The following is a 144,179-nucleotide window of genomic DNA, read 5'->3' as shown; positions in this document are numbered from 1 at the left end:
TGAAACAATCTGGAGGAGAATGGGATTCAATCATTGCCCACCTCTCATGTTCTCTCCCACTATACAACCCATCCAATTTTGTATACTTCTTTTCGGTGAGAGACGTTTTCCCATTCTACCTCCTTTACCCCTTCTTCCAATGCCTTCCTCTTTTTCACCCCTTCACTTTTTGGGATAAGGGAAGGAAATCATTCCAGCAATAATCAACTCCTACCCATCCCCTCTGTTTATGAAGACTCTTTCTTCGACTGGCCTAAAGTAAAGAATTATTTTCCCATGAAGTAATGTAAATAGTTTAACCTTACAGCGTCCATTGTGAATACTCTTTTACATTTATCTTTTAATACTTCTCTTGAATTTTCTACTTACATGTCCTATTTTCTGTTTTGTTCTCATCTTTGCATCAGGAATGCTTGAAAGTCCTCTTTTTAATTAAATATCCAGTTTCTCCTGAAGGATTATGGTCAGTTTTGCTGGGTAAGTGATCCTTGGCTTTGTCTTCCAAAGTATCATATCATAATTCTTCCAATCCTTTAATATGGAAGACACTACATCTTGTGTTAGCCTGACTGTATATTCTTGTAATAAGGTTTTGTCCTTGACCTAGTAATTATAGAATTCAACTCTAATATTCCTGGGTGTTTTCACTTTGGGATCCCCTTTATGAGAAAAGGGTAGATTTTTTCCATTTCTATTTTACTTTCTAGATCTAAGAAAATTAATGGGGCAGTTTTCTTTGAAAATTTCTTGAAATTTGAGGTTTAGGATTTGTAGCCATAAAGGGCTTCTTGGTAGTCTAGTAATTCTTAAATAATTTCTCCTAGACTTATTTTCCAGGTCAATTGTCCTTCCAATAAGACACTTCACATGGTCTTCTGTATTTCACTATTTTGTCTTTGTTTTAGCATTTATGTCTTACGAAATCATTAGTTTCCACTTGCCCACTTCTAAGTATTAAGGAATTATTTTATTTAGTGAACTTGAGTATCATAGTCATTTTTTAGGGCTGAACTTGTCGTTGCTTGCTCAGTTTTCCAGTCTATTTCTTGTCTCTGGAAGTCATGCTGTGCTCACCTGATGCGGGAGGCATTATCCCCAACTTCCAGTTTCTTCATGCTCCTGTTTTCCAAGCTAGTTCTGAGGGATATCAAATTTTCCATGATCCCAAAGCACTGCTCTGGGAAGATGTTTGGGGCTTCTGTTCTTCTCTTTACTCAGGAAGGTTCCCTGCTCTCCCCCAGCTACAAGTGCTACCATATCATTCTTCTTGTCCCTCAAACTAATGACCAGGATTATTTGTTGTGACTGAATATAAGCACTTGTCTCTGCTTAGAACTATGACTCAGACCTGCCTATGGGAATTGATTTGCCAATAAACCTTGAGAGATGTTGCCCCATGTGTATCTGGACAGGTCTCAGGGAAGAGACCTCCCAAGTTTTCATAAGTTGGAAAAATGTCTCACTCTGACCTTTTCTTGCCTCTGTCACATTAAAATTTGATCAGAGGCATCATTTCAAAGTTGTTTGTAGGGGAATGATAGTTCATTTGGCTGCTTCCTCTAATTCACCATCTTGGATCTCCCTATTGCCTTTCAAATAAAAGAACCCCGTTAGGCTGATACTAAAGGTTCTATAACATCTTGTTCTGACTTACCTTAATAGCTTTATGCTGTATCTCCTTTTCCCTTCCTTAATTGTGTTACCCTCCCTAAAAATGAGGTTGTTTAAGTAGCTAGAGTGCCATATACTAAAAATGAAGAAAGAGAAAAGAAGGAGATGGCATGGAAAGAAAAATGGGAAGTAAGTTTGGATGTCTAGAATGTAATGTGAGAACTATGATGGTTTGACACTGGGAATATGTTTATAGAATTATAGATATAAAGCTGGGAAGGAACCTCAGGGTCATTCAATACAAAATCCCCAATTAATAGTGAAAGAAGCTAGCAAACCTCAGAAGCAGGATTTGAACACAAATCCCCATGATACCTTGAAATCCATAAACATTTGTTAAGGATCGATTATATTTGATGGAGATGATATTTAGATGAGAGAGCTGGGCAGCAAAGACAACTCAACTGACTTTAGAGTCTTTTCTAGGTTCCATCGTAAGGGACAAGATGTGGGAAGTTTCCTAAGGAGTGACTTAATTACAGGCCCTGTGAAAAACACTACCCTGTTACTTCTGCAATTTTGTCGATCATACATTAATCATTTTCATGTCAATTCACATATAATAATTTTCAAAGAAGACCACATAATCAGGGAGGTGATGCCACAATAGGCACATGAATGAGGTCAGGCTGTGCCAAGTCACCAGCCTCACTTTCTCCTCCAGAGCCATCTGGGTCCAGTGGCCAGATATGGATCAGGAGGACTGAAGATGACCCTGGATGCAAAGCAATCCAAGGTAAGTGATTTCCCCAAGGTCATGAAGCTAGTAAGTGGCAAGTGTCTGAGACTGGATTTGAATTCCCTTCCTCCTGACTCTAAGGCCATTATTCTATTCATTGTATCACCTTGCAAAAACTAACCCTATATTAAACCCCTCCTGAGTGTAGAGGCCTGTGCTGTGAGATAAGGAAGGAAAGTTTAGATAAAATATTTCCTGTATGTGCAGTGTTCATTGTCCTGTTAGAGAAAAATATACAAAGAAAAATAGTTATAATTAATATCACTGAATGGTAAGCTTTTTAAGATTAGGAACTTAGATTTACAGATTGATGGAAACTTTGATGCCATCTAGTGCTCCCTTTTTTATTTTACAAATTCAGAAACTGAGGTCCAGAAAGTGGAGGTGACTTGCCCAAGGTCATATAGGTTGTAGTACTAAAGCTAATATTTGAATCCAGGTCCTTGGAGACCAAATCCATCATTTGATTTCCACACCCTGTCCCACCTTCTCTTCCAAATGATGCCTGAAAGAAGTTGCTCTGGAGGTGAGATTTAAGGGATGAATTGGGATTGAAGAGGAAAGGAGTCAAAGACATAGGAAAGAGTCCAAGCAAGGCCATGGAGGAAGGAGAACATAAGATATGCCCAGTATCAGTCAGACTGTCTAGAACTGAGAAAGAGAGAAATAAAACACAAAAGACATGGTAGAGCAGGGGATGCCTTACATGATGAATACAGTTGGTAGTCCAGTGGATAGAGCACTGGCCTTGGAGTTAGGAGGAAGGAAGTTCAAAGCTGACTTTAAACACTTGACTCTTACTAGCTGTGTGACCTTGGGCAAGTCACTTCATCCTGACTGCCTTGCATCCAGGACCATCTCCAGTCTTCCTAGTTTCTATCTGGCCACTGGACTCAGATGACTCTGAAGGAGAAAGTGAGGCTGGTGACTTAGCACAGCCTACCCCCCCTTCAATCCAATTCATGTGCTTGTCATGACATCATCTCCTGGATGTCATGGTCTTCTTTGAAAACAAAGGTCAAACATTATTATTAAATGAAGTTCAAACGTTCCTTGGTGAGCAGGAGGGAACTTGAGGAGGCCTTTCAGCTGAGAAGCAGCTTTCTTAGAACTACAAAAAGAGAGACTGAATAAAGGGTCGGACCTATATTCCATGATAGCAAAGATGAATAAATATGAGTTAATTGAAATTTTAGCCTTAGGGTACTTGTTATGGGAAGAGAAGAAAGATGACTTAATTAAAGGGGAAACTGAGGCCCAGAGAAGTGACTCTAAGAAAATAACATCAATAATAAGATAGATTGACTAAGTTACAAAGCAATGACTTGACACCAAATCTAGGACTTGTCTTTATTCAGTTGACAGCTTGAATGAAACAAAAGGGAATCTTGATAGGAGCCTCATCATAATCAAAGCCTCCATGAATCAGAAGAGATCAGCAGCCAACCATGCCTTAGGTCTCTTCTGAAGCATTCTGTTTCTTTCTCCTATGATGCTATTTGACCTGCTGTGTGACTGACCCCAAGATCTTCTTCCCTGTTAGAGAAAATATTATAGGAATCAAAGATAATGATGAGAGATCACTTTGGGAGTGTTTTCAGTAAAACTCCACCCAACCCATTCTCTTCAAATGGTTACTGCTGAACTAAGTGAGTTGGTGAGGCAAAGCGCAAGAAATGGCAGTTTTATTCATAGCCTTGTATCCAAGCGAGGCTGTGTCTGCATTTTAATTATCGAAAAGCACTTACCACCATTCTCTTATGAAATATATAACACTATTATACACATGCAATTATATTTGAGAAATACTGAGCTAGTGGCAATGAGCTTTTAGACCATTAAACACAATTGTTTTCATTTTCTGTCCCTCACCTTCTCACCTCTCCTCTCACTATGCCCAATGGAAACCCTTCTCCAACTTGTTTCCATTCATTCATTTTCCTCACTTTGGTGATGATGATGTCTTGACTTTTAAGCCCCTACTCACCAGTTGAAAAAGGATAAACATTTACTCTATCCCCTTTATGTCTCCCTTCAACGAAGCCTTTAAAATGAAAGTCTTACAACATTACAAATCATGTTCTTTCTCCAGTGCTGTTCACCATTTTTCTTGGTGGCTTAGATAAAGGCACGGATGACTGCTCAACAAATTTACAGATGACAATTCAATTTAAATTAATTCAACTCATACTTACTAAGTGTCTAATAAATGCAAATTCAAGGATGGGGTAAAAATCACCCCATCCAATTTACATCCTGATACCTCTACTAGGTGAGAATATGTGTCAGTCAATCAATCAACACATCACTCATCAAACTGGAAGTATTATAAGGCCCTGCAACTATGAACAACTACAGGATAATTGGGGGTGGATAGACTAAAGAAATTTATCAGGTTCATAATGATCATGGTTTTGACTAATTCCCATGATGCATGCATTCAAACACTTTGTCCATTTCTGACAGACTTTCACTGCCCTTTCTAAAATACGATGCCAGAAATGGAGACAAATAACCAGGGCAGAGAACAATGAGTTTATCATTTCACTAGTCCTGGACCATATACCTTTCTCAGCCCAGTTTATGTTGGACTTATTGGCTGTCATTTCATTGCACTTTGTACTCTTCTTTAACTTGAAAGCTATTTCCATTTGCTTGGTTTTTTTTAAATGAAATTGTGCCCAGCTATGCCTCACTCATCTCATTTTGGTAATGCTATTTTTTTCTTAACCCTGAAATAATACTTTGCATTTATTCCTAGTCTAGCAGGATATTTTTGGGTCCTGATTCCATCTTACAATAAGTTAGTTATCTGTACCAGCTGTGCCCAACCTGCAAATGTAATGAGATGACCTTGATGTGTGTTAGAAGCATATCGCTCACTCCTCTTTATCTTCCTCTGAGTTTGTGCAACCAATTTCCTTACATCCTAATACATTGAGGGCTTCTGAGAGAAGGGTAATCACAGTACTACAACTAACATTAATAGGTATAGGGTTGACAAATTTCCTATTACTGTGAGCTTTGTTTCATTTGGCCTCAAAAGCAAAAATAAGAGCAATTGGGAAGAATCACAGAGAAATTTGGACCAATACTAAGAAAGACCTTCCAAATAATGAGGACTACACAGAGGTGACCCAGGCTTCCTTCATTACTCATGGTTTTTCAGACAAAGTGGTATCATCACTGATATTAAAAATAGTATGTTTAGCCAATTTTCTACTCTGACTACCAGATACCCATTGATGTCCTTTCCAACTTTGAATTTTTTTTTCTCCTGAGCCAGTATATTAGATAGCTGTCTCTATTATCTCAGAATATATCACATTTAAACAAACCTCAGAAAACAAAAGAAGGCACCATGTTTGAGCATGGCCTTCAGGAGCATCTTAGTTTTCTTAAAAGTCAATGACAGTTCTATTTGTAAAGCCCATCATTTCTATAAGCAATGCACAGGCAAAACCTTCATCTGTTCCAGTAACTCACTGACCTACATGGATGATACACATGGGAGTAGTAGATTGTCAAGATCTGATTTCTTATTATCTTCATATGCAAATATTATTACAACAACAATCACCACAATATCTTCCATGTGTCTCAAAGCTAAGTAGCTTCCACTCTTGGAAGTTCTCCTGTGCCCTATAAGCACTATCCTGTGCTATCTGGAAACATGGACATAGTTGTCCATGTGCTGTAGCCATCTCACTAAAGCCCATTAGCATCCCATTCCCTGTCATATACTCTATTGCTTAGCACTTATTAATAGGAAGTGAAGTGGAAGAAGATGATATTACAGCAAGATGGCCATTGCTTTATGGATTCCAACCAGGTCCATTGTCAGTAAACAGCAGCCCTGTCATTAAGCACCGAGGCACTTACGAGCCATTATCAGTGAGGCGTGTGCCAGTGGTGGCTACTCTAACATTTTACTTAATGGGTTTACATTTACCCAGGATGTTGTCGGCCTTTGCTGGTATCTGGGATACAGTGCCATTAAACCATTCACAAATTCTTAACTATTGATAACTAATCCTGCTTTTTCATTGGAAGAATAATTTCACTGAGGGAAATGGAGTGTTTGGTAAACCAGCCAAGGAGCCAAGGTGCTCTTGGCTAAAGTATTTAGCATTATGGAACTCTGAAACCACTTGATAAAAATAACTTCCATTTTTCTACCACTTTAGAGTTTACAAAGCACTTTCCTCATAAAAACCTATATTACTGTGAGGTGGGGAAAGAAAGGATTATAGAAAGAGAAGTGAATTTTGGAAGAGAGGATCAGGGACAAATTTCATGTTGACTACCTACTACATGTGTCCATTCAGGAATTAAATCACAACAATCTCTCTCTCATCTTTCTATCAATTTATCTTTTTTATGTGTGATGTAGAAAGGGGATGAAATTGAGGACTTTTTGTTTGATCAAGATCCTTTTTAATTATTCACATCTTTGATAAAAAAAAAACTAAATGAATTGGGGTGCAAAATTAAGCCATGTCCCTTCCCCTCTTGGACATAAGTTAGATGTCAGCTCTGCTGGCCACATGAGGCAAGGCTTTAATTTACTCCTATTTTTATCTTCCCCTTATACCTTTATCACAGGAACAGTCATCATCATCTTGTCACATTCTTGGGAATTAAAGACTGGGACTTCACCAAGATACATGATTTTATTCTCTCGCCTTTCACTAAGGGTGAATGGGAGGGGGTCCACAGTGGGAAAAGAAGGCCTCCCTAATTTAGCTTTGTTCAGTATGATATAGCTTTAGTACCTCCTTAGCCCAGCTTAGCAAAACCATGTTTCTGGCATTGGTGATATTGGAGATCCCTGCCAACTAGGAACTTAATTTATAATAGGAATGGGAAAGATAAGAAAAATGGAAGATAAGGTTGATTCATGTATGGTGGAGAAGGACCAAAGGGAATGAAACCCACCCACTCTCTTTATCATTCCCATTCTAGAAAGGTTGGAGGACCATTCCCCTCTCCCAGATCAAAAAGATGTAATCACAAATATTACACAACTACAATGAAACTCTCAATGTCATACTGGCAACACTCATTTGTCAAGGAACTATATAGATATATGAGATACAGATATATCATGTAAGGATATATTAGATACATCTATACTTATGACTATCACACATATATTTGTGTGCAGTTACCCAAACATACACACTGATGTTCCTCCCCTTTACAAAAATCAATCACAATAATATTAGCAATTCTTTTAAAAAAATCTTCCATTTGTATCTAAATTTCTTCTCCCATTAACCTTCCCCATCACATATAATAAAAAAAGTCATAGAGCCATAACATATCAAGAAAAGTTTCTAAAAAAAGTTATTGTCAAATCTTTTTGAGTTAAGTCTGACAGTTTGTGAACCTATTTGGAGTTTCCTTGGCAAAGACATAGGAGTGGTTTGCCATTTCCTTCTCCAACTCATTTTACAGATGAGTAAACTGAGGCAAACTGGGTTAAATGTCTTGCTTGGAGTCACATATCTAATAAATATTTGTACCCAGGTTTGAATTCATGTAGAGGAGTCTTCTGGACTCCTGGCCCAGTATTCTATCCTCTGTGACACCTAGATGCCAAGTACTTAAAACAAGGCAAAAGTATGAATCAAATAACTAATTTGAGAAATTGGATTCTCTTTACATTATCTATTCCCATACTGAAAGAAACATGGATTTGATGGTAGGTGGTACAATGGAAAGAGTGCTTTGCTGAATCTAAGACTAATCTTCTCGAGTTTAAATCTTGCTTCCAACGTTTACTAGGCTTTACTTAACCCTGTTGACTCGGTTTTCTCATCTGTAAAATGAGTAGGAGAAGGAATGACAAGTCCCTCCAGTATACTTGCCCAAGGAAACACTGAATGGATTCATGAAGAACTGTACATGATGAAAAAGTGATTGGACAACAACAAAATGAATAGTTAACCTATAATAGTCCAGTCATTTACTTGGATCACCTTCTTCCATCAATGGACATGGTATTCATGGAAAAAAGAATAGAAAAAAGCTTACAGAAGTCTGGCAGTGAGGAAAATGTGTAGGGAAATCTCAGTGGCTGGAGCACCTCATGGTGGTGCATTACAGGCACTGCTTCCTCTTTTGAAGAGAGTGTGTATCACATACCACCTGTTGATGAATTCTCTTCTAGACTCCTCCACTCCATCCACTACTGCTACACAAAAATTCTCCTCCAGTCCTCTAAGTTCACTGAATCTCTTTTAGGAAATAGCAATACAATTCCTTTGATCTGTATATCTTCCCAGGTCTGCTCCCTTGGTTGGATGCCGAGATTACATGAAATGTGCAGAAAAAAAATGCAAACATTTTCCCTTTAAGCCTAGGATCATCAAAGTTATTCAAATTATCTCTCTAAATGCTACGAGAGATTTTCCCCTTTAAACATGGAGAATGACAAATAGTAATCTTGTCATAGATGGCACTAGACAGAAAAGCATTCATTCTCAAGTTCTCCTTTCTATGCAGAATTTTGCTTATTCCATTCAGTTCCCAGCATCAAAACTTTCCACCAAACAGTTCATTTCCCTTCCTTAACTGCAGAGCCTGTCAGTTAGTCTCATCTAGTTTTGACATCTTCGTTCTGTTCTGTCTTCCAGTGTCTCAACTTATGAGATTCTCAAATTACCTTTCTCTCAACAGCTTACCTGTAACTTATTTAGACCATTTCTTCTCTGGTTTCTGAAATCTCAAATCAGGGTTCACTCTTGTTCAGTGCTTTATTCATATCTTATGTTTAGAGGCATCAAAGCCGTATTTCTTTCAGTACAGAAATAAATAGATAATATAGAGAATCCAATTTCTCAAATAACTTATTTGATTCAGAATTTTCTAGCAATTTATGCAGAAACCCTAAAAGCAAGGATATCTAAATTAGTTGCTGAGAAGTAAAGCTTTGCGGTCTTTTAACAATTTGTCAGTATTTTTGCCTCTGAGGGACATGTTTTCACTCCAGCGCTTTCAGAACTTTTTTAATGTAAATATTATTTTATTTTTCCAATTACATGCAAAGATAGTTTTCAACATTCATTTCAATAGGATTTTGAGTTCCAAATTTTTCTCCTTCCCTTCCTTCCCTCTCCCATCCCAAGACAGCAATCTGATGTAGATTATCCATAGAAAATCATGTTGAATATATTTCCACATTATCATGTTGTGAAAGAAGAAACAACACAAATAAAAAAAAACAAATAAAGTAAAAACAATATGCTTTGATATGCCTTCAGATTTCATTAGTTCTTTCTCAGGATGTGGATAGCCTTATCTATCATTAGTCTTTGGAATTGTCTTGGATCATTGTTTTGCTGAAAAGAGTAAGTCTATCATACTTGATCATTACACGATGTTTCTGTAACTGTGTACAATGTTCTCCTGCTTCTGCTTATTTCATTCAGCATCAGTTCATGGAAGTCCTTCCAAGTTTTCCTGGAATCTACCTGCTTTTCATTTTTACAGCACAATAGTCTATCATTACATTCATAAATATCACAACTTAATCAACCATTCCTCAATTGTTGGGCATTCCCTCAATTTCCAGTTCTTTGCCATCACAAAAAAGCTCTGTACATATCAGGCCTTTTCCCCATTTTATGATATCTTTAGAATATAGATTTAGCAGTAGAATTGCTGCATCAAAGGGGAGGCATATTTCATTGCTCTTTGGACATAATACCAAATTGTTCTCCAAAGTGGTTTTATCAGTTCACAATTCCATCAGCAATGTATTAGTTTCCCAATTTTCCTGTATCTTCCCCAATATTTACCATTTTCTTTTTCTGTCTTATTAGTAAATCACTTTAAGAACTTTTTGCATCACGTTAGAATCTCTTGTATCTTAAGGGCTGCTTTTCTTTCAGATTCCTCCAGAATTATTGAATTTTGCTCCAAGCTGCTTTTCCCAAGGGCTTAACATATAATGCTGTTTTGTGCTCCTTTAGATAGATAATATGTCTATATAAAAATAGGAGGGATGTGATGAAGTAAAAGAGAAATATAGTGAAAATATTCTGATGATGGGGAGGAGAGTACGACAACTACCTGAAGACAGGTGTTTGTCTTTTGAAAATGATTTCATGTTTTGAAAAATATCAAAGAAATAATGTTACTGGGGAAGCTATATTTAGAAAAAGAGGACTTCTGTTTTATTTTCACTTAATATTTTTCATCTTTTTGATATTATCTTTCCAAGTATAGCTTTTTTATACCCACTCCCCAGTGAAACATTTCTTATAAAAATAAAAGGAAAAAAAGTCATTTAACAAGGCAAATGAAAGCATTGACTGAATCTGACCATGTATGCAATACTACAGCCCTATAGTATTCCACTTTTTCAAAGAGGAGAGGGAGATATAGTTTCTTGACTCTTTTATGAGTCAATTACCAAAGCTTTTTCTTAGTCTTGGCCATCATCATTTAATATATTTTCTTCTTTAAAAAATTATCTTAAAGGTTAAGAAACTCACTATTGAATCAGATTGTAAGATTTCTCTGAAGAGCCCAAAGTGAAATCATTGACTTGATGCATAGTATCTCTCAAGTTTGTAGGGTCTTTTGACCTCTCTTTTGCTCCAATATCAATTGGAGATTTGGCCCTTCTCCTTGCCAACACTAACCCTTTCTTATGCTATAGATCTCATACCTTTCCATGTTCTGTGGGGAGTGCTTTTTGCAGATCTCCAATCTTTTTCCACTTTCAATTTTTTTTCCATTCTGGTAGGCCTTTCCTTGAAACTGACAAATAGAAGATTTTTCACCCTGAAAATATGACGATGATGACAACATCAATAAATCTTTCATTCAACACTTTGTTTCCTCATCTTAATGGCAAAGAAATAAAATTGATTTAGCTAAACAAAGGAAAAGTCCTCTTAACTGGCATGTTTCAAAGCATAATCAAGGACCATGTCACTAGAGGTTTTCAAGAGGAGTCAGGGAAGCAAATTGTCCTAGACTCTTAAAACAGTTCCTACTCAGGCCCAGTTTTTAGAAGACACTACTAAAATCCCATATAAATCTGAGATTATGTGATATAAGCATGTTGAAATTAGGTTTGCTCCTTCTCCCCATAATGGTATGTCAATTCATGGAAACAAAGGAGACTGCGAACCAGGAAACAGGAGAAAAGGGGGTTCTGAAAATCTTAGGAGGGAAGAAATTATCAAAGAGGAGAGAGTGATCAATAGTGTCAAAAGTTGCAGAGAGCTAAAAGGGAAAAATCACTGGGAAAAGATCATTGGATTTAGCAACTTAAGTTAGCCTCAGTAAGTTTGGAGAAGAAAGTTTTGGTGAAGTGATAAGGTCAGAAGTCAGATTGTAAGGGGTAAAGAAAATTTTTAAAAGAGAAGAATTGGAGACACCATTTTCTTTTCAAAAAGTTTAGCTATAAAAGGAAGAAGAGAAGTAGAATGATGATTAGCTGGGATGGAAAGACTGAGGGAGGCAAGAAATGAAAACAAGTTCTAGAGCTGGGGTCTGTGAAATAGCAAAGGAGGTAGAGATTCAAGAGGACAATGAAAAGTAGAATTGGTTCCCCAAGAGTCCAAGAAGATGAATAGAAAAGAGAATGGGTGACTAGTGCCAAACATCTGGAGAGAAAACCATAAGGATCAAAGCATTGAAGGTTAGCACAGATGAAGAGTTAGGTTTTTTATTAAGGAAGGCAGGGAAAGAGGTAAAAAGCCAGTAGACTATGACTGGAAAAAGGGATTTCTGAATTCTTGAACCTGGAAGTGGTACATTCATGGGTGATGGCAAGATCAGGGGTTTGAGCATCTTGGTGAACTGAGGTGAGGTGAGGTGAAGGTCAGGGAAATTTGAGGGCTTGCTTGTCTTGTGTGTTGAGGAATGACATTGTTAGGGTGATTGAAGAAGAGTTGGTATGTATATTGAAATCTCCTAGGGGCAAGGAAAAGAGATAAAGGTCCAGACAATAGGAAGTGGATTTAATATTTGACCTTGGCAGAGACATGAAAAATGTACTTCTCATCTTTATATGCAAAGGTAGGGAAGTATCTGTAGAATATGTGTTGGACTCTGTATCTTGTGGGTTTTTCAGAACATATTCTTAGATTTCCTTTCTTATTTTTCTTAAGAGAACTTCTTGGGGTGGTATATTCTGAAATGTTGGACCAAAATCCCCCAAATTTTTAAAGAAACTTATATGGGCTCAATATTGGTTCACTGACCACACATAAAAGTCAATATGTTAGTCACTGATGGTTTTGTGTCAATTTGGAAATTAGGGAGTCTTCTATGTTATTTTTATTAATAACTTGGATACGGGTCCAGATGGTTTGCCCATCAAATCTGCATATGAAACAAAGCTTAGACAAAGAGGAAAGTGGACTATTGAATGGAATCTATTAAGTTGAAATTAAGTAGGGAGAGATGCAAAGTATAATGCTTGAAACCAAAAATTTATTTCACATAAATGGGATGGGGAGACATGGAACAACAGTGATTTGCCTGAAATAAGGAAAATACAATAGTGGCTGTAGAGAACCAAAAGGTCTATATATAAGTCAACATAATACATAGTAAGAAATCTGATTCAATGTTAGGTTACAGGAAATTGTGAAAATAGGATGTGTGTGACTTCATTTATATGATGAATCTTGCATTTTTTGCCTTCTCAATGAATGGCGGAGGAAAATAATGTAGAATCTAAAATAGAATTAATAATTGACATTGTGTTACATTAAGAGATGCCTCCAAGATAAAGTACATGATGGTCTTACTGTATTTTTGACTTTATCAAGTAAAATCAAGAATATGCATTCAGGGACAGCTAGATGGCACAGTAGATAGAGAGCACCCAGCCCTAGAGTCAGGAGTACCTGGGTTCAAACCCAGACACTTAATAATTATCTAGCTGTGTGGCCTTGGGCAAGTCACTTAACCCCATATGCCTTGCAAAAAAACCCTAAAAAAAGGAATATACAATCAATTCTGGGCACCCCATTTGGGGAAGGATATTGATAAGCTCTGATGTGTTATGAGGAGAGGGACCTGGATTGAAAAGAGCTTTGAGTTCTCCCATGGGAAAGAGTTAAAGAAAATAGAGCTAATTAGCTTGAAAAAGAGAAGGATGGTTCAGAAGGAAGAGAGGACTGGAGGAGGATGAGTCCTCTCAACAATTTTGAAGATGCATTTAATTTATTCGCTTTGGTCCCAGAGAGAGGAGCTAGGAGGATTGTGGAGATTGCAAAGAAATTTAGACATGTCAGCAAAAACTACAAACAATGAGGACCATCTTGAAGTGGCAGGAACTTCCCTACAGGGTGGTGAGTGGCCCCCCCTTGGTGGTTTTGTCAGAGAATGACTATTTGTTGCCTTTGTTCTAGTAAGAAACTTTCCTTCAATCCCTCCCGCTTTCCTTCCTCTCTCTCTTCTTCTTTCAGGGATGACTTCCATTATTCATTGAATATTCTTCCACCTCTGCAGTTCTGAGAATCTGCAAATCTTTATTCTGTGACTAATTCAATACAAGGCCTTGGGTTCTTCTTCTCACTAATGAAAGCCTATTAAGCTCAGCCCTACTAATGCTTGCCTTCACAGATGCCGTTCATCCTTCATTTTCAGATAGGACCAATGAACATCACCAGATGATGTTTTGACTTTGGAGCAAATTGGATTTAAGTGAGACAGTCTTCAAGAAACTCCCAATGGGGCTTTGAAAGTGCCCTTGGATAAATAGAAATGGGAGGTGCCTATAGAATGAACCTTCCCCGGTTCTTCCCCTTGATCCTAGAATGCTAGATGGGACAATAATAGAGTGGTGGGTCCAAATACAGACAGACTTTAATTCAAACATGCCCTTACTGGCAGTTAAACCCCGAGCAGGTCATGTTACCTCTGTCTGCTTCACTTTCTTCAATTGTATAATAAGGACAAAAACAGTGACCTCATCAATAGAAGGATGGATAGATCGATATTGACCTTACAGGGTGGTTGGAGGTTTAAAAGAGATAATATTCGAAAAGAATGGTCCTGAGCATAAACTGATGGTGTTTGCTTTCATACTAGAGGAAGCACATAGACACACATAGCAAATGAATGTGTCTTTCCTTCTTTTCCCCTCCTGCTCATATTCCTCCAGATAGTCTCCAATTGAGTACTGTACTTTCCAAGCTATTTTGGCAAGAACTGAACCCAGGTCTTCAGATGGGGGTCCAAGCTGGACAATAGACTTTAGGACAAACTCCTTCCTCATCTCTCACATTCATCATTGTCATGGAGTTGGAGCTTTGAGTGCCTTATGCAATAAACTACTAAAATGTAGTCCTGTAATGATTCTGTCTAATCCCCAAGCTGATGAGTTTATAAAGTGATTGCACATTTAGATTACTTTTATGAATTTTTAAACTTGCTATATGGATTGGCTTGTTAGAATATCATTAATGTGTCTGAGTCAGTATGGCAAGAGTAAAGACATTTTTATTGTTTTGTGATTAAATATATATTTGGCATCTGGGGAAAGACCAAGAAGAGGTCAGCCTGCACACCGATGTGCGGCTGTTCATGTGAAAGCTTGGGAAGAAAGGTTCCACTAAGCAGCCCCTTCCTTTCACTCTTGCTTCAGGATAGGAGCAGAGACTGACTTTAATGAGGAAATAGGTACAATGGAACAGAAGCCATGGTGCTCTTTATTAAAATTCCAGAGTACATGAAGAATAACTATGGAATATGAAATGTGAGTCAAATTACCAATTACAGCCATGTCTTATAATTCCTGGGTTCTGTGTTTGTTGGTTTTAGATGTCATTCCACAGAAAAATTAGAAAGGGAAAGTTTTGTCAGACGAAGAATCCCAAACAGGGATTCCAGCAGCACATGGCCCAACCCAAATAAGAATTCCCTCACCATTTTCCTGACAGATGATCCTCCAACCTTCTCTGTAATATCCTTAATGACTGGAAAGTCTTTGCCTCCGAAGGCAGCTTGTTATACATTTTTGTAACACTCTAATGGAGTCTTCAGGAAAGTTTTTAAGAGTAAAGTAATCATTGCAACATGACAGATAGTAGAGCATAGTGAATACAGAATCAGCTTCAGAGGCTGGAAGACCTGGCTACCTCTGGCATACATGACCATGCAATTATGGGTAAGGCATTTACTTCTAAAGGCTGTAAGATACTTTCTTTTTACTTTTTTTAAATTGACAAGCAATCGTTATTTTGTTCTTCCCATTTCCTCAGAACCACTGAAAAAGAAAGGGAGAGAAGGGAAGAGAAGGAAGGAAGGAAAAAAAGTAGGAAGAAGGAGCCCCAGAATCCAGAAGCACACTTAAGCAAAATATAGTGTAACTCTAATTTCATTATTCCGCATGTTTAGTCCATCATCTCTCTGTCATGGATCAGACAACATCCTTCTTCATTGGTCTGCAGGAATCAGGGTTGATCATCTCATTGATCACTGTTGTTAGGTCATTCAAGCATTTGTAAAATGTTTATATAGCATCAGCTGGTCTCTAATTCCATTCAGATCATCCAAGTCTTTCCAAATACCTTTGAAATCATCATTTCTCTCATTTCTTACACATTATTTCCATTTAATTCACATACCAAAATTTGTTCACCTTTTCCGCATGGCTGGGGCACCCTCTCAGTTTCAAATTCTGTCTCTCCAAAAAGAGATGCTGTAAATATTTTTTTTCCTGCATAAGGGTCTTTTTTCTTTTTTATTGTTCTCTTTGAGGTACAAGGTGATGGTCTTACTGTATCAAATGGCATGAGTTCAGTGACTTTGGACGCATAAAGGCAAATTCTTTTCTGGAACATGTAGGCCCATTCATAGCTTCCCAAACACTGGATCGATGAGTCTGCCTTCCACAGCACCTCCACGATTTGTCAAGTTATTTTTTTTTTAATCATCCGTCAGTCTTATGGGTGTGAGGAAACATTTCAGAACTGCTTTAATATACTCTAGCTATTAGTGACTTGAAGGTTTCCTCATATTCTTCAGACAGCCTCAGATAACCTGAAGTTCTGCATTTGAGAATTGCCTAAACTTAGGTAGATATAGCCCTAGTCTCAGTTACATTTTGAGATTATATATAGCAAAAGAGTTATTTATCCACTTTGGTAAAGTAATTTCCTCACCGGGGGTTCCATTCCATGTTTCAATAAAACCAGAGATCCAATGAAGGAAAGCTTGTTCCATTAGCCCCCACCCCCAGAATCATTCAGAAATAGTTCACTGTGCAGGGTCCTGTAGGAGGCTCCAGGAGATGAGAAGAAATATAAAGATCACTGCCCCTGAGGTGAGAAGAACTGAAACTAGCTCTTTGCTCTACCACCTTAGGTAGGGCATTCTCTGAATCTGAGTTTCCTCCTTGGTAAACTGAGAGGTTTGCTTTATAATTCAAAACAGAAGGCACAATGTCTTTTCTCAAAGAATTTTCAATGCTCAAGGAGGTGAAATGAGTACCCCACACCCAGAAGATGAAGGTATCTGGAAGGAGTACACAATGGAATTGGAAAAGCTGGAGTACGAGTTTGTAAGGAGGATTAGCTATGGAGGACATCATGGAGTAGGTCTCAGCTAAACTGGGCCTAGAAAGATGTCAATTATTTCATAGGATCTAAAGGAGGGAGGAAAGAGAAACCAGATTCAGAGGCAGGAAGATTTATGAACTAAAGCACAAGGCAAATGAAGAGGAAGGAATGTTCTATACGTTACATAAAGGGAAATCACGACAGAAAAGGTTAGGTTATCAGAGGCCTGGAATGCAAAACATTTCACAAATGAGCCTGTAAACAAAATGAATTCTCCTAAAATCATATGGTTTAGTGATGTGCCACTGGTAGCACAGTGCATACAGTGCCAGGCTTCTCATCTTCTGGAACTCAAATTGGTTCTTAGATACTTACTAATTGTGTAATCCTGGGCAAGTCACGTTACCCTATTTGCCTCGGTTTCCTTATTTGTAAAATGACTTGAAAAAGGAAATGGCAAACCAGTCTAGAATCTCTGCAAAGAAAACCCCAAATGAGGTCATGGAGAGTTGGACATGACTGAAATAACTGAACAACAGCAAGAATAAGAAGATGGGGAGCAGCTAGGTGGCACAGTGAATAGAGCACCAGCCCTGAAGTCAGGAGGACCTGAGTTCAAATCTGCTTTCAGACACTTAATAATTACCTAGCTGTGGGGTCTTGGGCAAACCACTTAACCCCATTGCCTTGCAAAAACCTAAAAAAAAAGAATTAAGAAGACATACTTCAGCAGTAGAATAACCCTTTCCCTCTGGGATTACAGGGTCATCAGTGAAAGGACCTCAGGAGTCATCTTTTCCCAAAATGACCTAAGTCTATTTCTGGCCTTTCATTCTCTTGGTCAGAACCTCCAGATATTGGGTCTCACTATGTCCTGAGGGGCTCTATAGAGTAATAAAGCCACCTCCATTTCTTTTCCTCTATAACTTTATGGCCTTCCTCTTTTTTCTTGCTCTGCTTTATTTTGTGGAAGCATGCTTTTCCCTCTTTCCCATCCATCAGGATGTGTCCAGATTTATTTTCCTGTCATCTCACTTATCTTCCTTCCTGAGCAGAATGCTTCCTTCTGCACTTTACCAAATTTTTTGGAGAAAAATGAGTTTATCGTTAGCCAAAGACACACTGGACCACATACCTGACAGAACAACCTATGAGTGATTAACAGCTGGGGAATTTAAATACCTTGACGACAGATAAAGTGTTTCTTGTCCTCAGTCAGAGGAGGAGTTTACAAAGAAACTTGCATTTAGAAACCTACAAAAGATGGATTTAATGCAAACGAAAACCTGGTCAGGACAATGACAATGGTAATCCAAGGGCCACTCTAGCGGGATGGAAATATGAACGGGGTCCTAACCAGCACACATAATGTGGAGTTATTGACATTTTGGTAAATGACATTCTTTATCAGTCAAGCCAGGCACTGAATACATAAATCTAATTATTTGCTGTATTAAACTTAAAAATAAATTCACACACACTATTTGCATCAGAATGCTGCCAATGGGTGAGTGTCCTTTTGCTAAAGTCAGAAACAAAGTGAATGATGGGTCCTGGCTTTTCAGTTTGGGAGAGGACCTTGAACCTGAAGGTTGTACTGAGTCTTTGTCATGTCCTCCTCCATCCCTACCTGCATTTTCCTTGAACCTCAGGGAGCTGTTACCAGGGTAAAAGTACTGGTCTGTGATGACTTCAAGGTCAGAAGCAGAGAATCTCCCAGCTAGAAGGTACCTCAGTGATCATTGTTCTCTTTGTTCTTCTCCCTTCACTCAGCATCAGATCCTGTAACTCATTCCATGCTTCTCTAGAGTCTGACCATTTATGGTTTCTTATAGAACAATAGTATGACATAATATTCATATACCATAACTTGTTAAGCCATTCCCCAATGGATGGGCATCCCCTCAATTCCCAATTCTTTGCCACTACAAAAAGAGCTGCTATGAATATTTTGAAGCATTTAAGACTTTTTTCTTTTTATAATTAGAATGCTGTTTTGAGTCTGATCTGAAGGAGAGGTTCTCTCTCTGGGGGTGATCTCCAACATCTAAATCTGATTCCTCCTAGGAGTCTATAGGGGAAGCCTTTAAGATGAAGAATTCTCCTTTACAATCCAAGGAAGAAGAAAGAAAAGGCAAATTCATTCTAAGCTCTAGGGAATCTTATAGAGTTCTAGAAACTTGTTTCTTGAACTCTCCTAAAATGTGTGTTTGAAAGCTGTTCACTTTTGGAGGAGGACCATAACACTTAACTCTACCTTTTCAGGGTGTGGTTGGCAGAATTTCCATAAGTTAGTGGAAAATGTAAATAATATAATACTATGGTACTTGTGTCTGGCCTCAGAGAATGGAAGGCCAAAATTGAGGTTCTACCTCTTCTATCTACTTGACCTTAGGGAAATCATATTCTCTAACTCTGGAAGACTGTTATTTGCAGGTTTTATGATCATCAGCATGGATAGAGAGAATACCACTGTCAGGAGTTTCCCATGCCAGCTTGATCACAAGTCAGAGCCCAAAACAAAACCAAACCAACAAACCAGACAGAGCTCAAGCTAAAAATGCCATTGAGGTCTCTAAGTAACCATCTTCACAACATCTCTATGAAGGAGAGAGTGTGAAGAATATTATCCCCATTCTGCAGAGAACATGACTGGATTTCAGAGTCCTGTTAACTATTATTTATCTCATCTTGCCCAGCTTAGTGAGAGACTTGGAAGTATATCAGGACAAGGCGGCTTCCCTAAGGCCAGCTACGGAGGTCTTCTGCAGGACCTACTTTTCCTGCCAAGCTTTTTTTCCCTGTAAGTGCTGCCCCTTTCTATTTCTGACATTTCTAATAAAAACCTTTGTAAAGTCCATTTTAAGTTCCCTTGTCTTACTAATAGATACAACAAAGAATCCGACTTTCTCTTAGTGATATAGAGTGGTCTGCCATGGAAGTCGCATCCCAGAATGCCCAGCCCAAGCTGACCTATACACACTCTGTATTTCTGCTCATGGGCACTTAGTATTTATGGTGTGGCCTAGTAGCTTGGCTTCTAGGTCCTTTAAATCAGGGGTGGAGCCTTGGTGGTTCTCTATCTCTGCTAGCATGAGATGAGGGAGAAAACCAGTCCATCTCTAAAAAAGCCCCTAATTAAATAGTCACAGAGCCTTTCTTAACTGTTTCCAGTGTACTTAACCTTAGAGACTCAAAGGAAAAAAAAGACAAGCCTTGCCCTCAATGACTTTCCATCTATTGGCAAATATTGGATGGTGATGAATCTGGTGGGAGGGGAAATGCTTCATGCAGAGAGGTTGAGTGCTTCGGATCCTGAAGTTGCTATGAACCTAGAACTGAATAAGCCACTCAGAAATGAAATGCAACAATCCTAATACACAACATCCTCTTTCCATGACCAAAAGACAACCATGAGGTAGCTCTCTTGTCTCCATCTCTGAACCTGCCCCATCTCCCCCTTTACACAGTTCTACCTAGGGTGGAAGGGTTGATGTTATGCTCTGGGCCTCTGTTCCTTAAATACTTTGCAGGTCACCCTTGGTGAGGAGCCAGGGTAAAGGATTAGTACATGATGGAAATGGTCCTATGATTCCATTGCCTTAAGGGTCTCCCAGGGAGGAAAGCCCCTGTATCTGTTCTGTAATTTATAATCTTTTTTTGAACAGGCAATGGTGTTGTGACTTGCCCAAGGTCATACATCTGGGTAATTATTAAGTATCTGAGGTAGGGTTTGAATTCCTTATTCTAGGGCTGGTGCTCTATCCACTGTGCCACCTAACTGTCCCTATAATTCATGATGTTACAGTGGTTCCTAGGGGCAGTGAGGGTGAGAAGTGACTTGTTTTAGGTCACTCATGTGGTATATACTAGAGTCCAGATTTGAACAGATTTCATTCCTTATCTGCAAAACATTGAGAAAGCAACTGTGCTGAGACTCATTTTTCTCCTTCAACTAAATTGGAAGCTGCAATCCCTTCAATTTTTTTTTTCAGAAACAACATCTGGTGATTTGGATTCTCTCGATAATGAGCCTATCCCAATTTCCCTTTAGTCTCTCTCCCCGCCATTTACCTGTACTTTTCCTCATCCCTGAACCCTCAAGGAGTCTCCTGGACTCCATGCTGAATATCACCAGAATGTGATAGGACCCACAAGAACATAGCCTCCCTCAGGCAGAGGAAGCAAAGCCTGTAAAGGGAGAAAGGAGCAGGTCTCCCACAGCTGGGAAAATAGCTCTTCGACATTACAGGCTGTGCATACACCATCACCACAAGCAGAGCCAGTTCCCCTGCTAAGGCACAATAAACTCAGGGAGCTAAATGTGGGTAATGGGCAGAGGCATGGGAAGTTTCTTCATCATTATGGGAATTCATGGATGAGTTCTTTTTTTCTTATTTTTGTATTTTTGCAAGGCAATGGAGTTAAATGACTTGCCCGTGGTCATATGGCTAAGTAAGTATTAAGTGTCTGAGGCTGGATTTGAACTTAAGTCCTCCTGACTCCAGGGCTCGGGTTCTACTCACTGGGCCACCCAGCTGCCCCCATGGGTTAGTTCTTTCTGGCCATGGGCACAGAGTGCCAAATATTGAAGGAAGCATCTATCTGGATCAACACAATAACCTGGCAAAGATCATTGATGCCCTTTCCTTGCTTGTTCATGCAAATATGTTCTTAGATGTCCACAGTTCTCTGGAGAGGTAATTGTGATTGAGACAGGGGGCATGAGACTGTCTCATGGGAGAGGACTTCAAACGTGCAGATTATTCTGAGTCCATGTCATTAAACAAAACTAAAACTATTGCCTTCTCATCCCATTAAAATAAGCAAGACTGAAAATGATGGTGAATGGCCAAAGAAATCCCATCATGTTCTGGTCCCAGGTGAATATAACCAATCATTCAAGCTGCCATTGCTGACAAGAAATAGCAGCAAACAAGAGATCATTTTTCAAAGCAAGGTAGGCAACCATGACCTGTTACCTTTAGGGGCCAGTTCTACAGAAACAAAAACCTTCTAACTAGAACTTCCCACAATTGTTCTTTCCCACAGCACTTTATTAGATAGCATGGTGGATAGAGTGTGAGACCTGAAGTCAGGAAAATCTGATTTCAAAATCCAGCCTCAGACACTTTCTAGCTCTGTGACAATGGGCTAGTCACTTAACTTTTCTGCCTCAATTTCCTCAAATGTGAAATAGGGATTAATGATATCACCCTACTTGACTCAGTTCCTCATCTATAAGATGAATGGCAATCCACTCCAAAGTCCAACAAAACTCCATAAGGAATTACCAGAGTGTGATATGACTGAAATGGCATGCAGAACAAGCCTCTATCTCGATTATCTAAATCCCTCCTTTATTTGAATTCTGTGGCCATTCTCTCCCTAAGACTCTGTACTTTGGGAAAGACCTCCTTTGTATTTCCTAATATAAGTCCATGGAGGAAGACCCTGAAAGTTTCCAGACTGTACTTTCTGCCACAGTTTAAGAATGGCCTCAGAGTCATGTGAAATTAATGAATAGTGGTATCTGAAGGAGGACTGCTAGGAGAGGAAGTGATATCCTGGACCAAGGGAAAAAAAAACTCACTCATATAAATAAATGAAAGTCCAAAAGAGCACAGATTGAATATGGGCCTAGTCCGCAGGACAGAAGGTACAGATGCCATTGCTGATTCTGCCATTTGCTTTCTGTGGATGCTGTGTTGGGCATGGGGTTAGGAAGACCTTGACTCAAATCCTGCCTCACTAGTCATGCATCCTGGGCAGATCAGTTAACCTCTGCTTTCCTCAGTTTCTCCATCTGTAAAATAAGGAGGGTGCTATGTGTGAGGGGCATTGCAGGTTCTATCAAAGTCAACTGATGCCTTATAAGTTTTGCTGACCTGTTTCCCATTTCTTTTCGGTTTTGTATAAATACCTGGTGGGATGAGGAGATTGGGCTGATCAGGGATGACACCAAAACAAAAGGTATATACTTTTTATAATTAAAAATGAGAGAGAGCTGAGACTTCCTTGTGAAGATTGGTGGAAGCATTCAGCTGTTGGACTTGGATGTTGCCCTCAAGAGTGTCTCTGGAAATCTGCAGACTTGAAAGGTTCATGGAAATGTCCAACACTCTTGAGATCATAAGGTTCATGTTAATCACACATCAAACCAACAATGGCAATCACAGATCACCATGTAGAATTCTCAATATTACAAAGCCCTCCATCTCCTTGTCAACCTGTGCAAGGAGGAGTCCAACACCAAGCCGATCAGTGTGAGATGTGTCTTTTCTATGTCATCATGATGGGAAAGCTGAAGATAGAGTGCGGGCAGGGAGCTACCTATGACCCATATTGCTTATGGCTGGGAAAACTGAGACTCAGAAAGAAAAGAAAAAGCCTTCGGGTGCAAAGCCTTTTTCAACATGTCAGACCACTTTCTTTAATAAAAGCCAATCTATCTGAGATCTAAAAATAGCTACCATACCAGGGTATCTTCACCTTGTTCCAACCTTGGGAAGGATTTCCAATCTAGTTTGAATGGTATCTCATCTCAATGACACTGGAGAAAATGTTTGGAGAAAAAGGAAAGGAAGTTTGGTGGAAGGGAGTCAAGGATGAGCATTTACTTCAAATAGATGAAGGATTTTCTGCACTGTTGGAATGATCATCTGGAGCTTCTAAGTGATGGGCCAACTCTTTGTCCAGCTGAGTTGATCTGTTCAATAAGAAAATGATTTCCCACTTTGAAAATAGCATTCCCCATGCACACATATCTACAACCCCCACACACTTGTGGGGACTGGAAGCCACTTTATTTCAGTGATGCCCATCAGGAGAAACAACCCACAACTGACCAATGCAAGTTAAAGTGGGCCATAGCTGCCATTGGGCTCTCCAGGATGCACTTCTGGGCAGCTGCAAACCAATATATGGTTCTGCATCTCTAAAGAGAGGCAATACTTGGAGGGGGGCCCTTCACCACTCTTGTTTCTGTGTATTCCCTTTGGGATGATCTCTTCATGCCTCACTCACTCCTCAATTTTCACTCTGTACTCTGGTATATAAAGGGTGAGGGGGTGTACCCTTCCTTGGACCCCAATTATAAGAATTAACCTTGGGATCTTTTGAACTGTAAAATGGTCACAATCTTGCTTGGGGTACAATGAGAACTGGAAAACCTTGGCAAAACTTCTGATCTTATCCAGGAGCAGGCCCTTTGAGAAAAATTCCAAGAACAATTGCAAGCCAATAAAAGCTTGATGGATGTCTTTCCCTTCTCATGCTCCCTTTATTGGACATGTATGACAGAATAACTTATAATGCCTTCTGCACGTTCTTCTCCTGTGACAATGACCTTTCCCATTTCTGTGTCTCTGCACTGGCTGGGCCTGATGCTTGGCATGCTGTCCCTCTCAGTTTCCCTAGTCTCCAATACCACTTCATATGGGTGGCCATTTTGAGCCCTCCCAATGGTTAGTGCTTTCACTCCTCATTGTTTGCTATGTCACTATCAATGTGGGCTGGGGTACATTGGAATCCTTCTGGTTTACTTTGTAGTTACTTGGTGTGTATGTGAAATAGAACCTGGGTTCCACGTGTTTTCTCTCCAGTTAAAATGTAAGCTCTCAGGGGCGGCTGGGTGGCACAGTGGATAGTACACCAGCTCTGAAGTCAGGAGTACCTGAGTTCAAATCCAGCCTCAGAAACTTCATAATGACCTAGCTGTGTGGCCTTGTGCAAGCCACTTAACCCCGTTTGCCTTGCAAAAAAAAAAAAAAAAAAAAAAAGAATGTAAGCTCCTTGAGGCAAGCAATTAGTTTCATGTTCTAGCCTAAGGATTCTGTACCATTGAAACATTAAGAAACCTCACTAATCAGTTGTTGACTGACCTAAGGAACCCACAAAGACACATTTTCTCAAATAATGGGAATATGGTCTTTATACAAATCAAGTCCCTGGGAATCACCAGAGGTGTTTCTGGAACAGAGGATGTATACCTATTTTTACAGATGAGCCCTTTAAAGCTTCTGGTACCTGACATCCCTTAACAGAAGTCTTTTAGAGGCAGCATGGTCTATTAGGTAACTATTCTAGGTTTCTATTTTGCTTCTGTCACTTGCTTTGTAGCCTTGGACAAGTCATTTTGCCACTCTGGGTCTCAGGGTCCTTAATTGGTAGTTTGGAGTTGGTCCAGAGCAAGGATATCAAACTTTTAAAAAAATGGATTCCTTCAGGCTACATATGGACAAAGAAAAACAAATTAACCTAATCTAAGTTGTATTGTATTTTTGTTCATTTTGTTAAACGTGTCTCAACTCCTGGGGAATTTCCCACCTACAAAACCTGGGTTTGATCCTACTGATCTAATTGACATCTAGGGGTTTCTTTCAGTTCTAAGACTATGAATTGGTAACAATCAGCCCCATTTTGTAACCATTAGCTAGGTAGAGCAGTGAATAGAGAATGGAATTCTTCCGAGTTTGAATCCAGTCTCAAACACTGATTAGCGATGTAACCCAGAGCATGACATTTCACTCTGTTTATCTCCGTTTCCTCATCTATAAAATAAACTGGCGAAGGACATAGAAAAGCGCTCGAGCATCTCTGCCCAGAAAACCCCAAATGGGCTCATGGAGCTTTGCATATGACTGAAAACGCCTCAACAACAATAATAGTAACAGCAATGTCGCATCTCAAGACAGAGCTAAGAACAAAGACAGAGTCTTATACTTCGGCTCAGCTCCAAAGGGCACACTTGGGGGAGACTAGGAGGGCTAGCCAAGATCAATGACAAATACTTTCACATTTACTAGAACCAATCACTGATGCTTAGGAAAAAAGAAGCTTCATTTTCCGATATTCTATTTCTCTTTGTTTGTCTCTTATTTCCTTTCTTGACTGTGAGGTGTTTGAGGAAAGGGAATTATCAGAACTGCAATGAGTACATTGGCCCACTGCTCATGGCCTACTGCTCAGGTCTCAGTTTGTACTTTAAGAAATGCTTATAGGATGAATGAATGAGGCCAATGGGCAGTTACTAATACCTCATTGCATGGTGAAGTCCACCAGTCTCTGGGCTATTCTCCAGAGTCACCATTACATGATGGGACTGTTGCCCACTGTTATTTTCAGTCCTTCAAATGAGACATGCCACATTCTGATCCAAGTGATTTTTCTGCCCATGCTATCCAGCCTGGCATGTAATTCCCATTTGCCAGGATGGTTACGAGAACAAACACTTCTTCTATAAATCATGGAAACAAGGTGAAGGATTTGAGAGATGCAGATTCCTTGAACCACACTAAGTGTTTGGCCTTTCATTAAAGGCAGCCCCCGCAGAATGTCTCGGCTGAGCCTCCTCGGCACCAGCGTCTGATACTTTCTCACTATTAAAGGAATTATTTTCAGGCCTTTTGATGAATAACCTGCTTTGATAGCCATGCCCCGGCATTATGAATGGCTAATGCAGAATGCCACGGGGTACCAGGAACTCAATTATGGCCTGGCTTGGCTGTGGCTAGACACTGGAAGAAGGCTGTGTGACTGGACTTGTAATTCTCTTACTGGCATCAGACCCATTGGGTAGAAGGGGGGGAGGAGTGGGGGATTGAGAGCTGAGAGCAGTGAAGGATCAACTCATCACATTTCCCCAACTGGTTTCTCCATCTCCAAAGGTGAAACCACCATCCTTCCATCAGCCAGGCTCAAAATTTGGGAATCCCACTTCCTCCCCTCAAGTCTGCATCCCAACATGGTTCAAGGGCTGTCACAAGAAGTCTCACATCCATTAACTAAGCCAGAGATATTTTTAAGTGACTGCAAAGGACCAGATAGTTTGCTAGACTTTTTAGCAGACTTTGAATGAATTTGATACAATTTATAGGAATCCTATATTTTAATGAGAGAGATAACAAATGCATTCAAAAAGATAGTAAAATATAAATTTGATATTTATAAATACAAAGCAATTAAACACATCACACTCTCTTTATTCACATTGCCAAAACTACATTTCCACATCTTAGTTTTTTCTAGTCTAAAATTTTGTTTTAATCATCCCCTGATTTTACTCTTTGCTGACTTTCTTTGTACTGTTCATCTTTCCTCCAGCTATTTAAGAAATCTGAACATTTTGTTATGATCAAGGTACTCTCCTACTAAGAAGACCTCCCATGGTTCCCCATTGTCCTAGAAGAAAGCATAAATTCTTGGTCTTCATGTACAAGGTCTTCTGCAAACTGGCTACAGCCTACCTCTCCAGTCATGTTTCCTACTACTAACTTGCCTCTAAGTTTATGCTTCAGTTAGATGGTAGGTCCAATGTCTCTATTCTCACCATCCCATTGCTCCTTTCTATGTCTTTGGCCACAATGCCTCATCTTCCTTTTATTAATACTAGCTCTTTCTCAGACTTGAAATCCCTCTTTTTCAGCAAGGCTTAGCTCAGCTGCCCCATCACCCTTAAATCCATCTAATCCCCTTCCCAAATCAAAATGCTCCCTGTCCTTTCTCAATTTTTATAGATAACTTGTACTTATTTCATGGCCATTTTTGATTGTGACACACCCACCTCAAAAAGATGGTACATTTCTAGATTATAGGACCCCAGGCATGGAGACACCTAATACTGAGGCTTCTTACCAACTGGTTTATGACTCAAAGTTTTATATAATTCTCTAGAACACCACAACGTTAGATGATTGACCCAGATCAACAGAACCATGGTTTCAAAAGCAGGACTTCAACTCAGGTCAGATGTGCATTTCTTAAACACTGCAGTATGCCAGACACTATGCTCAATGTCGAGGATACAAAGAAAGCCAAACACTCTTGTCCTCAAGGATCTTATATTCCAATGAAAGAGAAAACTTGGAAACGACTAAGAGTACAACAGATCCACAGGCTGTTAGTGGAAGGTAATGGTAGAGAGAAGAGATTAGTAATGGGAGATACTAGGATCTGAGCCAAATCCTGAAGGAAGCCAGGGAAGTGAAGAGGCAGCTCCTATGGTTCTTTTTCTTCTTAGTGAGGGCATAACCAAAGGACAAAGATAGACATGGGATGCTCATGACAGAAAGCTTGAAATGACAAGTAGCAAACACTTCTTGCAAACAGCTATCAGGATGATGATATTTTTGTTTGGGGAATCAGCTTCAGCAGTGCCAGATTAGAGAAGTGTGAATAGAATCCAGGATATGGTGAATTTGACAAATCTGTCCTGATTCAGACTAAATTCAAAGGCCTCTTCTGGGGGGGGGTGTTACATTTTAGGAAAGGTAGAGACATGCTGGAATGGGTCCAGAACATATCTTATGATGAGATCTTTGGGCAATATTTCATAGAAACAAGTAAGAAAATGGAAATATTTTGGCAATTTAAAAAGAAGATCCAAGGGGAAATAATATGGTGGTTGTCTTCATAGCATAACGTGAAACATGCAGAATTTAGAGAACAATGAACAAGATTGACATGGGCCTATTCCCAACATGATCTTAGGCAAATTCTTTAACTTCAGAAACCTTCAGTTCCTACAATTCTAAAATAAGGGGTTTGGACCCAATGGCTTCTATGGTCCCTCTATTGTTCTAAATCAGTGATCAATTGTCAGAAAAGTGCTCTCACAGAAGCCAGGAGTGGGCTTCTGCTTATCATGAGAGACCAGAATGAGGAACAAAAGTTAGTACTATGAAGGAACCAAGTTCAGCCTCAAGAAAGAATACAATCAAAGCCCAGGAATAGAGGGGATCATGAAGTAAGAAACACAATTGCTCCTTAGTTGAAATCATCAAGTAGCTAGTAGAATTATTGAGGTTGGGATTGGCTAGATGGGTTCTAATCTTTTAAATATGTGTTAAATTTGACTGAGGTAGTAACTCACATTCCTGTTGACTTGAAGGTTTCCAAAGCAATTCCAGAACAAAGATTCAGAAGAACCTTAGTGTGAAATCATGCCAGGATTACTATTTGAATTTGACAGATTGAGAAACTGAGAATTGTACTTGCTCAAGGTCTAACAACTCCCAACCCAGGAGGTGAGATTTGAATCTGGGTTCTCTGGAGTCTAAGAATTTCTACATTGCTTCTTCTTTGCTCCTTAAGCTATGTGGGAATAGCTTTGCAAATTCTGATAAACCAATAGGTCAACTAAGCCTCATCAATTTGAATTTACTAGTCTTAAAGGTTTGCAAAGTATGCAACAAATATTAGCTCATTTAAGTCACACAACAACCTTAGGGAGTAGATGCTGTTACCTTCACTTTGCAAATGAGAAAACTGAGGCTGAAAAGATGTATCAATTGTCCAGGGTCACACAGCTTTCAAGTTTCTGCATCAGAATTTGACCTCGGATCTTCCTGTTTCCAAGTACAATACCTTTACACAGGGTGTTGCCTAGGCACCAAAATGATTTTCTGAAAATATTAAATATATTGGATCATGGGACTTTCCTACTCAACCAGTTCCAGTGACTGCTACTTACAGCCAGTATCAGATGAGAAACTATCCAACTTATAAAACCTTTCACAAACTAGCTTCAAACCAGTTTTCAAACCTTTTAGAATGTACTCTTCTTCCTCCACACTAAAATACTCTCTTAGGGTATAGAAATCAAGCTTTATACCTAGGACTACTGGCCTCAGACTTAGACATAAGGAAAGTGAGACAAATTCACTAATTTTCTCTGCCTCTGATTCCTATTCCATGTCCCCCATCCCTTCTGTTCCTGGAGATTAGAAAAATAGAGACTATATATAAAAAGCAATTGGGGAAAAACTACTAAATGTTTCATCCAAAAAGGTAAATGACTTCATTGGGCGACTGGAGAAATCTATAGAGGAAAGGGTATCAACACAGGGCATTCAATTGCTCAAGACATCATTTTTTCTTTCCTTCCTCCCCCCAGTACCCTGATAAGAGGATGCACACCATTCCCCATTACTTTTGTTTAGCTGATGTGACAACAGAAGAATAAATATAATTTTTAAAATATTAAAATACTACATGGTTTTCATTTTAAAAACTGAATTTGACTTCCTTCTTTTAATGAAGATTTTCTAAATATATTTTATGCCATTATCAGGATGATTGGGGAGGGAGGATGCTTATGACTACCTCTGACCAGGTCTACATGGGCTGAAGCAAGTACGGGATGGGGATGTTTGATAATGCTGATTTGCATTTCAATAGCACTGGGGAGCTAAGCAATACAAGTATCTTTAATCAAAAATTTTTTTTAAAATTAAGAAACTTTAACCTAGAGAGGTGACCAAATGGCCCAAAGTTTCACAACAAGCAATCATTGTAACCAGGATCTAAATCTCCATGTTGTGATATGTTCAATCATATCACACTAAAAGAATTATATGCGATTTGGTGTGAAGTATTTTTTGTGAGGCAAGTGAAGTCAAAGGGATGTGATGGCCTATGTTACCTGGTAAATTCAGGCCCCAAGGAAGTCACCTCCTAGAACATATACACCATTGAAGTGAAAAGTATATCTCCATTGAGAACAATCTAGAAATTGCTGCAATTTGCCAATCAACCTCACTGGAGCAGCTCGACCTGGTCAATATGGATAGAAAGCCTAGCAGCTCCTATAAAGCAGAAATGGTGCTTCCAAAACAAGTGTTTATCCTCAGCACTATGCCCAAGACTTTGTATGAGAAAGGCTTCATCAACGATGGTTGTCTAGATTTGGAGAAGTCACTTGCTGGGGTAGGAAGAGAATGAGGGTTCCACCTGTATAGGATATCACAGATTATCAGATTTTGTGTTTTAAGGATTTCCCACCCCCCATTTTTGTGATATGGGGGAGAGGAACATAGGAAGAAATTTAGAAGATGCAAAAACAAAAGATGCTAATGCTTTGTTTTAAAGGACACCTGATTTGGAGTAAGAAAAACTGGGTTCAAATCTATTCTCTTCCATTTGTTACCTAGGCTCAAGAGGTCTCCATTTTATAAAAGAAGGCGAGGTAGAATAAATGGTTTCTTTGCTCCAAATCTTCTAGTACCCACCAAGAAAGGCCAAAGGGAATGACTAACTTCCCTAAGTGTTTGGTGAAGACCCAGACCTATTCTCTCAAGAGCTTCACTCCAACTCTCCCTGTATGCTACTGACTCACAGATTGCTGGTCCAGGGGGAGACAGGAGGTATGGTTCTTGGTCAATTGCCCAGTATTTTCTAATGTTGTTTATTTCATAATGGGGGAAAAAGTATTAAAATAGGAGTAACCTAAGATCCTTTGCCTCATTTTGCTCAGGCAACTGACAACTGTATTTATGTCTGGGCTTATAATGGGCACAGCCTCGTTCCTTCAAATTAATCCATTTTTTATCCAGATGGGAATGGTCACGGAGGTTCTCAATGGGAAGTAAGCCTACTCTATTTTATTCTCTCTCTCTCTGGTTCTAAAATAGCTGCCCATTGACCATAGCTTTGGCATTAAGTTTTCCATCTTCATTCAAACTCATTGTCCCAGAGTTTTATTCTGCTGCTTTGGCAATGGAAGAATATAATTTAGATGTGATTAGTGTCTCACACTCCATATCGGGGAAAAGAAATGTTAAGTGGCAAAAGTAATGAATACCGCCCATTTATCTCCAACCACTTTCAAAGCACCTGTCTCTTTAAAATCTCTATAAAAAGACATTGTTCAAAGACCTCTGATCCTTCCCACGCTGTGGCCATTAATAGGCTGGCTCCAGAATTATTCAGCTAAACAACCCTTAAGATCAGCATTCTGCTTGTTCAGTGCAGTTGGGGGTTATTTCTGCTCTGAACTGGGATAATATCTCTATAGTTGATGCCTAGTTACTATGTGGGATGTATTTAAAACAACATGCTATCCATAGACAAGTACATACAGCAGGTAGAGTTGGGATTTAGAGGAACCACAATCTTCTCCTCCTAATCAGTGTATTTGTCTTTGTACTTCTCTGGTCAGCAGGTTGGGTTTTTAAAATGAACAAAAATCTATAGTAGAGAATGGCAGAATTTAGAACAAAATCCCTCTGCCACTTCCAATCGCAGTTCATGTGTTCAAGTCATTGTATCTTTGGGCCGGCTGGACCAGAGAGGATGGCCAGTGTGGCTTGTACTCAAAATAAAGAAACACTGTGGTTGAATCCCACACAAGTGGTCCTCCAGTTTCTGATCAAAGATTCCCAGTAATGAAGACTCTCCCACCTTCCAAAGCTGCCCTTTCAAACTAGGCATCATCTTATTAAGCACATTTTTTTTTTCCATATGCCAATGTGAAAATTGGTTCTCTACAACTGACATTCAGTGCTTCTCATTATGCTGCTCTAGGACCAAGACTGGAAGTTCTCTTCCCATCATAATACTTGGAAACTTGGGGACTCTCAATCTCAAAGAATCTTAATTAGAGTCAGTCAGGATCTTGGTGGGTCTTTCTTCAAACTCTCCAAAATGTTATCAGGTTTCTTCCTGAAGACCTACCAAGAGGGAGAGTCCCCCCTCCCCCACCTCCCCATCCCTAGGTTGTTCATTGCCTAGCCAAAATAAAAATAAAAGAAAACAAATGTTAAAATTGTTTTTAACATTTAATTGAGAGAAATAAAATAACAAAAAAAAATAGGTGTTGGGGGCAGCTAGGTGGCCTAGTGGATAAAGCACTGGCCCTGGAGTTAGGAGAACCTGGGTTCAAATCCGGTCTGAGACACTTAATAATGACCTAGCTGTGTGGCCTTGGGGAAGCCACTTAACCCCATTTGCCTTGCAAAAAAAAAAAAAACAGGTGTTGTGTGAACACTTGTTGGGAAAGGGATGTGTGTGTACTGTAATGGGAGGGAGGGTGGTAGAGTTTTTAGACAACTCTAATTGTGAGGAAGTATTTACTTACATTAGAAGGAAAGGTGCAACTTTATCATTTCTATGCCATTGATCCTCAATCTGACCTCAGAAAGATAAGAGAACAAGTCCAACCCCTCTCTGTCTCTGTCTGTGTCTCTGTGTCTGTCTCGCCATCCTGACTACCTTATTCTGAATGTTTGCAGGTTATCATTGCTCAAATGTGATACATACAGAGAATAAGTCAAAAGGCTCCAGATTTAGGATGACTAGGAAAGTGGGATGATCCCCTCCTGATCCAGAAACACTGCCTTTCACTAGATCTCAAGATGACATTACTTTTTTGACAACCTTTGTACCTTACTGACTTTTACCGAGTTTGTGATTCCCTAATCCTGTAAGACCTTCTTCAGACAAATATCTTAAGCACACCTCCTCCCTCTTACATTTGTGGAGTTGATGGTGTTCTTGTTATAGCAAGTTCAGTTGTATCTGACTCTTTTGTACCTCAGTTTGGGCTTGGTTGGCAAAAATTCTAGAGCTGTTTGCCATTTCCTTCTCCAGATCATTTTACAAATATGGAAATAGAAGGAATCCTGAAATCAGAATTAAGTGACTTGCCCAGGGTCACGTGGCTAGTAAATGTTTGAGGTCACATTTGAACTCACACAACCTTCTTACCTCCAAGCCCAGCACTCTATCTACTATGCCAACTAGTTGGCTCTCTGTGAAGCTAAGCCAAAATTGAGATCTTAAATTCATCTCATTAAACTTCATTATATTGTCTTTAGTCTGTTCTGTTATGTCCAGATTTTTTTTCAATCCTTTTGTTTCCAGTCCTCTAGAATCCCAAGTGTCTTGAGCTGAATGGACTCCTCCTGGTCAGTCACCAGGAATTCAGGAACTAGCTTCTGAGGCAAGTAAATGCTGCTATTTCCAATAGAAAGTTTCTGTTTCCTTTCCCATAAACTGTATATTGGAAATGTGCTCTGGCCTGCTAGTCAAGCGCTCTCCATCCCTATTCTTAGCCACTACATCTGAAGCATAGGGGATCCACCTTAAGAGCAGAAACAGAGAATCTAATAAAAACAGCTGGAGATGTTTCAGTCCATGATGTGAAGTACAGGCAAAGCACAAAAGCCAGTTTCCCATAAATTTGCTCCTTTCTGCACCAAGGCCCAACTGTTACCAATACCCAGCTACACATTCATTTCATAATAGTACATAGTGTGTGTGTGTGTGTGTGTGTGTGTGCGCGTGTAGAGAGAGAGATAGAAAGAGAAGGAAGTAGGGAGGGAGAAAACAGACAAATAGATACAAAAGAAGAAAGAAAAAACAATAGACAGACAGAACTGGCCATCTGAAGATCATTGGAAATAAGAGAATAGGAACATGCTTAGAAAAAAGAAGCATCACTCCTTAGGTGATCTGGGAATGGGCAATTTGTTCATGTCATGTCAGTATGGGAAGTCAGCACCTAGTCACTGTTTTAAGAAGCCTTCATGATTTCCTCAATCACAGACCATAGGCTACACAATTATGTGGTTTTCATGTAGAGGTTGGCATTAAAAGACTGATTCCCTAAGTCCCTGAGCCACTCTTATCTGGGAACAAAGAAAAACAGGAGCACAAGTTCCAGTGGATCTGCTACCCCTGGGGAACAGGAGATAAAAAAAAAAAAAAAAAGAGTCCATTATAGTTGACCACTTTGGTTCTGCAAATGCTCCTGAAATAGTTACGTAGTGAAGAAGGGTAAGGAGCTGCCTCTAGTAAGTAAAAGGGTCGGCTCAGTGGGAGCATTTCTCACATGGCCCTGTTAAGTGGAACAATTGTAATATTAAGAAACATCCAGGAAAGTGTCAGGAGTTTGAAGTTTCTGAGGGACTGAGAAGGATAGAGACAAAGCGAGAGTCAGAGAGACATGAGAAAGATTTTGTTTTGTAATATTTTAATTTCTAAATCTAGTCCCTTTCCTCATTCCTTGCAAAATTTTTTTAAAAATATGTGAACAAAACTAAGCCATAGGTTGACTGAGACTGACAACATGGTACGTGCTCAAGGTTCATCGTTCCCATCACTGGTGGCTTTAAAATTGATGGTGTGACTACACATGCATAATACTATATTCTTTGCCTTCTCAAAGAGTGGGATGGATAGAAGGGAGAGAATTTGGAACTCAAAGTTTTGAAAATAAATGTTGGGCCACTTCCCCATGCTAGGCGGCATGGTGGATACAGCACCAGCACTGGAGTCAAGAGAACATGAGTTCAAATCCAGCCTCAGACAGTTAATAATTTCCTTGCTCTGTGAACTTGGGCAAGTCACTTAACCCCACTGTCTAGCCAAAAGAAGAAATGTTCAATTGTTTTAACATTTAATTGAGAGAAATAAAATACTAAAAACACAAGTGTTGGGTGATCACTTATTGGAAAAGGAGTGTGTGTGTGTGTGTGTGTGTTTCTGTACTGTAGTGGGAGGGGGGGATGATAACTTCTTATTTACATTATTATTATTAGATCATTTGGCCTCTGAAGGTTCTTTCAATTTTGAGATCCTGTAACTCTCACCAGAAACGGCTCAAGGGTGAGAAGCAGGTCTATAGATGGATGTTGTAGAGTTCAAGGTCCAAAGACAAGTGAGAACCAAAACTACAGAATCTAAATGAGAACTACAGGAAGGGGCACCTCAGGGGAAATGGACTTCTCAAAAAATTGGGTTACTAACTTGTGGTTGCTGCTGTTTGTACTTTATTCTTTTTTTTTTAGGTTTTTGCAAGGCAAATGGGGTTAAGTGGCTTGCCCAAGGCCACACAGCTAGGCAATTATTAAGTGTCTGAGACCATATTTGAACCCAGGTACTCCTGACTCCAAGGCCAGTGCTCTATCCACTGTACCACCTAGCTGCCCTTTTAAAATCCCACCTCATGTTTTACATGACTGAATCTATACGAAATTGCTTGTCTCTTTTTTTTTTAGGTTTTTGCAAGGCAGATGGAGTTAAGTGGCTTGCCCAAGGCCACATGGATAGGTAATTATTAAGTGTCTGAGGTTGGATTTGAACCCAGGTACTCCTGATTCCAAGGCTGGTGCTCTATCCACTGCACCACCTAGCCGCCCCCTGTCCTTTATTCTTAAAGGACAAATAGACCATATCATCTCACTCTTCTAGACATGTGTGCCAGATGGAATGCACTCACTAATCTGTCTCTTATAATCATTATCTTGCTTCATGGGGCACCTCAGTTTCCCCTTTTTCTGTGAAGTCTTTTATCAGCCTGCCTCCATCCTGCTTTGTAGAGTTCCAATCCTAACTATAGCCTTGGTTCTGTATTTATTCCATACGAGACTTCTGAATCTCAGAATGGAAAGGAAAGTCCCATTCATGAAAGAGAGTTCCTCTACCAAGTCTTCCAAGTGTGGGATCAATCAGCTGGGATCTTTCCACACCTTGGCTCTGGATCTAGCCTTGCCTTCAATCATGGGGCTTACCTGTCTCCTGCAGCATCTACCTATTAGGACTTCTCTATGAAGCTTTAAGAACCATTATAGACCCCCCAGCATCTCCCAAGGTAGCTTATGATAGCAACTTTGTTTGTTATTTCTTCTTGGGTTGTATATTTTCTTCAGATCTGGCCTAGATCCACTTCTCTGCAAATTCCTGGTAACATTTCTGGCTCTGACTGGAGCCAGACTAAAAATTGCATGTATAGGACATTAGATCCTAATTAAGAAACCTAAGTTCAAATCTGAACCCAGACATTTATAGATACTTTGATTCTAGGCAAGTCACTTCACCTCTGTCTGTCTCAATTTTCTCAACAGTAAAATGGGAGAAATAACAGTACCTATATTATAGATTTGTTTCTGTTTAATACAGTGACTGGCACATAGTGTGCAAGAATACTGGTTCCCTTTCCCTTCCTTCACATAAGAACCCTGTGATGCCCAAAGACAGCTAACTCTATATTTTTTTCTTCAGGTAAAAGTTACCCGTTACTTTTACCTGATACCATATGGTATCAAGTCAAAATATAATTCTAGAGTAGCAATGAATTCACTGACAATAGCCATTTACAAGCTCCAGATTGTTCTAATTGTGCTAGCATCTTATTCATATTTTTCTATCTGGTGCACAAAGGGTGGGAAGGAGAAGGATATCATACAATATAGAAAGAAATGGCCACCCTTCATACTCTGAATATGTTTCAGTTTCCCAATATACTGCTTAATTGTGGCACCCAGAGATGGGCAAAGTTATGCGGAAATAATCTGATTGGGGAAGAGAACAGAGAGAAAAACCCTCTCTCAAGGCCTTGATGCTATTTTTCTCAGTGCACCATAATATAGTACTGGCTTTTATTTGATTACCTTTTTAACATTGCTAATTCATATTGAGCCTCAAGTCTACTGGAATCACCAGGAAAGAAAAGTTTAAAGAACTGACAGATTGGTCATATTTCCATCATCTTTAAATTAGCAGGTTGATTTGGTGAACACAAATGTAAAAGGTTATTGAACCCTCTTACATTTTAAATTACTGCATTCACTGGAAAGAATTGAAATGTTATTCAGAGGAAACTTATATTTACCATAATTCGTAGTCGACTGATTGAAGTGGGGGAGGGGGCAGAGTGTTACATGGTGGGTGTGACCCGATTGCAACTTCCAACCAAGAAAGAATGCTGATGAACTAGAGTAAGGGATCTCACCAAGGAATTCTGGGATAGGAAGAAATATGGACTTGTCACTTGACAAGTGAGGGCTAACAGGCCAAGAGTTTGAGTTAGCCATGGAGGCCCTCACACTATCAGGATAATCTGAAGAAGGTCGTCAGCATCTTGGACAGGACCCCTGTGCTAAAGTTATGAAACAGAAAAACTCAGAGACTGAAGATCATTGAAAGGACACACACACATCAGTGGGGCACTAAAAGTTTGAGTAAAAGAATTTGAGTATTTACATTCAGTCCAGTATTTCAGCTATTTTTTTATATGAATCCTGGTTCTGTCTTCCCATAATCCTTTCTGGTTTGTGGTCTTAATTTGATAAGCATCTCATTTATGATTTTATTTAACTTGTTGATTTTGAAACAGTGTCAAGCAGCCGCGAGGAGCCAAGCACATCCTTGGGGCCGACACCGAAAGACAGAATGACAGGTCAACAGTGGACTGCTGGCGTCGATACTATGATTCAGGTCACTTGCCAGTTCCAAATCGACCTCACTGCATTAACAACTTGCCAAAATCTTCCTATCTTTTCCGTAAGAGGGAGAGGATATCAAGCAGTATAGAAATTTGCTTTTGGATCTTAACAAGCTTTTCCACAATGAACATAAAACACATATGATACTTCTAAGAGAGTGGAAGCCCCAGTGAGGGCACAGACTTTCACTTTTAACTTCACATTCCCCCAAATCTAGAACAAAGTTTAGCATATACTAAGTTCTTCACCAAGATTTAGTGGATTGATTAGTTGAAAAATTTATTTAATGCTTGTCTAAAATCTAGGTTAATTAGAGTATATTTTCCATTGGTCTACCCTAATTTCCGTCACAAAGAAAATGCAATTGTCTTAACATGACCCATTTCATCTCAGCCAGGCAGGCTTTTTGTGAGCAGCATAACCATTCCTCAAGTTCACTAACCATCCCTTTCATTTGTTTGAGAATCTTGCCAATATGAAACATCAAGGTCACTACTCCATAGTTTGCAGACCATTTTCTTCCTATTTTGAAAACTGAAATAAGCTTGTGCTTCTCCAAACATGTTGCATTTCTCTTGTTTGCTACATCCCTGACAGTGACCCAGTGATCCCACCCACTCCTTTCAGCCCCAGAGCAGGTCAAGAGAACATTTACTTTCTCTCTTTCCATCTTTCTGACTATCTTCAATAACAACTTTTCAACAGGCATTTCTGGTTTGTCTATTCAGTCCAAAGATGTTCCCCCTTGGAGAGAAAACAAGTCAAGAGTTGAGGCAATTTTCTCTCCCATGCCTGCTGTACCATGCCCCATGCAGAAACTTTCTATTCTTTCTCCAGCTATCTTTTTTGTTCCAGTGCAACTGCTATATTCTCTTTTCTTCATCAGCCTCAATTCATGTGAAGATTCAATGACCCTGACACTGTTCTTCCAAAAGTGAGCTATCCCCTTTTCATCATTTACCTTTGCTTCACATTTCTGTACACATATTTTAATTATCTAAGGTGATTAATGAGTTCTCTTTCCATCTGTATTAGTTGCCACACACACACACACACACACACACACACTATCTCTCCTATTCAGCATTATTTCTGTTTATCCTTTCAGAGTTTCTTTCTTAAGAATATTCTGGTCTTCATGAGCTAACTTATCTTGGATATTTTAAGCCTTTTTTCCCTTACATATCATTTTTCTGAACTCCTAGAATTCTCTAAAGTTCAGGATTAATAGCTGGCTTTTCTCTCCTTCTCTATGTCAAATTCTAAAATGAAGGGAGTTTTTTCCCTATGTCTCCCCTCAGGTTCACCCCATCCATCAGTTTCTTCATGTTAGCTAGAATAAGATCCCCCAAAATCTCTCTCCCTCGGATCCTCTATTTTTTAAAACTTACATTAAAATTCATCAAAAAAAATTGTTAATGGCTCCATTTTGAGTAGAGAATGAGCTGTAGCATATCTCTGGATAACAGAAGTCCCCACTCCCTCTCTATCAATTTACTGGCAGGCCTGTGATGCATCTTAAACTATTCCCTTTGCTTCATCTTTCTCTCTTGCTATTTTGAAGTGTCCTCCAATGGCAATATCTCTTCTCTCTCAGTCTCTATTGATCTCCACTCAAATACTCTCCATTATACTTCCTTCTTTGATCCCTTTGTGCCAACTTGGAACATATATTGTTCCACTCCCATCCACCTCATCCACCCTCCTTTCTTAGCTATCTTGTTGCTTTTGCTTATTGATCCTGCTTTGTGTATTTGTATGAACACACACACATTATATACATATATATGTATATGCATATACCAATGTCTATATACTCATATATCACCCATCTTTACAAATGTTCGCCCAAATAAATGGTTATAAAATGATAAACAAGAATTTAATAAATGCCCACTACTGTGTGTTAGACATAATGCTAGATGTTAGATATGTAAATACACTTATGTCATAAATGTAGGCACCCATACTTGCCTGTATAGGCATATATATATATATGTAAATAGGAATAAACAATACATCAACAGATACCTCAGACCATTTGGCTTATCATTAGAACCTTTCTTGTCCTTTGTCTCCTATAAAATGTGTGATAAGAATTCCTGGCTCAAATTTATTATCACCATCTACTTAAGATGGGCAGATCATGTCAGAATGTCTACAAAATCAAGCTAACATATACAAACTCTAGTCCATTACTGACTGACTACTTTCTCTGCCTTCACATCAGCAGCTTGAGATATCAGCTAGAGTTCTGGTGTTTACTAGCAAGGTTCTTGTTCTACCTAGTACAAATCTTCTGCCATCTGTTTCTTTGGTCTGTAGATCATCAGCTTTCCTTACTTACTCCTTAAAATTCTGGAAATTTCACTCTCTTTATCCCACTTATGGGATCAACACCCAGATGAGGATGCTAAAATTGCTGCTCAGGGCTCCGAGATTTTTCTCTACACTGAACTTATATACTGAATATAATGTTAGTATTTAGCATATTTCTATATGACTGATTACATAATTGGAAGCAGTATCTATTAATGGTTCTTCAGAACGTCTTTTGTCACAAATTTTTAACAGTTAGCTACCATTCATGCTTCATCACTTTGTTCTTATACAAAGGCAATTTTCTCCCTCTGTGTTCTTTTCATTTTAAAGTCCTCATGATTAGATCCCCAAGTCTCCAGGCAAGTACGTTTACTTCTTCCCCAGCCCTCCAAGCAGAATAGATAGTCCTAAAGGAACTTGCTTCACTTTTAGCCCACCTTATTCAAACAAAACTAGTTTGGGGAATTGAATTAGCTATAAGATGTGTCTGTGATAAAGAGGTTTGGTAAAGATAAAGATTCAAATGAATAAATAATAAAAAGTCATTCAAACTCCCATATTATTTTCTTCAAAATTTCCTTTATTCTGTGGCTTAGGTTGTGGTTTCTTAGTCTCTTCAGTTGTGTCTGACTCCTTTTGACCCCATTTGGATTTTCTTTTCCCTACTTTTTTTTTCAGATTTTTCAAGGCAATGGGGTAAAGTGGCTTGCACAAGGCCACACGACTAGGTAATTATGAAGTTTCTGAGGTTGGATTTGAACTCAGGCACTCCTGACTCCAAGGCCAGTGCTCTATCCACTGCGCCCATTTGGATTTTCTTGACTGAGATATTAGAGTGCTTTGCCATTTCCTTCTCCAGATCATTTTACAGATTAGGAGACTGAGGCAAATAGGGTTAAGCAAACATGTCTGAAAGTGGATTTGAACTCAGAAAAATGAGTCTGCCTGACTCTCAACCAAGCACTCTATCCACTGGGTCACTAATTGTCTCATAAATGGTTTATGTAGGAAAGGATTGTATAAAAGTGGAAATGGAGGTTTAGAAAGGTTAAGAATAATAGAAGAAATTTATCTAGGGTTAGAAGTGTTTTCAAAATTCTACATTAAGTCTTTTGACCCTCACAGAGTCTCATAATCTAAGTTTAATGAAGATCTTCATTTTACAGTATGGAAACTGAGAACAAAAGAGGTTCAGTAACTTTTTTTTAGAATAGCATAGAGTTAGAAACAAGATTTGAACCTAGGTCTTCCTAAATCTAAGTCCAGGACTAGCCAATTTCCCATACTGCTTCTTTGATAAGCAAGAAAGCTGACTCTCATGCTAGAAGTTTTCCCATCATTATTCAGTTAGTCAGGTTAAGAGCCCAGGATTTTGACAGTGAGATTCATAGTCTTTATGTGAATAATTCAGTCAACAACACGTTCATTGCCAAAAATTTGCCAATAATTGAAATGGAAGTAGATTCTGGTCTGTGAATTATCAGAATGATTGCTCTATTTGGGAATCCTACTTTGATAGAGTAACTCTGACTGGAATTTTCTCCAAATAAGAAGAGAAAGACCGTATTTTCTGAGCATTCTATTCTTTCTAAGCACAGGAAATAGTGGATAAAGCTGGGTATTTTACTGCCAATGGAAGCCATTTGACAAGTTTCCTCAAGTGTCTGGAGATGTGCTTCAAGAAGCAAGCAGAACCTCAGGCCTGTGCCATTCATTGCCTATTTATGTCTCATGGATATTCATGATTTTTTATTTCTCTATGGGTCCTGCAGCTATGTAAATAAATTCAGTGTGATGTGGCTTCTCCAGAAAAATGAATTATGGAATGGTCTTCCATCAAGAAAACTTGATGCCAACCAGTGATCTGGCCACTGGTTCAGAAACTCTTTGGTACAAGAACCAGGGGAGCAGTCAGCTACTCTTTGTTAAGGTTGTGAGCATATCATGAGAAATTTCTGAACAAGCAAGTCTTGAGAACACAATATATCCCAACTGTCTCTGGCATAGTATGCAAAACCTCTTCCTATTCTCCATTGGTCCCAGAAGATCTTTGTCCTAGGTGGCAGCATGGTATCGTTGATGGAACACTGAATTTAAAATTAGAAAGATTGGAGTTCAGAATAAGTCTTCAGCTTAGATACTGTCTGGAGAACCCAATTCCTCTCCTTAAAACTGGTTTTTCATCTATTTAAAAAAAGTGGACCAGACTCAGTGGCCCTTCATGTCCCTCTCATCTCTAAATCGGCGATTCTTTTACATCTCTCATATGACCATTCCAATTCAACAGTTATTGATATTCAATTAGCCAATTAACCAAGCAATCAGTTTGAGCTGATCTTAACAGAAAAGGGAGGATATGCCTGGGTAGAGAGGAACGTGAGACTTGCAATATGGAACATATTAGACATAGGGATAGAGGATCATAGCAATGATCCCATTTGGGAAATCATAATTGTAAGCACCAGAGAAACAAGGACAAAAAGGAAGGCAGAATCGACCCTCAGAGGACTTATAATCTACTAAGGGCATGATAAAGACAAACTTTTCATATGTCCAAAATGATTATTTATTCCTTCCCACTTAAAACTCAAAATATAGGTTCTGTGATGTGAGATCTCTATGATAGAACATGGCAATGTTTATGTATCATATCATCTGCTCTATCATCAGTATATATTTATTAAAGTGGTAGAAATCAATGGTCCCACAGACCTGTTCAGAGTAGTCATGAAACAACCAATAAATAAAGTCAAATGATATATGCTTTTGCTGTCTGAGGAATTGCATTCTAATTGGGGAAAAGCATGTGGCTAGATAAGAATATCAGAAAATCCAAGTTAAGGACTGGTTGAAGAAAACAGATAATTCTCAACATTTTGAGTTGAGAAAATAGATTATGGCCTGGCATGATCAGAAAGGGCATTGTACAGGAAGAAAGTTTGAGCAGAAAAGAGAGGAAGACTATAAACCAATGAAGAATCTAGGATTCTAATAATATGGAAGACAGGATCACAGAAATTAAAAAATGGAAGTGACTTTAGTGATCATCTGAAACAAATTCCTTATTGAATCAAGCAATCAAGTCAACCAGTGAGCCAGGATTTATTGTGCCTTTACTCTGTACTGAATGACAGAACCTCAATGGCAAGCTTTAAACAGTCCCTGCCCTCAAGGAGTTTATGTTCCCTAGGGAAAATGGAGATTCAATCTCATCCAGGATAACCTCCTCCTTTTACAAAACAAGAAAGCGGAGTTGCTGAGAGAGGTGGAGGCCCATATGAGTTCATGGATGAGAAGAATCAGAGTTATCAACAATCAACCAGCTCGTCTCTGATGGCATTGTTTTCTCCTCTAAATGACAATTATTGAACAACTGATCTTCAGCATTTATCAACATCAACTAACTACCCTTTCAAAATGTGACTCTAGGCTCTTACAGGTCCTCTCTCCACACTACCACTATTAAGTGAGGAGATTTGACAAACTATTTCTGGATTGTCACTCAGCAGCCCCACAATGGCCCAGGGTTTGCTAGAATTTTATGGATAATAGATCACATCAAACATGAGGAGAATTAATAATATGGATATGAAGAAAAACAATTTATTAATGTTAATAACTCCTCCAATAAAACTTCCAGGAGGACCTATAGTGATAAATTGAATAATTATGAGTATAATTATGACTAACTAGAACCATAATTTCATGCTAATGCAATCATAATGACACAAAGTGTAGATCATGAATTTTAACTGCTTGGTTATTTCACATTTCCACCAGTGTGGACCCAAAAAAAGCCCTTCTGAAATCTGATCCAATTATGGTTGACTGAAAAAGAGAAAGTATTCTTGCCTTAAATAGGCATCATTTTGATTATCTTTACTGAACTGCAAAGAAAGCTTTTGTTAATTAGGAGCTTGGAGATATTGAATTCAGGAAATAGACTCTCCGATGAGTGACATTTTTCTGAAACACAAATGTTGGGTTAAAACAAGAGCTACACTGAAGAACAAAATTTCCAAGAAGAGAATGACAAAGAGATGGGGCTTTGACATGTACATGTTTAATTTCTTGAAATGTTGCTTTCTATTTTTCTAGGATTTTATATCTCTCTGAAGCACTTATCTGCAATTGGATATTTTAGTGATCTATTAACATCTTCCCTTTTTCCTATACTACCCAATGGCAAAGGGAAAGGTAGAAAGTGATAGGCACTTGCATTTTTGTTGTTTTCTTGTTAAATATATGGAAGAATGCATGTATTTGTTGGTGGATCTGTGAACTCATCCAACCTTTCTGGGGAGTGATTTGGAATTATGCCCAAAGGACAACAAAAATGTGTATACCCTTTGATCCAGCAATACCACTACTGGGTCTATACCCTGAAGAGATGATGAAAAAGGGTAAAAACATGACTTGTACAAAATATTCATAGCAGCCCTGTTTGTGGTGGCAAAGAATTGGAAATTAAGTGTATGTCCTTCCATTGGGGAATTGCTTAACAAACTGTGGTTTGTTATGTCATAGAATACTATTGTTTTATTAGAAACCAGAATGAGGGGCAGCTAGGTGGCACAGTGGATAGAGCCCCAGCCCTGGTGTCAGGAGTACCTGAGTTCAAATCTGCCCTCAGACACTTATTACCTAGCTGTGTGGCCTTGGACAAACCACTTAACCCCATTTGACATGCAAAAACCTAAAAAAAAAAAACCAGGACAGATGGGAATTCAGGGAAACATGGAAGGATTTGTTTGAACTGATGCTGAGCAACATGAGCAGAACCAGAAAAACACTGTACACCCTAACAGCAATATGAGGGCGATGATCAACCTTGATGGTCTTGCTCATTCCATCAGTACAACAAGTAGGGACAATTTGGGGCTGTCTGCGATGGAGAATCCCATCTGTATCCAGAGAAAGAATCAGAGTTTGAACAAAGACAAAGAACTGTTACCTTCAATTTAGGTTATCTTCTACAATTTTGCTATCTCTTATACTTTATTTTTCTTCCTTAAGGATGTGATTTCTCTCTCATCACATTCAACTGAGATCAGTGTTTACCATGGAAACAATGTAAAGACTAACAGACTGCCACTGTGGGGGTGGGGGGAGTGAAACAAGAATGGGGAAAAAATTGTAAAAACTCAAAATGAAGTCTTTCTAAAAAAAGTACATCTGCCCTTCTGAAGGAATTGCTCTGAGAGGGGGGGAAAGTATGTTTCAAGAAAAAATAAATTGATCAAAGTATGGAGATGGTCAACCCACAGTCATTTATTAAACACTTACAATGAAACAAAGCATTCCTTGCCACCAAGGAGATTACATTCTATCGGACAAAATAACAAGATCATAGCTATATCTATGTCTATGTATATAACTATATGTGTGTGTGTGTATGTAATATAAAACAGAAGATAACCCTGAAGGGTAAGGCACCCAGGAACTCGGGAAAGCTCAAAAGACTACATGCAAAAGGTGGCTATTGAACTGGGATTTGAAGGGAACCAGGATTCTGTGAAAATGAAAAATATTCTCAACATGGGGGGCAGCCAAGACAAAATCCAAAAAATGACCAGCACATCTGCCCAAGACTGAACAGGGTAGAATTTACCAGTAACAAGAATGGTCTAATTCAATACTATGCCTCCCTTAATGCAGTCTAAGATGATCATAGCTTTCTTACATGTGAACACACACTGACCATTATCTATACCAGATATGAACTCATTTAATCCTTACAGCAACCCCAAGATGTAAATACCATTATTAACCCAAATTTGTAATTGCAGAAACTGAGGCAAACAGAGGTTCCATGATTTATCCCAGGTTCCTCAGCTAGTATGTGTTTAAAGATGTGTTTGAACTCAGGTGAACTTGACTGTAGGACTAGCACTTTAATCATTGTACCACCTAACTGCCTATTAATCTTAATTCTATTATTCCATTACACTGTTATTTTAATTCTATTAAAATAACAATTAATTCATAATGAACTTGTAATCCATTAAAAACCCTATTTAAAAAACATTTATGTATGCTTTTTTTTGCTTTTAATGCTGCAATAATTTCCTAGTATCCTCATTATCCCATCTCTCCCACCTCTTGAAACTAAGAAAAATTGTTTAAGCAAACCAACTGATAGCAAACACATTTGACAATATAGGAAGAATTCTTCATTTCAAGCTCCCCGCCCCGCTTCTATGAGGAGAGAAGCGTTTTTCATCATCTGCCCTCCTGATCCAAGAAAAAAATAATCATTTCATTTCATCAGAACACAAATGCTATAGAGGCTTTCATTTATATTATTAGAGTCATTTTATGTATTATTTTCCTGGTTCTCTTTTCTTCAATCTGCATCAATTCAAATAAATTCTCAAATTATCTGTTAACTGCATAATGAAACCCAATTAGGTGTTTATTTCAAAGTTATGAAATTTGAAAAGTACTTCAAATTCTATTTCTTACATTATGCAAAAAATTCCACATATTTTCCATTTACCCTGAGTTTCTCATATTAATCATTTTTTACAAAATGATATTCTAACCTATCACAGTTTGTTCATGCATTCTTACTTGCTGAGCACCCACTGCTTCCAGTTTCTTTCTGAGAGGACCAGTGGCATCAATGTTGTAAAAACTATCCATATAGGAACTCTCCAACCAATGGGAAATGCAACTCTAGTCTTAGAGAGCTGCTATGGCAAAGAGTATTAGGCTAGCCCTGTGTGCCAGAAGCGAATCTTGATCTTAGTTACTTCTGATTCTCAGGCCATCTCTCTAAATTACATAAAGATGGATTGTTTTATTTTTCTATCACAAATAATGATGCTATTAATATTTTGCTATCCATGAGATCATAGTCTTTGTCATTGACCTCTTCTTTTCTGTTCCTTCTCTCTCAAGACAAACTTGTCTAACCATCTTGCAAAATGGATTTTTTTAAACCCAAACTGGTCTCCATTAAGCTTCATCTTATTCTAATCCTTTAACCTGACAAGATCTTTTAAAATCCTGGCTGTTGTACGGTATATTAGCAACTCCCCACAGCTTTGTGTCATTTGAAATTTTGACAGATTTGCCATTTATACCTTTATCCAAGCACTGATACAAATGTTGACTAGAACAGGACCAAGGACAGACCCCCCCCCACCGCCACCACCCTAGTGACGTTCCATTGAACATATCCTGCCATCAAACCAATACTGAGTTCTCTTTGAGCCAGTCATTCAGACAGCTCCAAGACCATCTAACTGTATTAATATCTGGTCCACATCTCTACACCTTTTTACAGGAATAGCACAAGCAACAATACCAAAATTTGCTTAAATGTAGCTAAACTGTATCCACATCATGTCCCTGATCTGTCAGCAATCATGCTACATTTTCCAATGGAGAGAAGGGAGAGGAATCAAGCAATGGTATGGAAAGAGTGACATTGTCTATGGGAGCAGGGAAAGAGAGAAAGCAGTCAAGGATGAGTGAAATTTTAAACAATAAAAATGTCCATAAGAGGGATGGTGCCATCAACAAAAAGAAAGAAAGGGTTATTTGGGGCATGTTGAATTTCTCCTCTATAAATCTTGTCTGGATCTCATTATTTCAATATTTGTATCCTCCTAAGAAACATGGGCTTCTTGAGGGAAGGAACCAGATTATAGTCTCTTTGTATTCTCAGAGCTTGTTGCAGTGTCTCACAAATAGTAAGCATTTAATAATCGCTTGTTGGCCAGTTGACTAATGCAGAATATCTAGGTAGAGATAATGGATTGTGTGGAATGGGACTCAAGAAGGAAAACCCAACCTGGGCTACATAGCCCTGACATTTATCTGCAAGAGGCTGATAATTAAACTCATGGGAGCTGGACAATCTTGCTGGGTTCCTACAGTGACAAAGTCAACAGAATTTGGCTTGGAAAGAGCTTTGGAATGAATTTTTGCAGACATTGAAAATGGAGTCCAATGACTTTAGATGATTTTACTTGGGTCAAATAGCTATTGTTTGTCCTTCATTTTCAAAGAAGAGCACGACTTCATGGAGGGGATGCCCTGAAAAGCACATGAACTGGATTGGAAGTGGGGGGAGAGGGCTGTGCTAAATCACCAGTCTCACTTTCTCTTCCAGAGCCATCTGGGTCTAGTGACCAGATATGAATCAGAATGATTGGAGATTTTCTGGGGTGTGGGACAATCAGGGTTAGATAACTTGCCCAAGGTCATACACCTAGTAAGTGTTAGAGACTGGATCCGAGCTCCCATCTTCCTGATTCTAAAGTCAGTGCTCTCTCCACTGCACCACCTAGCTGCCAAGGTCAAATAGCTAAGGTTATCTAGAATATCCTTCTCTCTACTGCTTACTTGATTTGTTCAGTTATGTCTGACTCTCAGTGATCCTATTCAATGTTTTCTTGGCAAATACATTAGAACAATTTACCATTTCCTTCTCCAGCTCATTTTATAGATGAAGAACTGAGTTAAACAGAGTAAATGACTTACCCAGGGTCATACAGCTAGTTAGTGTCTGAGTTCAGATTTGAATGCAGGAAGATGTCTTCCGGATTCTCTGTGCTCTCTCCACTGCACCAATTGGTTGCCCCCTTCTCTTTATTAAATATTGTTAAATGGGATGTTTTCCAAGTCCCCTTCCCCCATCTTCCTCTGGACATTCTCCCATCTTAAAAAAGACTCAGGTTGTTTTCCTCTACAACTTCTTGATAGAGAGATGAATCATGGTAACATTTGTTTGACTACCCTTGACATGATAGCTTCAATAAACTAAAACCGAACATCCTTTGAGACTATTATTTAAACTAGAATAGTCCTATTGTGAGAGAAGACTCCTGAACAGCTCACTTCCTCCATCAAACATCAGTCTTGCCTCCAATATCCCTTGATCTTTTCTTTTTTCTTTTGCAGATGGGCCCTGATTATGAACATCAATCAATAATTAATGTTTAGCCATGAAAACTTGGTTAGTGACACATAGCTGACTGATAAACCCAGTGCCCAGAAACTTGTGGCCAAAATGTAATTCCAATTACATCACCTCTATCAAGTTGTCACAAATGGGAGAGCTCCTTGTTGGAGGGATTGTGGAAAGCCAGGCAGAGAGGCACACTAATTCACCATTAATAGAATTGTACGGCGGCCAAACTCTTTCTGTAGGGAAGAGAATGGAATGACTAAAATGGAGACAAATGGAAAAGATTTATAAGGTTTGATATTGAAGATCTAAATTACAAGGAGATTTTTGTTTTTAGGAAGGGATAGAGAGAATCATATACAAATTGTAGTAAAAATATGTAAATGTCCATATTAAATTACTTAATTATGTATGAATACATGTATATATTTGTAAACACACACACACATGTTGTGTGTGCAGGTCGGGATTATCCCAAGGGCCAATATTGATTCCAGTATGTCTCACCCCTCTCCTCTAGTGTGCATACACTATGCAACATACCTCTCTATATATATTACATAGCATTATTGCATATCATGCATATGTGTGTGTGTATATATATAAAATTTCTTAACAAGAAGGGGTATATGCATATGGATATGCATTTCTATGTATTGTATCTATATACACATGTGTCCAGAAATCATGCTTAGTGTGGGCATGTCCATATGTGTGAATACATGTGGGTGTGCCTATTTCTTGGCATTATTTGTGAAAACCACAGGCTGTAAACAGCATATGTTCCTAACAGCATCTGTGAATAATAAACATTTGCCAATGAATTAAATAGAATATTCCTACAAGAAACATGAAGAATATGAAAGACACACAGAAATGCAGGGACAACTTCCTGTTATAGGGCAAGGAAAATAAAGTCAAGAATTGAACATAGCCAATGACTGCAATAAACCTCCCAAAGGGACCTGAATGAGAAACCTAGCTCTGGTCACATGGCAAAGGGCAGAGATGGTTTTGCACTGGCCCAGATAAAGGACACAACCTCACTCCCTACAGATAATTGTTTGCTGTTAGTCTTTTTTTTAAGGGGGAGGTGAATTTTGTAAAGAGAAGTTTGACTATTTGTGAAGCGCTAAGTATTCTCTCAAAAGGAAATCAGTAAAATGTTTTTAAATAAAAATAAGTGAAGAATTTAAAAAAGAAAATTGCAAAACACACATAGAAGAAACCCCGGAGAAACAGAACCAAGTATCTTAAGGACAATGACTCCCATTTTCACCTGACTTTAAGATTTATAAAATATTTTCTCCCTAATTATGGAATCAAGAAAAAGTCTGCTAGCTCTACAGATGAGGAAACTTAGGCTCATGGAGGTAGGGAGAATCCCTCACTCATGGTTTCATGACTGGTTAGTATCAGAATCTTGAGTCCAATGTAGTTCAGAGGACTCAAAAGGCCACTATTAACCCCATTATGTCTCACCTCTTCCCCAGGGCATACATACCAACCACATGGATGTATATATAGATGACATTTATATATGACATCCATATATAGCACAGGATGTTTATCATACATGCATGTATTATATACCTATATGTTAGATATACTTAGAGCATACAACACAAATAAAGAAATAGCATGCATCTATAGACTGTTGAATTCATCCTGAGAACTGAACTGCAGTTAGGATGCACAGTTTCTAAGGAATGTTGAAAAAGCACCATATTTTGTGACACAAAACTAGGAAACCAAAGGCTTAGCATTGAATTAAATTTTATTTATTAAATGTTATTTAATACCATTTTATTTATCAAATTATCAATTAGACTTAATTTGATGAAACATTTATTATTATGGGCCAAATATTGCCAAAAACAGTCTTTGCCATCAGGTTGATAAGGCATTTGAATTCTATTAACAAGCAATGTTAATGGTTGGCCAGTTGGGTCTTTGAGAGGAAGAACTAGATTCAAGCCCTGACTTGTTATGTGACCCTGGGTAAATCACATGATCTCCTATTACTCAATGTAGCTCTTAAGGACTATAAATTGCAAAAAAAAAAAAAAAAAGTGATGCCCTGCCCTGGCAGAGGGAACCTTCCTCAAGTCAACAACATATTGATGAGATTTTTCAAGCAACAACTATATGTCAACTGATGGACCTCCCAGGAAGTTCCTAGATCAAAGAAACTCAAATGTCTGGTCTTATTCCTCTTAGACAAATATGTACCACTATTCACTGAACTCTAAGAAACCAAAGCAGACATAACAAAGAGAAGGAAATAAAATAAATGTGAAAAATTTTAAAGATGAAAAAAATGCTTTAAAAACAATTCATAATCATTTTTATGTCATGAACCTCTTTGGTAGTCTGGTGACAGCTCTGGACCCCATCTTAAAATAATGTTCTTAAATATATAATATGAAATGCATAGGATTGCAAAAGTAAGTATTTTGAAATGCAGACATCAAAATTTTAAGAACTGTTCATAGACCCCAGATTAAGAACCCCTTCATTAAAAGAATTCTCTGCCACCCATCCATGATGACAGTATCTCTATATCTCAATATCAAACCTAGATGAGATTCTAGAGGTAGACAGAATAGAGTAGGAAATAGTACAAATTCTAGTGCCAGAGTTGACTTTGCACCCTTATTAGCTCTATCACTTTAAGAGAATCATACATATTCTCTGAGACTCTGCTTTTTGGTGTTTGTGAGTCGTAGGGGAAAGAACCCTGGGTATAGAGTCAAAATACCTTAGCCAATAATAAAAAAAAAAAAACCCTTAAAATGTTGGATGTCAGAGGGGATGTAGAAAAACTGGTACACTAATGCATTGCTGGTAGAGTTGCAAACTGATCCAATCACTCCAGAAATCAATTTGAAACTATGACCAAAGGGCTATAAAATTGTGTTTACCTTCTGATTCAGCAATCCCACTGCTGTTTATATCCCAAAAGGGAAAAGGACAAAAATATTTACAGCAGTTTTTTTATAGCAGTTAAGAATTGGAAATCTATTCCCTTAACCCAATTGCCTTGGGGAAAAAAAGCAAAACAAAAAACACAAGCAGCATCAAAAAAAATTGGAAATCTAAGTGATTCCCACAAATTGGGAATAGCTAAATAAGCTGTGGTATATGACTGTAATCAAACATTATTGTGCTGTAAGAAATGACAAGGAGAGGTGCTGCTTGGTGGTGCAATAGACAGCACCAGCCCTGGAGTCAGGAGGACCTGAGTGCAAATTTGACCTCAGACACTTAATAATGACCTAGCTGTGTGATCCTGGGTAAATCATTTAATGCCATTGTCTTGCAAAAACCAAAAAGAAAAAGAAAAAAAAGGAAAGGGAAAATGACAGAGGATGACTTCAGAAACACCTGGAAAGGCTCACATGAACTGATACATATGGAAGTGAACAGAAGCAGGAGAATGTTATACAAAATAACAGCAATATATTCAATGAAAACTTGTGAATGATTTAATTATTCTCAGCAATACAAAGATGCTGGATAAATCCAAAGGATTAAAAATGAAGCATTCTATCTGTCTCCAAAGAATAGATATTGATTGAATACAGACTGAAGCCTGCCACTTTTTACTTTCTTTCATCTTTTTCTTTTATTCAACTCTTCTTTTGCAAAATGACTAATATTGGAATCTTTTGCATAACATTTTTGTATACCCTATATCTGATTGTCTACTATCTCATGGAGGAAGGAGGGAATAAACCCAGTGAATGAAACCCAAGATCCCAAAAATGTAAAACAAACAAACAGAAAGGACCTTGCCCCAATTCAATCTCTGTTACTCTTTTACTGTGTGATCTGGATAAGTCAATGCCCTTCTCTGGGATTCAGTTGTCTCTTATATAATGAGGAAGTGGGGTTAGAAGACCTTTTGGTCTTTCTCAGCTCTTGGTGGATCCTAAGTCTATGATGAGTTAGTACTTTCAACCTCACAGAGAATATTCATAGCCATCTACTACTTAGGTACATAAAAGGCTCCAAAGCCCCCACCCAGCAGTGAGAGCTGTCCCTCTGGTGATGAAGCTCCTAACACTTATCCAGAAATGACTTGATCCAAAAAATGACCTCAATATGTGGAGCTCTCCTCCAAAGAAATGTTATCTCTGTGTGAGATAGCAAATGTAGATATTTGGTAACTCATAAAAATACAAACTCAATCTTACTATGAGAATAAATGGCATTAAAAAATAACTCAATAACAAACTGTTCCACAATCAGGGACCTTACAGAGGCACCTGAGTCCCAAACCATTTCCAAGTAGCAGCCTTCCTGGATCATTGAACCTGCCCACTGAGGCTTGGAGGTAAACAGAGAACATACCTATAAGGAGGCAGGATGGAAGCTCCCTGAGGATAGGGGCTGTTTCATAATTACTTCTCACAACACCTGGCACATCTAAACAGCTCCTTAGGAAGTATTGATTGATTGATAAGCTCATAATATTCTAAAGAGGAGAGGTCATAATGATGATGATGATGATGATGGTATGATGAAGACAATGCAGGTTGTGATTTGCATCTCCTTTGCCCAACATAATGTCTGACATATCAAAAATCCTTTTGATTAATCAGCTTTAGCTAGGTAACAGAATCGCCAAGTTAAAAGGGTCCTCAGAGACCATATCTCATCCTAATTTACATGGAAGTCATCTCCACAATCATAGCATAATCTGGTCCTTATGAGCTCTTTTCTTCTCAAAGTTCCATCCCCTACACAGATGGGATGAACCTGAGACCATTTAATTTTCTTGGTAGTCCTCACGAATAAGGGAAAGAATATGCCCAAGGTTCTGTGCTTTCGAGGACACCTTTGATATTCCAGGTGCAGCCTGCTTCACAATATTAGTATTCAGTTGACTAACAGACGAGAAGATAGAAAACTGGTTTTTGAGAAATGATCAGGAGAACCTTGAGTTACATTTCTTGTCACTGAAACTCCGTATGGGCCAGAGTGAAATCCTTGGCACTTCGGCACTTCAGCCAACCACCCCCACCAGTAATATTCTTACTTATTTATGTTTTAGAAATGTCAGAGGAGACCCTCAGGATACACCCCAATTTATCTATAGAAGCCACTCAGGAAAGGATCCGTGGCCTTGTTTCTCATCAATAATATTGGAACAGACTTCTAAATTGGATCCATTTGTTAACTATTTACCATTGAGAAGAGGAAATGTGATTAATCTTTTTTAAGGGAAGAACTGTCATGTATGCTTGGGTGCCAGAGAATCCAGAGCAATCAGGAACACCAGAGAGTCCTCACCAGCTGAAAAGAGCACCAGTCAGACCAGGAGACACCAGTGCAAGTCTCTGCTTTCACATTTATGACATTTGCAATTGGATGAGTCTCAGCATTTCTCTGAGATTTTGTTCTCTCATGGGTAGGACTGGAATGCTGATAATTCTGGGACTCTCACCTGATTGGGTTATGTCAGAAATGTTTTACAAAACTGAATGTGCAACAGACATAGCTATAATGTAAACTTCTTGAGGATGGAGACTTATTATGCCTTCCTAGCTGCAATGACTAGCATAGTACTGCACCTCGGAAGAGCTTCATAAATATTCCATTGCTTGATTACATAAACAGGAATAATTTTTATTATTATAAATTAGTCATTGGACCTCCTATGAGATATTAAAAATGAGTCAAGGGAATATAAAATCATACAATGAAAACCAAAACAATGTCTTAAATATACGGATCCAATTAAACCAATAAAAAGCATTCATTTATTAAATGCCTTCTATTCGCCAGGCCAACCCTGGGTTAGGCAGCAGAAATGTGGAGAGAGGGAGGCAATCCCTGTCTTCAAGGATCTTACCTTCTATAGAAATACCTCAACAGAGAGGGCCAGAGCTAGGACATCACCTTGAGGTCATCCAAAACAACCCCACCATTGTGGTTGGAGGAAGGAAAGGAAGGGATGTGTCCAGGGTCATCGAGTGAGTTAGTGGCTGAGCCAGAACAAAGAAGCAGGCATCCTCACCTCGAGTCCAAATGTTCTCCATTATTTCTCTTATCCGGAGTGAAGCTGAAGTGCAGAAAGCTTAATGATCACTTAGTTTCACGTTTCTCCTCTGATATCCACAAGGGCACGAGTTAAGCAGAGTCCATCCATCACTGTTTACAAGGCGGGGATGAGGGGGTTCTTGTGCAGGTTTCTAGGAATATTTCCAATTACCGTTGGTGTGCAGGGTACATATATTATGCAGATTGGACTGCCTCCTAGCAATACTTGTATCTTCTTTTGGGGAGTGAATGCAAATATAATGGCTGGATCTTAATTGCTGCCGTCAAGCTCTGATATCAGATTTATTGTAGGTGAATGTTGAGGCCTTCATTAGCAGGAAAAATGGTCCCAGTTTTTCAACTCCTCCCAGGATAGAGGGTGAGGGGAGCAAATTTTTATAAGCATGATTACAGGACTTTATTTTGGGGTTCAGAAATGGGCACATGAATTTAACAGGTAAAAACCTCCCAAATGAAGCCCATGATTATGTCCCGATCTCTTGTGTACAGAACTGAATTGGTTTAGCCTGGGGAAAAGAGGACTTACAAGATATGTAATTTTTTTTTTAAATTACCTTGCAGGGAAGTTGGAAACTTTGTCAATATTTCATGAATACATCTATAGCTCAACCCATGGAATATAATCTCATCAAGGTCAGAGACTTGATCCATTTTGTCTTTGCATCCAAAGGGTCTATGGAAGTGCTAGGAATATCTATTTGTGCTTAATAAATTCTGGGTCATTAGTAGAAAGATTTCTGCTTATTTGCTTAAAGATGTTGCAGCCTCAGATGTATAATCAATCATCAACATAACTGGAGAATACCAGCCATAAGGCAGACAAACTATTAGACTTGACTGCAAAGTTCAGTTCTAGAAAGTCTTCCCTCCCTCCAACCCCTCCTATGGATCTACTGGAATTACTTTGAATATCAACTTCATCATGGGCCAGTCATTTTCCCAAGGAAGAATTATCAATGGATCCCATTTGCCTCTAGGGTAAAATGCTCTGTTTGGCACTTAGCCCCTGTTTCCTCTGGCTCCAAAACACCAAGTTTTGTTTTTGTTTTTGTTTTTGTTTTTATGCAAAGCAAATGGGGTTAAGTGGCTTGCCCAAGGCCACACAGCTAGGTAATTATTAAGTATCTGAGATCAGATTTGAACCCAGGTCCTCCTGACTCCTGCCAGTGCTTTATCCACTACGCCACCTAGCCGCCCTACACCAAGCTTTTTATAAATAATACCTTTATTACAACCAAATTGACATGCTTGCATTTCCCTCCATATCTCTATCTCAGAAGGATGTCCCATTTGACTGGAACTCACATTCTCTTTATCACTGCCTCTTAAACTAGAGAGCTTCCTTCAAGAACCAGAACAGGAACCACCTACTATGAAAAGCCTTTACTTCCACATTGCTCACCACTCTCTTTCTCCCTCAAAAAAAGTTAGGGAGCAGCTAGGTAGTGCAGTGAATAGAGCACCAGCCCTGGTGGACCAGGAGGACCTAAGTTCAAATATGGCCTTAGACTTGATAATTGCCTAGCTGTGTGACCTTGGTCAAGTCACTTAACCCCATTTCCTTAAATAAAATTTTAAAAATATATCAGTTAACATTCCATGTCCAAATATATAATGAACTGAACTCTTCCATAATAAGAGCACATGAACACCAATAATAACACCAATAAGTGCATAATTAATACCTATTTCTGTCTTCCTTTATGAAAGACAGGTGGCACAGTGGACTGACAGATTACTAGCCCTGAAGCCAGAAGCCCTGGATTCAAATCTAACCTCGGACAAGTACAAGCCATAGGCAATTCACTTATCCTCAGTTTTCTTACTTGTAAAACGAGGCAAATACTATCAGCACCTGCCTTCTAGGGTTATCTGAGGTCTAATGAGAAGTTAATTATCAAGGTCTAGCCCATTTCGTGGGACCTAGTAGGGACTATAGAAATGCTAGCTCATAATGGTTGTCTTTCCCATTAGATTGTGAGCCCCTTTAGGGAAGAGAAACTTTTTTTGCCATTCTTTTCAAACCTCAGGTTTGAATTATTGACTGACTTAGCCTACATTTAAAGCCCTCTATAAACTGCCTCTTAAGATATGGTTCTGGCCTCATTTGATTTTATGTTTCTTTATACACTCTATGTTTCAGCTCTTTTCTCCCCCAATGCATCCCACTATTGCCTACCTCCACAAGTCTACCCAAACCATCCCTTCATGGAAATGTCTCTCTTTCCTGAAATGTACTTGTACCATAGCTTTCCCTTTCTTCAAAATGAGAGCCCAGGTGCTCCCTTCTCCATAAATCTGTCTCTGCCCCTCCCTAGCTGACGACCATCTCTCAAATCAATTCATCTGTGCAAACATTGGAAAGTATCTTTTTGTGTTAGCAGCTGAAAAATATAAAGACAAAAGGGCTTTTTTTATTTGGGGGTACAAGTGACCCCTAATACCCTAATAGATCTGGGGTCTTCTGGAGTGGAGGCAAAAACTTATGCCAACAATAAAGATCTCATCCTCCACGTATCTGTCCTTCCCTTGAGATTCTCTAACGGGTCCCTCTTCTAACATCACTGCAGAGGTCAATCAAATACCCCAGGGTAGGGAAAGGTCTGTCTTTTCCACAATCTTTTTTCACTCTCAGCCTCCCTCCCATCCCACCCACCCCTCCTTCTTCTACCAGACCACTCCCATTATCATTTCTAAGAGGAGTATATTAAGATTCTAATTTTAAAAAAATTAATTCCATCTTCTTTGTATGAATGTGCATATTTCTAGATATTTAGGGGTATTATTAAAATTATATTCTTAATTCATAGAAACTATTTTCTGATTGATTTGCCTATTCATATTAATTTCCTCAAAATAGTCCAGGAACTTTTTAATTCTGTGCCATCTCGAAATAGTCCCTATTCAAGACTTTTTTATATGTGATTTATTGGGGTTCAGCCTATTGTCAGTTTAAAACTTCCAGAAGTTTGGGGGAACTTGAGGACTTCCTCTATCCCAGCAGCAATCCCTGCAACACAGACCTGCATTGTACCTCTCTGAAGGCAGACCCAAAAGGAAGAAGTGGATGTTACTGATGAGGAGTGGAACATAAAGAAGATTCCTAATAACCAGTGATGAGCACAGGAGGAATGTACCGTGCTGCCTTCAGGAGGACTGAATTATCCATTCCTGGAGCCTCTTCAGCAAACGTTGGATGACTGTTTTGGTTTGACAATGATGCTACAGAGGGGCTTTCCATTAATGTTCTAGGTGTACTATAGCCCTTCTGGAGTTCCTTCAACTCTACGAGTCCATGATTTCAAACCCTAATCGGTTTCCTTTGCCAGATGGATGGAAACCTTTCTCTAGAGTAAGCGCTATGTATTTAAATACATACACACATACATACACAGCTATAACATGTGCACATATTTAGTTGCAGGTGTATGTCCCTCTTGGTTTTATAATCAAAAACTCATTCTTCACTGATTCCACAGAGGAATTCTTAATGTGGATTCTCTCTAATACAACCATTTCTCCAGATAATGGCTGCCATTTACCAAAGATGCTGAAATTATCTGTTAAAAAGATGTTTTAATTTCCAGATGCACAATGGAGGATATGGTTTAAAAGTGGAAATGTAGAAGACTTGGAAGGATTAATGAACATTGGACTCATGGCCATCTCCTGATCAGGAAAATAGAAAACAAGCAAGGCAGGAGAAATGAGGTATTCTTGGGTAGGGTAGTATAGAACCAAGAAGTGGCAAGAAAGCCAGGTATTTGGCCAGATGGTTCTTCCACTTCTAAGTAACTCCCCAATAAGCCATTTCCTGCCCATCTTTCAGGACCCAGGTCAGATCCCAAGTCCTCTCATCCTAAAGGTGAAAGACTCAAAAGACCAAGTTCAAATCCTGACTGATACCTCCTGGCTCCCCTGTATATATATAGACAAGTCAACAGGCATGTGTATATTTGTAGGTAATATACACACACTTCCTTATTTACGTCTACTAGAATACGAGCTCTTTGAGAAGAGAGCTTTAATCCATTTTTTATATCCAGGGCTTATCAAAGATCATAACGACTGGTCTATAGAAGTGCTTGTAAATGCATTTTATTGTTTGAATTAATTTTCTTCAATTAATACACTTATCTTTTCCTTCTGATTCTCCCTCCCACTGGGAAAAAATACACTATCATTATAATATGTATAGTCAAATAAAGCAAATTTCTACACTGGTCAGATTAAAAGATATCCTTCACCTGTCCCTCCTTAATCAGGAAATGGGCGGCCTCCTTTATCAACAGATCTTTATAATCAGACCTTTGCATTGATCAGAGTTCTTTAGGTTTTCAAAGCTGCTTTTATTGGTGATTTGTTTGATAGTCCTGAAATCTTGGGTCAAATATTTACCCTCACTTCTCGTCCTCATTCATAAAGACATAGCCATAAAGATAAGCTTTTGGTATTTGGGTTATTTTTTAGTTTTTTGTGTTTTTTGCAAAGCAATGGGGTTAAGTGACTTGCACAAAGTCACACAGCTAGGTGATTATGAAGTGTCTGAGCCCAGATTTGAACTCAGGTCTCCCTGACTCCAGGGCTGGTGCTCTATGGACTGTACCACCTGGCTGCCCCATTTCAGAAGTTTTTGAAAGATGGTTTTTGGTGCTTCCAATTATGACAAGGAAGCACTCGGGAGAAAAAACCTAAAGGGTTGGAACTCTTACTGGAGGCTCTCTGGGTTGATCTTAGGGAACTTTCCTGAAAGCTTGTTGGGTGAAACTTGGGAAGAGAGTTCAAGGACACTGGAAACCTTGGGTAAAATGGTATTAGGACAACCATGCACCGGAGGCCAGGACCTTAAAGGGAGAGGCAGGATATCTAAGACAAATATGTCATGCAGCCCAGTTGGGAAGAGTGATGGATTTATTTCCCAAATCTAACCCTCAAAATCTCTGTGACTGTAGGAAATTTAGTTGACTAATGGGAAGGTGAGGCAGGGTTTTAAAGTAAATCCTTTTGCGTCTGTAATTGAGGCAAAGAAAGTGACTGTGAAAAGAGGTGGGATTTGCCAAGAGGACAATGAACTATTTTTCAAACAACTAACGATGTCCCCAAAGTCTAAGGGGGCTCCAGGAAAATTGATGAATTCCTGATTGCTAAATGTTCACTACAAGAAGACAGATGCCCACTTGCCAGGAAGAGGGTTCTTCAAACTCTATGTCTTTGTTTGTATGTGGGTGTATATATGTATGGGGGTATATATGTATGTATGTATGTGGGAGGTGTAGGGATGGTGAGTGTGGATGTAATGTGTGGGTGGGAGGCTGGTTGTGAATGAGAGTGTATGTGTCAGTCTATGTCTGTGGTAGTGGCCTTGGGATGCCAGTCTTATGAAAACTATGGATATTACCTCAGAAGAGTTTTAAAATACATAAACTTACATTCATAAAATTACAAAGGAAGCCAATTATTTTGCCATTTAGACATCTATTTATATCTATAATATATCCCTATCAATCTACAGCTATGACTCTATGGAGCTAGCTAGCTAAAAGAAATTTCCACACTAAGATGAAGAGCTGCTATTCAGTATCTTACTGTCCCAGTATGGATTTAAAAAAAAAAAAAAACTCAGTGATGGTTCTTCCATTTCTGACATTCTGTAACTCTAATATTTTAAGCTTAACTGAATCTAATTCATGATTAAGTTATCATGGGATACAATTTTTAAATATTTCTTCAAGCTATAGTTTGTTTTAATTGTTTTTAAATAGATACCAGACTTGGAAGTAGAAGTTATCCTAAAGGCCTCTCCTCTAGCTTCTACTTGCCCCTTCCACAAATCACACCAGGTGCAGCACAGTGTCTGTATGAAAGCCTTCAGTGAGAAGTGATGCCCCACTTCCATCCCACCCTACCCTACTCCTCTACTCCCCGCCTCCCTCCTCTCATGACATCCCTTTCCCCTTTTGGTCAGTCCACATTCATTTGGAAACAAAGTGGTTCTCTATCATTCTCACCCTTTTCTTTTCATTCTTCCTTCTAGGACCAAGCAGAAAGAGACTATCTCTCCTACCATGGCATCACTTTCAGTATTTGAACACAGAAATTGTTTTCCCCATATAATTTTTTTCTTTTCAAGACACACACTTCTTTGGTTCTTCCAACTGATGCCCATGCCACAGGGCTGCAATCTCCTCTCCTGCCTAGTAGTCTCCTATGGACCATTTTCCAGATTTCTCAGCTTTCCTGAAACATTCCAATGGAGTTCTTAGAGAGAGACTTATCACCCCTCTAATCCAGAGTAGTGGATTTTCCTTGATTCAGCCTAAGAAAATAATGTTATTCTATCAGAGTATTGACTCAGATTAATTTTGAAATTCACTATAAAACCAAGATCATTTTTTAGATTTACTGCAAAATGCTCATTTCCCCACGCCCACAATTTAATTATAAAGCTCAATTTTAGAAACCAGATGTAAAATTTTCTCTTTGATTTCATTCAATTTGTCCATACCTCTCATTGCATGGGGGACCAGAATTATTCCCAGCTCAAAGATTCTGCTACAGGTTTTATTTTTGGTTTTTGGTGTTTGCAAGGCAATGGAGATAAGTGACTTGCCCAAGGTTACATAATTAGGTAATTATTAAATGCATGAGGTCAAATTTGAACTCAGGTCCCCCTACCTCGAGGGCAAGTGCTCTATCCACTTAGCTGCCTCCTCTTATAGTTTTTAAAAAATTGAAAAATGCAAAATATTAGTGGCCAAAAGAGAGGCTAGGTTGGGGCAGCCATTTATGAAAAGATGTAAATATGAATATCCAACCCCAAATAAATGTGCATTTCCAAAATCATAGAAATCAAGTGACTTGCTCATTTGCACATAGCTAGAAAGTAGGAGTGTCAGTATCTAAAACCTTGATTTTCCTAGTTCTAATACTTGAGTTCTGGACCCTACACCATATATGCAAGATATATGTAATACATATATCATAATTCATGTTGTCACATATGTATGATATTGTATGTGACAAACATTTCCTTTCACAATATTATCTAACACACACAAGAGGCAAATAAACAATCCTGGTAACTTAAGGATTTTATATATATATATATATATATATATATATATATATATATATATCCCTCTCCTCTGGACCTACACTACACTACCCCCCCTCATTCTTTGGAAGACATTACTTACTGAGAAACCTTTGAGGTGTTCTGTCAACACCCTAAGTTTTGATTCATTTTCCTCCCTCACTTCACATCCCTCTGGTTCCTCTGAGGACCTGGGTCCCTGGAACATAGAAGCTTGGAGTGCTCTCAGTTAGCCTCAGATCCAGAGTGAATGTAGACCCAAGGATATTGCCTCAAGGAAGCCCAGATACCTCCTATAGCTCACCCACAGAATATTCTCCAACTGCCCCTAGAAAGACATCATTGTGGATAACAGTGGATTCTGAAGCCCCTTTAGAAGGCAGAGCTAAGGTAGTATGCATCCAGATGCCCACCCTGCATGTAAGTAATCTCCTGCCATTAGTCTCTAAGGTAAGAGATGAAGGCTAGGACCCTGGAGTCCATGAGATAGTCTATAAGGAGATGGACCCAGGTGGGTCATCAAATCTCCCCAAGAGAATGGCCTCTTCTTTCCCAGACTCCTTTGGATCTATCACCACCTTTCCTCTCTTGGAATGATCATCTCAGAGTCATTTGATGACACCACAGGCTAGTTCACTAATTGCTTTACATACTCCAACTTTCCCATTTCTCTCAAACACATCTCTCTCCCCCATTACAGAAAACATTTTAAAGTGCTTTTATTAGATACTGGATGACTCTAACTCACTTAAGGTCTGTATAGATTCAGTTTCCACATCTGCAAAAAGAGATAGCTGCACTGAGTTTGAGAGACATTTCCAGTTCAGAAGTTGAGGATTTTCCTGGCTTTTCTCCTTTTCAGTCTTACAAACCCAATGGCCCTTTCTTCATTCCTTTCTAAAACTTATTGGTTCAGCTATTCTGCTAAGAATTTTTTCCAGATTTTGCTCACCTGAAGTCAACTACTTGTCTTTGACCATGAGGGACTCCTGACTTTCTGGGAATCCACTTCACCAGGATTTAATTTGGGGTACAGTATCTTGAGCTTCAAGATGGCCCCACCAGGACTAGTTGCTTCTCTGGGTCTTCAGAATTTCTGCCTTCCTTAGATCAGACTTCTGGAACTGGGGACAATTATCTTTACCCCTTAGAAGGCCCTATCTAGCCCTGTGATGGGGGCTACAGTGGTCTGTACTATCTCTGACCCCTTCGTAAACTCCTTAGAGAGTCTGGCCAACTGTAGAGCCTCAGTCACCACATTTATTAAGCTACTATGAGCTAGGACCTGGAACACATAATGCTAAAGTGAAATTGTTCCCATCTTGAAAGGACTCGCATCACACTGATGGCAGATAAGCCAGGATCCAAATAACTGGAGGAAGATACTGCTTGAGCAGAGCAGTGAAGGAACCCAAGTGTTTCTAGCCTCCAAAGGAAGGAGGGAGAGCAACTTGTGTAAAGGTCTGGATGTGAGAAATGCAATGTTGGTGTTAAGAACAGCCAATGGGATAATTTGGAGACTAAATCCAGGCAATGAGCTCTCCCATACTACAGCTTCCTTTCATTTCTAACATGGTCCTTTGAGATGTGTCCACTGGAGGACTCAACCAGGCAATTAGAAGCCTTGTGGTGGATCCCTAAGGGTTATACCTGTTGTCAGGAATTTCCTGATCCATACAGACTTTAACTAGGGCAAGTATAAGAAGCATCTGGCCAAATGTGGTTTCCCATTCCTATTGTATTTTCATTCACAAAGCACTTTTCTCACAACAACCATGTGTCATAGAGAGTAGTTATCTTTTTTATTATGATCATTATATAAAAGAAGAAACTGAGGTATGGGGAAATTATGCCCTCCCCAAGGCAGATCATTAAATAGGAGGGGAGAAGATTGAGCCTAAGACTAGTTTGCAGTCCACCATGGCAGAGCAGGCTGATCCTGATGCCATACGACAAATATTGTGTGAGAAGGAATGTAAATGATTCTGTAGAATTCTGGATATGAAGCAATACAAATCAGAGAAGCAGCAATTTTGTTAAAAATTGTAATCTCATGCTTTTTGCACCCCCTTTCATTTCCTTCTCTTTGAAGAGTAAGGGAAAATAGATTTCACAGGAACCGGTGGGAAATAAGAAGTTCAGTCATTCCAGGATGACTAGGGGAAGGCGTCCAACAAATAACTGAAGCTAATGGTAGTTGCTCACCTGGGGAACAAGACAGGTGTGGGGCCAAGCTTAGCCCTGGCAACTGACTATGGTGGGGGGGGGAGAGAAGGTGTGGAAACTGAGGAAGGAGCTGAGGGATACAGGGACAATGAGTCCAAACTACTTACTTGACAGAAGAAAAAGTTAAGTGATTTGCCAGGGATCCAAGTCATGATTTGAACTGAGGTACATTGACTCTGAATGCATTGTTTTCACATGACCAAAGTACATGCCATTCCCGCTCCCAACATGACCTGGGTCTTGATACTGAAGGGATACAACATGACTAATAGGGTCTGGCTGGATATGGTATGTAAAATATGGCTCCTTGGAGATGGTTGGAACATCGCTGGCCCTTCAGATCATTTTAAGTACTCAACATCACACTCCTTTTTCAGAAATCTAAGCTACATTTTTCTCATCTGTAAAATGGATAAGGTAGGTGGTCTTGGGTGCCTTTCCAGTTCTGGATATACAGCTCTAAGTAAGTTCATCATTTTGGGCCTTCTTTGTTTTATTCTATACAATGAGGGACTGGGCTACGAGACTGGGCTGCTGGACATTTGAGGTCTTGGGACAAGGTGACTCAGAGTCCTGGATTGAAATCTTTGGCATCTGAGAACTGGCTTTTTAGAAGTAGCTTTTTGATCCTTGACCTAAGCTCAGCTCGAGGAGCCCAGAGTCTTCTAAATACATGGTGAACCCTCTGCTATTTAGAAGAGTGGACAGACATCATCTGCCAACCCCGCCCTCCCACCCCAGTTTTACAGATAGGAAAATTAAGATTCAATGAGAAGATATATCTATCCCTGCCCCAACCAAGGTCTCTGAATAACTGTACTCTCAAGTCCAGTCAACAAAAAATTCATTTCTTTCACATAATACGTGCTGATTAATTGTTGTTACTATTGGTTTTGATGTATGCGCGCGCACACACACATACACACACACACACAGAGACATTTGAGATAAGTGGTTTAAGGAACTCTCAATGAGTAATCTCCCATGATGAATATAGATTAGTATCAATTTACACTCATAGAGAGCTTCCTGGGAGATCAAGTGGTTGAGTAACATGTGGCCATTATGGGTCTGAGACTGGGCGTGAACTTGGGTCTTCCTGACTTAAGGCCACTCTCTATTTACTTCACAATGCTGCCTATAAAAGCATCCCCATAGAGGTAGCTAGGTGGCACAGTAGATAGACCACAGGGCCTGAGCTCAAATCCAGCCTCAGACACTTAATAATTACCTGTGTGACCTTGGGCAAGTCACTTACCCCATTGCCTTGTAAAAACAAAAAAACAAACAAAAAAGTGTTCCCATGTTATATAGATGGGGACACTGGGTCCCAATGAGGATAATTTAAGTCAGTCCTGATTCTGATACAAATCCTCATCTCCTCACCCCTAGACTATTACGGCTGCCTGCTGGCAGATCCACATAACTTGAGTCTCTCTGCATTCTACTCCAACCTGCACTCAACTGCAAAAGGAATTTATCCAAAAATGCAGTTCCATCATGCTGTCTCTGCCCTCTTCCCACATTCAATAACCTCCAGTGACAACCTGGTATTTTTGGTATCCAGTAGAAGAGCTATTTCTTCACAGCTTAGCCTCTTTCCATTTCCTTTTTAATTTCCTTACATTCTACTCCCGTCATCATATTCTGTGAACCAGCAACACTAGTCTTCTTCCTATTCCTGAATAGCTCACCTCATCTCCAAACACCATGCCTTTTCATTGATCATTTCCTGTCCAAGGAATAATTTCCCTTTTCAGTTGGCCTCCTGGATATTGTGACTTCCTTCATGACTTAGGTGAAACTCCACCTTCTGCAAGAGGCAGAACTAATCTAATAGTTAATAATGCCCCCTCCCCAAAAGGGCTATTCATTTGTTGTATCTCCCATTGGAATGTGAGATCCTGCAACCCAGTAATTGTGTTTTTGCCTTTGATTGCATCCCCAGTGCTTGAATTTAAACAAATGGTTCTTGACTGATTGACCTACTCAATCAAACTCATTTTGTACACAAATGAAGTCCTAGTGCTTGAACCAGGGAGTGATGAAGCAGAACACAAAAACTGTAGATTAATATCACTAATGAATATTCATCCAAAAATTTAAATATAGTCCTGGCAAAGAAAAATCCTTCAGAAATTTAGCTGACTCTCATCCCCCCCATAAAAAAATCCCCAAATCATTCAGGACATGCAAGTTGGAATTATATCCTATTATACAGGAAGGACTAGACATTAGGAAAACAATGAACATAATTCTATTATATCTACATAGTTATATCAATTTAAGAAAATATAATACATGCTAAAAATCCCTAAAAATGTAGGTCTTCGATAGCAAGGGCCATTCTAAGTGATGGCCTCTCTTTCTAAAACCAAGACCTTGTTTTATAATATCTATAGTAAATCTATGCAGCTTTCTCCCAAAAAATGCAGAAGCAAAGCAAACTATGCCTGCCCCCTGTTATTTGGCATAGTTCTAGAGATGCTGGCAATAGCAACAGAGAAAGAAATTAAAGTCATAAATATGGACAAAGGAGACAAGATGATCCCTAGTTACTGATGACATAGTTTACTTTGAAAATCTTAGGGAATCAGCAGAGAATCTAATTGAGACAATTAATAGCATCAGTGAATTTTTTTTCTAAATACGAAGGTGATAGCATCCCTATATAACAACAAAAAGAAATCTGATGGGGAATCATAACCTTCAAAATAACTTCAGAATTCAAAAACTACAGAAGACTCATTTGACAAAGTTCTACTCACCACCTCTAGTCACAATTACAAAATTTTCTTTAAAGAAATAAGAAGCAACTTTAATAATTAGAGGCATAGTTCATGTTTCTGGACAAGTTATTCCAACAGACTAAAAATCACAATACTACTTAAAGAAATAAACATTAGTTGTGCCACTCTAACAAGGTACTTTTCAAAGCTCCTACCACCACCAAAACAGAAATAAATTATTAACAACAAAATAAAAATAATAAGCAGAACAGAGAGGAGGGCAACGTGTGTTCCAGACTTCAAACTCTGCGGTAGTACACTCCTCATCAAGTTCGCACTTTTTCATAGAAACAGATTTTAAAAAATTAATGATCATCACTCTCTTTTACAAAACAATTTTTGCTAAGTGTTGTGTTGATGTTCTCATTTGATTTTCACAGCAACACTGTAAGGTAAGTATTGCCATAATTCTCATTTGAGACACGAGGAAACTGAGACTAAGAGTTTAAGTAATAGGGTCTTCCTGACTCCAAGACCAGGACTCTTACTTTCTGTGCCACCCGGTAGATAAGGAAGAATCAGAAATACATAAATTCAATAACCCAGTGTTGCTGTGCCCCAAAATAATATTTCCTAGAAGAATCTATTAAACAAGAATTGCTGGGCAAACTGGAAAGGAATCTGGCAAAAATTAGTTTTAGATCAACTCTTACTATATATATACACCACAGAAAACTCAAAATGGATAGGATTTGAATATTAGAAATCATTACTTAATATCAATATTGCTGAATATTAAGACCTTTTAAATGTTAATATAACTACTAAAATATTGATGGAATATGATTAAGTCCCTTTCCCATGAATGGCAAGGGAGTAAATTATAATCCAAAAGGGTTTAGAGGAAGGATAAATATTCGCATTAAATATCTCAGATGAGGCATTGATCATCAAAATATATAAATAACTGATAAATGTATGAATAAATAATAACTGGTCAAAGTATATGATTTTTTTTCCAAAAGAATGGAAAACTATTAACAACCATTTTAAATGGCCACCTAAATCACTAAAACTATGGAAAATGAAGATCAGAAATATTCTAAGGTCTTACGTTACAACCAGCAAATTGGTAACAATAGAAAGGCTTGTGGAAAATCGAGCACACAGATATACTCTTCTCGGAGCTGTGAATTTGGTGGGTCTTCTGTAAAGTCATTTAGAATTATGTGAAGTATAATGAAGTGTCCCTAACCTTTGAACCACAGATTCCATGGCTAGGCACATAACTCCAATGAACTCACTCCGAAAATAAAGGCCCTATATACACCAAAATATTATTAGAAACATTTTTAGTAGCAAAGAATTGAAATGGAATATTATTGCTTATTATAAGAGCAAATTGGTGCCAAGTTTGAACACAAATAGAAAAATAAAGCAGTCTCTGCTTTCAAAAATCTTCCGTTATAATTGGAAGACAACACAGGGAGGGAAATTGAGCTGTAGGGGGAATGAGTAGGGTCAGAGATCTTGAAGTTCAACAAGAAAGAAAGCAATGTGGTGAGCATCTCACTTCATCCCTCTGCCTTAGTAAGGGGAGATCCTAATGGAATCAAAGCAGGAGGTGGTCTTGCCTAGTATCCACCCTCTGGTGACCAGTAGGGTGAGAGAGGATGGAAGAAAAGATCCTGAATAATTGGAGAATGAGAACCTGTATAGGTTCATCTTCAGAGTGGGGCTGCAGGAGGAAGAGGACTTGTATTCCTGTAGTGGTCTGCAAGGGGAACTTGCTCTTCTTGCTCTTGTCCAGTGAAATGAATGCCAATGGTTCAAGAAGCTATGACTTCAGCTGTGGAAATACTTGTCATCTACATAAGTCATTGTTTCCTCTGAAGGACCACTTATCACCACATGCTCAAACATGTTTTCATCTAAAAGTGTTTTCAAGTATGTATGACTGTATTCTTTAAAAATAATATTTATCTTTGCAGTAAATAGAATATTTACCTTCAGAATGACCGGTTGTTTGGGTATTTTGATGTAATTTACCTAGCAAAAACTATAAAAGTGAAAGAGATTGCCTGTTGGCCAATAAACTAACACACGAATGCATGTGTATATGTAGTATTATAGTTTTTCCTGTATAGAGGTAGATAAATCCATATGCAAATTTGTATGCCTGTTTGTATATGGCCACGTCTGTGCATACAAAATGAATGAGAATAGTTCAGGAGAAGAGAGTGGGAAGTCTGGCAGACAATGGATCCTATGCCTGTCAAGGGACTTCATCAACCAATGATGTCTTGTAACCCTCTAAGGAACTTGAGCTTTTAGTAATTATTAAGAATGTTGTAAGAAAAGGAACCTTAGTCAAGAAACATACTGGCTAGGACTCCCTTCATCTTCCTTTTATAGTCATTGCTATGTTTGTCTAAATGCAATAAAATGGTCAGTGTTTTTTATCAATGGGAACTTTCAATGACAAAGACCCCCCCACCAAAGCATCAGAACTAATCCTTGAGAATTCTCAGGCTTCTAACTTGATCTCCCAGCAGTCACCAGGGGTTACATCCCTCTGAACTTTGCAGTGATCTTCTTAGCTATCTATTTCAGCAACCATTCCAAGTTGGGGGACCTGTCAGATCCCAGAACCCCCAGGTATGACATTCCAGATGCCAAGTTCACTTCTACACCATAATCAGACAGAGGAAGCAAGCTGACTGAGACTGGCATGAGCTGCCTGATTTTCAAGTGAATGCTAAGTGGAATTTGGTGGGGGTTTCACAGGGGAGAGTTGTGGTTTGGGTCTTAATAGTTTAGCGGACTTCCATAGTCCCTTCAAGTTTGCAAGATCACAGAATTTCAAGACCCCTTCTTTAGGGTAATTTTACGGCTGGCAAATAGACTGGATGCTCTCAGTCCTGTCCACCTGTGAGCTGCTAGAACCTCACTTTTAATATGCACTTTTTGTATTTAGTGTATGTTCCCATCCCACCAATGGTCAATCCAACTGACCCTCCCTCTTTCCAACCCTTCATCCTGTTCCTTTCCTCCCTCTCCTAGCATCAAAGATTTTAGGAGACTTCTTCCTGAAACTTTACATCAAAAACACAGTAACTAAAGGCAGCCTATGCACATCACAGGATTCTGAGTCAGAATAAAATGACCAGTCTTGGAAAGAAAATACATAAATAAAGCAGTCCCCTTCCCCATCCCACCCTCCATTGTGAGGAGGCCGAGAGCCCAGGAGCACATCCACCTCCCGGTGTTTTGACACCCCGGATTTCCTCCACTCAAGTTTGCTCATCTTTCCATCAGATCAAAATCCCAATATTTTGATATTTCTCTGAAGTGAACCTTTCAAGTCCTCCCTCAAGTTTTCAAGTTGGGCTGGAAATTAATTGACATTGAAAGAGTCCATGCCATGTGTCTGCTGGCAGGAAGCTGGGATGTACTTAAGGAAGAATCTTTGACCAGAGATCCCATTGTCTGGTGTAGATGCTCATCAACTGTTTAGCCCCTCCTCTCATTAGAAAGGAAGCACACAAAGGTATCTTGGGCCCCCCGGTGAGATGACACAGACCACTGGGTTTGCTAACAGACAGCCTGCCAGTCAGAGGGGGCAGGCTGAGGGGAGCAGACCCAATTGGCAGTGGGGTGAGCTGTGTAAAGTTGGCATGAGGTGGCAGTACCTGGGGAGGAAGACTTCTACCCATAGAGACTTGCATTATGCAAGGTCTGCATAGGGGAGGAAACTTGCTGTTCTCCACTCACCCCCCACCTCTCATGTCTTATAAATGATGGATCAAACAGTCCAACTCCAGCAGATGTGGGGGGAGTGCAACTTTCCTCTTCAGGTAATTGAACAGTAGTTTCCTCAGCCCAGGTTTTGATCAACCACACTTTAATGATGTGCTGAGATTATGTATGTATGCATGAGAGGTATTGGCCTGCTGGGTACCCCAGGACCCCCACTTTCCTGAATCAGCAAGCCCCCAGCTTTGCTCACTGATGCCTACACTGAGATGTTGGAGCCACCATTGTTATCTTTCTTTTGATCTGACTCCTCCCACCCAGGTCTCCCTTTGTGGAGGAAGGTTTGGATGTTCCTTTCTCTCTAGCCTTATTCTCTAAAATCAGCACAGCCCACAGTCCCCTTGTAAGTTTACAAAATCTTATTCTTGTTCCTCTATGAGGAAAGGCACAAGTGTTTCAAAGGGTCCATAGAGGGGACTAGTTATACAGTCTTACTTAACCCCTGATCTGCCATGCAAATCTCAAGAGCCCTGGGCTCCAGGCTTGCCACCTCTCTCTAGTGTCTCATAATCAAAGTTTTTCTCGGGGTTTTCCCCCGCAGAGTCATCTTGCCAGATCTACTAACATAGATTGCTCAAGGTATTGTATTCCCACCCCCATCTCGCCTCCTGCCATGGTTTCTAGTCAATATAAATTAATCCATCAAAGTTTGTTAGCGTCATTTTGGATGGGGGCTAGTCTTCCAATTCCATTAATATGAGAAAGTGCTGGCAAGGAAACTTCTTTTACCAAAGTATATTATACATTTCCTTCTCTACCAATAGACCTAAAGAAATGTCTCTACTAAATTCATTAACTTGCCCAGGATTAAAGAGGCAGGATACTATAAAGCAGGATTTGAACCCACCAAACTTCAAGGCCAGTACTATTCACGATCCACACTGTCTCTCTCACCAGTATTATGTAAGCTCAAAGTTGGAATGGACTGAAGAAGCTATTTAATTTAAGGAAACAAAAAACAAACCAAAAGACCCCACCTAGGACAGCATCCCTGAACAACAACTACTGAGTGTCCCTCAATAGTCCTCTGAAGGAGCAGCTAGGTTTCACAGTGGATAAAGCAATGGTCTTGGAGTCAGGAAGACCTGAGTTCATATCTGACCTGGCCAAGTCACTTAAACCCATTGCCTTGACAAAAAAAGTCCTCTAAAATGGGGAAGGGAGGCAGACCATGCTGCTTCTGACAGTTCTAATGGTTGGATGATACTGAGTCACTTGCTCTCTACCATTCTCAACACCAAGACATAGCTGAATATGTCCACTTCTTCTTTTAGATGATAAATGACATTTCAGATGCTTGAAGAAAATTATCATGCCCTTTCTTTGAAGACAAGTCCCTCCTTCTCAGTCATCTCCACTTTTTTTGATTGAAATAGACATATTCCATGAGTAATTCTCCATTTTACCTATAAAAGTGGGGTCATCATATCACTCCATTTGGTCATATTAAGCTCGAAGTCTACTCATACCCTTACATGTCCCTCATAAGTTTGTTGTCTAGGTAATTTTCCTAGTCTTGAATTTGTCACGTTTGGTGTTTTTTAACCAAGTGTAGAGCTTTGCATGTGTTACTATTCATTTATATCCTAATATTTTTGGTCTTTATGCTAGTTTGGAAAATTTTGTGAATAGTAGCTTCAGTATGTTAGTGATTCTTAATGTATTTTGAGAATGTACTACTTAGTTCTAATACTAATCATCATTCTAAGGGCTGTTTCTTCCCTCTTGGAGCTAAGTTCACTGTCCCTACCACCACCATTGTCCTGTTCTGATATGTGGCCCCCCTTTTAACCATGATGTCATGGTTACCTTTAGTCTTCAGCTGAGACATTCTTTGCTACATTTCTTGAAGATTTTTGTTTCTTCCCAGCTCCTCTTGGCATACTCTCAGGAAAAATACAACTTGTTCCAGATATGATTTTGGTCTAGCCTTCAACATATTGGCAGAACTGAGATGCCATAGAGGCTGCCAACAATGAGTGAAACAGGTAGCATGATGCAATGGGATAAACATTGGCTTGGGAAATAAGAAATCTATATTTTAGTGCTAACTAAATGAATGTGTATTCATGCTCAAGAAATTTAACTACCCCCTATTTAGAGAATGGCAGTAATGATACATGGTTGTACTTTTTTATAAGTCTCTTATGAGTACAAAATGATGTGATGGGTAGGAAAGTACTCTCGAAATTATATTACCACTATTTTCCATTGGATGGCTCTATCACAAGGGATGTTATCAAGCATTAACTTAAATTGGTCCTTAAACAAACTTAACTAAGTCCTTAAAAAGGACTTAGAAGGGGGCAGCTAGCTGTGTAGCCTTGGGCAAGTCACTTAACCCCATTTGCCTCATAAAAACTAAAAAAAAAAAAAGACTTAGAATTACCACAGAGTCCATTTTGGGCATAAGTGACCAGTTGGCCCTCTAAATCCCCATTTCCTCATCACTGTCTGCCACTCTGTTGTCCACATGAATTTCTCAAGATGGCTTGTGGATAACTATGGATTTCTTGCCATTCTTATCCATCTTTAATCATATCTCCTATGGAAGGAAAGAGTCACAGTAGTTATAATAATGAATGAAGCAAAGTTCAAAGTTCTTTGTCATCTCCCATCACCTAATCTAAATAACTTTGTTAAGAATTATTTTCCCATTTTATAGGTGGCAAAACTGAGGCCCAGAGAGGTTGTGACTTTCTCAGGATTACATGGTTAGTATTATAGTGGAGCCCAAAATTAAATTTCTCTCCTTGCCAAGTCATAGATGATAGAACTAAGAGCAATGGATGAATATGCAAATAAAATAGGTTTAAGATGATAAAATGTTTAAATAAAAATCGGACCTACCCCAAACTGGATAAGAATGGGGTCATTTTATTGGAGGTTTTTAAGCAATAGTTAGCTAACAATTTATTGGACATGCTACAGAAGAACTGTGATCAGATATCACTTTGAGGAGAAGATCAAGACTTAATGTCTCTTCCATCTCTGTGATTTGGTAATTACCAAGGTCCCTTAGAGTGTTAAAGTTGAATAGATTTTTTTTTAAATTCTTTTTGATATTCAGGTTCATTCAACACATTTAATTAAGTGCCTACTAAGAGAAATTATAAACCATGCTTTCATTTCTCATGGCATAATCTAGTTTTCTTACCATCATCATCATTTTTTAATATGAGAAAAGGGGATGGGGGCAGGAGAGAGATGGGGAGGGGGAGGGAGAGAAAGAATATGAATGAGAATTTGGGTGGAAGGTGAGATACCAAAATTCAGAAGGCAAAGTCTCTGCCCTAATGGGACTTTGTACCCATATCTTACTTTAATTTGATGTCCTTATGGGAAAGTTTCTGACACTTTAACCATCTCAATCATGCTGAGGATAATCAAACACAGGACTTCAGGTGGAATCAGATCAGAGAAGAGTAGAACAAACAGGAAAACAGTCTAGAAGAGTAGAAAGGATTTGGATTTGTTCCCATAGAACCCATAGAAACCATGGTTCAGAGACCATGAATTATCCATTTAAGCTCTCTCGACCTCAGTTTCCCTATCTGTAAAATGTTAAAGCATGTGTGACTCTTGAGGTCCCTTACAACTCTCTGCTTCTATGTTGTCCAATATTTCATCATTATTTTTATCATATTTAGAGTAGAAGCAACCTTAGAGTTAGGTCAGTCCCTCATTGTGCAAATGAGAGCATTATACAAATTTTAACTCACAGATATGAAAGTATTTGCTCAAAACTTCAAATCTGGTTAAAAAGAAGAATAAGGATTAAAACTGAGGTCCCCCAACTCACAATGGAAGCATTCTTTAATGATACTTCCTTTAAAACCTTTGGTGATGAATTCCTGATCAATCAGCAGGAGGAGATAGAAAGATTCTATTTAACAGAATTCTTGACTCCATGGACTATTACCCCAATCTGGGGTGAGGGTAGGAAAAGAGAGGTCAGATCTACTAAAATCAGTAGGGGAGACATTGAAGAGGACTTGCCAAGACAACTCACTAAAAAAGACAAATACAAGCAAAGACTCCATGGCCTCTTGTTAGGTATGTTGAAGAATATCCTAGTAATGTATGGCTTGGACTGGAGCCCTCTGAGGTTCTATCTGGCTCTATAAAAGTCAGAGTCCACTGAGCAGATGCCATCATATGAGATGATCATCAAATAGGAAATATGTAATCAGAGAAAAGTGTATGGAAACAGATCCATAAAGTGGAAGTCCAGCAAACAGGGTAAGGAATGATAAAATAGTCAGTGAGCTCCAGAATCTCACAGTTACCATGACCATTCCTTTACATGGAGATATCTATTTATCCTGGAAAGAATGAATCAAACACATTTGAGTCTTTGATCTCTTCAACAGTCATTAGCATTGACAGGAGCTAACCTAGTTTATGCAGACATTCAATCCAAATAACACATACTTAAGCTGTACTATTATTTGAAGAGTGCTGTCCTTGGTCCTAGGGGGTGGAAAGGGCAAAGGATTGTGGAGATCAATATGACCTCATTCATGCTTTCTCAAAGCTCATGCATTGCCAATAAGCAGGTGAGGGCACCCATACAAATGACTATAATATATTCTCAATTCAACTAAGCTCATGATAGTGTTCATATCTTCAGGGTTGAAAGCCCTGAGAGGACATCTAGTCAAATTCATCCATTATATTTTAGAGGAAGAAATAAAAGCACAGTCTTAAAGTGATATTTGTCAAATATTCCACAGTCCATTGCAGAACTAAAATCCACATCATCTGATTTGAAGTCCAGGGTGTTTGGTTTTCCATTTTAACATTTTCCCCGTTTTTTTCTGTTTTACTTCTGAGATTCATAAAGATATCTCCCTTCCTTTAAAATGTTTTTTGATATTCAGCTTCATTCAACAAAATTAATCAAGCACCTACTAAGAGAAATTATAAACCATGCTTACATTTCATTCCTCATGACATAATCTACTTTCCTCACCATCATCCCAAGCTATTCCCTTCAGACAATTATTCTAACACCCCAGGTCAGAGAGGAGAACAATGGCAGGGGAAAAAACTTAGGGTGTCCTGTGCTAGGGAGATACCCTGGAAGTGGCAGGATTAAGTGTTCTTGTATGGATATGTAATCTCTATTGCCTCTAGTTTGCAGTCTGTTTTTGTTCCACTTTATCTGCATCTACAAAATACTTGGTACACAGTTAATAAAGGCATTTTTGCTTGATTCAGATTATACCTTTGATCTGATGATTTTTAATGTTAATAAATCTGTTCATTAATAGAAGGTATACAAAAGAATTCATAGATTTGAGGGTCTGGGTAGGCTGACTTTTTAAAAAAAGATGGGGGCTCCTCCTTTTTTTTGTGACTTGATTAAAAGTCAGGTATTTTCATCCTAAGTTCCCTAGAGGGAACTTGTCATTGGTCTTCAGAGAATTGGACCAGAAATGGCCCATTCCTTCTTCTTAGGTACCTATATTTCCAGGTTGGGATTGTCCACATTTCCCAACCATATGCCCCAGATTCTGGTTCCCCCACTCAGGGTTTTTAATCAACGGATACCCCTATGGGAACTGTATTCTCACATGTTAAACTCTCTCTGCAGAGAAGCCTCTCAGAACTCTCTCCTGCTACCTGCCACCACCACTGGCATGCCTGCTGCCATGCAGGTGACTCCATACCTGAGTTGGCCATTTGGGGGTCATCTCAAAATATTTTAAACTGGTTACATCTCTGCATGTGTCAGGTTCCAATTTGTCCAACTGATGCACTAAAAACAAGAAGATGCTAGAGATGACAGAGTCTGTCGCTTCTCCAAAAGATTGTTCATTTTATGTAAGTCTATTTTCTTCCTTCCCAATTCTTCCAGCTGCTAGATTTTGCCTGTAGCCAGAGCTTATTAAATTTTTAGGTTCCCTAGACTACCTAGTGCTGTGTCTTTTCTATATTTAATGCCTCCAGCATATCATAACTGCATAATCTAATGTGCCCTCTGTTCTATGGCTGTCTTCTAACAATTGATCATTTCCCTTGTGTTAATTTGGGGGGAGGGGGATAAATGAAGAGCAGATAGGACTTGAAGAGACCAATCTCAGCAAATGAACTTTTAGTTGTCTGGCACTGAGCATTTAACAAAATTAGAGGATGAGGGGGAGGGGGGAGGGAGGGGGAGAGAGAGAAAGTTGTTGCCCCAAAAGTGCTTTCACAGAAACCATGTTGTCAAGTAGGGGTTAAAGACCCAGATCCTTTACAAAGAAGCATTTTTTATTTCCAAATCAAATGCCTGTTTTCAAGGTATAAAACTGTTCCCTGAGTGTTATGCCTCAATATTTAGAACATACATGATAAGAAAGGGCATGTCCAGAAGAGTCCACAAAGTTCTAGAGATATGTACAGAAGGAGGCTTCTAGATATTGAAACTTTCAAAAGCAATATGGTCTTATGATGAATAAGTCTGAGAGAAAGTAGTTCTAGGCAAGAAGCCTCTGATGGAGAGTTTGGGATAAGTGAATTCTTTTTCTGTTCACTTCTGAATTCTATCCATAGCTTGACTAAATGGACCAAGATGCTACAATATTGTTAAGATCTTTTGGAGAGATCAAGTGAACACATTAGATTCTCCTCAATGAATTACTGGACAGCTACTTCATCAGCATCTGTATCTTATAAAGACACTGCAAACAGGAAATGAGTTGGCTATAGAACTGAATAGGAGAGAGAAAATAGAATGGATTGTCTGTGAGAAATTGGATAGTTCATCTAAGTTCTCCCTGAAATAAGTTCCATTCTTTAAAAAACAATTCTTTCAACCCTTTTTGACAACCTAGGGATTAGAATGGAGGATCATCTAAAAGCCAATGGAGAGGTGATCAAAAGTACGTTACAAGATGTTACAAAAAAAAGTTATTATGAAGGTGAAGTACTATAAATAATGTCAAAGACATCCAACAACCAATTTGCTGTGTGATCTTGGGAAGATCACTTATGTATTTAGAGCTTGACATAAGTCAGGATCAATCTAAGCTGGAGTGGCGTTGCTGGCAGAGGGAGTTTCCTCACCAAGATGTTCCCTCTACTTATCAAATAAAGGATAAGAGCAAATAAGTAGATGAACATGTCATATTTTACTTCAGAGATTCATAAAGATGTTTCCTTTCCTTTAAAATATTATGTTTTTTGGGGTGGCCAGGTGGCACAGTGGATAGAGCACTGGCCCTGGAGTCAGGAGTACCTGAGTTCAAATCCGGCCTCAGACACTTAATAATTACCTAGCTGTGTGGCCTTGGGCAAGCCACTTAACCCCATTGCCTTGCCAAAACTAAAAATAAATAAATAAAATATTATTTTTTTTGATATTCAGGTTCATTCAACAAAATTAATCAAGCACCTACTAAGAGATATAATAAACCATGGGCCAACTGCAAGTATCAATGTTTTTCTCAAGCTATAACAATTAAAATAAGGAATGCCTCCAGCAGACCTTTGGTGCAAATCTATGAAAGGGGTTAGAGAAAGAATGGACTGTGATCTAGATCCTTGGAGAGAATTTCTTGATATAATCACTAAAATCATTGATTATTCTTAAGTATAAAATTTGTTTGGATATATAGCTTGACATTGCTTCTCTTTGATGGATGCTATTCTCATTCTCATAATCCTCCCCTTTCCCCTACAAACTCCCCTTAGAATTTATTTCTTCAAGCCTCAGAAGATATATTTGGGAGGGGAAAATTCTCAATTCTGGGTCCTAGATAGCAGGAAAGAAGAAGGGATTCTTATTTCATTCCCTAGCTTAGGAAAAGAGAAATTACATGAGCAATACTTAAATTGGGAGAGCTCCCAAAAAACCGAAAACTAGGACAGTCTTTACAAACGTGAGTCTATAATGTGCAAAATGAATCTGAAATTTGACAGTTTTGTCAAGAATATGATCAGAGAAGACAGTGTGGAGGCATTCCATCATAGCCCACAATTATAAGGATATTCCAAAAGGAAACTAAAATGTCCTCCTCTTCCAGAACTCCTATGACCAACCACTGGTAGAATCTTTTTTTTAAATAAAATAACAGAAAGTTATTGTCTTTAAGAAATATTTAAATTTAGCTAACACAAGGAAAGAATGAGGAAGAGATAGAAATTAGGTCTACTTAGAAACAATGAGCTCTGTCTCCTCTGACCTGACTGTTAATTCTGATTTAGCCCTTTGCAATTCAGACTAAGCCCAAGGATTTGGATCCATAACAACCAATACCCTGTTAGCCTTCAGTAATGTATTAGGACATACAATGCTCTGGATTCTTTCTTGGTCCTCAGTGCAAACTCATTTTGCTGAACTCTATCCTTTCTAATTGACTCAGTCAGAAACAACACTCCTTCCTTGCTGGCTCTTCTCTGTCTTTGCAACTGTAGGAGGAGGCTGTCTCCTTCAGCTGTTTTCAATTAACTTCTGCTGGCCATCCCTGAGCCAATGACTCATTGTGATTTGGCAACCCAGAGGCAAGATGGCACAATGAAAATTCCATTGGATATATAGGCTGAGGACACAGGCTTAAATGCCAACTCTGCCATCTGGGCACCCTTTGGTGAGTCACTTTTGCTCCTGAGGGCTCAGTTCCCTCCTCCTTAAAATAAGGGAAGAGTCTCTGATATAATGGAAAGAGTGCTGCCTCTGAAGTCAGAAAACCTGGGTTCCAACTTCAGCCCTGGCACTTATCATCAATGGAATTTTAGGAAAGTCATTTCCCTAAGTCTTCTTTATTCATCTATGCAATTAGTAGATAAGAACAATCTCTACAGGAATATCTACATACACATCATCATTATTCTCCCTCTTTAAATTTGAAAAAGGCCTTTCCTCACAAGAGCTCTGGGGGAGAGATAGCAAAAGTATAATAATCCCCATTTTACATAAAGGGAAACCAAGTTTCAGGATCTCTAAAATATAGTGAGATATTTTTAAAGGGGTAATGCTGTCTTATTTCACAGCCTATCAGCGACATATGTAGCAATGGTCACAGGCTCATGTGATCAGGTGCATGGAAGGGATCCAGAGAATTGGCATCAGGAAGAATTGCCAAACCCTATGTTGTGTATTAGCAAGAGATAGGAGGAAACAAAGGGTTGAGGAAATGAGAATTCTTGCTTCTAAGCAATTTACCATCTAATCCAGGAAATGAAGCAGTCATAGAAAGAGGACCTGGATCTGTGGTTTAATTGAAAGGAGGAATCCTTCAGTAATGAAGCTCACTCAGTCAACACTGTTCAATACCTCCTCTGCAACTTGGTAACAAGAAGTGAACTAACTTGCTTAGTCCTCTGGCAGTGACAATACCCAGGTCTTCCTAACTCTAATGTGAGATTTTTATTCTTTGCATCATGTTGTATCTCAAGGAGGCATCAAGACATTCCTCACTGTCATCCAGTGGAGGGATCAACAGGGATAAAAGAGGGGTCCAGGAAAGGTTACCATTTGCAAAATTGAAGAGGGGGCCAGGGCAGAAGTATAGGAGTAGGTAGAGGAGTAGGTGGTCGAGACGAACAATTAAATAATATTCATAATGGATGAAAAGCAGATGTATCCTATGTCTGAGTGAGTTTATGGAGCCTGGAGAGCTCAGGGTATAAGAACCAGAAACTCGTAAGCCAGTTTCAATGAAGCCAAGCATGTTAAATGGAGGAGTGTAGCGGCTGTCTTCTACCACTTTGGAATCTCACGTTACTTATTCAGTATTCAATTTGTCTTCTCTACTCATATCTGATCTAGGAAACATCAGTTAAGTAGCAAAGTATTTAATTAGGACAGCGTAGCAAACCACACAAGGGGACGGAGAATGCTTACAAAACCATTCTCAGTTTCCATCCACAAATGAATGAATGAACATAGTCTATATTAAGTGCTCACTGTTTACTGAGCACAATACAATAGCTGAGGAAAGTATAAATTTTAAGAAAAAAACCCATGATTTTAGACCGAAGCACATTTATTATTATTAATAATAATAATATATAATATATATATATATAATATTTTGGGGGGGGGTTGCAGGGCAAATGGGACTGGGTAGCTTGCCTGGGGCCATACAACTGTGTGACGGTTGGGTATCTGAGGCCAGATTTGAACTCGGGTGCTACTGGCTCCAGGGCTGGTGCTCTGTCCATCACCTGGCCTCCCTTACTATTATTATTATTATTACTACTATTTTATTTTATTTTGAGTCTTTTTTTTTTGTTTTTTTGCAGGGCAATGGGGTTGGGGTGGCTTGGCAGGGGTCACACAGCTGGGTGATTGTTGGGTGTCTCGGGCCATATTTGGGCTCAGATGTTCCTGGCTCCAGGGCCAGTGCTCAGTCCACTGAGCCACCTGGCCAAACGTATTATTATTTTTTTAATTTTAATTTTAATTTTTTTCTCTCTCCTTTACTTTATCACTCATATGGGTCTATATTTTTGGGGAGGGAAGGGGTATTATGTTTACTCTTAAACAAGAATATTTTAATAATGTATAAAAAGCATTATTTGTACAAAATAAGAATAAATAAACAAGCAAAAAAAAAAGGAAAGAAAAACCATGATTTAGATGGGGTTTGGAGGTGTTCTGGCCCATGCTTCAGTTTTCAACATACCTTCCCAGGCAGAGAGGTGGGCCTTACTGCCTCCCACAGTGTCTTGTCATAATCTGGGAACTCTCTTTGGGACCAGAATCTAATTTACTGTAATAAAATTTCAGTTACAATCTGTTCCAATTTTGAAGGAAGGAAGGCAAACCTTGTGAAGATGGCTATTTTTAAAATAAATTTTATGTCTTAAACATATTCTTAATTGGAACTACTGATACCTAGGCCAATACGAAGTGTTGCTCATTTGATTCCAAAGGGGAATACAAAATTCCAATGAATATTAAACATTATTCTTTAAACGAATACTGGATCTTAATGTAACAGACAAGACACACTTTGTGTTAATGGGTTTTTTCACAGCCATTATGTGTTATGACAATATATTTTACTATTTTACTGTTTGGACAGCAAATGTATACAGAGATATACTTTCTGTTACTTAACATGGGATTTTACTTTTCCTCTTAACTTACATGGGGGGGTTAGGGTACCCTTTACTGATGTGATTATACACTGAATTTTGAAATTATCACTGTTAAATAGAAGAAGGCACTTAGTGGATAGAGCATCAGGCCTGGAGTCAATGAGTCCTGAGTACAAATCTTACATTAGACCTTTATTAGCTATGTGACCCTGGGCAAATCACTTAATCATGTTTGCCTCTGTTTCCTCCTCTATAAAAGAGGGATCATAATGGGTCCCTACCTCCCAGGAATATTGTAAGGGTCATCCAGTTGTCTCCAGAGGAGAAAGTGAGGCTGGTGACTTAGCAGAGCCCCCCGCCCCCGACTCAAATACAATTCATGTGGAATTGGATTGCATTTCTCTGATGTCATAGTCTTTCTCTAAAATGGAGGACAAACATTATTTTTAAGGGTCAGATGAGATGATCTTTTTAAAGGCTTTGCACTCCTTGGGATGGCTAGGTGACAAAGCGGATAGAGCACTAGCCCTGGAGTCAGGAGGACCTGAGATCAAATTTGACCTCAGACACTTAATAATGACTTAGCTGTGTGACTTTAGGCAAGTCACTTAACCTCTTTGCCTTGCAAAAAACCAAACAAAGACAAAAGGTTTTGCAATGCTTAAAACATTATATAAATGCTGTTATCTTACAATAAGCTAGGCCTCTTAACCTTGACTCCATTGCTCTCCTCTTCCAAGCTTCTACCTTCTTCCTTTCTTACTTCTGTTTATTCTTCCAGGTAGGCTGTGACTTTTGAGTCCCTGTTCACGTGGGCCATGTGCCTCCAAGTTTGTCCTCACAGTGTTTGAAGTATTTATAATTCTCCTCAGAGCTCTGCCTAGCTGACAAACAAAAGGGTCATCCAGGCAGCTGTTGGACTGTGGTTTGGGGTTGGGTTTTGCCATCACCCTTCTGCCAGCTGAACTCTGATAGGTGAATTCTTTTCCTTTCTCTGCCGCAAGTGGTAGCCTCTACCCTCCCCACACCAGCAGTACCTCAGACACAGTCTTTTGGGAGGCTTGGAATAAACACAACCCACACTTCTTAATTGGCCCTTTCCATTTCTGTCACACTCTCCTGGCAACTTGTACCTAGTCATCACATTCTCTTGAAGTTTCAATAAGATTCAACAGGGCAACCAAGCAATTGGAGGAGAAGACCAAGCTAAACTTTAATAACCCATGGTCGCAGCAAAGTTCATTTCCCTCATGGAGGATTAATGTGAAATAAAGCTGGAAAGGGAAGTGGAGGCCACTTTGAAGGTGGTTTCAAATCTCATGCAGAAATGAAAGGCAAGAAAAGGGAGTTATTGATTTAATAAATTCTTTTTCATATATGGATAGATGAGGCAGCAGCAAGGAGGTGCCATGATAGCGATCTTAGGACCAGGAGTAAGACTTAATTACTATATGATTACGTTAACGTGATTTCTACCAAGCTCACATACTGGGGAGGGGGGAAAGGAGGAGAAATGGATAGGTAAAGTGGACATTTCCTAGTCTTTCTCTATGAATTAACCCTGAAATGACCTAGGCCCAGAGACATCTTCCGTAACAGATAGAAGTGAAGATGGTCTCCGGTGTATTTGCCTTCCCTTTATAGGACTTACTTGCTTTTACTTCCTCTGTTTAACCAAATAAATTCCTGATATGCATCTTAATAAACTCCTGTCCCCCTCAAAAAGCCCTTCTCCATCTTCCCTTAATTTAAAAGCCTTTGAAATATTCCTAATATATCCAGTTGATTACTTGTCTTTCTCATTAGACTAAGAGCTCTCTGAGACCAAGGATTGTTTTCTGCCTTTCTTTTTATCTCCAGGGCTTAGTATGGTGTCTACTATATAGGCATTTAATAAAGGTTAGTTGACTGACTGGTTGACTAACACTGTGGAACTTTTGACCAGCATTCTCCATTATCAGGTCAGCATACTCTCCAGGAGCCTATCCTTTCTGACATCTCCTCTATAACTTTATTGATCTGAACTTCTAATTCAATTGACACAAGAACCTTTTAGAGAGAAATTCTCTCCAAAATAATGGATCAGCCCTATACTAAAATAAGAACAAAATGGGTACAGAATTTCAACATAAAGAGCAACACCATAGATAAATTAATGGACCAAGAAATACTCTATCAGATCTATGGAAATGGGATAATTTCATGACCAAACAAGAATTAGAGCACATTATAAACTGCAAAATGTATGATTTAGGCTATATTAAATTAAAATATTTTTGGACTAATAAAATCAATGCTGCCAAAATTAGAAGGAAATCAGAAAACAGCAGTTTCACAACCAAGAGTTCTGATAAAGATTTCATTTCTAACATATATAGAGAATTGCATCAAATTTATAAGATTACAAGTTATTCTCCAATTGATAAATAGTCCAAGGATGAATAGACAGTTCTCAAATGAAGAAATTAAAACTATATTTAATCATATTAAAAATGCTCCAAATCATTATTGAGTAGAGAAATTTTAATTAAAGTAATGAGGCATCACCTCACATCTATCAAATGGGCTAAAGTGAGAAAAAAGGAAAAATGATCAATATTGGAGATGTTGTAGGAAGATTGGGACATTGATGCAATGCTGGTGGAGTTGCAAAGAGATCCAACCATTCCAGAGAACAATATGGAACTATGCCAACGAGCAATAAAACTATCCATACTCTCTGACCCCAAAATTCCAATTCTAGGTGTATATACAGAAGAAATCATAGGAAATGAGAAAAGTCAGCCATTTTCCAAAATATTCATATCAGCTCTTTTTGTAGGGGCAAAGAATTGGAAATTGAGGTGCTGCCCAGCAATTGGGGAATGACTAAACAAGTTATGGTTCATGAATGCTATGGAATATTATTGTTCTATAAGAAATAATAATCTGTCAGACTCAAGAGAAGCATGGAATGAGTTACAGGATCTGATGCCCAGCAAAGGGAGCAGAACTAAGAAAACGTTGTACACATTAACAACATTGTGATTTGATCAACTTTGATGGCCACAGCTCCTCTCAGCAGTTCAGAGAGCTAGGACTACTGTATTAGACTGGCTACAGACAATGTTATCCTCCTCCAGAGGAAGGAAAACAAAAACAGCCCTTCACAGTCCAATGAACTCTTTATAAAAAAAAAAATATCTCTTTTGGATTTCTTTGCCTTAGTCCTAATTCCTCATATGGAAAATGATTACTCTGTAAACATGCTTATCAAAAATATGTATGTACAATATTAATCTGACTGTTCACCACTGAGAGGAGAAGGGTGGGAAGGGAGGGTAGAAGGAAATTGTGTAATTTAAATAAACACACACATACACACACACATGGATGAAAAGTAGATGAATAAATATTTTTTTAAAGTGGATCAGTAATTCTTATGCCTAGACCACTCAGATTTTGGGGTCACTTATGGTGTGACGTATGGTCACTATGAGACTTATGTGTCACACAAGCAATAGATGGCAGAGGTGGGACCTGAAATTGGAACTTCCTGGATCTGGATCTACTCTGCTACCCTGCCTCTGTCAGCTTGGACCAAGGTCCACTTTAAAAAAAAACAAAAGAACAAACCTGAGGGATGGCAAAGTCACTGTCTCTTAAAGCAATCCATTATAATATTGGGGGACTCCGATTCTTAAAAAGTTTTTCATTATTCCGCATTCAACTTTGTCTCCTTACAAATTCAATACTCCAGTCAAATTCTCCTATTTACTGATAAAAACAATGAGAAAGAGCCGCCTCCAGGAGGTATTTTCTTATCACTGTGCTGTTGTTCTGGAACATGGTCTGCAAGAGGAAAACAACACTATCTCAAGTTAATATAGTTCAGTGAAAGAACGTCTGCCTTGGCCATGGAAGCCCAAGCTGCCGTTTCTAGTTCTGCTAGGACCTGTGTGACCCCGATCGGCTTGCTTCCTCCAACCAGGTTTCAGTTTTGTCTTCTATAAAATAAAGGGTTTAGAGAAGGTGACCTCTAGGATCCCTAAGGGTTTAAATCCCTGACCCTATGAACCTGCCGCATTTCCTATCTCTGTGGCTCAATTTCTTCCTCTGTAAAAAGAAGTAGTACAGTGGCTCAAATGTCTATGTCTCCTAATTGAAGTAATGCATCAACAGGCAAGGAAGCCATTAATAGGAAGAAATGAGCTCTACAAAGTGCCAAAATAGCTATATCAGTACTTATATTGTGAATGGTTTCAAAGAACTGGAAACTGAGGAGATTCCCATTGATGGTGGAAAGGTTAAACAAATTGTGATACATGAATAGGAGACTATATTATTGTATGATTAGAAAGAAAAAATATGAAAATTGAAAAGAGGTAGAGAACACAGACGAACTGATAAAAAGTGAAGTAAGACTAGCCAAGAAGACAGTAAATGCCATGGCAGCTCCATTATAAATGGAGACAACACTAGAAACCAGATGAGACATAGTAGTCACTTACTGATGGATTATAAACTTTGAAATGATAATGACCAAGATTAGCATCAAAGAAAGGATAGAAGAAGATATTTCCCCCTGCTCTAATACAGAAGTAGGTGTTCCAAGGGCATGTATACTTGGATCTTTTCAATTTATTTATTAATCAGTTGAGCTGTTTTCTTCCTAAAATAAACAATTTTGTTATTAACGATGGTCCCTGGGGGGGGGGGGGGGCAGCTAGGTGGTGCAATGGATAGAGCACCACCGGCCCACTCAGGAGTACCTGAGTTCAAATTCAACTTTAGACACTTCATAATTACCGAGCTGTGCGGCCTTGGGCAAGCCACTTAACCCCATTGCCTTGCAAAAAAAAAAGAAAAAAAACTTTAAAAAAAAGGTCCCTGGGAGAAGGAGGAAGAATACAGAATACAGGGGAAAATCTAGTTTATAAAATAACAAAAGAGTTCAGCAAAATATACATTTTTTTAAATGGGGAGGCAGATTGAATAGATGATGTCTAAGCTTCCTTCTAGCATGAAGTTGTTAGATCCTAAGATGGTGTCCTATAAGATCCCAAGATGGTGACAAACCACAACTCTTGCTTTGAAGTGACCTCTTTCCCAGAACATCCATGGGCTTAGCAAAGGTTATTTTTCCAAAGGGAAAATGTTCATGGAAGGAAAATTGATCATCCTGACTGCTTTGCTAGTAGGTTCCACTGAGTGAGGAATATCTATCTCCAAAACACAATAAAGACTTGCAACGATCCAGAAGGTAAAATTGAACTATCCCTCGTTAAAATGTCACTCTATATCTCCTGAATGAGGGACCAGCCTCTTATCCTAAGCCAAAGGGCAGTTAGCATCCTGAGATGTTCTACTGTGGCCCTCATTGATGCACAACCTTGTATGGTTTCTAATTTGAATGGAAAAATTAGAGACCAGTTATAATCTCTGCCCCTCCCACTATTGTAAAGGGAATAACCTAGGGTAGAATGGAAGGCAGCTATTATTTTACCTTCACTCAGGTTTTCTAACTGGTTCCAGGGTACAACTTTCTGGATCTCATAGAGATTTGCTACAAGTTGAAATAGCTATTCTTAACTCTCTCCTTCAGTTTCTTTCCCTGTTTTGTCCTTCTCTATGCTGCTGTCCCTTCTTCCCTCTCTGTCTCCCCTCTGTCTCTTTATCAGGGATTAGGAAGACTGGATGTGAATCTTCACTCCAATGTTTACAAACCATAAGGCCTTGAAGAATTCCCTTGCCCTCTCTAGATCCCAATTTCTGCCTCCTCAAAACAAGGACTGTACCTTGATCCTCTCTGCTAAACAGTCTAGGATTCTGTGGCTGGGTTCCCCTCTCCCAGAAAGGGTAGGTGCCCTTACTTGACTAATCTTTGCATTGTCCCCAGAGCCTAGCAAGGTGTTCTACACATATTACACATTTAATGAACAGTGAGTTATTACTAAATGGAATAGCTTCCTTAAGCCTGTATTGCTTAATTAATTAGAATAAGCCTTTTAGCTTACATTTATGAACACTTTATGGGGATAAAGGGCTTTACATCCATTATCATTTTTACTCAAGTTTTATGGATGCATTTTATTTTTATATCACAGTCTTTTCTAGATAGGCAGCCCAGACCCAGCATTATGCTAGCATCTCATCTTTCCTCATAACAAAGAATCTCTGTTTATCTAGGCTATCCAGCACAATGACAATGATTGCTTGTGGAAGTAGCATTTTTCCAGTCACAATCTCCCACCTCTATGAGCAAAGCAAGAAGGTATGTTTCCTCCTCTCTTCCCAAAGACTTGTAACACTCTCAAAGTCCTATTTTTGTAGTCCTATAGTTTTATTGTTCTTTTCCTTCCCATCACAATAGTCTTGGGAATAAACAGTTTCTGGACCTATTCACTTTACTCTGCATTCACGTTATTTATTTCTTCCTCTCTCTGAATTACTTATATATGCTATTTCTCTCACTGTAGTATACTTCCATTATAATCCTGTACCTATTTTTTTCTAACTATTCCTCATTTAATGGGTACCTACTTTAATTCTAGCTCACTGATGTCACCAGAAATACTTCTTTAAATATTCTGAAATAAATGGAACCTATCAGTGTCCTCTTTAGGCTATACACCTGGCTCTAGGAGCTGAATAGATTAAGCAGATTTATCTTACTGTTGATCAGTCAATCATATTCAATTCTTCATGACCCCATGGACCAGAGCATACCAGCCCCTACTATCAACCACTGTCACCCAAAGTCTGTCCAAGCTCATGTTCATTGCTTCCATGACACTATTCATTTCATCTTCTGGAATCCCCTTCTTTTCCTTTTAATCATTCTCATTATCAAGAATGTTTCCCAAAAAACTATGAGACTAAAATATTTAAGTTTCAATTTCAGTAATTTGACCTTGTAGTGACTATCCTGACCTTAAGAACTCTCTGATTTGATCTCCTTGTCATCCAAAAGATTCATAAAAGTCTTCTTTGGCTCCATAATTCAAAAATGTTGATTCTGTGGCACTCAGTTTCTTTACAGTCCACCTCTCAAAATCAGACAAGGGGAAAAACAATAGACTTTTGTTGGCAAAGTCAGATCTCTGTTTTTTTTAGTATACTGTCCAGGTATTCCATAGCTTTTCTTCCAAGGAAAGCTATGAAACACCTAGATGGTACCATCATGGTTGTAGTGACTGTCTGCAGGAATACAATTTGACACCACTTTCCATTACTTTTTCCTCTGTTTGCCAGGAAACAATGAGAGCAGTTGTCAAGATATTATTTTTTTTACATTAAGCTTTGAGTCAGGTTTTCTACTCTCCTCCTTTCACCCTCATCAAGGGGCTTATTATCTCTTTTCCACTTTTGGCCATCACATTCGTATTGTCTGCATATCTTAGATTGTTGATATTCTATTCTTGGCTTAGATTCATCTAGCCTGGCATTTCACATGATATACTCTGAAGCAATATACAATCTTACCCTATTCCTTTTCCAATCTTAAACCAATCAATTGTTACGTGTTCCTTAAGGTACAAGTTAGAGGACATGATACTTCCATATCCTTGAGAATTTGTGCATTTAGTAGTGATCCACATAATTCAAGGCTTTAGTATAGTCAAAGAAGCAAAAGTAGATGAATTGCTTTGTTTTGCTTTTTTGAAACTTCTTTGATTTCTCCACAATCCATGGAATTTTGGCAATTTGGTCTCCAGTTCCTCTGCCTCTCTGAAAAACCACTTTTTTTCTAATCATTCTAAAGTGCCTTCCAGAATGACTAGACTAGAAAATTGCAGTGCTATTAACACTAATGCATCTGTGTTCCAATCTTCTTGAAGCTCTTCCAGACATTAATATTTTCATCTATTATCTTTGCTGGATATGAGATGAAATTCAGAGTTGTTTTAATTTCTAATTTCTATTGCTTATTTGATGTAATCATGTATATATCCATTCGACAGTTTCTATGTTTTTTCCTTTGGAAAAGTGTTCTTGTCCCTTGGCAAGTGAAAATTTTATGTTTGAAATGTATGTAATTCAATATTTCTAAAATGATTTATTTGAATTATTTCACTTGCTTTATTACAGTTCTATTAAGCATATTTTGTAGGGATTATATGTCCTTTCATACATAAGAAAACTGACAACCAGTAAAATGAAATGGCTGGACTACCAAGAAACATTCATGATGGCATATAGATTCAATTCTCTCCCTTCTTCAAGTACAGCACTTCACTATGCCAAGACTTATGTTTTTATCCTTGTATCACAATCCAATCAATAAACATTTACTAACACCTACTATGTGTCAATCACTAGAGAAGAAAATGGCAAACCATTATATTATCTTTGCTAAGAAAATTCCCTGGACATATTGTTTCATGTTGTCACAAAGAGACACAACTGAACAACTCATCCAAAACAACAGATATGTTGTCATTGTGGTAGGCACTAGAGATACAAATTAAGGCAAAAGAGTCTCTACCCTTGAAGAACTCACCATCTCATGGGAGAGGCACCATGTAAATTATGATTAACAAACAAGTTATACTCACGATGAAGTAGAAAGAATTACTAGAGATAAGACACCAGCATTATAGGAGATCAAGAAAAGCTTCCTACCCATAAGGTGGACTTGAAGGAAACCAGAGGAGGCAAGGGGCAGAGATGGGAGAAAAAGAATATATCCAAAGTAGAGTATATCTAGTTAAAATATTCCAAACTGGGACCTAGAGTGTCTTGTCTAAAAACAAAATGAAAAGATTCAGTATTGTAGAATTTCAGGTTTGAAAGATATTATTATGTAAGCTCTTTGAGGGCAGTGAAGGTTTTCATTTTAAATTGTGTCTCATAGATGGGGAAACTGAGACCCACAAAGATTATGTGACTCGTATGAATTTATGTGACTTGTATAAAACTTGAGCACTAGGGATAAGGTATAAAATAAAGACTACTGCCTAAAAGCTTGGGGTCTTTTGTGTCACAACATGATCCCATCATGGCTTCTCACATAGTTTGACAAAGTCAGAGTACATCAAATTCATTCCATTATGCTGCCTAATTTTGGTACCTTTTTCAGAAGAAATCTACACTGAAAAAAAAAAAAAAGTTTTATCAATGTGTTTATTTTCCATTACAAACATTTACAGAAGGTTCTCACTTCATGGCAGATGTCTTGTAACAAAGAACACAGTAGAGTAAAATGAATACAGTGATGTCATCTAAAAGTCCCTCAGCATTTCATATCTATAGCACACAGGTTCCATTCGTCTATTTATTTTTAATAAAAATCTATTTTCTCTCCCTCTCACCTACCACTTCATTGGTGGAAAAAAAAGAAAAGCAAACTTCTTGTAACTAATCTGCATAGTAAAGCAAAGCAAATTCCCTCAGTATATTTTTTTAAAAAGTACATCAATAATCAAAGACAATTCTAAAGGACTTGTGTTGGAAAATAGCTTTCACATTCAGAAAAGGAACAATGAGGTCTGAATGCAGACCAAAGTTTACTATTTTCAGTTTTTAAAATGTGTTTTGTTTCATTTTTCTCGCCCTTACCATTTTTGTCTTTTTGTTCTGATTCCTTTTTCACAACATGATTAATATGGAAATGTTTAACAGTCATACACGTAGAATGTATATTAGATTACTCTTTGTCAGGGGGAAGGGAAAAGGGAAGGAAGGGAGAAAAATGTGAAACTCAAAACTTTAATACTGAACGATTTTTGAAAGCTATCTTTGCATGTACTTGACAAAAATAATTTTATATAAAAAGTTTTAAAAAGTACAAATAAAAAATGTCTTTCTCTGCCCCCTAAATCCATTACCTCTCTAGAGTGAATTACATAGTTCATCTTCAGAACCCTGGATAGTAACAGTCATACAATTGTTTTCCTAGTTCTGCTCATTCATGTTCATCAGTTTATAAAAATCCTCAAAAAATATTCATTTTTATAATTATGTTACAGTATTAACCATTCTTTTGGTTGTATTCTCTCTACTCTGAATCAGTTTGTGTAATTCTGTTCATTTCGTTTTTTCTTTTGCAAGGCAATGGGGTTAAGTGGCTTGCCCAAGGCCACACGGCTAGGTACTTATAAAGTGTCTAAGGTGGGATTTGGACCCAGGTACTCCTGACTCCAGGGCCGGTGCTTTATCCACTGCACCACCTAGCTGCGCCCTCTGTTCATTTCTTAATGCACAATAGAATTCCATCATATAAAATTCCAAAATTTATTTAGTTCTTCCTTAATTGATGAAGTTGGCAGGGTAAATTTTTCCCCAGTACACACAAAAAACTGCTCTGATGCCAACTCTGGCACTTAAGCACTCTGTGTTTGTGTGTGTGTGTGTGTATATGTGTGTGTGTGTGTGTGTGTGTGTGTGTGTGTGTGTAAATTTTCTGTTTGACATTGTGCTAGAAATGAGGACTATAGCAATAAGAGAAGAAAAGAAATTTCATGAAATAACTACTTAAAGAAGAAATAAAATAATCACTTTTGCAGAAGATAGAATATGTTTAAAGACCCTAAAAGAGTTCACTAAAAAAAGTTGCAATAGCAATTTTAGCAAACTTGGAGATGAATAAAATTAGTCCACACATCTCATCAGCATCAGGTAGAGATAGAAAGAAAAATACCATTTTAAGTTAGTATAAAATATTAAAACATTTATCATTCTACCTTTCAAAATATGCACCAGAATTATACTTCAGCTATAAACAATTGTTTATAGCAGAGGTGTCAAAACTCACTGCCTTCAAGTGGGAATCAGATTAAAATATAATTGAGGAATGGTTAACAAATAAATTCTAAAGAAAATACAACATAATATAAAGTCAATTTATGGTTTTCTTAGTCAATATTCAGTCTGTTCTTATTTGAGTATGATACTATAGAAATATAGACCTATTTTGGGGGGAAATATTAATTGCTCATAGCTTGGAATATCAATATAATAAAACCAGTAATGCTACCAAAATTAATTTAATTTCAGACCAATCAAAATATCAAGATTATTTCCTAAATTTTAATTTTATTTTTTCTAGTTACATGTCAAGAGTTTAACATTCATTTTAAATTGTACATTTTTCTCCCTCTTTCCCACTCCCACCCCAAAGTCAGTGAGTAGTCTAATATAGGTTATACATGTACAATCACATTAACTATATTTCTAAATTAGTCATGTTGTAAAATAAAAAAAGAATCAGAGCAAAACAGGAAAAATATGAGAGAAAAAATATCCACCAAATTGTAAAAAGTAGAAAATATGATGTGGTCTGCTTACAGGCTGCATTGTTTTTTCCTCTGGATGAGGATGGCATTTTTCATCACACATCTTAGAATTCTTCTGATCAGTTTATTGCTGAGAAGACCTAAGCTAAGATGTACAATGATTTCCTGGTTCTATTAACTTCATTCAGCATCAGTTCATTCATTTTTTTCCCTGAAATCTGCCTACTCATGATTTCTTACAGACAATAGTATTCCATCACATTCATTTACCATAATTTATTCAGTCACTCCTCAATTGATAGGCCTCCCCTCATTTTTCAATTCTTTGTCACTACAAAGGGATCTGCTATAAATATTTCTGTACATGCAGATCCTATGCCCTTTTATATGATCTCTTTTTGATACAGATCTAATAGTGAAATTGCTGGATACGGGCATATGCACAATTTGATTGTCCTTTTGGCATTGTTCCAAATAGCTCTTCAGAATGGTTGGATCAATTCACAACTCCACAAACAACACAACAATGTCCCAGCAAAACAGTAATTATTAACACAATTTCATACTGGTCATAAAAATAGAAAAAAAAAGTAGAACACAGCAAATATAAAATACACAAAAATATATGTATCTTGGTCTCCAGGATTCAATAACTACAAAGATCCAAGCTACTATGATAAAGTTTCACTTTTTGATAAGAATTGCTAGAAAAAAATAGACAGTGGGATGGAAGATGTCAGATTTAGACCAATGCCTCACAGTTTATGCCAAGATAAGCTCTAAAAAAATACACAATCTAGATATAAAAGATCAAATGAGGGAACATGGCAGAGAAATTGCCCATCAGTTATCTAGGGCCAAAGAAGGACTAGAGAAGATGAGAGAAGAAAATCGATCATTTTGATTTCATAAAATTGAAAGGTGTTTTTTTTCCTGAATAAATTCAATAAAGTTGAGATGAAAAGGGAAATAATTAGCTGGGAAAAATCTTTGAAGCAAGTTTAGCTGATAAAGGTCTCTTTTGAGTCAAACATAAGAAAAAGAGCCATTCTATAAATGAAAAAAAAGTCTAAAGATATGTACAGAGTTCTCAAGGGGAGAAATACATATATAAATAGCCTTATTTTTAAAATATCCCCAGTGATTTACTAATTAGAGAAATGCAAAAGAGTAATGTTGAGATTTCATTTCACATCCCCATCAGTTTGGCAAAGATGGGAAAAAAAGAAAAATAAATGTTGGGGGGACAATGGGAAAATTATCACACAAGGGCACTATTAGTAGACCTCTGAATAGGAGCAGTAATTTCGAATAATGCATTAAAAATAATTAACAGTTCATTCTTTTTTCTTTGTTTTTGCAAAGTAATGGCTTATGTGACTTGCCTAAGGTCACTCAGCAAAGGAAACATTAGGTGTCTGAGGTTGCATTTGAACTTAAGACCTTCTGACTCCAGGGCCAGTGCTCTATCCACCTAGATGCCCTCAACAGTTCATTCTTGTTGTCCAAGAGATGAGATAAAGAGGAAAAGATAATGAAATTACTGTCATGCTCTTTTCTAATACAACATCTGGTTATTCTGGACAATTTGTATATTCTAGAATTAACCCAACCTACAGAATATTCAAATGTGTATAAAGAAATGAATTCCTGGCATTATTGCAACATGAATTGTGTCATATGCCAATTACTTGCATCCAGTGGGGGGATAAAGTTCCTTCTTTAAGGACAATGTCATGCTTCAGAGATACTCTAAGTTACCCAACCTGTACCATCATCCCAGCCTCCATAGATCCCTTTGTTTACAATCAGAGCTTTCATCAGATTCTATTCTGATCTCCATGACCTATCCATTGTCACCAATAAATATACCAGCTCGGGCCCTAGCCTCAGATTTTCTTAATGTCCTGCAGTTCAAATATAAATTCCTTGAAGAATTCCTGGCACTTAATTTGTGGTGAAAAAATGTTTGTTAATTGATTGATTGATCAAATTCTTCATTCAGCGGCTGTCAGTCATAGAAATGAGGATTATTTGCATGGAAAATTTCCAATTTTCTAGAGAGTCACCTGTACCCATGTCTATGTCCTCATCTCACCATGACCTCTTCTCCCCATTATACTGAAAACAAATTTTGGTCTATACTTCTGAAATGTCTACATATTAGATGCTCATTAAATATTATATTGTGTATGCAAACAAACCCTGCTTCCCAGAAATCAAGAGGCACCTTCCTGTCCAGACACCACGTAAGTGGGCCTTGTTACAAAGGCAGCTCTGGGTGTGGCAGGGGACAGAAAGGAGGGGAGATCTCTTAATGAGACTGTCTCTCAAATTCCCTTTCCCCACCCCCAGTCAGTAGTTGGCATGCCTGGCACCTCAAGAACATTTGCTGTTCCAGCCCCAACAACCTCAATAAATCACTTACACACAAGTTTCCTTGAAAAATGAAAGCACCGGGAATGACCCCAAGGAGATCCAGGACAGAAAGAGAGGTCTTGTATGTGCCAAAATAGTCAGAGCAGTATTCTTTTTGGATCATAGAAATTAACCTTGCTACAAAGCCATGATTAAAGACTTGCTTCAGATATCGTGATATTTTAAAATATTTAAAAAATGGAATGGGGGTTATCTTTGTGATTTTCTCAGAGGGGACCGCTGGTAACGGAACCTTGTTTTAACCTTGCCTTATTGGCTCTTCCTCTGTATCTTATAGGGTCAGGGAATAATTTGGAGCATGAGATGTTAACAAACCTGTCCCAAATCCAACTCAGAGCTAGGTTGGGCCAGAAACTTCACTCGAACCCCACCATAGCCCTAGGTGAAAGGTGAAAACTGGCTCTTTGCCCAAAACACATGATGCAAAGAAGCATAAAAGATTTGTACAAACTAATGCAGAGAGAAAATAAAATATCAGAAAAAAAAAACAAAGATGTAGAAGTTAGAGGACTAGGGAAGAGAAATCAGAGATGTCTGAGCACGAGCACCTTTTTTTCTGTTTTCCTGTGTTACAAGGGAAGGTTAGAGATGAGGAAGCTTTTAGGGAAATAATGAGTGGGGGGGGGGGAGAACCAGCAACAAAACTTTTAAAACAATTATTAGTGAATTTCTTTTTAGACCGTGGAGATTGCCTCCCAATTTCATTGAGCCATCCCTCATGACAAATAAAGAGTTGTGCAAAATCCATTGAAACAGCAACTGTGTCTTACAATGTTTGGGATACTCAGCAGCCAGAGCTGCCCTACTTCTCTTCCAAGAGGAAAGGACCGTGCTTCCTCATCAGTTCTGCAGGCTAAGACTAGTCTTTGAATTATTCAATTGCTTCTAATTTTTGGTTTTTTTCATTCAATGAAGAATAATGGAGTTGTGTATATTGTTTTCATTCCACTCCCATCATGCTGCTGCCATTTATACAATTTTTCCCAGGATTAACTGAATTTTTAGGCTTAATTTTTTTTTTTTACAGATAAATAATACTTATCACATTCATAGGACACATTATGTTTAGCCATTTTCCAAATAGTTATCCCTGTCTGATCTCAAAGATCATGACTTTATAAAGTGATAGGGCATTTGCAAAGATGCCATTCTCACTTTCCCATGTGAGCCCATTAGTCTGACATAGTAAGATCAGGATAATTGGTAATAAGTGGCAGAGTCTGACCCTTTAGAGACAACATGTCTTTCCCATATCATTGAAGCAATTTCGACGGACAGTATTATCTGACAACAAACTTTTGACAATAGGATAAAGCTAACCTGTTACTCAATGATCTATTCTCTTCAGCTTTGCAGTCATATTCTCAGAGAGAGACAGAGACAGAGACAGAGACAGAGACAGAGACAGAGACAGAGCACCTTCCCAGACCAAAGACTTTGGTTTCTGAGAAGCCAAGAATAGGGGTTGAGCAGGAGTATTTATTAATATTATTGAAAGTAAGGGACATTCCATGCGCACTGAGGAAAGTGTAGTGAAAACTGTGAGTGTAAACAAAGAGATCAACTAAGGTGGGGGTCATGGTTAATAACACCCCTGATTGATAGCCATTTCTCAATTCATAGTATCCCAATTTCTCTTTTTAAATTATTACTCATGATGTCTAAGTCTATATAACAGTCAGTTAACATTTATTAAGGACCCACTTTGAACCAGGCAGTGTTGGGGAGACTAAGAAATGCTGAGATGTTTGTCTTTCATTCTTGAAGATGACCTTGATATCAGGAAGGTGATGTAGCAACAAGCAAGTGAATTGGAATTGAGATGCTGTAGTAAGTCACCATGCTCCCTTTCTCTTTTGGATCCAGCATTCAGATGGGAATCAAGATGACTGGAGATGTGAGGCCATCAGGGTTAAGTGATATGCCAAATTATCTGAGACTAGATTTGAAGTCAGGTCCTCCTGATTTTAGGGTGGGTCCTCTACCCTGTGCCATCTAGCTGACCTGAGAAGTTCACATTCTAATGGGGGAGACATCATGAAAAGAATTATGTGCAAACAAGCTCAATAAGAAACAATCAACAAAGGGAAGAAACGAAAATTAAGAGTGAATGGGGAAAGACAGAGAAGTGAAAGGAACTTGGATGGAGAACCAAAATCTAGACAGAAGAGAGTGTCAAAGAATAGTGGCATTAGTCTGGAGTTTTCTTTCTGAGTTTGTCCTCAGGGTGTTTTTCAACAGAAAACATTGATGTTTTAAAAGCCTATCAACCTTTCGGTGATTTATCTTGAACAATTCCAAACTATCTTTCAAATAATTCCAGCTAATTGAAAACCTTAGCCACAATCACAGCCCATCCATCACTGACTGTGTCTGACTTTGATCATCTTTGTCAATTTGAGGGGGATAATAGGAAAATTGTCAATTCTTAATGTACCTGCCTCTGTCCTTTGGAAGAATTCTTGATGAGATTAACAGTTTGCAATTCCTTTGGGAACCATTCCTCCATATACACTGGCCACTAGGTATGGAAGGAAAGATTCTCCCTCTGACATATGAAGGTTCCCCATATGCCTTGGGTCTTAGTTTTGAAAGCCAGTTGTTTATCTTACAAAGATCCCCCTCCCTCAATTGATAGTTGCTTTTCTGATTCTAATGATATGCATTTTGCTCATGGAAACATTGGTTATTTATTTTTTAGGTATAGGACTCAAAACTGCCTTCTTCATTCATTTGTGTAACCACTCTAAGCTCTGGATTGCCTAAGAATCCACCCCGATCTCTTATCAAAGAGGCCAAGCTTATCTCCTTCCACTGTCTATTTTTTAACCATGAGACTGCTCAGAGAATAAATCTGTTTTTAATAAAAACTTTAAAAAAACAACCAACAACTACACAGGTTGTCAATGCCAGGAAGTAGAAATAGAACAACATGCAGAAAGGCTTATAGCTGGGCAAATACTTTTCCTAATAATAGCAACAATGATATCTTTTAATAAACCCACAGGAAAAAAGACGGAGATGTAGCGATCATTCTTTGTTATTGTTTAAATAAGTATGGTTAAAAACAAATTATAAATATGCTTCCTATGATTTCATGTACAATTAGGGAATGAATAGAAAGGAAAAGCAATATTCATAAAGCACCCCAAATTATAATACAAAAGGTCTTCCTGATAGTAAACCCTTATTCAACATGTCTAACAGACAACAATAGAACTGAACCAGATGGAATTTCATTGAGATGTTTATTGGTGGTGGGGGGAGAAGGGGAAGAACCAAGAAAATTGGCTAATGCTTCCAAAAATCCCAAAGCAAGGAAATGTACCGTTTAATAGGAAGTTTGAAAATTCATATCTGAGCTTTAAGATAAGAACAAAATCTCTTTGAAGAAGTGGGGAACTAAGTGGTATTAGGATGGGATAAATTGCAAAGTTTTGTCTCCATTTTTTACTTTTATCATTCTGTTCATTTCCTCCTTTTTTATTATTTGTTATAATTATTTAGGGTTGCAGAAGGAGAGTCATTTTTGAAAATGAATGTGAAGGAGCAAAGAGGGTGGAGAGAAACCAAGAAATTGGTTAGCTTTCCTGGGTTCCTCTCAGATCCCACAGATCCCTCTTGATAAATTCTGGAATGACAAAAACCAAAAAAAAAAAGTGAAATATCCTCTAGCAAGGTCTGTCATGGAGGATTATTGGGGGGAGCCCAGAGCTGAAAGCAGAGAACGAGAGCAGGGCATCAGGGTACAGGGTAAGGCAAAACTAACCTGAGATCCTTGGCTGTGTGGGCTACCGCCTGCTGAGACCTCTACAATCCATGATGTACAGACTTGGAAAGCTCCAAATTGGGTGCCCAGGACCTCCATTCAGCAGCTGGTCTGGTCAGTCCAACATATCTGTGATCCCAGTCTAGAACCCCTGGTGTTTACCTGTGTGTATGGGGGGGGGGGGGGGGGGGGGGGGCTGTTGTCCTGGCCTAAATAGCACTGAGAAAGCCCCAGGTGTTTCCACTTTCCAAATAGCCTAGGGAGTGGGTGGCTGACTTCTCTGGATCAGATACTTGAGATAAAGCCCTTGGCATTTTCAACTCAGATAGTCTAGCCCAGTGACAGGATTGCCAGTGTGGACAGTTCAAAGATAGCCCTATGTACTCCTACCCTTCCTCTGACCTGAGGAATGGGTGACCAACTTCCCCAGCTCCAACTGTCCAGAGGAATAGAGTCCCTGGTATTCTCCTTCAGGGAGGGCTGGTGTTCCTGCCCAAACAGCACAGAGGCCACTTCAGGTGTTTCCACCTTTCCAAATGAACCAGGGAGTGGATGGTTGACTTCCCCATCTCTGACAGTGCAGAGAGATAGAGCCCCTAGCATTTCCAACCCAGAAAGCCTAGCTCAGGGATAGGATTGCCAGTGTGGATAGTTCAAAGATAGCCCCAGATGCTCCCACCTCTCCCTATAGTCCAGACAGTAGACTGCTGATACCGCAAGCTCTGACATTTCCTAGAGACACTCAGGTGCTCTTTACTGGTTGGTCCACTGAGTAACCATCTGAAGTTCCTAACATCTACTGCCTCAGCCCAGGAGGCAAACCTCTAGGGCTCTTAACAGCAAAGGTCTGTGGGCCAGTCCCTCCCCCAACACAAGAACACTGGACTAGGAAACAAATTGCAAAATATCAGAGAAAAGTAGGGTCTTTTGAGAATTATCTTGGAGATAAGGATGGAGGAAATACTAACTGAGAAAAGAAGGGCAGAAGGGGTGCTACATGGGAAGCTTTAGAGGAGAATGTGAATTGGTCTCCATCCCAGAAAAACTTCTTAGACATGCTCAGCTGGGATTTAAAAATCAAATGGAAAAATTGGAAAAAGAAATGCAAGAGAAAATCAAAACCTTTCAACAAAGAAGTGATAGAAGAAAACAATTTCTTTAAAAATATGGATACTTTCCCAATTGATAAATGGTCAAAGACTATGAATAGATAGTTTTCAAATGAAGAAATTAAAGCTATATATAATCATGTGAAAAAGTGCTCCAAATCATTAGTGATTAGAAAAATGCAAATTAAAACAACAATGAGGTATCACCTCACACCTATCAGATAGGCTTGGGAAAGGTGGATGGCAAAGTGGATAGAGCACTGGCTTCAGAATCAGGAGGATGGGAGTTCGAATCCAGTCTCTGACACTTATTAGCTGTGTGACCTTGGGCAAGTTACTTAACCTTGATTCCCCCACATCTAGGGTCATCTCTAGTTGTCCTGATTCATATCTGGCCACAAGACTCAGATGGTTCTGGAGGAGTAAGTGAGGCTGTGACTTAGCACAACACCCCTTCACTCAAATACAACTCACATTCTTGTCATGACATCACCTCCCTAATGTTGTGGTTTTCTTCAAAAATGAAGGACAAATATTATCATATTGGCTAAGATGACAAAAAGGGAAAATGATCTATGTTGAAGAGGTTGTGGGAGCATTGGGACTTTGATGCTTGCTGATGGAGTTGTGAACTGATCCAACCATTTTGAAGAACATTATGGAACTATGCCCACAGAGCAATAAAACTGATCATTCCCTTTGTCTCAGCAATTCCAATACTAGACCTATATCCAGAAGAAATCATAAGAAATGTGAAAAGGCCCACACGTTCCAAAATATTCATGGCAGCTCTTTTTGTTGTGGCAAAGAATTGGAAATTGAGGGAATGCCCATCAATTGGGGAATGGTTGAACAACTTGTGGCATTTGAATGTTATGAAATACTATTATTCTATAAGAAACCATGAATGGTTAAACTGTAGAGAAGCATAGAATGACTTATGAGATCTGATGCTGAGTGAAGGGAGCAGAATCAAGAGAACATTCTACACATTAACAATAACATTTTGAGTTGATCAAACTTGAAGGATGTAGCTCCTCTTGGCAGTTCAGAGAGTTAGGTCAACCCTATTAGACTGTCTATGGATGATGCTATCCCCATCCAGAGGAAGAAAAACAAAACAAAGCAAGAAACAAACATGCAAAAAACCCCCTTCAGATTCTGATGAACACTGCATTCACTATTTTTAAAATTTATTTAAGGCAATGTAGTTTTGAATGACTTGCCCACGGTCATATAGCTAGGCAAAAAACCAGCTGAGGCTGGTTTTGAACTCAGTTCCTCCTGACTCCAGGTTCGGTGCTCTATCCACTGCACCACCTAACTGCCCCCCCACCCCTGCATTCACTTTTTAAAAAAAAAATTCTCCTGTGAATTTCTTTCCCTTAATCCTAATTCCTCATAGCAAAAATGACTAATCTATAAACATGTTGAACACAAATGTGTATGTACAATATTCTCTTAACTGTTTTCCACTGAGGAGAGGGGGGTGGGTGGGGAAGGAAGAGTAGAAGGAAATTATGTAATTTAAAAATATGGATGAATGCTTCATAATATCTATTTGGAAAAATAAAATATCAATTAACAAGAAGTACGACAGCAAAAGTAGGGGGAAAATGTATATTCCATTAGAAAAATACAATTGGATAAATGCAAAAAGGAAATAATTCCTTCAAACATATAACTGGGCAAATGGAAAAAGTTAGTAATCCCTTTAAAGTTAGAAAAAAATCAATGGAAAAGTAAAAGCTAATTGAAGAAAATACCACCTTGAAAATTAGACTGGGACTAGTGGAAGATAATTACTCCATGAGACACCAAAAAATCAGTTAAACAATATCAAAAATGGAAAAAATTGAAGAAAATGTAAACTACCTCGTTCATAAAACAATTGCCTAGGAAAACAGATCCAGAAGAAATAGTGTAAGGATCACTGGACTACCTGAAATCCAAGATCAAGCAAAGAGCCTGGCTAGTATTCATCAGGAAATTGTCAAGGGGACCTGGTCTGATATCTTGGAACCAAAGCACAAAATAGTCATTGAAAGATGATCATCTGATCATCTCCTCTTAGGGATCCCAAAATGAAAATGTCAAGGAATATGGTAATCAAAAACTAGAATTACCAGATCAAGGAGAAAATCCTGCAAGAGGCAAGAAAGAAACAAGCCAGATAGTGAGGACCCTCAGTCAGGATTACATAGGACCAGTCGGGATTGAAAGATCTGGAATATGATATTCCAGAAAGCAATGGAGTTAGATTACAACCAAGAATCAACTACCAGCAAAACTGAGCTTATTCTTTCAGAGGAAAAGATGGAGATTTAGGAAAAGAGTTGACTTTCAGACTTTCCTGATGAAAAGATACATGAAAAAAGTAAATAGGAGAAAAGAAACAGACTATTATTAAATAAGATTAAAAACATAGGAGAAAAGAAACAGACTATTATTAAATAAGATTAAACTGGTTACATCCCTACCTGGAAGGACGATTCTCATAACACTTGAGAATTATAATTCTATTAGAGGGAGTATACTTAGGCTGAAGATATGGACCTAAGTTGTTTTTGATGGAATGAGATAAGAAAAATAAAACAATAAAAAAGAGGGGATGGTAATGAGACAGGAGAAAGGGGGAGGCAGAATAGAGTAAATTATATCATATAAAGAGATATAAATGGCCTATTGCATTAGTTTGAAAGAAGGGAGAGAGGACTGCTTGAATCTCACTCCCATCAGATTTTGATCAAATTGAGAATAACACATACATTCAGTGGGGTTTAGAAATTTATCTTATCCTCCAAGATTTAGGAGGAGAAAGGGAGGCAAAGGAAAGGAAGGAATGAAAGAAAAGAAGAAGGAAAAAGGGGAAAAGGGAAGGAGGGTAGCTGATAGAAGGGGGGCCTCTCTCACAGAATTAGATGATTCTAACCTAAAATCAAAAGAAGTTAACAGGGTGAATAGAATGTTAAAAAAAGTTAGATATGTTAAACCTCTGGAGAAAACTGACTAGAAATAGAGAGGACTACAAGCTTTTTTTTCTGTTGTTCATAGAACCTACATAAAAATTGGTCATGTATTAGGGCATAAATACCTCTTAATCAAATGCAGAAGGGAAAAAATTTTGAATGCATACTTTTCAGATCATGATGCAAAAAAAAATCATGCATAATAAAATTAGATAGACTTAATTGGAAGCTAAATTTTCTCATTTTAAAGATCATAGAAATAATTAATCATAAAAATAATAATCATAATAAACAAATCATAGAAATAATTAAAATTTCATCTAAGATAATGATGATGATAAGGAGACAACATACCAAAACATGCGGAAGATAGTCAAAATAGTTATTAGGGAAAATATTATATCTCTGAATGCCTAATGAACAAAATAGAGTAAGAGACTGATGAATTGGCCTTGCAAGTTAGAGAAAGAAAAAATTATAAATTCCCAGTTTAACACTATATTAGAAATTCTGAAAATTAAAGGAAACACTAGTATGAAAGTAAGAAGAAAATTATTTACTATAAAAAATTAAGAGTTGATTTTATGAAAAAATACATTAAATAAACATTGGTTAATTTGATTTAAAAGAAGAAAACTAAACTGCCCATATCAAAAATGAAAAAGGTGAACTCACCACAAATGAGGAAGAAATTAAAGCAATAATTCAGAGTTATTTTGCCCAAATGATATGCTAAAATTTGACAATCTAAGTGAAATAGATGAATGAAAATGTATAATAATACAAACTGCACAGGCTAAAAGAGGAAATTAAATCCTTAAATAACTCCATCTCAGAAAAAGAAATTGAACAAGTCATCAATGAAGTCCCTACAAAACTAATCTCCAGGGACAGATGGATGCATAAGTGAATTCTATGAAACATTCAAGAAACAACTTGTTCCAATTCTATATAAACTATTTGAAAAAATAGGTGTTCTGTCAAATTTCTTCTATTATATCAATATAGTGAGGATACCTAAACCAGAAAGAGTCAAAATCTGGAAAGAAAACTATAGACCAATTTCACTAATGAATATGCATGCAAAAACTCTAAATAAGATTTTAGCAAAGCAATTACACCAATTTATCTTTATAATAATATGCTATGATCAAGTAGGATTTATACTAGGAATCCAGTGAATTCCTAGGAAAACTATTAGCATAATTGACCATATCAATAACAAACCTAATAGAAACCATGTGATTATCTCCAAAGATGTCAAAAAAGCTTTTTTTTTTTAGGGTTTTTTTTTTTGCAAGGCAAATGGAGTTAAGTAGCTTGCCCAAGGCCACACAGCTAGGTCATTAGTAAGTGTCTGAGACCAGATTTGAACCCAGGGACTCCTGATTCCAGGGCTGGTGCTTTACCCACTACGCCACCAAGCCGCCCCAAAAGCTCTTGACAAAACACAGCAGCCATTCCTGTTAAAATCACTAGAGAACACAGGAATAAATGAAGGGCTCCTTAAATTGAAAAGCAGTGTCTATCTCAAACCATCATCAAGCATTATATGTAATGGGGATAAGCCAGAAGCATTCCCAGTAAGATCAGGGATGAAACAAGTTTGCCCATTATCACCACTACTGTTCAATATTGTATTAGAAATGCTAGCTTTAGCAATAACAAAAGAAAAGCAAATTGAGAGAATTAGGTAGTGAAAAAGCACACTCACAAAACAAAATATTCTGCAGATGATGTGATATTATACTTAAGGAACCCTAGAAAATCATCTAAAAGCTACTTATAACAATTAGTCACTTGAGCAAAGTTGCAGAATATAAAATAAACCCACATAAATCATCAGCCATTCTATATATTACTAACAAGACAAATTAGAAAGAGATAGAAAAAGAAATTCCATTTAAATTAACTGGAGACAACATAGAATATATGAGAATAGCACATACCCTCAGTGGGATTTACAAATTTATCTTGGCAGAATACTGCCAAGGCAGATTCAGAAACCATATAAAAGCAACAACAAAACACTTTTCACACATATAAAATGATATCTAAATAGCTGGGCAAAGGTCAATTGTTCCTGGGTAGACCGAGCTAATATAAAAATAACTTTATAATAAAAATGACAATTCTATGAAAATTAAATTACTTGTTGAATGTTATACCAAACTTCCAAAAAATTACTATATTGAGCTATAAAAAAAATAACTAAATTCATATGGAAGAAAAAAAGGTCAAAATATCAAGGGAATGAATGCAAAAAAATTGCAAAGGAAGGTAGCCTAGCCATACGAAATCTAAAATTATCTTATAATATCAATTATCAATTATCAAAACTGTTTGATATTGGTAAGAAATAGTGTTGGGAATCAGTGGAATAGTTTAGGTGCAAAATAAACAGTAGTAACTATTAGTATTCTGCTGCTTGGTAAACCCAAAGATTGTAGTTTCTGATATAAAAACTCACTCTGATTAAAACTGCTAGGAAAACTAGAAGATAGTAAGGCAGAAACTAGAAATAAATCTATATCTTACCCCCATGCCAAGGTAAGGATAAAAAGTGATATCATCAGCCAATTAGGAGGAAAAGGAATAGTTGTTCCCAGATCTATGGAGTGGGGAACAATATATGAGCCAAGGAGAAATTAAAGAATATTATAAAATTCAAAGTGGATGGTTTTGATTACATTAAATCGAAAAGCTTTTTGCAAAAATAAAACCCAATGCAATCCAGATTAAAAGAAAGACAATAAGCTTGGAAAACAATTTTCACAGCTAGTTTTTCTGACAAAGGACGCATTTCTAAAATATGTAGAGAATTGAATCAAATTTATAAGAGTACAAGTCATTTCCCAAATGATAAATGGTCAAAGGATCAAAAGAAAAGGCAATATGCAAATGAAGATATTAAAGCTATCTATAGTCTTATGAAAAAAATGTTCAAAATCATTGTTGATTAGAGAAATATAATTATAACCACTCTGAGGAACCTCCTCAAAACTATCAGATTGACCAAGATGTCTAAAAAGGAAAATGATCAGTGATAAAGGAGACATGGGAAACCTGGGACACTAATGCATTGTTGGTGGATTTGTGAATTAATCCAACCTTTCTGGAGACCATTTTGAAATTATGCCCAAAGGACAACAAAACTGTGCATACTCTTTAATACAGCGATGTCACTACTACATCTGCATCCCAGAAGGATCCAAAACAAATGATTTAAAAAACATAGGTACAAAAATATTTATAGAAGCTCTTTTCACAGTGACAAAGAATTGGAAATTGAGGGGATGCCCAACAATTGGGGAATGACTAAATAAATTGTGGTATTTTAATGTGATGGAACCTTCTTGTGCTAAAGAAAGCATGATGGATAGAACTTGAGAATAGGATAGCAAGACCTGCATGAACTGTTGCAGAGTGATGGGAGTAGAACCAGAAGAACATTATACATATGAGTAGCCACTTTTTGTGATGATCAACTAAGACAAACTTGTTCATTTCAACAGCACAATAATCAGAGACAAGTCTAAAAGACTTGATATGAAAATGCCATCCATATCTAGAGAAGGGACTGTAAGTTTAAATGAAGACCAGAGGTTACTATCTTCAATTTTTAAAAGTTGACATGTATTTTGTCTTTTTTTCTCTATTTTTTTCCATTTACATTTGACTCATCTTTAATAACATGATTAATAGGTATCTATGCTTATCATGGTCATACACGTATAGCTTATATGAGACTGATTTCTTTCAGGGGAAAGGGGAAGAGAAGGGAGAGAGGAAGAAAAATGGAAAATTCAAAATCTTGCAAAAAAAATGATTGCATGTAGTTGGGAAAATAAATGAATAAAATATTTCATTATTAAAGCTGATATGGGTGCTGAATTAATATGTCGCAGTAAAGGCAGGGACTCCTCTGAGGTCTTCCCAAACTCTTTGAAATACCTTTTAAATGATGCTAACAAATTCTAGAGTGGCAGAACCCATAAAAAGATGGAATTTAAAAGTTTTCTAGACCTAGCCAGCTTTGAAGACATGTGGGAAAGGTCTGCTGCAAGGTCTCAGAGAGGAACAAACATCGACAGACTGGTCCTATGATATTATGATATGGCATAACATATTATGAATATATCTAAGACCTGTACAAATAAATATATATGTACATATATAAATAGATATACACCCACATTATACCACATTGTATGTGGAAGGGGTCTTCCTGATAGAATTTTTGAGGACTGGGATAGTCACTAGAAGAATAGAACCAGGAAATCAAGTTGCTATCTAGTATAGAGATTCAAAAGAATCTCTAGGAACCAGGAATACCATTTGCTTAGAGTAAAGGGTATGAATAACATAAATGATATTTGATATATGGGTATTACAATTAGTTGGAGAAAACAGATAGAATTTTCTGGAATTGTGGTTATATATTTATTTTCAATTTTTTCCCCTTTCAGGCTTTGACATCAGAGCAGTGAAGCCCAAGCTTACAATGGTTGCATAAAAATATTTAGCTTTCATGGACCCATACATATTTATGGTTTCTGCTGTTTCTGCACCACCTATTCAGGTCATCTGTGACAAGTGTGTCATTGTGGGAGTTAATGCATGCTGATGGAATGAGGGAGAAAAATGACAAAATGTTTGGGAACTTAAAACAGTCATTTTCTTTTGATTGCAATATTTAGGATGTGCCCAAAGTGGCAGAAAATAGCCCATGGAAAAACAACAACAACACCAACTAGATAAAAATTAAATGTAAGAAATAGATAAAAATCTGGGAAAGGGGCGTGGCTGCACCTGGCACTGACCTTGACATTATTTTCTATTACCTAGGCATTTCAGTCTGGTGTTAGCAGCATCACTTGGGCAGCAGCATATTTTCTTTTTCAAATGTATTGTTTGGTATAATTTAAGAACCATGTCTGTAAGAGTTAGGAAATATAGTATTTCTGAAGGAGCCTCTGGATAGTTTGAGACACTGTTAGTACCATAGGTTAGGCAGGGCAGCTGAACTGTGAGGTGAGAAAGCAGAAACTATGGTCAGTTGTTCTTAGGTAGCAAATTTCTCTTTTCTTCTGGAGATACTCGTAGCTAGTAGGTAGGAGCAACCTGAAACACTGTCATTGCTAATTCTGGTGCAACAATATAAATAACATTATAAAATGTTGGAATATGGGTTTGGGGGACAAAAATTGTGGCACCCTGTCACTGAGAAGCAGCTGTGAGGTCAGAGAAATTCTTTATATTTTTCACTTGTCTGCTAGTGTCTGCATTTGTTTCTCCTATAAGGTGAGGGCTAACTTTATATGCTTCTGGGCTGGGCTATGCTGCCTAGACACCCAAAGTCTGTGATACCATGATGATGTATCTATTTAAAAAAAAAATTGTGACACCTATATCCTTGGCAGGACCATCAAAAAGCTTTTCTCTTCATTAAGGTCTTTCTTTTCAGAAGTCATAGGACCCTGACAATCAGAGGTTATAGGACCTGATGATGCCAGTTTTACCCCCAATCTTCTGTGTTTGTTTCTGGGGTGGGAGAACAAGAGGAAAGTATTCTTATGGGAGCCATTAGGCAATATATTTTCCTTCTGACATGAACCAATATTTCCTTAATTGGGTAGTGCATGTCAGTATTATGGTGGGTGCTCATTTTTTTAAAGTGTGCATGTGTCTAGTTTCCCCTACCCTGAGGGCAGGGAAAATGTCTAATTCATCTTTGTCTCTCTCAAGGCATCTAATACAGAGAACTGCAAACAGAAGGTGTCTGAAAATGTCGAATAAATAAGGAATTATTGAGTCTCTGCTGGTGATCTAAGAAAAATCATTGGAAATGGATGTCAGAGAAGCAAGGAAATGTTTCCCTAATGTTCAAAATAAGAGAAACAAGCAGATTTTTCAAACAATCGGTCAACGAATTTCATTGTTGCTTCCATGACCGACATCCCAGTGTAAACTTTTTACAAACAACTACTTGCAAAGAGGTTGGGTAATCATCAGAAGTCAGCGAGATATGTGAAAAACAAGTTCTGTTCGAGTCATCTCATTTCCTTTACACCAGGTCTCACTATATTGGAAGAATTTTAACATGGACCTGAATGTCATCAAGGCATTTGACAAGCTCTCTTGATATCCCCATGGAGGAAAAATGGAGAGATGAGGAATCAAGAGGTACTGATGGCTTAGGTAGCACAGTGGATAGAGTGCCAGCCCTGGACACAAGAGAGACAGAGTTCAATACTGACCTCAGGTACTTACTGATTGTGTGACCCTGGGCAAGTCACTTAATCTTGTTTTTCTCAGTTCCTCATTTAGTAAATGAACTGGAGAAGGAAATGGAAAGTTATTCCAGTATCTTTATTTAGAAAAAACAATTAAATGGGGTCACCGAAAGTTGTATATAACTAAAATGATTCAACACCTACAATCAAAGTAGAATCACCAGAGTTCAAAACTAGTTGAACAATTACACCCAAATGATGACTTAATAGATGAATATCAACTCGAGATTGTCCCACTACTCTGTCTTTGTCCCTATTCTGTTTCACTCTTTCACTGACTACTTTAATTAAGGCATAAAATTCTTATTTATCAAATGCATGGAGTACAAAAGTAGCTCTACAGTCATTTCATGGACCTGAGGTTCAGAGGCAATCATCAAAAGCTAGAAAAGAGGACAAAAAATAAATCTCCAATCCAATCAGACCTAAAACATCTTCAAACATAAATACCTACTATGGGCAAGCCACTCAATAAATGCCAGGGACACAAAGACAAAACAAATACAGTCCCTTTGCTCAAGGAGCTGGAATCTGACCAGGTTTCTAATACTTGTGCAATGACAATAGCAAAAGACAAGGTCCCAGGGCAGGCTAAAATGTAAGGTTGATGGGAAGCTCTGTCACATGTCCACTTGAATTGCTACATTCATCTTCCATGAGCATGTTTAGATCTTTATCTCAGTCATTACCAGTAAGCTCTGGCTTCCAGCTTCCTCTGAATTTGTCTCAGCTATAGAGTACCCACCAGGACTGCCCTCATCATTCTCCATGGCAACAACCATCCCAACGTGGCACCAGACAGGAATGCACTGAATTTGAAGCAACTGTATCTTTGTAGATTGGGTTACTTTGGGGAATGTTTATCCCTGGGATGGGAGACATTGTGGAAAGATTTGGAAATCTTTGGAAGATTGGGATGCCATGGTGTTTATTAAGACTGCCTGGCTTTCATAAATGATGTGGCAAGATTTCCATGTCAATGCTCTCACAGTGGAAAGGTGGAGGGAGTCATTATAATAGATTCTTCTCATGCCCACAGGCTTATAATGAAAGCATCAAGTTGAGTCCATAAGTAGAACAAGTCATTAATTACTGACAGGTTTGGAAAAAATGAAAGCCCAAGGTACCATCAGAGCTGTCAAACTCTAACAGAGAACAAGGAGAGGGGGACACTGGCTTTTGATTAGTCTGTGGTTTAGCAAGTCATTCATTCAACCAGTACTCTGTAGGAAGCAGCTGCACATTGGAGGAGATAAAAAGTTGTAAGAATAGGAAACAAAAAGAACATTAAAAATAGGACCTGCCCTCAAGGACCTTACAATCTAGCAGGAATATACTGAAAAATATAAACATACACTTACTCTTTGAGATATATACTCACATAAAGGAGACCAAAAACTATTTATTATAATAATGATGACATGACAATGGTGGAAGATTATTGTAGAAGAGGGAATGAGAACCTGACCAAGACGTAACTCTAGACTGGGTGGAGATATTCAGAAGACAGATATATATCTATGTATCTAGATAGATATAGATACATATAATTGAATAATATAAATATCTCAGAGGCAGTGTAGTCTAGTGGAAAGAGATCTGCCTATATCATCTAGATGACCTACGTGGCAGTCTCAATTCTAACACATTGGATATTTAACCATGGGTAAGACAGATAAGCTCTCAGTGATCCAGACAACTCTCTAAGTGGCTGAAAAGGGTCTGTTTTCATTACTACAGAGTTGAAAATAAGAACGAAGAAACAAAAGCAGCACACAATTTGGTGGCACTTTTACAAACCAACTTATGCTGGCCTTCTAAACTGTAGAACCTCAGGGATTCCACCTGGAAAGAGCTCCATCACTGAGCTCATAACCACCAGGGCCATGAAGAGTCTTCTTTCCTTGGCACTAGGTATTGTTTCTCTCTGTCATCATAAAGTTCTCCATGGCAGATACTAATTCACTTTGGTATTTCCATCCACCACACGAAGCACAGTGCTTGGGTTAGAGAAACCACTTAAACGATTCTTAGTCATTCATTCAGTCATCCATCACAACATTCCTGGGAGATGAGAAGTACATGTGTTATTAATCCCATTTTACATATGAGGAAATAAATATTTGGTTCAGCTTAGGATAGAAGGGCTTTAAATAGCAGGATGAATGATTCTGTCCTTATTCTGAGGTCACTGTGGTAATGAAAGGAAGGACATCATATCACAATTCATAGTGGGGGATATAGGACCGTCAATTAGTAGCTTCCTTCATCAGTCTTGTAAAATCAGATAATGTTTAAAGAAATGAGTTCCTCATCCCTGGAGATCAAATAAAGAATGAATGACCAGGGGGCAGCTAAGTGGTGCAGTGGATAGAGTACCAGTCCTGGAGTCAGGAGGACTTGAGTTCAAATGTGGTCTCAGACACAGCTAGCTACTAGCTACTAGCTGTGTGACCTTTTGGCAAGTCACTTAACCCCATTGCCTTGTAAAAATTAAATAAATAAATAAGCACATCAGTATTCATTTAAAAAAATGTCTATCTATCTATCTATCTATCATCTATCTATCTAACTACCATAGAGAAAATTACTGCTCAGATTATAGTTAAATTACATACCCTCTCAGGACTCTTACACTCTGAAACTACCAAAGTCCAAAGCCCCAAGCAACTCATAATAAATCGTGTCTTTAAACTGCCCAAGTCTACCCCATGGCTATGTGCATCCCTTCCCCTCATCCCATATAATATTCTAACTAGTCAGGAACCAGCTTCCTGTAAGGTAGTTACCACTACATTAACAGAAATATCATATAACAAAGTCAAAAGTTATAGTGGCCAGAGCAGATCTCCAAATTCCCCAAATACAATATTAAGGGCCTTCTTTGTACAGGCTAGAAATGGAAAAGAGAACAGTCTCTCTCTTCCCTTAAGTATTCAGATAGGTAACTCAAAGCCTAGCACACTAAACTCTGGGTTTACCTGATCCATATCCAATTTGGGAGACTAATATTTTTATTAACAATTTATAATCTAGTATTGCCTGTATCCAAAGCATATTCAGGTCAATCTCAGGTCATATGTGGGGGCATAGAAGCATTTGGGCCTAACTCAAATTATCCTAAATGTGCCCAAGATATAAATGCTCATTTTGTATGTAAGGAACAATCTTTATTTCATCACACACACACACACACACACACACACACACACACACAAATAGAAGAATCACTAAATTCCATAAACATTTAAGGCACATCACTATGGAGTCCCATTTTTCCCAGGGTCATAAGGTCATCCATATTCATAGTGTCTTCTTCTCCATTGGATGACTTTAAGCAGGGAAATAAATGTAGGATTACTGGACAGGCCACTCACTGACATTTTGAAGAATCGTTTCTTTTGAGAGAGACGTTCAACCTTTTGGCATTAGCCCACAATATGGGTTTCCTAAGAAGAGAAATTCCTGGGGTCTTTCTAGACAGGCAACCTTTTCTTGATGGTGAGTCCCAGTCTTTAACACCTATTTAGTTCCCTGGAATCATAGGATAACCTTGTGAATTTGACTGCCTTCAGAAGAATACCATCATTGGACTGCTATATATGGGACGTTATTGGAAATCATGTCTTGTTAAAGATAGGAATCAGACAATTACTGACAGTGGGTAGTTAATGCTCCTGATTCAGATTTCTGATTCAAGGGTACAAGTAGTTTAGGCTTACCTTTTACCCATTGTGTTCATATAGGGACACCTATAAATGTCTATAAATGTTCTCTAATAGAATGCACTGCTTGAGGAGAGGGATGATTTTGGTTTGCTTTTGTGTGCCCAGCTCTTAGTACAATGTCTGATATATAGGAAATACTTAATAAATGACTTTTGGATAATTGATTAATTCCATATATTATAAAGCAAAACAAATCAAGTGGAAAACTAAAAATTCAATGAAGAGATAAATGAGCTGGTTATGGAGGGTTTAGGATCCAGATAGTGACCTATCAGCTAGGGTGAGTGGTAAAGATCTCAGTTTTCCACTCTGAATGCCAAGGGGATGTTTCTCCCGTCACTGGCCTTTCCCTTTGTCCTTCATTTGTGGGTTGAAGACCACTGCATCTGAGGGAACAAATTCTGGGAAATGCTCCATTCAGCTAATGAGCAAGGTGGATCTACCCTGTTGGTTGAGTCAAGTTAATAAGTCTTTACCCAGCTCTCCCTATGTACCAGACCCTGTACAAGTTGACGAGAGTACAAAGAAAAGCAAAAATGTTTCCTATCCTCAAGGAACTCCCAATCGAAATCTGCCATGAGACTGGTCATGTTCCCACATTCTTCTGCTTCAGCCTAACATTTAACTTTATACTAACCATGGGTCTTCCCTTCTGTGAACTAAAATACACCTGAATAAATGGCCTTTTGCTTTGATTATTTTAGGCCTCTCTGGTACATTATGAATGTTTTCTCATCTCCATTAACTGGGCAAAAGATGATTGGAAGATTGGAGCTCATCCTCCAATTTCAATGTTCTTTCTACCACCCCCAAGAAAAGGTGTCAGAGATTATTCCAGTTTCTGGGGCACATACTTGGCTCTCTAACAATCTTTTCCCATTCCAAAAACCATTCCAAGCAACCAAACCTACATGCTTACCCCTGGCTTTCATAGACCCCATCCCTAAAGTCTTGACCAAGAAATCTTGGCAATCACCTTCTGGGAGAGCCTTGTTTACCCCCTCAGAAATCTCCTCAGTAGGCAGAAGGCTCATAGATCTAGCAAATGAACAACCTGAGCTTCTCAAACATAATCTCTGTTAGCCATTCTCTCCACACCCAGTTTAGGCCCTGCTTTATTTTGGATCTAGAGAATTTAGTCAGCCAAACAATTTAAGGAGATAAACAAAATGGGCAGGTCTTTAAGAATGAAAAATGTTCCAGCAGAGATGGCACCAGATAAGCTGCGATCTGCAAGGCAGAAGACTGGGTACTAAAAGCACATTGGACTTCAGACAAGCCATTAACCTCTGTTTGCCTCCTTGTCCCCTCAAATTTGAATAATAATAACATTTATCTCACAAAGTTATTGTGGAGATCAAATGAGACAAGATAGGGAAACTATTTAGCATACTATCTAGCACATAGTAGGTCCTACATAAATTCTAAACACCTTCTACTCTTCAAGGGCTGACAAAATGTTGTCATCATTGAAACTAAGAGGAAGATTCCACATCACTTGCAGTGGTGTTGTCATTAAAGGTGTGGCTTCAAGGCTAGGAATGACTCCAGAGGGGAGTGGTCAGTTAAGAGAATTCGCAGTGGATTTTGACTCCCTGGCAGCAAGGAGAGTTATTGTTGCTGCTGTCTTTGTTTTTCAAAGACTACAGAATTCAGAGCAGGGATAGACAGAAGAGCCAGAGTTGGAGCCTGTGGACCCTTAGAACATGGGATTTCAGAGTTACCGTTCAAAAGAGGAAATGGTAGAGTTAGTTGTTCTCCATTTCTTTTTCACTTGAGAAAAGCAAGGTTCAGGAATGTAGGGTCCTCCCTAAGATTACACAAATAATATTTGCTTATAAAGAACAGTACACAAAAACTGATGATCACCACTTTTTAAATGCAATCCCCCCAATTCTTTTATCCAACTGGGCTGAACCCTTTTTCGATGATATGCTGAGGTCATCAGAACTTTACAGCTTTTTGCAGAGTTCCAAAGTCACAGATCTCCAAGCAGGGAGTGAACCTCACTATCCCACCCTCCAGCAGGGATTCCATACACATTAAGTCTAATAAATAAATGGTCCCTCCAGACCCTGCTCGACAGCCTCCAAAGAGAGAAGGTCTTATGGTAAACTTTTTCTATTTCAGAATACCCCTTAATTATGAGGATTCCCTCCACTCCACTTACTTCTTGTCTAGACCTTATTCTCTTCACCTCCTGCCTCAACTAGTCCTCAGTTGTGCTCCAAAATCATTGCAGAACCAGTTCAATCCTACTTAGATACAGATTAATCGATCTTTAAGGTCCTTCCCAGCTAGACTTAGGAAAACATCTACTGATCATCCTCATGATGCTCATCTATGCAGTTTTCATTATGATACTATCTTATTCCTTTTGAAAATTCATTGTTCCATCCATGGGTCATAGGACCCATTTAGCTACTTGGAGAAATCTTTGAATTACCCAGAACCCTGTTTTTAAATGTATAAAATAAAACACAAAAGGTTACAGAGGAAACTGATTCTATTGAAATATAGTCTATAGCATCAAGGTTGTGATGATATATCATTTATTGGCAGAGCTGGTAAGTACAGTAATTTCCAAGTAAATAATATTTTGAGATATCTGAAACAATGGTAATATGACATGCCAAGATCTATAATTTCTTTGGTGACGAAGTCGCAAATACGCTGGTTTGTTGCCTATATTCATAACTGCAGCAAATGCTAAATTTCAGTTAGAGATTAGTGGAAAATAAAGATGTCATTTTTCCCCATCTAATTTAATGGATGCCTGAAAAATCTCCATCCACTCTGACTCCAGTTTACATACCTCTCATCCATGTGGTTATCTGCCCGCTAGCACACAGATCACACAGCCTTCCCTACCTGTCTCCCCAGTCATATTGTCCAAACATTCACCCTATGGTGGCTGAGACCTAGCAATAGATGTTTTGCTGCCAATTAGACTATTCAGCAGGCATAGAAGCTAGAACCAAGTACCTTTTTTGATGTCTTTCCAACTATGTTGGTGATTGGGGCAGTAAGGTGGTGCAATGGATAGAGCACCAGCTCTGGAGGCAGGAGGACCTGAGTTCAAATCTGGACTCAGACACTTGATACTTGCTAGCTGGGTGATCTTGAGCATGTCACTTAACCACATTGTCCCACAGAAACAAGCCAAAAAAAAAAACTGACCAACTCTGTGGATATGGCCAGAGATTCTCTGCTCAAAATGTCCAGCTTCTAAAGTCCAAGGAAGGATGTCAGTAGAGAGTTAATGTTATCATTACTCTGCAGTGGTAAACCCTAGATACAGATCAACCCTTCAGGAAGCTGAGGTGGCATCTGGGAAAACAGGTTAAAAAACTCTCTACATCACATTTTAACCCTTCACTTTTCCCATTTTTCCCATCCCCAGAAACAATGAGGGATTGAGGGATGGAGAGCAGCTGCTACTAGGTAGTGATGGAGAGAGGCCATAAGGCACAGTGGCAAGGTCAATGAACCTAGGCCCAGAAAAGCTGAATATGTAATTTGGTTCTTTTCCCTGGATGGCCTCAGGAATGCAGTGTAGGATAGTCAGTAGATTACTGTTTGTGAAGTTAAGAAACCTTGAGTTAGATTCTGGCTGAGTGAGGCTGGGAAAGTCATAGAATCTACCAGCCCTAGCCTCTTCACCTATATGAGAGAGTTACACTTGGAGATCTCAAGGTCCTTTCTAGATAGAGTTCTGTGTCCCATGATCTATGTTTTGGCCTCAGCATGTCCTTTGGTTCAATGGAGATGCTAATCCTTTATGACTTGCCCCACCAAACCTTTGGAAGGAAAACCAACTGTAGCTCTCCCTGCATTATTTTTCCTATTTGCCATTCTGGGAAAGGCTAAGGTGGCTCTTTATAGTCCCAGGATAAAACAAGCTGCCTGACCTGAGTGAGTTTGAGCTTCTGCCAAATCCCCACAGATGGTAAACCTTGTCCCTGGCTCACCTCTATGGTGGTCCAGGTGGAGAGTGGGAGGGAAGGGGATTATGAGCCAATGGAGGGAGGCTTAGAATGCAACCTTCTCCAGGTCAACTGTACCAATTTTGACATCATTGAAAGGGAGTATATATATATATTTCTGTGTGTGTGTGTGTGTGTGTGTGTGTGTGGTGCGGGGGGGGAATGTTTGTTTTGGCACAAGAAAGGAGCTCAGATGTGACCTGGCTTCCTGCCTCTTGGGGTCCTCCAGCCCCCACTTTTATTTCCCTATCCCAACCCTCCCAACTGTTCCAGCCCTCCCTCCTGACCATCAGGGGCCAAGGCAGTAGCTGTAATCAGTTTTCCTGTCTCCTTGCAGTACTTTCTTCAGTTCCAGTGTGGAAGGAAAGATGGAGCCTATCTATACTATCCAACAGTGCTCTCTGGTGGTGCTCCATCCACAATGCCTTCAGCTCCTCTGCCCAAAGAATGGGATGTCCAAGCCCCGGGAGAGCCAGAAGTGACAGGGATTCTCAACATGTTTCTGGGTGATAAGAAAGGCAGAGCCATAAACAACTTGAAAATCAGCAAGGCTTGAAATGTGAGTCCTGGTTTAGGAAGGTAATGTAAATAGAGAGGTTAAAAATCCTTCTTCTCGTCCACCAGATGTGTATGCCCTGTCTGTAATGTGTTAGTCATGTAATACAGAACTGGAAAGCCAGTAGTCAGCAGGAGCCAGAAGAATTGAGATCTGTGTCTGAGGAGAGCCACTTTCCTCCATTTCCTTCCATGAGGGTGGTGCTTCTGGGGTAAGGAGGGTGCTGACAGCGAATTAGATGCCTTGGTTTAAAAGCCCCCTAGGAATCTGGTCTACCCTCTGACATCCGCAGGAGCCCTCTTCTCAGATGGCAGCCCATGGTCACAAATGCTTCTGCAGAGTTGCTAGTTAATTTGCAGGGCCCAATCAACCAAGCATTTTGTTCTCATTGGCGGTGGCCAGGATCACAGGTCATAGGTTGCTGAAGACCTAACATGGCCCTCATCCCCATCACTGAGAGACTTAAGGCTGTTTGGGTTAGCCAGAGTCCAGGATCATGGATCAGGATGCCAATCCACTCTTCAATATCAGACAAACACTGTGCTTTGTAATCTCCTTTGCTCTGCCAGACGTGACCATTGTGTTAAATCTAAACTGCCTCTTTCTTCCTCCCTTGGATTTACTATTCTGGATGTTCCTGCAAATTTATTTTCAAGAAAATTATTTACAATGTCTCTTGGTATCTATTTTTTTAAAAGCTGAATCCCTTCTGGTAATTTAATTAACATTCAAATAATATTTTGCATTTGTTTGGCATTTGATTTCCAAAAGAACTTATTCCAAGATGTAACTGATAGAGGGTTAAGATATAAAGGGACATTTGAGATCATCTTATTCAGTTCTTTTACTTTACAGAAAAAGAAACTGAAACACCCAGAAGGAAAGGGATTAGTACTATAATAAAGGTACCAATAATATCGATTGGATAAGAGATAAATTATAGTGACCATTACTGTTATTTTTAGGCAAAATTTCTCTGCCATGTAAGGACGAGTTATCACTCGTCCTATGACCATTGTGCAGATGAGAAAATGAGCCAAGTGAATATAAAAGCAACAATAATAAATCTCTAATATTTATATAACAGCTTTAAAGTTTGCAAGGTATTTTACATATGAATAAAATTCATAGACAATGTGAGATTTGCTTTAACTATGTTAGTAGGATTCTGTTTTTCTTTTAAACTGAAAGTCCATGGGGGAAGAAAATGTATAGAAGGAAAAGATGGAGGGAAGGGAGATGGGAGATGGGGGAAGAGAGAGGGAGGGGAAAAGAAAGAGAGAGAAAGGGAGGAAGCAAGGAAGATAGGTTGGATGGAATGACAAAAGAACTAGCTGGAACTGAAGCCTATAATTCTGACATCAATGCCAATTCTTTTACTATTCACCCAACTGCTTTTGGAACTTATGATAAGAAAAATTCAAGAGGCAAGAAACAATAGAGATCATCTATGCCTTTCTTTTATGCAGTATAAACAACTGAGGCAGACTGTGATAAAATGACTTGGCTAGGGTCACAGAGCTAGTAATGGCTAAGGAGAACTTGAACTCAGGTCTTAGTGACTGCAGAGCCATCCTTCTGGGCACTGTGGCACCCCCTGGTGGCCAGAACACTTCTTTCCTTTTGAAATAATCCAAGGTCAAAGGCATCAGTCTCTTTTTGTGCTCAAGATATCTGTGATGCAGGCTGGACACATGGTAGCTTCCTTCTTCATGCTGGAATCTTGGTCTCACCATTTCTTGCTCCTTCTAGCATAGTACTTGTCCATTTATACTTACTGAATTTCCTGACAAGGAACTCTAAAGGGCCATCACTATTCTTTTATGGCTTTGCAATTTTTATGGCATCTACTTGAGAACTTAGGATGTCAGAGCTGGAAAGAGCCTTATAAGGCCTCCTGTCAAATCTCCTCATGTTAAATGGAAGAAAACTGAACTGCAGAGAAGAACAAGGATGGGATTGGCAGGAAACAAATGGATTACATAGCATTCATTCACTATATATATATATATATATATGTATATATATGTATATATATGTATATATATACATATATATGCACATATATATGTCTATCAGTATATGTATACATATATATCAGATAGAAAGACAGACAAATAGACAGACAGACAGAGAGCCAGCCATATCAGAGGGAAGGCTTCTTTTAGAAAGTGGAATTTTTAGATGGAACTTAAAGGAAGCTCAGGAAACCAAGAGATGTAGATGAGGAGAGAATCCAAGGGATAGACAGTGAAAATTTTGGGATGCAGAAAATAGGTCTGCATTTGATGTGAATTTTCTAACAATCCAGTGAGGTAGGTACTAATATTGTAATCATTTGACAGATGAGGAAATTAAGGCTAGAAAAGGATGTGATTTGCCAGTCACATAGACACCAAGTATCTAAGGTGTCTAAGGCAAGACTTGAACTTTGAGTTTAACATTCCATCACCATTCCACCTAACTTCCTTCAAGAGCCTGCCACCAAGTAACAAGAAGAGTCTTGTTAGTCAGTAACTACAAAGTAAATGAGAATGTTCTCCATTTAATACTTCAAAGACATGTGATTTCCTTGCATTCTCTCCACATCAAGAACCATACACTTGGGTTTGTCTTTTTACAACGTAAAAAGGACCTCCTTGTACAGATGAGGAATGTGGACACAGAAAGAAAGGTGGAAGGATTTGCTCATGGTTGTCCTTGTAGTATGTTAGTGAGGCAGGCTTTAAACTCATCTTCCTGGCTCCAAATCCCATGTACTTATGCATCCTCTACCTATTAATAGACAGATCATATACATGAGAAACCTTAGAGAGTCTTTAAACTCAGAGTTGGGGAGAGGACCTCAAAAATATTAAACCCAATCTGCAAGAGGTCATGAATCCCCTCTACAATAATATCCCTACCCAACAAGGGGTCACTTCACCCTCTATAAAGAAAAGCTTAGGGAGGAATTTGCTGCTCCATCTTCCTCCAAACAGAAGAGAACATTGCTAAGCACCAAAGCTGAGTCAATCTACATGATAAGATCCCAGGTGCTGAGTTTATCCTGGGGGAGGGTTGATGTCAATGGAATCCAAAGAAAGCAGAGCCAGTTTTGAAAAGCAAAGACTCTCTGAACTCATGATCTTTCCTTTGTAGTTTCTCTTCAAATCCCTTTAAAAAATGACCAATTACAGGTACCTGACTCCATAGCCTGTGGAGAGGGGCCTGCCTATTTATTCTTGTTTCCTATATCCAATAATTCTCAATTAGGCTGTGCTTACTTTGTGGCACATTCTTAAGCCTCCTCAAATTTATCTGCATCAATTAATAACCCTGTGAGAAGACAGACCCAAGATCTTCTGAGCTAAGACAAAAAAGGTGATGGGGTGTGTCCCTGGCCTGCTGCAGTTAGAAGTGATTCATTGGGTGGCTCACCATCTGGGGTCATCACATAAATAAACGTCTCTTACAGAATCCCTGGACTGCTATTTGCCTCACTGCCTGGTCCAGCTCTAAGTATTTAGTAAATATTTAATCGCAATAATAAAAGATCAAGTTCACACAACTGGAAATTCTTGTTCAGGGACTCTTGGCTCTACTGTGGGTCAATAATGAAATGCATCTTGGCAAAAAAGACCAGCTGATAAAGTCTCAGTAGATAATAGCAAACCAAAAATATGAACTGAGGACAGTTGAACTTCTGGCTGACTTAGTCCATTCTTCTCCAAGAAGTTTTGTGCTAGGTATTATTACTAAGAAGAGGTGTCTTTTGGAGTCTGTCACTCTGACCCTCCTTCCCAAATCCTCTAACCTATGATTATCTGTCATCAAGGTATATCCAACCAATGGAATGGAGCTCCTGGAGAGTAGGCATTTTTTTCCCATCTCCAAAATCCAGCAAAGCTCTTTGCACAAAGTTGGTGCTCAATACATGTTGATTAAATTAGCCTGGGTTAGAATGAATTGGATTAGAGTGGATTATTGTACCCCCTATTCCTCAGGAATCCCAGATGTGAGACTTATTAGGTGACTTTGGGTGACAATATTATGTTAAATATCTGTTGAAGAATGAATTTCTTCATTGGATCCTCTTGAAGGATGTACCATTTCCCTCCCTTTGTTTCATACTATCTTCCAGTGAAAGTGACAATTTTGGTGCAGCTAGGTGGCGCAGTGGATAGAGCACCGGCCCTGGAGTCAGGAGTACCTGGGTTCAAATCCGGTCTCAAACAAATAATAATCACCTAGCTGTGTGGCCTTGGGCAAGCCACTTAAGCCCATTTGCCTTGCAAAAACCTAAAAAAAAAGTGACATTTTCCTCCTCGGATTCTAAAAAATGTATTCCCTAATGTGCCAATGGCAGAACTTTGTAAAGTAGTCATTAGTATGTATTGCTATCCCTCCCAGGAGAATAAAAGCCCATTGAGAGCAAGGACCGGCTCACACTTGGAAAAATAAATAAAATTTAAGTCAACAAGTCCAATGCATCAATTTACCAAATAGACATTTATTTACTGACCATCATAAAAAAGTAGCATTATTATATAATGACTAGGCAGAAGATTCAGAGTGCATGAATATGCCTTCTTTGACACATAACACATAGCGTTTGTGTGACTCAGAGTAAATCAATCTTTCAGTTTTCCAAGTCATTTGACTAAAGACTATAAAATAAATAAGTAAGAGTCCCTCTGGAAGGTCCCTGCACCACAAAAATCATAAGTCTCATCCCCTCTTGCCCAAGGCTAAACACTATACCTATTCTTTTTTTGGTTTTTGCAAGGCAAATGGAGTTAAGTGGCTTGCCCAAGGCCACACACAGCTCGGTGATTATTAAGTGTTTGAGGCCAGATTTGAACCCAGGTACTCCTGACTCCAGGGCCGTGCTCTATCCACTGTGTCACCTAGCCACCCTTCACTATTATTCTTAAGACATTAAGATGAAAATGAAAACATTCTGTTCTCAAGGAGAGTAGGTGTAGAGAGAGAGACATAGGGTCCACTGTAAAAAGAAAATTCCAGATAATGGAGGGTGAAAGCCCCATTGATTGATAAGGAGGAAATCATAAAAGGACCTTGAAGGAGGGAACAATTCAGTCACAACTTGACTGAGTTAAGAATTCCAAGAGGCAGAAGTGAGAAAGGGAAGACCACCACACCTAGTGGACAGACTCATGCACAAAGAATAAGAAAGAAGCCACTCTGACTGGAACAAAGAACACATGTATGTTTATAAAATGCCATGTGGGAGGGTATGAAATAAGCCTAGAAAGAAGTGAGAAGTAGAAAGAAAACTGAAATGTCAAGTGCAAGGGTTGATAGTTGATCCTAGATGCAAAAAAGGAAGCAATATGAAGCTTGTGAGCAGCAGAGGAACATGGACAGACGGGCTTATCAGGAGAACAACTTGGCAGGTGTGTGGCTGATGATTGGAGAAGGGAGAGAGTGAAGGTCTTAGGGAGAGAATTAGGACGCTATTGCAATGGTCCAAGTTTGAGATGGTGAACTGAACAAAGGTGTCTGTGATATGAGGAGAGAGTAGATAGTGTGGGGAAAGAAATGACAAGATATGGAAGCTGGTGGGATATGAGAGAGGTGAGGTAGGATGGAATCCTGGTTGTAAGAAGATGAATATGCATAAATGAAAGTATGTGGATGCCCTCAGAAGAAATGAGGATGTTAAGAGGGCATGGAGTTATAAGAAAATATGAGTTTTATTTCTATTTATAGTAATTTTGTTAAAATTGGTATATTGAGAGCCTACAAATACCTGCAGGTGATCACGTACAGTGGTTAGTTTGCAATAGAAGATGGGAATTTATCAAAGAGATGAAGGCTGAGTCTGTCGATTCAAGAGTCATATCAGTAAAGACAATATTTGTATTCATTGAAGTTAATGAAATTCCTAAGAGAAATAGAGGCTAGAGAAAAGAAAAAGATTCAGGTCAGAGCCCCTGGTATATCCATGCATTGAGAATAGAGCATGAATCCTAACTGAGCAATGTAAGCTGGGGAGGAGTGAGAAATAAAGGAGAACCAAGAGGGAGCAGGAGAGGGAGGGAGGGAGGGAGGGAGAGGGAGAGGGAGAGAGAGAGAGAGAGAGAGAGAGAGAGAGAGAGAGAGAGAGAGAGAGAGAGAGATTGAGAGAGAGATTGAGAGAGAGTGCCGAGTGCCAGTCAAGTACTGGTATCTAATGATGCAGAGTAGCCAAAAAGGAGAACTAAGAGATGAGGTTTGTATGAATTCATGAACAAATGTGACTGGATTCCCCAAAATGTAATGAAGCAAGTCTGTAAAATGGTTTTCTGTAGCCTTTTGGAGAATAGAGTTAGTGGTCATAAGTTTTTTAATTGCTTCTAAAATTGAGTATCGTAGTAGAGAACAAAATATGTCCTTCAATCCAGATGTTCTGAATTCAACCTACCATGCAGAGCAGGGTTTTGATGTGTGGAAAAAGCAATGAATTTCAAATGAAGTAGTTTCCATTTGAATCTCCAAATTAATGATGATACTAGGCAAGTCACTTGCTTCCCTGAGCTTCATATTCATTATTACCAAGCCAGAAGGACCTCACCTATGGATGTAGCCAGAGAATGTGTTTCTACTATTCAAAGCCCAGCTTAGCAAAGTACTGAAAGAACTAGCTATCTTGGTTCACTGGACAGAAGGAAGAGCTTCACCTGAGGCATGGAGAGCCTGGCACCTGCATCACAGGAGAGAGTGTTACCTATTTTCTGGAGTTCCAATTCTGCATTAAAAAAGTAGCTTTGATTAAACCCATGAGGATGATATGGGTTTTTGTGCTCATTGATGAACTGAGGTCCTCATTTATAAATCTCCTCCCTTAATGCTGGTTCAAAGAGCTGGACTTGGAGAAGGAGGATTTGGGATTAAGAGAAAAAGATTTTTTTCCAAGAATGTAAAAAAATAGCTTTTCTAAATAGTAGCATACTAAAAGTCCATGATATACAGTACAGGTTGGTGTCACTGGCTAGTTTGAGAAACAGGCTTGTTAAGTAAGAGTACCTCTAATCACTTCCGAACCAGTGCCTCCTGATAGCAAACATCTCTCCCTCAGGTGTAAATAGCCACCAGAAATAAACATGGTAGATCAGTTTTCTTCTCCCTTCAGAGGCCCTGGTTTCCCACAGCCCAGTGTCCGCAAAGTTCACTGCAAATATTAGATTTTTTTTCCTGGCTCAAGGGTACCTTCTGACCTTCTCTATGTCCATTAGGTAATACTCTGCTTTTCTAAAAGGGAACCAATCCATTTCCTTTAAATGATGTTAGAAAAACACACCTTACTAGGAATAGTGAACTTTCCCTTTCCCCTCCTGGTGCTGAAACTACTGACAGAGTTTCTCTGTGAGGTGTCCTCCAGCCCCTCCACTTTAACTTCATTGATAGCATTGAGAACTGTAAGGGACCTTCTAGACAATGCAGCAACATAATGCAGAGGAATGAACACTGATTCTGGAGCCTGAGTTGGGTTCAGGTATTCTAGCTGCTATTAAATATATTTCGAATCATCAACAAGTCACTTCAACTCCCTGGGTCTCAGTTGACCACTATATAAAAAGAGGTGAGATTGAACCAGACAGGCTCTGAGGACTCTCCAAGTTCAAGAACATTGATTTTGCATTCTTTATTTCCTAAATGAAGAAGCCTCCTTATTTTCAGGATAACAGATTTAAGCAGGGGCAGAGCTCCAATGAATAATAGGTTATATTGAGATATCACGTTCCATGCATTGCATTATTTGTACATCATTTGTACACCCTTTGAGAGAGGTGCTATTATCTCCATTTTACAAATGGGAAATTGAGGCTCAGAGAAAAATGACTTCATAGGATCATACAATAAGTGGTAAAGGCAGGATCTGAACCCAGGAACTTCTGCTTCCAAATAAACACTAGCTATTATATTATAGTGCCTCTCTGAAAAGAACCCCGCCCCCAGATTAGCCCTCAGGTCTTCTGACACTAAATATGGTGTTCTATTGTGTTTCACTAGGTTGTTGGCCTTGGATCCTAAAGAAGACCATGGCATCAAGTACCTGATGTCAGTTAACACATTTTCACTAGAAATAGGAGCAGTAGGATGATGGTACTGTTAACTGTTAGGGGAATCTGAAATGATTTCTACACCACACTTCCAGCAGCAGAGCCTTGTCTTGGATGGAGGGAAGTTAAGGGGAGAGGGAGATAGAAAGTTTGGAAGGAACTTCTTCAATTCCCCATTCGAGATCCCAGCCAAGTTAGGACACAAAGCACAAACGCATTTAATTTCAACAGACAACAGAGCAAAGGGAATGGTTTTGAAGGCATCTAAGCAACATGCCACCTAAGGAGGGAGTTAGTTTTCACCTGGAGATTACAAAGGACTTTATGGGGAAGGGATGTTCTGAGTTATACTTTAATGAATACGAAGACTTTCAGTGAAGAGGGCAATGAGCAGATAGTTCAGGGACTGAGCAGTGTGATAGAGATAAAGGACACTAAGGGTATTTTACAGACAAAGAAATTGAATTCAAATGCCTGATGTCACGTGGAGTAGTGAGGGGCAGAGACAGATTTTGAAACCCAGGCTCTGGCTCTAAGGCCACCGACATCTTTGTAATAGGACTTTGAGAAGTGACTGACACCATAGCTTTGCAGTCCTCAGGGGGAAAATTGATTTGGGACTAATGCAGTCTTTGAGCCAGAAGGTAAATTTGAGTCATGAATGTTTGCTGTTTTTGTTGCTGTTGCTTTTTATTTTTAGAGACATACAGCCTAAAAGAAAGAAGAAGGAGAACAAGAAGTGGGGAGATTTTAACTCTGATCCCAGCCAAGATTTAAAAAGATGAGCTAGGAAGATTTAATATCATGGGCCCTTACAGATAAGAGAAAAAAAAAAGAAAACAAAAAGAAAGCTGAGAATGAACCCAGTGACCCTGCAGGTATATAGTGTCAGAGAGAACATGGACTGAAATTTTTGATTCTGATCAAGTCTTAAAGGACAGATGAAAGTTCTGAAATAAGATCTACTGGCTCCTAACCCAGTCTCCTCTCTTTGTGCCTATTGTAACAGAACCTTGATATATGGACAGATTGCATGGATGAGTGGATGGATGGATGGATAGACAAGAGAGAGAGAAAGATAAAACTCACTTTCTTAACTTAATTATTTCCTATATCCTGATTATCTTTCAAATAGAGGCCAGGACTTAACTAGAGACTTGCAAAAATTTAAATTAGGGAAGAAAAATCAAACACTGAACTATAGGAACTTTCCTAAATGGGGGTTCTGGATTTGCATTAATTACTTTTATTCAGGTATAAAACTGAAAAGGAAAAGACCATGTGGACTTGAGAGCAATTACATGGCCCTTACACTAAATTTGAATTAATCATTATGATGGGATATGGTTGATTATCTCTCAATTTGGAAAGAGGCAGGGGAGAGAAGGTAGTAACAGAAGAAAAGATCACACCCTAAACTAGCCACAAGGTCTACAAAGTAAACAGTTCATTTTTCCCTCATTTAGACCTCTCAACCTCCAAAAACTTCAGTTTCTGGTGACATCTTTATTTTTCTAACCACCTAAGTCCAGAACTTTAGATTTAGCCTTGATGCTTTTCTTTTCACAGTCTCCATTACAGCTAAACAATGACCAAATCTTATTCATTCAGCCTCCTCAACATCTCTCATATCTCTTCCTTTGCATCTTAGGACCACAATGTTATTATCTACCTACGTCATCTCTCATTTGGACCTGATCTCCCTGTTTATGAAAACAGAATGACCTATGAACAGGATGACCTAGTCCTTCTCAAATAAAACATACGCAAAATTGTCAAATAATCTTCCCTGCACACTACTGTCCGGCGACTCCCTGTTGCCTGTAGGATAAAACACAAACTCCTCTGGTTGGCACTAATAACTCTTTAAAACCAAGATCCCATCATATAATTATCTCAGTAGCTGCTGAAAAAGCCTTCAATAAAATACAATATCTATTCCTAATAAAAACACTAGAAGTTAAGGAATAAATGGAGTTTTCCTTAAGACAATAAGTGGTATCTACCTAAAACTCAATTACAACATTAATACTTGTGTAACCCCTGTGTAAATGAGGTTCTTGAAACTTCTGGGCCCCAAGAAGCTTCTCAATTTGATTAACACCCCTAAATCTGGGAACATCCTGGCAGGGCTAAAACAGTTGAGAGTCATGAGATATACCATAAATTTTATCTGGGACTCAACTAATGTTCTTGTTAACCTATTCCTTTTGTTGTTTCTGCAATATTCCTGCTCCCTTCTAAAACTGCCTCCCTCCCCCCGCCCCAGGTGCAGCTGGAGCTGTGAGATAGTAAACTCCACCAGACCTAAGTCTCCCTGGTACGTGACTGTCCTGTGCCACAGGCAGACCCAAATATCACAAGTGTGCAACACTATGACAAGGAAATATATCTAACTGCTATTTCTCTTCTGTACCCTGCTTGCTCACAATACCCCCACCTCTCAAAATACCATAAAAACCTTGCTCATTCTATTATTGGGGTTGTTAGGTTTGGATTTTCACCCCTAGCAACCCCCAGGTAAATACATTCCATTCTAAATTTCATTTGGTCTCTGACTCGGTTTTTGGGGGGGGTACAACAAAACCATCAACAAATAACATGTAATGGGGAAAGCTAGGAGCATTTCCAATAGGATCAGAGGTGAAACAAGGATGTCCATGATCACCATTACTATTCAATATAGTATTAGAATTGTTAGCTTTAGCAACAGGAGAACAAAAGGAATTGAAGGAATTAGAACTGGCAATAAGGAATAGAGCTTTCACTCTTTACAAATGATATGATAGCATACTTAGAAAACCCGAGAAAATCATCTAATATATTCCTTGAAACACTCAACAAATTCAATATCCTGAAAAGTAACAGGATATAAAATAAACTCACATAAATCATCAGTATTTCTATATTGTACAATAAAGTCCAAAAGCAAGAGATAGAGAAATTCCATTTAAAGTATCTAGACAATATTAAATTCTTGGGAATCTACCTCCCAAGACAAACTCAGAAACTGAACAAAGACAATTGTAAAGCACTTCTCACCCCAAAAAAGTCAGATCTAAATAATTGGAGAAATATGAATTGCTCATGGTTAGGTGGAACTCATATAATAAAAATGACAATTCTATCCAAATTAAATTACTTATTCATTGCCATACCAATCAAACTACCAAATAATTATTTTACTGAGCTTGAAAAAATGGTAACAAGATTTATCTGGAGCAACATAAGGTCAAGAATAGCAAGGGAACTGATGAAAAAAATGTAAAGGAAGGTGGCCTAGCTGTACCAGATCTAAAGCTGTACTATAAAGTGGCAGTCATCAAAACTGCCTGCTACTTGTTAAGAAATACAATAACAGATTGGTTGGTTAGGATAGATTCCAAAGAAACCGTAGTAAATGACTATAGTAATCTGTTTGACAAACCCCAAAGACATCAGTTTCTTGGATAAGAATTCACTATTTGACAAAAATTGTTGGGAAAACTGAAAAATAGTATCACAAAAACAAGGCATAGCCCCACATTTCATACCCAGTACCAAAATAAGGTCAAAATGCCTACAGAATTTAGATATAAAGGGAGACATCATAGCTAAATTAATACACCAAGAAATACTCTATCAGATCTATGGAAAGGGGCCAAATTTATGACCAAACAAGATATAGAGTACATTATATACTGAAAAATGATTTATTTTAATTATATTAAATTAAAAAGTTTTAGCACTAATAAAATCAATGCTGCCAAAATTAGAAGGAAAGCAAAAAGCTGCAAAACAATCTTCACAACTAAAAGTTCTGATAAAGGTCTCATTTCTACAATATACAGAGAACTATATCAAATTTATTAGATTGTCAGTCATTTCCCAACTGGTAAATGGTCACAGGATAAGAATAAACAGTTGTTAAATGAAGAAATTAAAGTGTTATATGTATATATATATGTATATATATGTATATATATACATATATATATAATCATATGAAAAAATGTTCCAAATCATTATTGATTAGAAAAATTCTAATTAAACAACTCTGAGTTATCACCTCCCACCTGTCAGATTGGCTAATATGACAAAAAGGGAAAAAGATCAATGTTGGAGAGGTTGTGGGAAGATTAGGACATTAATGCATTGCTGGTGCAGTTGTGAACTGATTCAACTGTTCTGGAGAGCAATATGGAACTATTCCCAAATATCAATAAAACTGTTCATATCCTTTGACCCAGTAATTCCTATTCTAGGCCTATATCCAGAAGAAATCAAAAGAAATTGATAAAGTCTCACAGGTTCCCAAATATTCATTGCTGTTTTTTTATGTAGTGGCAAAGAATTGGAAATTGAGGGGGGAAATAAAATATCAATAAAAATAAATAAATAAAACCAGGATTCCATAAAAATCATTCTAGGAATTTGACCTAGTGATTATTCTCCAAATTTCGCATTTCATTTCCAATCTCCATGTATTTTCAAAAATTCTCTAGATTCCTACTATATAGAACCCAAATACTTCACTTAGAATCCTTATCTTCCTTCAAATTTCAGCTGGCGGTGGGGGGGGTCACTTCCTCCAAAAATCCTTCTTGAATTCCCTCTGTTGCTAGTGTTCTCTCCCCCTTCAAATCTCCTTTTAATGTCCTTATTTGTGACTCAAAGTCCATTTGCATAAGTACTCATTGCTGGAGATTGATTATTCAATGTTTCCTGTATGCCTGGAAAAGGGGTGGAGTTGATGAATATTTGGAGAAGAATGATCTTATTTTCTAGAATCTAGATCCTAGTTTCTAGATACCCTAGTTTCTAGGGATCTGGTTTCTAGCTTCAGGAAAGATGATATATGATTACAGACTGACTTCAGGGAGAGATTCCTCAAGAAAGAGAAAGGCTCAGGAAAGAAGTTGACATGTTGAGTGGTTTATGTTTCTTGGGTTGGATCTGTAATTCTTTTTTCACTGGCCTGAGATATCTCACTCCTAATGGGAGAACACATTCTTTCTATGTATGTTCTAATCCATTCTCTAATTTTTGTTTTTTATCATCTTGTATAAATCATTTTATTTCCTATTTGTTACATATATTATTTGTGGAATTAGCATTTGGTAGGAAGGGAATGCAGTCTTGGAAATAGAGCTTAGGACACTGCTTATCCAAGAAGGGATAATAATCAGGAGCATATCTGGAACCCAAACTTTCCCCTCTGGAGATATCCATTGATGCCTTCCTGTGAACTAAATCTAGTGGACACTCATCATCAACACAGGCCACATACGCACAGTCCTCAAACAAAATGTTTTATCTTTCATAAACATGCATTACAATTATTTTTATTATTACAGTTGCTATTGTCATTTTCATCTTCATCATCAACATATCTTATGGTCAGCTTCAGTATCTGACCATGCCAACTCCTAGTGGGCAAGAGGCATATGACTTATGGCTTTGGATCCTCACAGCTGATCCTTTGAGGTACCTCACACATATGAAATGATTTTATTTAGTTGTTGGGTATTTTTTGCAAGGCAAATGGGGTTAAGTGGCTTGCCCAAGGCCTCGCAGCTAGGTCATTATTAAGTGTCTGATGCCGGCTTTGAACTCAGGTCCTCCTGACTCCAGGGCTGGTGCTCTATCCACTGTACCACCTAGCTGCCCCATATGAAATGATGAATAAAAATTGTATTGACCTAAATTTGTTAACTCTTCTTCCACAAATATGAGCCCCTACATATAATAGGTATTTAATTACTCTTTACTAAATGACATCTTGGAACTTATAAGGATACTGGGTTGTTGGGTGGTATTTCGCTGAACCAGAAATCTCTCTGGAAACGAAAGCTCTTTTGATTCTTTTGTCCGCTGATAGCCAACCTTTCTTGACTTTTCTTCTTCCTAGTCCTGGGATTTAGGGGCATTGTTCATGAATAAAAGTTCTCATTCTTAGATGAAGAAAGTCTCCCCTTACTGCAAAAAATGATAAGATTGTGATGTATCTCCAAACTGCCTGTCCCCTCTAATTTCTTTAAAATGCAGCCATCTCCCATCTGCAGAGATTGTAGCACAGATAAGAGAATATAATAATAATGATCATAATAAAAATAACAAAAATAACTAAGTTATATAGGACTTCCTATGAGTCAAGCACTTTGCTAAGCATTTTACAATTATTATCTCATTTAATTTCCACAATAACCCTGAGAGATTGTTATTATTCCCATTTTGCAAATGAAACAACTGAGGTAGATAGCTACACAGGTGGCAAGTATCTGAGACCAGATTTGAACTCTTCTTCCTGACTCCAGGTCCAGACTCTCACCACTGCGTCACCCAGCTGCCTTTAAGAATTTTAGATAGAAGTGATCTTAGAACCTCAAGCACAGAATACTAGAGCTAAATGGGAAACACAAAATAAACTCTATCAGACATGGGTGGTGGTCTTAAGATATTAAACAGGAAATGCCTAAGCTCAGGGACCTTAAGACACAGAACACAATAATGGGAGGTGACTCAGACTAAGAAACACAGAAGATACTTACTTCGATTGAGGTAGGGATATTGGGGGGCACACAGTATAATTTCATCATTGATAAGGAAGAAAGCAGAAGCTCCTAGGAATAAAAGTGACTTGTCTCAGGGTTCCCCTCTTAAGAAGCAGGAAACATTCCATTTCACCCAGGTCTGGGATCTATATTCCTCTCCAAACCTAATAACCTTTCCTTTACCTGACTCAGGCTCCCCCCACAGTTGGCATGAAGTCCCTATGCTCTTTCCTACCATGACTAAAATCAATTATTGATTATTATTGATTTTTTCACCTTCTCCCAGAAGCTATCATACACTATTTTTACTGAATGTATTTCTTCCATTCTTCTTCATTTCATTTTTTTCATCCTTCTAATAATAGTCCTCAAACGCATTGTCAATATTGTTCAATCAGTTTCACAAATATGGATCAACAGGGTTACAAATAAGAGTAGACCTGATTTCTGGCCTCTGTGATACAACTAGGAAAGATAAGACATATACTGGACTAATGTCTTTCACTCTCAAACCATGCTTGACATCCAAGTGAATTGGATTTAAATGAAGGGGGATTTTATGCAAAGTCACCAGCCTCCCTTTCTTCCCAGGAACTCTCTGGGACCAGTTATAAAATATGGATCAGGATGACTGGAGATGGCCCTAAGTGCAGTGGAGACCTTAGTCTTTTTAAGTCAGAACAACGATGGAGGAATTATTGGGTGTTCTAGATTAGGGTTCAAGAATGTGAACAAATACATGAAAAGACTCTTGATTCAGAAGAGTTAGGGAACAAAAAAAAATTATTCACATGTTACTGAAGATAATAAGTTAACAATGAAATTAAGTAGTAATATGGGCTAGATTTCTTAAGGAAATTTTAGCATAATTAAGAGAAAGTAAAGGCATTTGAAAAGCTATTGAAACTGGACTGATCCCCCACGGGAATAAACAGCAACTAGAGAAATTTAGCAAAGTAATTAGGGACAGTTAGAACAGTTGGCTGATCAGCAGCAGCCAGCAGGGAATAAGCAGCAGAATGAGAGAGATTAAGGACAGTTGCAAGGTTGTTGCAACTGGGCTAGATTTCTTAGGGAAATTGATAGAGTTCCTCAAGAAAGTAGCATTCTGCTAAAGGTAACAAAGCAAAGGTATTAAGCACAAATAGAAATTTAGCAAAGTAAAGAAAGAAATTAGGACAGTTGCAAAATGATTGCAGATAGGTTGAATCAGTCAACATTAGGGGGATAAGATCAGGGGAGCAAGGGATTAGTACTGGGAAAAGAATGAGGGAGGATGTAGGGAGATGCTGAGGAAGGATTAAGGATTAGATAATACATAGATCACACATGTCCTGAAGGGTCAATGTAGTGTCTTTAAGTGGCATCTAAAATATAGACAATGGGATATGTGAGGAATATGTGGGTTTTGGGGTTCCACAAGAATGTGAAGGGAGGATTGTTAGTAAAATTACAAAGACTGGGCTCTGCCTATATTGATGCCATGGGTTGGTAGTGATTTAAGATAAAAGATTTAGCCTCCATTTAATCAAAAACTGCCCCACCTGTTTTTAAATTAACCTAGTCTTGATCTTCTCCTTCACATATGCTCAAGGAGATAGCTGTTCTTGCTCATCAGTATAATGAGTAGGGTGGGGGAAATGTATAGCAGAATCAATTAGATTGGTCCCCTTAGATTATGACCCTAGCTTATAATTGGCAGGAGGAGGCAGAAGCACAGCCTTACAAAGTGCATAAAAGACCTTGCATTTTGGGATTTCCCCTCCCCTCTCTCCCACCATGAGGGAGTTGTACCATTTTGTTAAGATCTTAATAATTAAAAAAAACGCATTTTAATCACTCTGGACTAAGTATTCATGAGCCATTTATAACAAGATAAGAGTATGGGAGGTATAACAGGATAACAAGAGTGTAAGTATGACAGGATAAGAGTATCAAGTTGTTTTGATAGCTCTGATCAATGACTAGGAAAGGGATTTATTTTCTTTTTGGTAAGGGCTTTGTCTGTGCTAGGGGGCAAGGTCCTTCACTAAGGTTCAATGATCTCATCAAGAATGGGAAAGTGAGAGAAGAAAGGGAGAAGCCTATGCTGAAGGACTTTAGAAGAGGGAGACCTCACTGAAAAGGGGTAAAATAATTTCAGAAGTTGGGATAGGGGAGGCTTCCTAGAGGAGGTAACAACTGAGTGAGAAAAAAAATGAAGGGTGGGCAGAATTTTAGCATGTATAGTTGAGGGAATAGAGGCTCTAGAAAGATAGGAAGGGCTCAGGTTATGCATTTTAAAGGGCAAAGATAAATTTCACTTTTATCCTAGAGGCCATGAGAAACTGTGCTAGTTGATTGGGAAAAGTCACAAGGTAGAGATTATATTTAAGAAAAATTACTTTAGAATTAGAGTCTAGATTGACAAAACTGGTGAGAGACTTAAGACAGAACTATTTGGGGATCTAAGTTAGCAAAGGAATTATCTCTCAGTATCAAAGAAGACCACAATGTCAAAAAAGTGAAACCATGACTTGTACATAAAATTGTTTAAAATGAGGGGACATTGGAGGGCAGAGCCAAGATGGAAACAAGAGCTATTGTATCTTGGGCTCTCTCTCATAAATCTTTGAAACTAAGGACTTTAACTAAATTTTCGAGAGACAGAACCCACAGAGGGACCCAGTGAGGCAGTTCTCCTACTGAACATAACCTGGAAAAGAGCAGAAAGGCTCTGCTCCCCAAAAATACCAGAGCGAAAGAACTTCAGCCTCCCAGAGACAGCCCCAGGGTGCTGGGAGGTACAGCTCACAATAGCGGGGAAGTTTCCTGAGGTCCCCCCTGGGGACCAGAGGCACAAATTGGGGGGAATGGGGGGGGGAAGCTCTGCCACAGCGAGCACGTGAAGCCCAGCCCTCAGGGCACACAGCAAGCAGCATGGCCACTGCATTCCAGATCCAGGAAACATAAGCAGGCAGAACCCCCAGGGCATGAGCCCATTGAGCTGAGGGAGGGCAGTGAAGAGAGACTGCAGAGCTCTGTCCTCTGACCCTGGAACAGGACTCTGGGGCTCTGAACACATTCAGATCCTGATCGCAATCTAGGCCCCCTATAGAACAGCAGGGGTCCCTCCATCTCAGCCCTGTGGCAGAGGGGGACGCTTATGGTCATTCACAGACCAGGAGGAAGGACAGAGCCTCACACACTGAGACCCTTTTGGGAGTGTCCCAAAAGCTCAGGAAGCACCCCAAAAACAGGCTTAGGCTGGGAAAATGAGCAAGCAGAGAAACAAAAGGAACACCATTGAGAAATACATCATCTATGATCCCAAGAAGGATCAATATACTCAGTTTGAATATGAGGAAACACAAGCTCCTGCATCTAAAGACTCCAAGAAAGACAGAAATTGGGATCAGGCTATGACAGAGCTCAAAAAAGACTTTGAAAAATCAAATGAGGGAGTTAGAAGAAAACTGGGAAAAGAAATGAGAGAGATGCAGGAAAAACATGAAAATAAAGTCAGCAGCCTAGTCAAGGAAATCCAAAACAATGGTGAAGAAAATAGCAAGCTAAAAACCAGCTTAGGTCAAATGGATAAAACAGTTCAAAAAGTTATTGAGGAGAAGAATGCTTTAAAAAGCAAAATTGGCCAGATGGAAAAAGAGATAAGAAAGCTCTCTGAGGAAAACAAATCCTTCAGACAAGAATAGAACTCAGGGAGATTGATGAATTTATGAGAAATCAGGACTCATTTCTTCAAAACCAAAAAATAATGAAAAATTAGAAGAAAATGTGACACATCTCATTGAAAAAAACAACTGATATGGAAAACAGATTTAGGAAAGATAATTTAAAAATTATTGGAATACCTGAAAGCCATGATCAGGAAAAGAGCCTTGACATCATTTTCAAAGAATTACTACAGGAAAATTGCCCTGATATTCTAGAAGCAGAGGGCAAAATAGAAATGGAGAGAATCCACTGATCCCCCCAAGAAAGAGATGCCAAAAAAACCAACCCCTAAAAATATTATAGCCAAGTTCCAGAACTCCCAAGTCAAAGAGAAAATATTACAAAAAGCCAAAAGGGCACAATTGAAATATCATGGAGCTGCAGTCGGGATCACACAGGACTTAGCAGCAACTACATAAAAAGCTCATAGGGCTTGGAATATAATATACAAGAAGGCAAAAGAGCTTAGAATGCAGCCAAGAATGAACTACCCAGAATGGCAGGATGTCCTCTTCTAGGGAAAAAGATGGACTTTCAATGAACCAGGGGAATTTCAAATGTTCTTTTTGGAATGGCTAGAGCTGAACAGAAGGTTTGATCTTCAGATACAGGACTCAGGTGAAGCATGGAGATTGGAGGAGAAGGGGTAAATATGAGGGACTTAATGATGATGAACTGCATGTATTCCTGCATAGAAAAATGACACTGATAATACTCATATGAACCTTCTCAGTTAATAGAGCAGGTAGAAGGAGCCTTTATAGTTGAAGCACAGGAGAAAGCTGAATTTGAAGATAAAATATGGTATAAAAATGGAATTAATAGAAAAAAGGGAAATGTAATGGAAGAAAGAAAAAGGAGAGGGGGGGAATAGGCCAAGATATTTCATATAATAAGATTTTTCTTTATTACAATGAGCTATTGCAATGATATTGAAGGGGGGAATTCAAGGGGGAATGAGGGAATCTTTGCTCTCATCAGATGCGGCTAGGAAAGGGAAAAGCATATATACTCAATGGGGTCTAGGCATCTGAAGTAAGAAGAAAAGGGGGGGATAGGGGGAAGGGGTGGGAATGTGAATGAAGTTGGAGAGGATGGATCATGGGGGGGAGAGTGGTCAGATATAACACATTTTCTTTTTTACTTCTTGCAAGGGGCTGGGATTGGAGGGCCTGCCCAGAACCATAGAGCCAGGTGGATTCTGGGCCTAAGGGGTGGTAGGGTGGCTCAGGGCCTCTTGGCCCCAGGACCGGGGATCTGTCTGCTGTGCCACTCAGCGACGCTACAGAAGAGTCAGAGTAAAGGGAGAGAGAAAATATAGTACATGGTAGTGGAGAAATTCAAAAGGAGGAATTGCGATCAGCAATGGCAACGGTGGAAAAATATAGAAGTAACTTTTGTGATGGACTTACCATAAAGAATGTGACCCACCCACAACAAAGTTTTTGGTGTTGGAACAAAGACTGAAGCATATTTATTATTATTATTATTTGGGGGGGTGCAGGGCAAATGGGGCTGGGTGGCCTGCCTGGGGCCGCATAGCAGGGTGATTGTTGGGTATCTGAGGCCGGATTTGGACCCAGGTGCTCCTGGCTAAAGGGCCAATGCTCTGTCCGCCACCCGGTCCCTACTATTATTACTATTTTTATTTTAGTTTGGGTCTTTTTTTTCTTTTTTTCTTTTTTCTTTTTGGTTTTTGCAGGGCAGTGGGGTTGGGGTGGCTTGCATGTCACACGGCTGGGTGATTGTTGGGTGTATGGGGCTGGATGGGCTCAGGTGCCCCTGGCTCCAGGGCTGGTGCTCCATCCATTGTGCCACCTGGCCATACCTATAATTATTACTATTATTTTTTGAATTTTAATTTTTTTCTCTCCCCCTTATTGCTCAAGTGAGTCTATATTTTTTGGGGGGATGGGGTATTTTGTTTACTCTTAAACAAGAATATTTTATTAATGTATAAAAAACATTATTTGTAAAAAAAAAATGTGCATACCCTTTGATCCAGCATACCACTCCTTGTTCTATACCCTGAAGAGATGATGAAAAAGGGTAAAAACATCACTTGTACAAAAATATTAATAGCAACTCTGGTTGTGGTGGCAAAGAATTGGAAATCAAGTAAATGTCCTTCAATTGGGGAATGGCTTAGCAAACTGTGGTCTATGTATGTTATGGAACACTATTGTTTTATTAGAAACCAGGGGGGTGGGAATTCAGGGAAGCCTGGAGGGATTTGCATGAGCTGATGCTGAGTGAGATGAGCAGAACCAGAAAAACACTATACACCCAAACAGCAACATGGGGGCGATGATCAACCTTGAAGGACTCCCTCATTCAGTGTGACAATCAGGGACAAATTGGGGCTATCTGCGATGGAGAATACCATCTGTATCCAGAGAAAGAACCCTGGAGTTTGAACAAAGACCAAGGACTATTACCTTAAATTTAGAAGAAAAAAATAAACCCTGATATCTTATTGTCTAATCTTGCTATCTCTTATACTTTATGTTTCTTCTTTAACGATATCATTTCTCTCTCATCACACTCAATTTGGATCAATGTTTACCATGGAAACAATGTAAAGACTGACAAACTGCCTTCTGTGGGGGTGGGGGGTGGGAGGAGGGAACTAAGATTAGGGGAAAAATTGTAAAACTCAAAATAAATAAAATCTTTAATAAAAAAGAGGGGACATTGTACTTTTATAAATGACCCTTAATAATAAAAAACTTACCCTGGAGTGATTGAATAGCATTTATTAAAATCCCTGCAGAAACAGGCAATTTCCCCTGGTGGAAAAAGCCTTGAATTGTAACACAGTCCAGTCATATAGACTTTGAGAGGCTTTCTCCTCCCCTCTGAGACAGCTAGTGGTCTGAATCTTCAGGGATACAATCTAATCAATATGACCATTCCATACCACTCCTTAATATCTTCCACCTCCTTATTCATATGACGCATATGCTGATGAGCCTCAATCTACACAGAGCGTGTGTTAGTTACTATGCACGAACCTAATTAAACAAGTACAGTTGTGTAAGGTTAGGGACCCTAGGTCAACCCAGACTAGTTGGAGCTGGCTTCAGTCTAATTTCAGGTCTGATTGGAAGACCTCTCCTAGTTCGATGATTGGTCGGGGTCAATTCCTTTATCTCCCCTTTTGTCTTATTCCCACATTCCTACACATAGGCTTTGTGCCTTTCAGTCTAATCAATAGTCATAGACAGACCTCAGTCTTTGCAATGTGTATCTTTAACTAAAGCCTCTTTTTACACCCTGTGCAAACCAAACAAACAGGGATTTATCATGGTTGAAAGACACCATTCTCATTATCCTCATGTGAGCCCAGTGGTCTGACATGATAAGATCAGGATGGTTAGTGATGATTCAGAGATCTTGGCACCATCACAATATTTCGCCATAAAACTAGACCATCAATAGACAGGTTAGCTTTACTCTGTTTTCCAAAGTATATCGTCATACCATCACCATACTAATGATTAGATCATGGAGAGATAGGTTAGCTTTATCCTACTGTAGAAAGCTTATCACCATAAAATTAGACTATCCAGAGTCAATATCATAATGCTGAAGAACCTCAGTGAAATGGAAAAGACCTGACTTTAAAAGGACTAAAGTGTTGAGAAAGGATCATAAATGAGAGTGATTATTAAGAAAGAAATGGCAAAATTTGAAAACTGACTAGAGATGTGGGGAGGGAGACAGAATACAGGGTTCAAGCTAATGCCAAGGTTATCAACCTTGCTAGAAGATGGTGGAAGTTTTAGTGTGCTTCAAAAGAAATAGGAAATATTGAAAGAGGGGAGTATTTGGGGAGAAAGAGCATGTTGAATTTGTTTTTAGGCAGAAGAGTTTGGGGTTTGTGCAGTAAGGCATGGAGAGCCACTAAAATCTTTGGGAAAGTGGAATGGCATGCAAAGAATAATTGTCACTATTGTCTCATCATTTCAGTCATGTTGACACTTTGGGACCTCAAAAGGTTTTCTTGCTAGAGATACTGGAATGGTTTGCCATTTGTCTCTCCAGATCATTTCACAGGTAAGAAAACTGAGGCAAGAAGGGTAAAGTGATATGCTCAGTAACTCAAAGCTAGTAAATATTTGAGAATGGGAATAATTAGAGACATCTCTATCATACTTATTAGTAAGCTTAAGGACAACAGATCCATCCAGCCCCTGGGAACATGCAATCCCCCTCTAGAGAGATCTCCTGAGTGAAGGCTGTCCCAATGTCATTATTATGCAGACCACATGCCATTGATTGCTGTTTTCTGCTGATAATTCTGTGACAAATCCTATTTCTGCACTTGAAGTGTGTTCGATGGAGATTCGGATGGTGGATGTGTTCCAATAAGCTGTCCCTTCACATCTCAAAAACCTGAGTTATTATCAGCTCTCCATCTGCTTCAAGAAGCTGTGTACGGCCTCCTCTCAACTCCCTACATTTGCATCCTATCGGAAAGCACATCACCTTGGTCTGAGCTCAGATGGCAGATTTGCCCCAAACTTGAGGGATTTGTCTATTACAATGTCACAGTCCTAGAAAACTGGCTTCATGTACCTGGTGAACATCGGGACAGCTTCTGGTTTGATGACTGAGGGTCTGTGTGTGTGTGTGTGTGCCTATATGTATGTGTGCCCCTCAGCTGATTCCACTAATTCACATTTAGTAAAACTGTCCAGAATTGTTGCCCTGTGAAACATTGCTCATTTGAAACACAGCTGTTCTAAGGTTCTACTTGGAGACAAGAAAGTATTTCCATATACTCTGGAAAACTCCAAAATGTGTTCTCAGTATCAGAAAAGTCCATCTTACAGCCAGAGACTCCTTCCCTAAAGAGCAAGTAATTTATAGCCTATAATAGAATACAGTAATTATATAAAAATGAGTGAATGTAAATTTGATAATGAAATCTTAAATATTAATTAGGTAAAAAAGCAAATAATGGAAATAATTTAAAACTATGAAAAGGGAAAATAAAAATAAAATGCCAAGAATCTTAGAATACAATTAAAATAGTAAATAGGAGAAAAGATATCCCTGAAAACTTAGAAATTAAGAAGATATAAAAACAATTCATCATGCATTGATATGTATACATTTTTAAAAAGCAAATCAACAAAATAAACTTTCAAATGAACTAAAAAATGAAAATAATCATAAATAAATTAGAAAGCTACTATTTCTCAAAAGATTGAAAGCTGATTCATTAAAAAGAATAACAAAAATCAATAAATCTTTGGAAAACTTTTTTTTTTAAGAATAGAAAATAAAATTACCAAATTTAAAAATTAGAACAGAGAAGAAATAATAGAGAAATATCAGAATCTCCTGTATACAATACTATATTAAAGAACCTAAAAAGGTTAAATATGTCACTGTTTAATAGGAAAAGTAATTGAAAATGGCCTTTTTCAACACGTCGTAAAGCAATGACCAAATGGAGAAAGCAAATAAACCAGAACCTGATCCAGATGGATTTAGAGCTGAATTCTATGAAATGTTTAAAGAACAGTTAATATCTAGGCTACACAAATTATTCTCTACAAATTTAGAAAGACACACAGTTTTTAAGGCAAATGTGATATTAATACCTAAACCCAGGAGGGATAAAATAAAAGAGAACCATGTACTAATATTATGTATGCCTATTAATGCCAAAGGAAAAATATAGCAAGTTCTGGTAAAAAAGACAAGTATGTATTTGTCTTTTTACCAGAACTTATTTTAGTTCTCCTTTGGCATTAATGTATATATGTATTTAATATGCTTTCTATTGTTGTTCAGTTGCTTCAGTCATGTTTGATTCTTTATGACTCCATTTGGGGTTTTCTTGACAGAAATCCTGGAGTAGGTTTGTCATTTTCTTCTCCAGATCATTTTACAGATGCAGAAACTGAAGCAAGAAGATGAAGTGACTTCCCCAAGGTCACACAACTAGTGTTAGCCAAATTTTTACTGAGCTCTAACCTGGGTGTGACAGAGCAGGCTAAAGGCAGAGTGACAGTAAACAGCAGTTTATTAATCATTTTCATCGAAAGGAATCTATTTGAAAATCACAGGATTACATCTTTCTAGTTGAGGTCAAGAATATAAACATGCTCATAGGTGGGAATGGAAGGGGGAAAGTGGATCATAGTATAATCAATTTGGGGGCTGCTACTTAGGTCTAGCCCACTGTGGAGGACAATTACATCACTTGTGGCCATCCGAGTAGGACACCACAGGTATCCCACAAGTCCTGTGGGAATGGATATTTTTATAGTCTTAGGAGAACATTATTATTGGTTCAATAAAGTTTATACTTATCTACTTCACCCAACCCAAGCAAGCACAATTCAAAGAAAGATTGCATGACTTGTCAAATTACTCTGGTTACTTTATTTTCATTGTTTTCCCAAATTCAGAGCCTGCCGGTGAAAAGAATCTCTAGAAAACAAATTATTATTAAATTCATTATAAATAAACTATTAAATAAAATGAAAATCAGAACTCAACATAAGTGTCTGAGACTAGATTTAGTCTCATGAAGATGAGTCTTTTTAACTCTATCCACAGGACCACCTACTATATCATATTATGTTGTGCTATGCTTTGTCATCTTAAGTTATATTGTCTCATGTCATATCACATCATATCCAATCATATCCAAACATAGATCATATTCACAAGGACCAGTTTGTTTTTATTTGTTTGTTGTGATTTACCAGTGATACAAGAAATTTTCAACATTAAGAAGGCAATTGATATAATAATTCTCTTTAAACATTCAGAGCCACATGTTAAAAATACATGTGGGGAGGAAGCTTACAGAAAATTACAACATTAATTTATGTTAAAAATTCTGAAAAATTTGAAGGACAATGTTAATGTGACAAAAAAGGATAGATGGCATCACGAGGAGTCGAAAACCCTAAATGCTGTGTCCTAAACCTGGCACCTAAAATTTTGTCCTCCTTTCATCATCAGGAAAGGAGGGAAGAGAATAGAAGAGAGCCAAAAGAGGCAATTTGACAGGTGAGAAATCCAATAATATATTTTTTTTCAGTAAAATGTAAAGAGGGATAGTTTATAGTCTGTTTTTTAAAGTCTGTCTATGAAGTGTAGGAAACATTTATCTTATGTTCAAACTGCAAACAGTAATTTGGAAAAATGGGGCTCCCAGAGACTAAGTGGCCAGTCTGGAAAAAATGGACATTCTAATATTAAGTGTGATTCCTATTAGCATGTGCTTGGGTAAAAAGTGAGGGGGGAAGGGATAAAACAGAATCCTCTATCAACATTGGCCCTTGGAGAGAGAGAGAAAAGGGAAATGGACACTCTTAGGAACTGTCGCCATTTCTAGGTATTTAGGACTTTTCCAGAAGCTATTTTTCCCCATCTTTACATTCAGACAGAACCAAGAATCTTTGATTCCTGGAATTTCTGCTAAGTTTTCTAGCTATCATAGCAATAATAGTGTCATCTCCCAGCTTTTGCTCTTTTTGAATTCATTTTCTTGTTGTTGTCAGCCTATGTACATCCCACCAGGCTGCTCCTGTCATCTGTGAAATATGGAAACATGTAAGGCTGAGGATTAGCAGTGAACAAATCCATCCCCTGGCCAGTCTCTTCTCAGGAGGAGAACCTGGTAA

This window comes from Macrotis lagotis, chromosome 2 (assembly GCF_037893015.1).
Source record: "Macrotis lagotis isolate mMagLag1 chromosome 2, bilby.v1.9.chrom.fasta, whole genome shotgun sequence".
Taxonomy (NCBI): Eukaryota; Metazoa; Chordata; class Mammalia; order Peramelemorphia; family Peramelidae; genus Macrotis; species Macrotis lagotis.
This window is presented reverse-complemented; position numbering follows the sequence as displayed.